Raw genomic sequence first — 144179 nt, 5'->3', positions numbered from 1 at the left:
AGGCGTGCAGTTTTCCCAACCTGAGTAATGTTACTATGATGACAGAAGGGATGTAACAACACCATCAGGAGATTATTAATCAATAAATGAGCATTTGTAAAGAAAAACTCTGTCACCCCAATGGGTATCTGGGCGCTGTCTCCTCTTCAAAGAGCCACGTCTTGAGCCTCTTTCTGAAGTCTGCCAGGAAGATGGCCATACGGAACTGAAGGGAGAGGTCATTCCAGGTCTTGGCTGCGATGTAGGAGAAGGAGCAGCGGCCAGTGTGGGTGCAGCAGATATGGGGTGTATGTGCAAGTGAAGAGCAGCGTGGGTGTCTTTCAGGCGTGTGGAAGTTCAGTTGTTAGTTTGGGTAGACAAGTCCTAGGTCATGGAGGACTTTGTAGGTGAGTGTGTGAGGATCGTGAACTGGCATCTTTTCTGGAGTGGGAGCCAGTGGAGGTCTCTCCTGTTGGGGGGGGGGGGGGAATGATGTGGGTTCATTAACGGAGGTCCAGGATGAGTCTGGCTACAGCATTCTGTATGGTCTGGAGTCTTCTGAGGAGCTGGATGGAGGTGCCGGCATTGAGGGTATTGCCTTAGTTGAGGTGGCTAGTGACGACGGCCTAAGTGACTGTCTTTCTAGTGTTGGTTGGGATCCATCTGAAGATTCTGCACAGCATGTGAAGTGTGTTAACTTGTCATTTCATGGTCAGTTGGCAGTCGAGGATGATTCTGAGGTTGCATGTGTGATCAGTCAGTGTGGGTCCTAGTTCTGCTGGCCACCAGCTGTGGTCCTTTGCGATGTGTTGTTCTTCCCAAAGATTAGTCCTTCCGTTTTTTGGGAGGTGAGATGAAGGCAGTTGTCTCTCATCCATTTGGCTATGTTGTTACAGAAGTTGGTTTTGGCGTTGGTGGGGTCTCTGTGAGTGAGAGGATCAGTTCAGTGTTGTCTGCGTAGGAGATTATGTTGAGTCCATGGGATCTGACAACGTCTGTGAGGGGAGTCATGTAGATTTTGAAAAGGGTGGGGCTAAGGGATGATTATTGTGGTACACTGCATATGATGTCTTTAGCGTGGAGGTGAAAGGAGGCAGTGAGAAGCTCTGTGTGTGTCCTGTAAGGAAGGAGGCGATCCACACGAGAATTTTGGCTGGGTAAGGGAGCAGGGAGATCGAACAATAATTTTTTAGGTCGTTGGAATCAGCAGAGGCTTTCTTTAGAGGAGGGCTGATGTCTGCGTGTTTCTATCTGTCCGGGAAGGTTGCTGTGGAGATGCCGGTATTGAAGATGCTGGGGAGTTGTGTGCTGATTGAGTTCATAGCGAGGTTGTAGAGGTAGTGGGATAAGGGATCGATGGGCACCCTGGAGTGGATGGAAGACATGATGGCTGAGGTGGTCAGGGTGGTAAGCGGTGACCAGGTGGTGATAGTTTGGCTGGTGTTTGCTGGTTGGTTGAGGTCATCGGGTTGATGGTAGCAGGTTAAATGTTAAAATTGTTGTAGATGCTGGTGATCTTGCTGTGGAAGAGGTTTGACAGGGTATCGCAGAGGTCTTGGGAGGGGTGGATGGTGTTCTCTATGGCTGTTGGTTGGGAAAATTCTTTGACAATTTTGAAGAGTTCCTTTGTATGGTTGGCAGTGGAGTTGATGCAAGTGGTGATGCCGGCTTTCTTGGCTTCTTTGATGTGCCAGTGATAGTTGTTGGGGGCTGTTTTGTGAGCTGCTCTGTCTGAGGGGGTTCTTGGTGGCGCGCATTCGTTTCTCCAGTTGGTGGCAGTTGAGCTTGGTGGTCCTGAGTTCTGGGGTGTACCAGCTGGCATGTTTGGGGCTCTTGTTGTTTTTTTGTAGGTTTCAGTGGGTTGACTTTGTCTACACATTCAGTGATTCAGGTGGCCGAGTTCTGAACAGCCTGGTTGAGGTTTCTTGAGGCCTCAGGTTGAAAGATAGTGAGGGTCTGTGACCATCGAGTTTTGGTGGCCTTGCTCAAGCTGCGGTGGGAGGATGTCTGCTGCTTGGTGATGGTGTGCTGGTCACCTGTGATGGTGAAGTGTACAATGGTGTGATCAATCCAGGTGAGTTCTGTTGTGTATCTGAATTTGATTCTGTCACTTGAGATGAAGATGGGGTTGAGTGTGTGTCAGGCTTTGAATGTGGGTTCAGTGACCAGTAGGGTGAGACCACTGTTGTTTAGGTTCTCCAGGAAGTCAATAAAGTTGGCGTTGTTGTGGTCATTGATGTGGTAGTTGAGGTTGCCGAGTAGGGTGTAGTGGTGCGAGTCAATTGCTAGGGGTCAATGAGGTTGGGATGGCATCACAAAACGTTGCTCGGGGTCCCGGGGATCTGTAGCTGAGGGTGTATCTTATCATTTGCAAAATTTGTAGTAGGAATTTGAGGTGTTCCATGAGAGTTGTGGTGTCGTTGGTGATGATGTATCTCATGGCTTCCTTCAATATGATGACGATAGCTCCACCTTGTATCATCTTGTGGCCTTCGAGAGTGGCAGTGGTGATTTCAGGGTTCGAGATGGGGCTGAGCTACATTTCGGTGATGAAGGCAATGTCCATGGAGAGGGTGGTGATGGTGTCCCAGATTTCCGTCACATGTTTGCAGGGCGAGCGAGTGTAGAGCAGAATATAATTAAGAGGCCATGGGTGTCCTTGGTCTTGTGGAAAGACATGGTGCGAGATCTGTCATAGGTTGTGGTCATAGGAGAAGTGGCAGTGCTGGCCGGTGAATGGTCCTTTGGTGCACTGTGGAGAGGAGGAGACACAGCTGTTTTGGCATCCAGGGTCCAGGTCCAGAAGTTCCTTGGCAGTGTACCGTCGGGTGGCAGGAGGGCCAGGGGACCTGATGCTGGGTGTTGTACAACCGGCTTTGTGTTGGCGGCACACCTGCTGAGTGGTTTTGCAGCAGCCTCCATTAGTGGCCCTAGTGCAGGCAGTATAGCGCAGGGACAGCAGGCAGCACAGGAACTGAGGCAAAAGAGGGGTGGCCCAGCCTCATCTGGGCTCAGACAGGCCCGACTTCACCAGTGCACTGCCTGCACGTGTCCCACGATGCGGGAGCTGCAGGAGCACTTTATCCTGCGCCAGGATAAAAAAGGGATTCTCCTGCTGGCCCCTCATCAGGCGCTACTGGGAGATGTAGTCCTGTAACCCAGTCTGGTCACAATTGGCCGGCATAGTTGGGAAGAGAGAGGTGTCTTCAGGCATAGTGGCAAGAGACAGGAGGGCACACACCTCATACATAGCATGCGAAAGGTGGCTGATGTTTAAACTGCTATGTTTAAACTCCTGCAGGCCAGTCCACAGTAGATTTAAACCCTGATTAATGTGAACTTAGCATATTACAGATTATATTTGAGATACAGTAACATATTGTCGCATGAAAATAATGTAGAAGACAAAGTCAGAATAAACAAAAAAGTTCTGACTAGCGAAGATAAATATTAGGACATAAAATGAAGCAGGGGGAAGAGTTCGCTTTAATTATTTGGGAAGGTGTTGTCTTTTTAGGTCTCGTCTGAGATAGCGCAAGTGATGTCGCTTGTAAGATATTTTGTTAGCTTACAGGCAGCTTAGAGCCCACCCATTGCTTACCATTAGCTGGTTTTATCCTCACTCTAATTTGCTTGCTTCTCATTTGTCAGCACATGCTTGCCCTCCTCCCCTCATTGTTGTTGTTTGCCCCGCTCCCTCCTACCAGAAAAAACCCACTAAATGATAGTCAGTACTGGCTACTTGAAAGAGATTTATTATCAAATTTTTAGCGATGTTTTTCAGCGGCTGCATGATTGTATGACATGGCTAAAAAACACACTGATAAAGCCAATAGTTCTCCAACAGACGAGACTTGTTGAATTTGCCAGTGCTTTTTTTTGTTTTGAAAAAAGAAATTCCTGCTTAGAAGGTTTGTTTTGTAGAGCAAAAAACATACCATCCTGTCAACACTGCATTTTCTAAAAGTGATCCTACTTTTATGCCAAGTGTAATTTTAGCAAATAGTTTCCACCATCACAGCCGGGAACTTTAAGTTTAGTGAAGGAGTGACAGATGAGCTAGCAGTCTGGGATTACGGCCCCCCTTCCTCAAGCTTTAACTGATAAAAAAATGGCATTCCCGCCAACACTGCATTTTCTACTATAATAATCCTGCTTTCATGGCAGGAGTACTTTAAGGAAAAACTTTCCCACCATCATAACAGGGAACTCTGAGTTAGTGAAGGGGTGACAGAGGGGCTAGCAGTCTGGGTTTACGGCATCCCACCATCACACTTTAACTGATAACCCAAGACTGGTTATTTTAAGGTCGAGCATTCGAGACCTATTGTAATTTCTTATGTTGGGTTATTAGGTCGAGCATTCGAGACCTATTGTAATTTCTTATGTTGGGTTAAAGCCATCCCCCAGCTTTTGATTTGTTTGTTTCAGTGTCCCTCAAAAATCCTTGCTTACCAGTGGTCAGTCCTGCCTCTTTGTCCCTTTCTCTCTTCTGTTCCTCCCGTGCAGCAGGGACTAAGTACTGTCTCATCAAACTACAGTTCTTTGTCTGTTCTCTGGGGACTACTTTATTTCTATGTTTCCAGCTCTGTTTCTGTTTGCCTGTGTGTAGTTTCGGCACCATAGCTGATTACATTTAAATAACATTTTCATCCCTCCCACCTCCTCTTAATTCCACAGTTTTATTGGGGGTACTTTTTTTCGCCATGCCTCCCTCTTCGTGGATATATATTTCAGGCTTTTAAATGATTTTCACGTTTGACTGTCATTTGGGCTTCTTTTTAGTAGGATGTTAGTATGGGTTTGGGCTTTGTTTTACGGTGGATTGGGCTTGTTTTTTGGTAGAAGAGCAGAACAAGCCTTGGCAGTGCAAAAAGCTGATAGTGGATGTCCGACTTTTTGGCTCTGTCAGTGCTTGTTTTTGTTGTTTGTAATTTGAAGCGCAGTCAGCTTTAGCAGCCACGGTGCTTTATGTATTTAATTGCAGTGCTGCAGCCTGCTTTTACATTGTTGTTCGGTCTTTTTTTTTTAATTTGCAGACAGGGAGCAAAAAACACCGGTTTCGGTAATGGCAGCCGCTTGTTTCGGTATTCCTCTTTGCTGTTTCATGCACAGTTTATTCCGCATTATGTTTCGGGACTAACAGCAGGCTCTATGATTCTTGGTGTGTCACTGGATCATTTCTTTATACAAATTGGCCGATATAATTTATTTGTAACACAGTCGAGGATTTCAAACGCATGGGCACCAACTTGCACAGTGTCCTGTGACAGAAAATCAAGCACAGTTTAAGAAAAGGTCAGATGAACTTTAATCTGGTAGATGAAAGAGGAACTGCAGCGTACCCGAAAATGCAAGGCACACTAATACAGCCCGAGTCTGAAGAGGTTAAAAAAAAGCCAGTTTTCTACTGCTCATCTTAATGGCTTTCCTCCTAAACAATCCCCTCCCACCTCCCTCCCCACACAGCATGGCGGTGCACCTTTATTTCTTTAATAAGAGTGCCACTTTCACTTTTGCCCTCTTCTGCTTCGATTGTTGTTTGACCGACCATTACTTATCAAGGGCGCTGCAATCACTTTGGGCTCCTATGCTTCTAAAATAATTAATGGTGCCTTGACTCAGATGCAAACACAGCATGGCAGCGCGACTTTATTTATTTAATAAGAGCGCCACTTTCACTTTTGCCCTCCTCTAATATTATGTGCTTATAGAGCGCACGACTACCCCCAACGGGAGTGTCCCGGCTCCTCTGCTTCAAATGTTGGTTGGTTCTGACCCTTTGTTAAGGAAGCCGTAATCATTTTTGGCTTGTGTACTTCTAAAATGCCTTTACTCAAATAAAAATCCCTCTCCCCTCCCCACACAGCATCGCCAGGCACTAGGCACATGAATTTATTTACCAACTGCGCCGCTTCAAATTTAAGGGACAGGGCTGAGTTTCAACACACTCGTCTTTATTTCTCCACAGCACCATGCTCCTTAATTGTTGTGGTTGATACATGAATACAATTAAAAGGGTGATGTCACCCCCACCAGCAAACATGCTGCAGCTCCTGTGCATGCTGCTGCTCTGCTCCCAGAACATAAGGACTGTAGCTGGACTGCTGCTGCCTTCCACCACTACCGGTAAGTGCAGGACTTTCTCAGTTCACACACGCCGCAGCCGCAGTCTGCCGCCCCCACTTCTGTGTACATACAGTTCGCATTCCAAGGTGCTGCCTCACCCCCCCTCACCTTGTCAACACGTATGGTTCCTCCAGAATTCAAAATTTGCAAACATTCGTGACAAGAATTTTCAATTCTATTAAGGACAAGGAGGCGAGGATTATGCTATCTCATTTCTTTAATGAAATGCCCAGCATCCATAGAAACAATTAAACTACAATACCCAGAAACACATGGGTAACAACCATAGAGTCTGTGGTATATAAGGCCATATAGAGAGTCACTCTTCCTCTTTCTTTCGTGACAACATATCCAGTAAAGCAGAACAAAGCCAATCCAGAAAGTCAAATAAGGAAAACAGCATCACCAATCCAGGAAGGCCAAGGAACATCCAAAACGCAACAGATTGAAGAAGACTGAAGCCAGAAGTCTCTGAAGGAGCAGGTAGGCAGAAACCAGGCAGGTTTGAAAAGCCTCATTTGGGATCAGATCCTGAAAAGGAACACAAAGCCGTAATACACAAGCTATGCAAAATATTGAGCATAAAAGCAAGGGAGGGTAGAATAAACAAGGTGAATACAAAGAAAACATCATAAGCATAAATGCAGTATATGTATATTAATAAATGCATACAACAATGGGTGGGATAATCCTCGCCTCCTTGTCCTTAATAGAATTGAAAATTCTTGTCACGAATGTTTGCAAATTTTGAATTCTATTGCAGGACAGGAGGCTCCGATTATGCTTGTTTAAAGCTGATCCACCACCACAGAAGCAACAGTAGCAATAGGTTTAAAATAAAACGTCTTGAAAACAGAGTCAGAGGACCAATCAGCGGCCTTCGTAATGTCAAACAAAGTGACCCCCATAGAGAAAGCTTTAGAAGCCATGGCTCCTCGAGCTGAATGTGCCCCAAACACAGAAACATCAATCCCAGCCTCCGCCATGAGCCAACGTATCCATCTAGCTAAAGTAGCCGGGGTAACAGGGCGGAAGGGCTTTTGCAAGGCAATCAACAACTGACCCTGCAGATCTGAACGTAAAGAAGCAGTACTTACTTCGTAATCTTCGAGACATTGGACGATACACAGATTGGAACGAGCAGGGAATGCCGGATAAGAAATAACCGCAGTGTGTGTCTTAGTTCGCCTAGTGAGGTGAAAGGTGACGCCTTCCGGCGTGAAATGACGGCCGGCTAAATCCAATGCACGGACATCAGACAGACACCCGCTTGCAAGAGATCAGACACAATAACATGGTCAATTTGGCCGACAGTTGTTTTCGTGACAGCAAGGAATTGATAGGCCAGGCCTCCAGAAAACGGAGCACAACAGACACGTCCCATAACGAGACGTACTTAGGATGCGGAGGATTCGCAAGGCGAATACCCTTCAGCAGTTTAGAAACTAGAGGGTGTTCACCCGCAGGCTTACCGTCCACCGGCAGGTGGCCCGCGGAAATGGCAGAACGAAAATTGTTCACCGTGCGATACACCAAACCAGAAGAAGCCAGGGAAGCCAAAAAATTCACTATGACAGAGACATCCGCTGAAGCGGGATCAACTTGCCGTTGAACACACCAGTCACACCAACGCTTCCAGGATCCCCTGTAGCGTTTGTGGGTGTTGGAAGACCAGGCGTCACTAATGAATTTGGAAGCGTTCGCAGAAAGGCCTGGGACCGACCAGCGATCCCCGAAATCCGCCACGCTAGCAGGAGCAGAGAGCCTGAGAGAATCAGGGGATGCGGATTTTGAAGAGGATCTAATAGGAGATTCCACTTCTGGGGAAGAAGGAGCGGCACTGCACAACTCATCTCCAGGAGAACCGGGAACCACGGCTGAGCCCGCCACAGAGGAGCGATCAAGACGATCTCCGACTGGTACCGCTTCGTGTAAGCCAGAACCCTGGGTATCATCATGAAAGGGGGAAAGGCATAACACAGAGTCGATGGCCACCGCTGAAGAAAGGCATCCGTGGCGAGGGCCTCCGGATCTGGTCTCCAACTGAAGAACAGTGGGAGTTGAGAATTGAGACGAGAGGCGAACAGATCTATGTGACATGGGCCCCAAATCCGGAGAAGAGCGCGAAAGGCGCGGAGATGTAACCTCCAATCGCTGAAGTCTTTCAGGTGTCTGGAGTGCCAATCGGCAATCTGATTGTCGCGGCCGGGAAGATATTCTGCAATAACCGTGATCTTTTGTTGCAGACAAAAGTGCCAAAAATCCTTGGCAATCTCCGCCAGAAGCTTCGAGCGAGTACCGCCCAGCTTGTTGATGTAACGGACTGCTGACACGTTGTCCATGCGGAGTAGAATACAGCACTGGGACTGAAGGGGAGAGAAGCACTTGATCGCAAAGGACCCTGCCAGGAGTTCCAGGCAGTTGATGTGCAGGGAAAGTTCCTGGGGAGACCACCGACCCTTCGTCGAGACGGAGCCGCACCGGGCTCCCCAACCCCATTGACTGGCATCCGATTCGATCACCAACTCTGGCGATGTGCCGAACAGGGCTCGACCATTCCAAGCCTCCATGTGGTCCAACCACCACTGCATCTCCCATTTCACCTCCTCTGATAGAGGAATCTGGTCCGAATATCGAAGACCTTTCTGGAGAAGATGGATTTTCAGGCGTTGTAACGCCCTGTAATGCAGAGGCGCCGGGAAGATCGCTTGAATGGAGGAGGCCAACAGACCGACGACTCGTGCTAACGACCTCAACGACACAGTCGGTTTGGAAATAACAGGTCAGCTGCCTCTTGATATAACGCACCTTCTGAGCGGGTAACAGAAGTTGACAGGTAAGAGAATTGACCTGGAAATGCAAGAAGTCCAACACTTGTGTCGGGACTAAAACAGACTTCTGGACATTCACAAGGAACCCCCGAGATTGCAAGAGATCGATGGCCCAGTCCAGATGGGTCAACAACCGAAATGGGGAGTCCGCTAGAATGAGGATGTCGTCCAGATAAATAATCAGTCGAACACCCCGAGCGCGTAAAGATTCCACGACTGGCCTCAGAAGTTTCGTAAAGCACCAAGGTGCTGATGACAGGCCGAACGGGAGAAACTTGTACTCGTACCACTTCCCCAGCCATTGAAACTGAAGGAAGCGTCGATGAGGCGGAAATATTGGGACCGACAAGTAAGCGTCCTTGAGGTCCAGACAAACCATCCAGTCTTTCTCGCGCAGAAGATCTCTCAACAGATGGATGCCCTCCATCTTGAAATGCCTGTAAACTACTCCCCCGTTGAAATCCCTTAGGTTGAGAACCAAGCGGGATCCCCCCCCTTTCTTTTCCACCAGGAAAACCGTGCTGGCGAACCCTTGAGGATTGCGCATGGTCGGAACAATTGCCTCTTTCAACAGAAGAGATTCCAGTTCCGCGGAAATGAACTCCTGATCCTGCTTGGAAAAGCAAAGTGGAGAGGGTGGGTGGGGCTGATGTGGGCGTTGATAGAATTCTATTCTGTAATCCTGAACAGTCTTCAACATCCAAGCATCATTGGAGATTAATCGCCAATTGTCTAGGAAAAACTGTATCCTGCCCCCAAGAATCACACTGCATGCATGAATTAGGCTCACCTGATGTATTGGAATCCTGGTATCCACCATAGGATCCTCCAGAACGACCTTTCTGGTACTGTCCACAGCCTTTTTTGGAAGGATAGAATTCTGATCTATTGGAGTAACCGGAATCCTGTTGATTTCCTCTGTGGGACTGGTTTCCCCTTTGGGTGGATTGACCACGGCCGGACGAACGTCCCCTATTTCGTCCGGCCCTGCCGAAAACCGGGCGAAAGGCTCGATGTAATGAGGCTTGAGCCTTGTCCAAACCACTGAACGTGTTCACAAACTTGGTCAGTTCCTTCAAGAACGGCTGGCCGAATAGTAAACCTTGAGCTTCTGGACCCGCTTCCGAGGTGCAAAGCTCAGCAAGCTTCGGATCAAGCTTCAGAAAAATCGAGCGACGGCGCTCGCTGGAAAGGGCACAATTTGCGTTGCCGAGTTGACAAATGGCCCTCTGAGCCCATTCAATCAATTCATCAGGGTCTACCATGGCTGAGGACTCTTTGGCCACAAATCCAAGGTCCAGGATCTTAGTGAGCGGACCCATGAGATCCAGAACCTTATCCTGGCAAGAGCGCCAAGAGCGGTCCAGACCCTTCTTAGGGTCTTTCGCATATTTGCGAAGATAGGTGAGCATCGTGGGATCTACTTCGGGGGTGTCTGCGAGGTGATCCGCTAGGTCCCGGCGCGGACATTCGGATCGAAGGCGAGCTCGCACATCTTTGTCAAAAGGCTGGCGTATGTGAGTCTGCACATATTCCGCCACAGCAGGGGACTCGAGCCAGGCCGAGGAGTTGGGGTGGACAATGTCCGAGGGCTCAAAAATAAGGACAGGAGGATGCGTGGGCGCATCCACAAAATGTTCTTTGCATACCTTCTTCTTGGGAGGAGGACCCGCATGATCAGAGGAGGAGGATGAATTCTGGTCGTCCGCATCTGCAGGGGAAACAGTAGAAGGCGCGCCCACATTGGGTACAGACTTGACAGAATGCAATGATTTAGCCAATCTTTGGAAATCTGAAGAATGAGGGGAGGCAGAAGACTTGCGCGAAGCAGGCACCCATCCCTGTTGCTTCGAATATTGGGTCAAATGCCGCTTCAGAGGCGTTATGGCTCTTACCAAAGCTTTATTGACCGAATGCTGTACCCCCTGATCAAGAGCCTCCACCAAATCATATTCCAAGGACTCAGGGACTTCCTCCTCATCATAATAGTCATCCCCATAATAAGAAGCACTCATGGTTCTCCCCACGTGAGAAAAGTAAAGCCCACTGGATGACAAGAATCCGATTTGCCAATGGCAAAATTCAGGGGGAGTGTAAAAACCCCGACAGCAAGCCAAATATGCAGAAAAAAACTGCCAAATGTCAATAGAATGTGGAGGGAGGGCTCGCTGTGCACCAAAACACACTCTAGGCAGAGCCTATGCAATAATTATACAGCCCAAAGCCTTTCTACAAGCAATGGGCGTCAGAAAGGGTTAACGCGCTGGCCGTGGGCGTTGACGCGGCGAAGAGATGTCTGTCAGCAAGCTCCGTGTCTCTGAGGGGGGCTGGAATGAGGAAACGGCATCCGCGCATGCGCGGAATACCAGAAGCCAGACGCGTGAGAAATGAGCTCGCGCTGCAGCGCGCGAGTCTCAAAAACCCCGTCTCCCGCTCCACCAGGAAAATTAAACACAGGCGCCGTGCGCCCGGGCAAAGGAGAGGCGGAACACGCGCTCCCAAGAAACCGAAGGCTCAGCAAAAGCACGAGCGATACACCGCAGCGCCAAAGCAGCTATCGCGGAAAACAAAAAGCGGAAAGCGCGTGCAGTGCACCAAACACAATAGCGCTGATAGCGCAAAGATAAAGCACGCGACAGCAATAAAGCAATCAGAAAGTCAATATAAGCAGTACATGCAAGGTAAGACAAAAGAACTTAACTGGCTGCGGAGCAGCAAAGAAAGAGGAAGAGTGACTCTCTATATGGCCTTATATACCACAGACTCTATGGTTGTTACCCATGTATTTCTGGGTATTGTAGTTTATTTGTTTCTATGGCTGCTGGGCATTTCATTAAAGAAATGAGATAGCATAATCGGAGCCTCCTGTCCTGCAATAGAATTAACACAGGCAGGCACAACATTCAACACTATAAAATCGTAACATTCAGGGTGCTGCCAATGACTCTAACTCTCGTTCATAGTAATGCCAATAGATCTACCTTTTCAACAATTGATGGACTCTAGTGTTCAAAGCTTCCGAGAGGACTTGCTCATATAAGTAAAAAAACATTTCCATTACAAGGCCAATAGCTCTAAAAAAACATGCGGAACCTATTGCATTGCAAATAATTGTTTGCTCTTCTGATTTATTTATCAGTCATCTTTCGTATGTGCAAACACCAATAATGTTTGTGTGCGCCTAGGTGTTTCCACCTTGTTGTGTTTGTGTGTGCAAATAAATGTGTTTGTGCAAATGTTTGCGTGTGTGCACGTGCTTGTGTTCATGCATTTGTATATGTGTGTGTTCACCTCATATGTATCTGACATTTTGCATTGATGCCAATATGTGTGTTCAATAAGTGCTTCTGAGTGTGCTTGTGTATTCACAAAAAAGCCAGATCTAGAGGTTCTGTCAATGTTTGTTAACATTGCATGAAAACAACAAGGCACTCCAAGATGCTTGTACATGAACCTCCCCTGCTGATCAGATTTACGTCATTTAAATATATCTTTAAGGATCTCACTTTTCATAGATGTTTTGATTGGGTCATTAAATTCTTGCCCTCACTGAGCACTTGCGGATGGAAATAAGCACGAGCAAAGCCAATAGGTCTTGCTTATACAAAAGCTAATGACTTTGTCAATGTTTTATTTAGCTATGTCGTACAGCAACGCGGCTGCTGTGCAGAATGATGGCAGTAAAGAAACAAAAGCATTGGCAGACCCAATAGGCTTTGCCTATGTGAGATCTATTGGCTTAGGCAATTTTTTAGAGACATTTTACACAGTACCGCAAGCTCTGATGTGTGCAACACGTCTAAAAACACAGATTAAACCTGTTCGATTTGACAATGCTTGTTACCAATGTGCTCACTCCAACTGCTTAGCTCTGAAAAGTGCACAGCAGCCTGTCCTGCACTCCTCTTCTCAGCATGACCAGCTTGTACTCCAACCCCTCATCAACTGCTCAGACAAAAATAAAACACACGTGTCGCCACTCCACCTCAAACCCGGAAAAAGACATTACAAAGTAACCACAAACTTTGTTTAAAAACACAATTTTGCTACTGCAACTGTCACACAAGCTAAGTATCCCTTCCCACCTCTTGTAGGGAGAAGGGTGTTCTTTTGAATAAAAAAGGTTTCATTTAAAATGGCAGCCCGAAAGACCTGGTCAAAACTACAATACAAATAAAACCTAAACACACACCCTGTTAGCTTAGCCCTGTAGATAGATTAACAACTGCATGCGACAGCCACTGAGCTGATTTAAAACACCAAGGGCCCGATGTAGGTAAAAGTGATTTTCCGATTTCAAAATACCGAGGCGGGCCGAATCGGTATTCTGAAATCGGAAAACGAGATGTAGCAAACAAACGGCGAAATAATACCGAATCGGTCGGCATCGGTAATGTGAATCGGTACGTACCGAATCGGCACGGACCGAATCGGAAAGTACCGAATCGGCTACCACCGAATCGGAAAGTACCGAATCGGCTACCACCGAATCGGAAATAGCCGAATCGGCTACCACCGAATCGGAAATAGCCGAGTCGGTAAAATCCGATTCGGCAATTAACGAATCGTAGCTATGAAAACACACCCATTGCCAAAAAGCCCATAGGAATGCATTGAAGAAACCGAATTGGTAAAATCCGAATCGGATAATACCGAATCGGATTTTACCGATTCGGTAATATCCGATTCGGTAAAAGCCGATTTGGCAAAAGCCGATTCAGCCAATGAGGTGGCTCCCCCTCCCCCACCCAAACAGGGAGTGGCAACCCTGGCAGGTGCAGCTAATTAAGAACTTTCTGGAGAGCCAGCCTGAGCTGAACACTCACAGTTAGCAGCAGTGGGAGTAGGAGGTAGTGAACTGTTCTGAACAAGATGGCAAACCAGAGTGAGAGCCAGAAGTCCACCCAGAAGAGGAAGCCTAAGTTCAGCAGCATCGAGCTGCAGGTGTTGGTTGAGGAGGTGGTGAGGGTGCACCGGCAGCTATTTGGAAAGCTGTCCCTCAATGTGCCAGACAGCACCAAGAGGAGGATCTGGAGCGAAATCGCCCAAAAGGTGAATGCTGTGGGTGTCACCCCCAGGTCCCTGGATGAGCTGAAGAAGCGTTTCTATGACATCCGCAGCCTCACAAAACGGAAGATGGCAGAGATCCAGAGGCAGGCTGGAGGCACTGGTGGAGGCAGGAACCCGGCGCCACCCCTCACAGACCTCGAGGAAATGGTGTCCACCACCATTGAGAGGGAGAGCGTAACCGGAATTGGGACCCTGGACAGCTCAGCCAGAGCTACAGGTAAGAAGCATGCGCATCATGACACACCCTACCAGACACCTCCCCATTAGACACAATGCATAGCCAAACCCCAGCACAGTACTGTAACCAACATACAAGAGACAAGCATCATGGTACATGTAGTCAGCAGAAGTTAGCAAACTATGGCAGTGCAGAATCACAAGACAGGAAACAGTGGAACACATTCTAAGGAGATGCAAGGACATGTGGAATGCTTTAATTGTACTGACTGTAATACATCGGCACTCATTTACAAATGCTTCTTTGTACCTAGGGGCACCATCAGGCGGACAAACAATGACAACAGAGGCAGCAGCACCATCTAACACTGCACTCGCAGGGCCGAGCACCAGTCAGGCTGCCGAGGAGGAGGAGGACGAAAACACCATAGGGCTTGGTACAGAGGGAGACCTGGTAATAGACTTTGAAGCACTGCACTCCCCACAAATGCCGAGCACACCCCCCTTGCAGTTCTCCCCAGAGAACTCCCCGACAAGGGACCTCCTTCCACCTACACCAGCTCCTGCCACGATCATGGCTGTGGCACCAGTACACCCTGTCCTGGGAGCAGGGGCTCAGGCCCCGGCCAGCACCACACCCCCACCAGTGGCACCCCATCCCACTCAGCAGGCCGGCAGCAGCAGTACCCGGCGCCGTGCCATTCCAACCACTGCAGCACCAGCACCGGAGGGCAGTGTCTTCCTGGGCCTCGAAGGAAACATGGTAAAAATCCAAAGGCAGCAGGCGAAATCCATCATGGCCTGCCAACGCCAGCTCCTGCAGCACAACCTGCAGATGGGGGAAATGGTGAAAGGATTTCAGGCCTTCGTGGATTCAAACAAGGAGGTAGCAGCAGGTTTAGGCAGGCTAACCACTGCCATTACCCAGGCATGTGGCAGACTGGAGGAGCATGAGCTGGTGCGCAGGCGGGATGCCCGGGTGCAGAACTGCTCTATGAGCCGCCTTGCTGCGGCAACGGCACAACTCTGCCAGCGCAGTGCCAACATGGATTGTAGTCTCACACAAAATACGGCAGAGTTAACAAGGGGAATGGCCCGCATCACGACTGCAATGGAGGCCATGATCATCTCTAACACTGCCGCAAATCCTGCCCTGGACCTGGGGGATGCTGGGGACAGCAGCAGCCGCAGCAGCCCGGCCAGCGCTGCGTCTGAGCCACGCAGGAGCACCAGGCGCTCCGCAGATGCCGCTGGTCATTCTGAGGGGGCTGAGGGACACCCCAGTGGGGCTGCCAAGCGGTCAAAGAAATAGCCTTGCAAGGGCGGGTGAGGCAACCTGGACCTTGGACTTTTGTTTTCTTTGCCATTACACCTTTTTTTTGTTGCACATCAGTGCAGTAACTGTGTTGCAACAGTATTAAAAATTCTTTTTTTCACAACAACCATTTAGCTGTCTTTGCATCTGTACTCACTCAGAAATAGTTTTCCGTAATCTCCTCACGTCTGTATCTGCCATCACTTGGCGTACACACCCCAGCTGGCTGTGTCAGTGGCACAGCTTCGTCGTCGTCATGGTCCTCGTACTCCACCTCAGTGCCCTTCTTCACCGCAAGGTTGTGTAACATTGCACATACAGCTATGATCTTGCAGCAGGTGATGGGGGTATACTGCCTTGCACCTCCACTCTTGTGCAGGCATCTGAATCTACTTTTCCAGATGCCAAAGGTCCGTTCGATGACATTCCTTGTGCGTATGTGGGCCCGGTTATACCTCCTTTGGCTGGGTGTGGAGGGGTTGAGGTAGGGGGTGAGTATGAATGAGCGGAGGGCATATGCACTGTCGCCTGGAAGAGAAAGGGGTAACATTACACACATGCATACATGTATTCCACCTAGCTACTGTGTGTTATGGGGGTCTGATGATGTGTCTCACCTAGGAGGTATCCTTCACCAAATTCGCCAGCCATCAGCCGTGCATAGATGCCGCTCTGTTGGAAAATATAGGAGTCATGGGTACTCCCTGGAAATTTTGCTACCAGGTCTGTGATGGTGCACTTCGCATTGCAGATCACCTGCACGTTGATGGTGTGTGTAGACTTCCGATTGCGGTATATGTATTCTGTGTCCGCTGGTGGACAAATCGGAATGTGCGTACCATCTATGCAACCAATGATTTGGGGAAATTGTGCCATCTGGTAGAAGTCAGCTTTAGTTTGTAGCAGTTCTGCGTGGGTTGCAGGGAAAGAGATGTATTGGTCCATCCTGTGTATCATGGCGTCAAGGAATGTGTGGAAGAACCTTGACAGGCTGCTCTGGCTCACCCCTCCTGCCGCTGCAACTCCACTTTGATAGCTGCCAGACGCAAGCAGGTGTAGGCTGCATAGCACCTGGACGTGTGCTGGGATGGCGTGTGCCCTTGGGGTGTGGTGGTCCAAGAATGGTTTGAGGTCCCTGATGAGCTCAAGTATGGTGTCAGAGTCCAGCCTGTATCTCTGTAGGATCTCTGCCTCTGTGAGCATGAACAGGGTTATCCTCTGTCTGTAGACCTGTTCATTTCTTAGCCATTCCCTCTGTCCTTCCTGCTGTAGCCGTAGCCGCCTCGCAATGACATAAAAAGCTGCCATCCTGCAAGTTGCAATGCATTTTGGGGCTGTTTATATGGGTTGGAGTTGGTTACCACCTGATTGTAATCCATGGTAAATACCGAGTAAATTCTACCGATTTTGAGCCGATTTCGGTGTTTCTGTGCCTCCCTACATCTCCCCATCTGTCGGAATCGGGGAATTTCCCGATCGGTGATTCATACGAATCGGTATGTTCTCCGATTCGGCTCATGTCCGATTCGGTGTATCTACCGATTCGGTACATGGACTGAATCGGCTTCATTCCGATTCGGTGTGTCTACCGAATCGGTACATGGACCGATTCGGATAATTTCCGATTCGGTGTCACTACCGATTCGGTACATGGACCGAATCGGTTATTTTCCGATTCGGTGTCACTACCGAATCGGTACATGGACCGAATCGGTTATTTTCCGATTCGGTGTGTCTACCGATTCGGTACATTGACCGAATCGGTGTTTGCATCCGATTCGGTGTGTTACCGATTCGTTACATATCCGATTTTCGGTATGTACGTATCGGATTCTTTTCCATTCGGTACTCATTCCGATTCGGTTTTCACTCCGATTTTGATTTTTTTTTGTTCCCTACATCTCGATGGCTGTTTACCGATCGGTAAGGGCCAAAAATCGGTATTTTCGGCCGTTACCGATCGGTAACGGCCTACCTACATCGGGCCCCAAGTGCAGCACTTCGGAGTCGGACAGACTAGGCTTAGGCAGGCAGGAGGAGGGGATGGAATTCACTGTATAAAATGGAGTTTGCTTATGAACGAATTAGATGTTATAAATATTGTAGAAACCCTTAACTCTAGATGGGTATCACTTTCTGTCATGAGATTGCCCCTGATCTGAAGAGAGTCACTGTCTTTCCTCTGAATTTAGAGCGTGCAAGCCTTTGAGCAGTGAAGATGTACAAACACAACAAACACAAAATGCGTGCCATCCAACTCTGTAGGCACATTATAATCAGAGAACTGTTTCTTACTGCAAAGCCGGGCATGTGGCACAAAATGCCAGTGAAGAAAAAGAAATGCTCTATTATACGGCCAGCGTTGACCACATCATAGAGCTTTAAAAAAAAAATTAAATCAAGGGCGGGGAAGCCACAGTAGGGAGGTACGGAGGAGGAGAGAGGGAGCAGTAACACAAGGCACAGCATGAAGAGGATTATGGGGCAAGCAACATGAGGCGCGAGACAGGCTAGAGACATGCATTTTTTGAGAGTGCATGTTCAAAAGTTAAAAAAAAATACCGACAGGTGCATGAAGCTGATGGAAGGACGCTGGCCACAGATAGTAAAAGCTGTACTAGGTCCATGCTCCACTGCAGGGACCGACAATGAAAGCACCCGGAGGAATCAAGAAGATGCAGGAGGTGCTGACTAATTGGAAACTAGGAAACAAGAGTGACTGGAGGTCAACCAATGGTGAGTAATGGTAAGTAATGGGTGGGCTCTAAACCCATTCTTTAAGCTTTATTTTTTCTCAACAATAGATTTCGTTGACAGCGCATGCATGCTGTTCAGGCAACACATAAAAAACATTATTAAGTAGTCAGCAGTAACTGCGTCAAAGTACTTTTCTTCCTTTACTATCAGCCATGCTGCACTGTGCATCATGGGTAAAACACGTTGACAGAGCCAATAGCTCTTACATAGGCGAAATGTATTGGCGTTGCCTATGCTTGTGTCTTTTTGTTGAAGCACTCCATGAGAGTGCCGGCGTTTGGGAGTTGACAAAATTCTTTGCAACTTTCTCCCCCAGTGTCTGTTTTGTGGCTTGCACCCCCCCCCCCACCCCCCTCTGTCTGTGTTGTTTCTTTCCCCCACCCGCTGTGTGTGTTGTTGCTTGGCTTCACCCACTGTCAATGTTATTGCTTGCCCTCACATGACATCCTTCTGCTGTCCATATTGCTGCATGCCCTTTCTCGCTTCCTGTGTTGCTGCTTGCATCCACCCGCTGTCTGTGTTGTTGCTTGTTACACCTGCTGTCCGTGCTGTTTGCCCCTATCCACTGTCCATGTCGTTTTATTGCTTGCCCCACCAGCTGTCCGTGTTGTTGCTGGCCTCTACCTGCTGCCCATGTTAATGCTTGTCTCTTCCAATCCTCGTCCCTCTGTCTGTTGTTGGTACCCCCGCCTGTTACTTTTTAAATAATTTTTATGCAGACTGAAAGAGTGTGTGTTTTTCAGCTGTTTCCCTCATGTACTTCTCCCCCTTTGTTGCCTCCTATCCCTCTCTCTTCCGGTGTTGTCGTCTACCCCACCACCCTCCCTCCCTGTCCTTTCTCCCTCTATAATGCCTCTCCCAACTCTCCTAGCCTCGACCCCCATTGCCTCCCACCCCAATATAAAAAAAACCCACTATGACGTGGCCAGTGATGGTCTCATTATGCACTTTTTCCACAGGCCCACCATTGTACAAGTTGCCCACCCACACGCCTTCCCTCCTACTCTGTTGCTTCTTATCCTATCCTACCCTTCATCCTGCCCCTCAAACAGATAAAAAAAGCGCTATGACGCAGCCAACACTGATGGTATCATTTTTGTTTCTTTACATTGAGCCATGTAGAACAGCAGCCACACTACTGTACAAAATAACTAAAAGCATTGACAACGCCAATTGCTCTCATAGGTGAAACCTATTGACTGTGCCAATTCTTGTTTAGGTTTTGATGGAAAGAAGCTTGGCTGTCACAACTGGCTAAAGTACTGTAGTAACAGGGCCTCTTTGCAGATGCACATGCAAATACTTAAAAGAGAGCTGTTCTTCAAGCATTTACATTTGTATTAATTCCCCTATTCTGAGTGGCTGCAAACAAGCATGGGCAAAATAAACAGGTCTGACTTTATTGTACCAACGTATAGAAAAGATAGTCTTTCACAAATGCTATTTACATGTGTCGCATGTTCAAATGATTTTCATCACATTAAAATATGCCCCACTCCCAAAACTGGCAAAAAGAAAAAGGATGGTTTTCCATAAGGAATACTTATGAAAGATAATGAGCTGAATGTGACAAACAGCACAATGATTTGAGTGTACTTTTTAGATGTAAAATAGTTCGTCAAGCTGTCCAGTCAAAGCACTTCCTGAAAGGCAAAGTGATACACAGTCAATTGTGTTAAGTCAGAGAGGTACTCCCCTAGGAGGAGCCAACCACCACTGTAAATTTTACAGAATTGCTAACAATATTTATTACAGACATCTGTGCTGTCAGGCTAGACCTAAAATGTAGGTTTGATTATCTAAAGAGTGGCAGAATCCATGAACATCTCTCTCCAGTACTCATCTGGGATAACTGGGTAGAGCACGACTGTCCCTACTGCAATCACCTCCAGACCATAAATCACAAGAGATCTTCTTGTTTCCTTGTTTTCATATATGGCCTGGGGCTTTTAACCCCTTGCGTGCTGATGACGGCTCCCGTCCGTCATGCGTCACAGTGCTCGTGTGCTGATGATGGCCGGGAGCCGTCATGACCACGCTCTCGATCGGAAGGTCCAGCACAGGAGTGGAATTCCGGCCGCGGGCAAGGGGTTAAGATGGGCACCTCTGCCCTTGTTCAGCATCCAGGTCCTCCAACAGAAGAATAAAGGCAGAGAGCACTTTTGCTCTCACCCTTCCACACATTGCTTAGAACTCATTTGGACAAAACCTCAGTCACATATGCCCCAATTCCTCAAATTCTTTCTCCAATTCCCAAGAGTGACCACATTTTTCATTTTGATAATCAGGACATGCCATTAAAACAGGACACATCAACATAGAAGAAGGATGAACGCTTCTCTCACTAGACCCACTATTTTTGTAGGAGCTTAGCATATTTTCAGTCTATGCACACTTCATAAATGCCATTGTAGGAAAGTAGGATCTGCTTCTATGGTTACCCCCACTTTTTGCCTGGTGCTAAGCTGCATTTGACTAGTATGACTGGGCCCCTCCTAATCAGGACCCCAGTCTGCTTTCTCCCTAAATTGTTGTGCTCAGGACTTTGGTACATCCCTGATTCAATACTGGGGTACCCTTATAAGTCCCTAGAATATGGTAAGGTACCCAGGACATAGGTACCCCAGAATCTCCCATGGGCTGAAGCATGTATTATGCCACCCATGAGAGACCATTTAAAATGGATCTACAGGCCTGCCATTGCAACCTGTGTAAGTTGGTGCTAGCACCACTTACTAAATATATAGGTTTCCTATATCTAGGGTCACTCCACTTAAAATCTGTAAGTCACCCCAATAGCAGGCCTTTCCAATCCTGAAGGCAGGGTGCTTGGTTCTAAGTGAGAGGGTGCCCCTGCATGAGCAGGACACCCCTGCAGCTTACGGAGTCAATTCTCCAGGGTTGTCAGTGAAGCAGCCATATCCTATATAGAGGGGCACAGCATATTTACATGATGAAAATGGCTGCAACAAATCCTATCATGTTTGGTATCAAACATGTTGGAATCATACCCCCCACACCGTAAACAGTGCGGGAGGTATGATTCCAAGCACTGGAGAAGTCTCCGTTATGCTCTCAGTGTTCCTTGTACCAGCCTTCTTGACCCAGACAGCAGCAAATGGTTGCTGCCGCCAAAAGACACTATTCTTCCCTCCGGCTGCTGAGCCAAGCTTGAGCAGGGGAAGGCAGAACAATAGGCATCCTGTCACAGGGAGGTGTGACCACCTCCCAGACAGGATTTAGTGTATTGGGATGGGGTTGGTGGGCTTGCCAGCGCTACTCAGTCTGCATGAGGGGCACATTTGGTGTCCCTGTGCATAGTCCAGTTCAAACCAGTCCTGGGAGCCGTTGGCTCCCGCTCTGTGGCGAAATTGGACAAAGGACATGGGAGTAACCTCCCTCATGTCCAGACCCTCGCCGGGGAGGGTCACCTGAATCTTCCCAACTCTTTTCCTTGGGTAAATAAGGGCTTACCTGGGTGTAAGTCCCTAGATTCGTCTTGGGATAGTATTCAGATCAGACACCACTACTCTTCTACCGTCTGGGCACTCTGGACTTCGCTGGACTTCATTTGAGCCTGACTTCATCTCCCTTCCAGTATGCTGCATCGTCTGTGCCTGTGCATCATACAGGAACCTTCCAAAGCCTGTGAAGAATCAAAGAAACTTGAAGAAATCTCCCTTGGTGTGAAGGAGTCAATTCCCTGCATTTGCAGGCACAGTAACTAAGTCGACCGGTCTGCAGATCCTGAGCTCCTCCGGACTCCATGGGCTCAGCAACACAGGTGGTAGTTTTCCACAGCTCCTGAGGCGTACCCTGCCTTCTCACCAAGTTTGAGGCCAGTATCCCTTGTGGGGGTTGCAATAACCGAACCCCTGTGCATGCATCCAACTTGCAGGTGCAAAGGCTTGTTGACTTCTTTCCTAGAAGATCTTCCGGCTCCAAGTAGCCCCAACATCGAGCACCTCCAGTGACCAGAATCTTCAGCCACACCACATTGTGTGCATCGTAGCTTGCATCTTATGGTGAGCTGCTTGAGGTCCTCTCACGAGTCCAGTGCCTCCGGGCTGTGGGTCCACTTGAGGGTCACACTTGTTTATTTTGAGCTCCCTTTATTGCTCGGGCCTGCCCTGACTCCCTTGCCTTTGGTGAGTCCCCTGGACCTTGCTGGTCCCGATGCTGCTGCTTCTTTGAGTCCTGTGTTGCTTGCCTTTGCCAAGGCATGTTGGTTCTCTCGAACGACAAAGACCCCTCAGCCCTCGACATCCATTATGGGACAGATCGTGCATGGCTCTTTGTCCTCCTCATCATCGCTTGTTCCTCACAGCTGCAGAGTCAAAGTCATCATCATCATCCATCCTGTAACACCCAACATCGGAGGGCATTCGTCTTCCAAGTATCCTGATCACCCCTGAGTGACATAGACTCTCTCCTCTCTGCTTGAAGGTACCTCTCATCTAAAATCCATCCTTGTATTCCACTGGACACTTTCTCCTTCTTCAACAGCAGCACTTTCCTGAAGTACTCCACTGGGTTTCCGACACCACTTCACACGTATGCACCCGGCTTCCCTGGTGCAGGTAACATGGGTACTAGGGTTTCCACTAGTGGGGTGGCTCTCTAACCTTCTGTCTGTCACGGGGTTTCTTCAGGGTCCACTGGGAAGGGTCCTTAATCTTTAAAAATCTAAACGTATCTTACACATAGAGTTGTACGGAGCACACTGTTGTGTTCCCACGCTGCACACGCTCTCTGTGGGGTTCCTATCTACTCACCTTGGGTGGTTCCCTGGGTCCCAAGTGCTTCTATGTCCTCTCGACATTGTCTTGACCTGACCCTTTTTAGGTCTCGCTGAGCGAATGCGCATGCGTTCTCAGCGAGACTTAAGTAAGGGCTCTCAAAAATGCACCCAAAGGTGGATTGCCTACAGTGCATGTGTGCGGGTGTGTGCACATCGAACACCATTTGCCTCTCTCCTCACTCATGCTAGTTTGCTTGCAGCCGGCATCAGACTTCAAAGGAATCCGCTCCCCTGCCCCCGGCCGTTTCTGGCTTTGCTCGCTGAAGGCTGTCATGCCCAAGATCACACCCGATTAAACAGCCGAGGTAATGCGCCCATAAATTATATTGTTGCTTCCTGCTACTTTGGTGTAACCTCCGCTTTCATCATTGGATCCCAGTCTTTTGCTATCTAGATGTAAAATAGACATGAAAGGTTTAGGAATCCTAAATATATGCTGGAACAGGGCAAATGAAAAAACAAGAACGGAATGTCTCACACAACAAAAGGTGGACACAAACCAAAAGAAAGAGGAACCCATAAGGCTAATCCTGGATTATAGTCAAGAATCCAAGGAAATAGCACAAATAATAAGAAAAAATTGGAAAATCCTGCAATTGGATACAACAGTTGGGGAAAAGATGGGACCACATCCAGTAATAACTTATCGCAGAGCAAGAAATCTAAAAGATCAATGGGTTCATAGCCATTTCAGAGGCAAAAATGCTAAATCAACATGGTTAAAAACAAAGGGGTTCGTCAAATGCTACAACTGTAAAGTCTGTGAAATTGTCAAACCAACATTTGAAACAACTATGGCAAACAAGAAGATCTGGCAGATAAAAGAAATCATCACGTGTAAGAGTCAATACACAATTTACATCTTTGAGTGTCCTTGCAAGTTGAAGTACGTGGAAAGTACCATATGCGAATTTAAAAAACGCATACTCGAACATATTCGGGCAACAAAAAATAAAGATAGAAACAACGCAGTAGCGAAGCATATGGAAACCCACCACAATGGAAATCGGAAACTTTTACAATTCTATGTAATTGAAACTGTACCAGCGCAAAACCGAGGTGGCCACCGAGAAAAAACTCTACGAAAAAAAGAGTCAAGACATATTCTAAATTTCCGCACTATGGTACCGTTTGGATTGAACCAGTCGGAAGAACTGTACATACATCTATGAACAACTACTTAGCTTCAGAAAGAATATAAGTGCATCAGAAAACGTATATGGGGGACTGGAGAAAGATATATGCCCACTAGAGGGCTGGAAATACAAGGTTTACAAAGTGAAAGGGCCTGATCTAAAAAAACATTGTAGGAAAAAAAAGTTGAACTTTATCGACAATGGACAAACCATGAAATCCAATAAAATGTATAAATTGTTTGCAAATTATTCTAAATACTGGATGAGTCCAGGATAAGAAAATGCAATATATTACACTAAAATGTTTTCATTTGATGCATTTATAATGAATTAATGTAACAGAGTAAGGAAGGGACTACATAACCCAGAATGCTTGGTGGTTAAGCTCCTTCCTTTCTGTTGACAAACAGGAAATGATGTAATTATGATTTCCTGTAGATTGAATGTTTTTAAATGGTTTGATTAATACATGGAAAACTGACCGTGATCAAGGTAGATAGTGCTACCGAAACATGTGGGTCAAGCCTGTGCTAGGCTTTAATGGATTTAAAAATAAATTAACTTCAGGAAGGATTTGGCTGGTATGGCGGCTTTCTTTGTCTTCTTGAAGACGTTGTTGTTTAATTGCTAGCGGCAAGGTTCATCCGCAAAAGCTACGCACCTCCCAGGAAGCGCCGACGGAGCGAGGATAAAGGAACCACCTGTGTTGCATATATATTTATATATATTTATTCATGGTCCAGTTGAAGGCATCCACCGAAACGCATTGACCGTCCTCTTATGTTGCACTAATGGTGATGTAAATTAAATAAAAATACCTAAACTCTGAAGAAACGTCTGGATTCCGTCTGTGCTGTAGAGAATTTGGGCTGCTGAAAGGAGCCTGGCTGGGTTCTTTTTTTGAATATATATATATATATATATATATATATATATATATATATATATATATATATATATATATATATATATATATATATATATATATATATATATATATATTCCAAACACTCGTTTAGCGTTTAGCTCCAGCCTCTTTCCACAGCGGGCTTCCCGGCGGGATCGCCACCTCTCAAAATATCAACAAACTCCTGGTAGTTTCGAGCTAATAAATCAGCAACACACCAGAGCCGGGGCCCAAATGTTCGTTCAAAGTGCTAAATATTTATTGGCACACGGACAAACCCTATGCGTTTCGAAGCTTGCGCCTCTTGCTCACGGGTAAAGTGTAATGGTGGCCATTCATTACTTAAAGTGATACAGACATGATTGACGTGCACGTGATCACGAGTAAACATGAAAAAGGTACTTTGTTGCATACAAGGTTTTCAGTATCGTGTTACCGGGTTGCAAATCATAATACACAGTTTTGTTATCTGGAACTCCTGTGAAAATTTTTTTGTCTTTCACAATAAACACAGAAACAGTTTCTGTCAAGCTTAACGTTTAAAACAAAATAAAGCTTGTTTCATAGTTAATTGGATTCAAGCTATTCAAGCGTGAAACATATCCAAATGAAAACAATTCTTAAAGTTCATGTCATGAGTAAATGGAAATGAAAACGAAAACGTCTCGCCCCAGTGGGCACAGTAGATACAGTTCACCACTTCTTTTTAGTTGACAAAAGATAGTCCATAACTCATGTTTGTAGGTGTCATGCCCCAGTGGGCTTGGTAGTTCCAAATATCATGTGTATATGCAGCATACCTAGAGATTCAAAATTAAAAAACAATGTATCAGTGATTTGCTATAAGTATCGTGTCACGTGACAAAAATGTGCATATTAAAAACAGACAGAATGGAAATTATAGGAAAGCAGACATCGTATATCAATCATGATTGTAAGTGTACTGATAATTCTTCCCCCATATTGTGCCCAAAGGGCTGCGTGGTGTTATACCGGATGATGTATTTGGATTCCAGCTTGCGTAGTTCAAAAACCCCAATCTTGTACAATTTTATGTGATTGACTGTGTAACTAGAAATGAGAGAGGTGGCAACGGGTTACTTGAACTACGCAAACTGGAATCCAAATACATCATCCGGTATAACACCACGCAGCCCTTTGGGCACAATATGGGGGAAGAATTATCAGTACACTTACAATCATGATTGATATACGATGTCTGCTTTCCTATAAATTCCATTCTGTCTGTTTTTAATATGCACATTTTTGTCACGTGACACGATACTTATAGCAAATCACTGATACATTGTTTTTTAATTTTGAATCTCTAGGTATGCTGCATATACACATGATATTTGGAACTACCAAGCCCACTGGGGCATGACACCTACAAACATGAGTTATGGACTATCTTTTGTCAACTAAAAAGAAGTGGTGAACTGTATCTACTGTGCCCACTGGGGCGAGACGTTTTCGTTTTCATTTCCATTTACTCATGACATGAACTTTAAGAATTGTTTTCATTTGGATATTTTTCACGCTTGAATAGCTTGAATCCAATTAACTATGAAACAAGCTTTATTTTGTTTTAAACGTTAAGCTTGACAGAAACTGTTTCTGTGTTTATTGTGAAAGACAAACATTTTTTCACAGGAGTTCCAGATAACAAAACTGTGTATTATGAGTTGCAACCCGGTAACACGATACTGAAAACCTTGTATGCAACAAAGTAACTTTTTCATGTTTACTCGTGATCACGTGCACGTCAATCATGTCTGTATCACTTTAAGTAATGAATGGCCACCATTACACTTTACCCGTGAGCAAGAGGCGCAAGCTTCGAAACGCGTAGGGTTTGTCCGTGTGCCAATAAATATTTAGCACTTTGAACGAACAATTGGGCCCCGGCTCTGGTGTGTTGCTGATTTATTAGCTCGAAACTACCAGGAGTTTGTTGATATATATATATATATATATATATATATATATATATGCACAGCAAATCCTCAAACCTCCACGCCGACAGCGTGGCGAAAGAAGGAAACAGACCCCACGACTTCAGGCAAGATGTTAGATTTATTTAAAGACCTTTCAGACGACGCGTTTCGAGTACCATGTACTCTTGTTCACACACCGGTTGAGTAATCAGCCTGTTATTTTTAAATGCTTTGTTTCCCTGACCCCTCCTAAGGGCCACACCTCCTAACATGCGTCACAAAACAGTGAAAGTAGGCATAGAAACAGGTGCTGAATTTTGGATGGGAAAACAGACGACTTTTCATATTGTAATTACTTAATCACAACACAGCATGGAAAATGATACAATATATAAAACAAATCAATTTCGTTTTTATAAAATGTATTTCGTCTTGATAATTAAAAAAAAAATGTATAATATGACATTTATAAAATATATTCGTTTTCTCCCATAAAACATTGCACAAATCTCATAGATGTCCTCAACAAATATCATGACTGCATGAATGCAGCTACCCTAAAAAAGGGGGCTATCAAAGTGACTAGTGCTTTATCATTACTGCTTGAATGCAGGTATCCCAAGGGATATAAAGTAACTAATGCAGATTGATATAGACTAACAATCAGTTTGATAATAGACATTTGAGCCTTGATCCACTGAGTCATGTGACATAAACATTTGTGTATCAACTTGTATACTAATACCCACGAGCTATATGTCTAAAACATTTCTTTAAAAATTCAAATTTCATGAATTTATATATATCATAAATATCAAGACCTATGTACAATTTATATACAAAAAATATAATACTTGATAATCACCAAATTAATTTGTGCTCTTCTGTACATGTGCATATTTGTGAATGAGGAAAAACGAAAAAATGTTTCGTGAAAAAAATAAAGCTAATAAAGAATATATATTGTTGCGCGTTATGTACAATCCTAAAAGAGAGATGTTAAAAATTCCATAAACACACATGCTATCAAAAATATAGCCAGATGTATTGAAATTAATATACATCTGCCGTGTGAATTGAAGTTGTTGCTCAATGGGCTATTGATTTTGGAAATAAATTGCATCATGAATCCAAAACACAATAATAAAGTGGCCAAGACTTATACAAACTAATACATAGAAGCCCCATATCCAAAGACGACACTAAGGCAGACAGTTACACAAAATTGTGTAGATCCTCTGTTGCGTTAAGACCATATGGTTGTTTTCTGTCTAACGCTATAATATACTGGGTCTCCAGCCTTCTAAGTAGTTTGTCCCTATCTCCACCCCGTCTCAAAGAGAGCACTGCATCAATGACAAAATAGCTCAAACATGCCAGGTCCCTGGCATGCACTGAGTCAAAATGCCGTGCCACGGGGTAGGCTAAGTCATGATTTACTATGGCGCGGAGATGCTGCAGTATCCTCACGTGCACCTGCGACCTCGTGCTACCAACATAGCTCAAGCCGCAGGTGCACGTCAAGACATATACAGCAAACTCGGTGCGGCAGTTAAAGTTGCCCTTAATTGCAACCCTAGTGTCTGAAAAGGGACTGTCATAGTGGGTGGTGTTTTGCCCAAATTTGCATGCACGGCAAGAACTGCATTTATAAAAGCCCTTCCTAGTCTGCCAGTCACTGCCACTGACTAGCTCTGGACTTGGTTTAACTTGCTTGCTGTGCATGCTGTAGGCTTTTTTAAAGGTGACAGTAGGTCTGTCTGAGACTCTCGAACATAGCACACCATCTGTTTTTAAAATGGGCCAATGCCTGTTGACGATGGATTTTATTTGCCTATGTTGACGACTATAGGCAATAATAAGCCTGGGCGATTGATCATGGTCTACCACTTCTGGGGGTTTGGGTGTAAGGAGAGATACTCTGGACCTTTCCTGAGTTTTGAATAATGCCTTGGAAAGGATAGTCTCACTATAACCCCTGGCCCTCAAACGTTCCATCATGGCTATGGCACCCTCATCAAATTTCTCAATACTATTGCAGATTCGTTTTAATCTCAAAAGTTCACCCAATGGTATACTTTCGATCACATGTCGGGGTTGTCCACTGCTGGCATGCAATATGCTATTGCCAGCAGTGGGTTTGCGATAAAGTGATGTCATGATGTTACTCCCAACGATGTCAATTTGGACATCTAAAAATTGGGCCGATTGTCTGCTTATATTGGATGTAAAAAATAAATTACTGGTGTTAGTATTGAGAGCTTCGACAAATCGTTGTGCACTCGAAATGTCACCTTGCCATATACAAAAGACGTCATCGATGAATCTCATCCAATATTTAACATTGTTATAACCTGGTGTTGCTGCAAGATCCCGCTCCTCCCACCAGCCCACGTGTAAACACGCGTAGCTGGGGGAGAAGCAGGACCCCATCGCAACGCCTCTGATCTGTTTCCAGATGTCTTTACCATACATGAAAAAATTATTGTTGAGACACCAATCTACTAGGTCACATAACATTTGATTATGTCCATAGTACTCACAGGATTTTCGTCCTAAATAATGTTTGATGGCCTCAATGCCCTTGCAATGTTCAATACATATATATAATGATTCGATGTCTAGTGTAATCATACACCAGTTTGTTTGCCATTGTATTGTGCCGAGCTTTGACAAAAAATCGCCGGTGTCTTTAATGTAACTGGCAAGACTCTGGACATGGCTTTGCAAAAAGTAATTAATGTAACGGGAAACATTCTCACCCATACTTTTTATTGCAGAGATGATTGGTCTGCCCGGAGTTGGGTGGCGCATTTTATGTACCTTTGGAATTAGGTATAAATGAGGCATCACCGGGTTCTCCACAGGTAAAAATGCATACTCCTCCGTTGATATTAAGTGTTCCCGTTTATACGACATTAGCATGCGCTTCAAAGTGTCCCGGGCCCGTTTGTACTCCAGGCCACTGCTCATTACATAACAATTGCTGTCACCCAATTGTCTTAATGCCTCCGTTACATATTCTTTTTTTTGCCAAAGGACAATGTTCCCTCCTTTATCAGAAGAGTTGATCACTACGTCCTGATTTTTGCTGAGTTTCTCCATCAGTTTATTACACTGGACTGATTGAAATTTTTTTTTCTTCTTAACATGATTTTGTCTTTGTATTCGTTTGTTTAATGTTTTTAGGTCTTCCACCACACACTCATGAAATATGTCCACCGCATCTTTTGGCATGACAGGGACAAACTTGCTCTTTGGTTTGAAGGGACTTTCCCCTGCTCCTCTTTGTGTAACCTCAATAGCATGTATATATGGGGTCCCGCTTCGCCTTTGCTTGTCACCAGCTGCAGAGGAGCACCGGAGTTCGTGGTGAGGAGACTCGGGGACGGTGGCAGAGGGGAGCGCGGAAGAGGCACGCCAGCACGGACTCCATTGCCCAGGAGTCCGTGCACTTTCCATATGTGCTGAAGGACCGCCCTCCCTCCACCTGTTCAACTATAACAAGCGACCAGTAACCGCTACGCGGAACGCGCGTGGGAACGCGCCCGGGACAAGGGCGGGACAGTCAAGGGCAGGGCAAGGCCAACCCCCTCTGCCAGGAACATCGACTTACTGACAAAAGAGAAAACGCTACCAAGATATTACTCACAGAAGCGCTAGTAGAAGGGGGCAAGCCTGCACCGAAGTGCTAAGGTTTAATCAACAGTAATGGGTAAAAGGAAAACAAGTGATGGGGGCCATGAAGTTGCAAACCCAAAAAAAGGGAAAAAGGCAAAAAAAAGTAAAAGTTCAGCATGCTGCATCAAACTGTGTGTTTTCAAGCATCGAATCACTTGTAGAGGAGTGTGAGGAGATACTCAGGGGGGCTCCGAATGCAGTAGAGCCAGGATATCCAGATAGCTTAACTAAGGACTTAATTCTGAAAAAGAATAAAGTAATTCCGGACATATTTAAAAAAAAAAGCAAAGGCCATAAGCCCGTGGTTGAAATTCATTCCCCCCCATCAACACCATCAACTGCCAAGGATGTTCAAAAGCCGCAGGGTTGTGAAAGGTCTAGAGAAGGGAAGGCCCGCCAGAAATTATTGAGGTCCCTGATTTGGATGAGGACAAGTTGGCAGGAGATGAGGGGGCTTTATGTACTAATAGATTTGCTGTACTAGAAGGGGAATCTAGAGAGTTGGGCGATGTTATGCAACAAAGCTTTGGCTCAAGGAATAAAACACTAGAGAGTTCAGACGAATGTCCAAGCTGCCAGAATTTTAAGGGGAGTATTCTGAAGAAAATGGGGTCTTTAGGCGCAGAATTAGCTCAAATTAAGAGATTGCTAGCAGACCTAATCAAGCAGGGGGGTAAGCATCCTGAAAGTGTATCACAGCCGCTAGCTTTAGCTGTAACACCTAAAAATGTTAACTCTGGAACAATAAAATCAGCAGCAGGCCCCAAAGCTAGGGGGCTGCTGGGAACCCAACATACCCAGATATCCGTGGGGATGCCTAAACCCTCAAAACCCGCTGCTAAGCAAGTAGCTCCCCCAACTGGCCCTAGGCCAGCAGGTAGCCAGGTGGCAAAAAAAGCTCCACAAAACGAGGCCATCAGGTCAGTATCGGGGAGTAACAATAATAACAAGTCCATTACTTTTGCAGAGGTTACGAAGCAGCAGGGCCTGACAAATGGAACCAAGGGTCTCCTGGGGATGAGAAATAACGAGAGAGGCCGATGGGGGACAATTGATCTAGTAACTGGAGGGACCAAAGGACCCCATGGCCAGAGTATTCCACCTTACAAACCTAATAATACCATCATTTATATGACAGGGGGACCGAGGCTTAAACCCAATGTTTATGAGAGCAGGGATTCCATCTGCAACAAGGCTATTCACTGGCTGCGCCATGTAAGAGGGTGCAGGTCAGTAATCAGGGAAGATCTCATTAAAGTTTCTAGACTGACCCTGTTTAGCTCAGTAACCGATTGTATCGAAATCCAATTGGATAATACGGTACTGGCAGAAAGCTTAGTACTCCTAGAGTATAGAACCTCACCCCCTGCGTATTCAAACATACAAATCAGGCAATCTCCCCTATGGTCCTAAGCTAGTCCCATTGATGACTCAATTCTCAATAATATTGACTGACTAGGGAATGGCAACCAACCTCATAGCGTATTACATAATCATCCACCACAAGTTACTGCATTCCACCATAAGACCAATGTGAGTGATTTGGTATTAGGGGAGGAGATCTTACCTAATAAAAATTCCTTGGGGACAAGTGGAAAGAGTAGGGACTTAGAGCCCAACCAGATATGTATAATGGCAGAAAGTTTTGAGCCCCAATCTCCCGATAAAAGCTTAGATGAGAACCAAAAAACAATTAATCTCGTCTCTTGGAACATAGCGGGCCTCCTAAGAAAACTGGATAGTCCAGAATGGAATAAATTCATTGAGCGGTATGAGATCTGCTTGTTCCAAGAAACATGGAGCACAATCCCACTCCATAAAATGGTTATGCTACCTATTTTATACCGGTAATTACGGCAGCAAGAGGTCGCCCATCTGGCGGCCTCCATATCTGGATTAGTGTGGCCTTAAATTGGGCCATTACGGTGCATAGGCTACCCTCAGATGATATATTACATCTCTCCCTCAGGGGCCCTCACGCAGCAACTTCTATAGAACTGTTCTGCGTATACGCCAGAGGTTCCCCGGGTGGTCAAACCTCCCCAACAATAGCAGTACTTGAGGCAGCTCTGGCAGGCATCAATCCGCTGGCCACCACCATTGTAGGTGGAGATATGAACTGCACTTACGAACCCCTAGCTGAAGAAGACCTTGTGGGAGTCACTGTTGAGGACACAAGACAGTCCATTCCTATACTAAACCTGGCTCCCATTAAAAAATGGACTGCAAGAGCAATTCAACTGAATGCCCTAACACTGGAACACAACCTGCGTGCCTTAAATGGGAGAATACTCTCTGACCCAAACGGGGCGATGACATATAACAGAGTTAGTTCCTGTCCCGCATTGATTACATTTTACTCGATACCAACTCTTGGGGGAAACTAATAGACATGGAGGTCATACAATCGCAGGATAGCGATCATAATCCACTTTGTATGAAAATTAAAGGGCGAAACGAAGTGGTAACGACGAATGGCCCATTAATGTTTTCTAAAGAAGTTACCCCCATGCACTGTAATCATAAACTAAAATGGAATAAAGTCCGGCGCTATGAGGACAAACTCTCAAGTATCAAGGAGTTAGTACAAGCAGAAACTAGTGATTTGGCGACCATCGAGTCTATGAAGACGGTTGACCCAAGCTTTAAATTAGCTGACTCCTATAAAAACGTAATTGAGAAAATTGGGGTCTTTTTCACGATGGGCGAGAATAGAATGGGCCTAAAAAGTAAACCTGAAAAGAAGGGAACCCCATGGTATACGGCTGCATGTAGGGCTAAGAGAAAGGCAATTTCATCCTCGATTAGGGACAAAGATTCACTAGCAGTAAGGGAAGCCCGAAAAGACTACCAAAAAAGTATTAAAATGGCAAAAAAGGAGTGGGAGGAAGAACATTGGCAACAACTATAAAAAAGCAGCTTGCCTGAAAGATTCTACCATGTTCTGGAACTTAATAAACAAACTTGAGAAAAGGGGGGCAGAGCCCATATCTAACCATATCAGCGAAGATCAATGGTATTCGCATTTTGCAAAACTGTACTGTGAGGTTGAACCCATAGGGCAAGCTATAGTGCCATCAAACCCATTAGAGGCTTACGACATAACTGAACCCTTTCTCGCCAGGGAAATACAAGAGGCCTTTACAAACATCTCCCCAGGCAAGGCAGCAGGCCCGGATGGGCTACCTGGCGACTTTTTACTCTATGCACCTGAATTGTGGTCGAACTTCATCGCCCTCCTAATGAATCTAATCCTCCAGGGACATCCTATCCCGGAGTCGTGGAAGGGCGCAGAGGTAGTGACCATATATAAGAAGGGTACCAGAGAGGACCCTGCCAACTACAGACCAATAAGCCTTATTGACACAATTCAGAAAGTAGTTGGCAGGGTCATTGTCACTAGAATGGGAGCCTGGATAGAGGAGGGCCGAATACTTTCCCACTTCCAGGCTGGCTTTAGACAAAATATGGAAACAATTGATCAGGTCTTTAGGTTTTGTGCTGTATATTGGAAGACTGTGTCTGTTGCCAAGGGCAGAGGGGGGGTCCGCCAGGGATGTGTGATGGCTCCGACATTGTTCTCCCTATTTATAAATGGGGTGGTAGACCATTTGAGGGAGGACTCTGCGGATGCCCCAGTCCTGGTGGGGGAGAAAACACTGACCCTACTCTCTGCAGACGACACCCTCCTTTTGTCTAAAACCCCCTCGGGTCTCCAGAAGTTACTAGATAGATTTAGTTTGTTTTGTGATGAAAGGGGCCTCACTGTGAATACTGCTAAAACCAAACTGATGGTGCTGTCTGCCCAAAAGAAAGCTAGGAGAACGAGTATTACTCTGAATGGGTCCCCACTTGAGGTGGTGGAGGAGTTCGACTACCTGGGCGTCAGGATCAACAACAGAATGAAATGGGACTCCCATGTGGCCAAAATGCTCCTGAACCTCAAAAGAGCCTCAGGAGGGATCCTGAGACACCAACGCCTATCTACCAGCAGACCTGTAGCCCCAGCTCTGGCAGCATATGAAGGCAAGGCCGTAGCTTCAGCCATCTATGGTTCAGAGCTGTGGGGATGTGAGAACACCACTGACCTGGTAAGAGCAGAGAATAAGTTTGTGAGGGACTTGGTTGATCTCCCGCTTTCTACACCTTTAAAACCCCTTTATTTGGACATGGGTAAATACTCCATTGCAGACGTGGTGCGCCTTCGTCCTTTGTTGTTCTGGGTATGCCTGCGAAGGACGCCAGAACTAGCAAATTATGCGTTGGTTTTGGATGAGCTGATCACCTTGAATAGTGCAAAAAAGATACCGTGGCTAACCAAACTGAGGCAGCTGATTTTGAAGCTAGGTTTGGGTGAATTCTGGATTTCCCAGTCCCCTCCCCACAAGCAAATTATCAAAAAAATCTATTGGGACTGGGTACAGGAGGAGGAAGTAAAACATGCAAAGTGGGGGGCACTAACATCTCAATTTATGGAATTCAAACCTTGTAAGAACCTTGAGCCCTTCCTAGATTTTATCCAAAACCCAAGGGATAGGTCTCTCTTCCTGAAAATGAGATATGGGACTCTACCCTTGAATAAGTTCACTGAGGGATGGAAAGAAAGGGGGGCCCATACCCATTCATCTAGCTGCCCTGGGTGCCCATGCACAAGCGAATCTCTTTCCCACTTCTTGTTCGCATGTAGGGCCTACAAAAGACCAAGATCAAGATGGTTAAAACCGGTATGTAAAGAGCTGGGAGTGAGAGAGTTTAGATCTGCCTTACGTATTTTCTCAACAGATACCACATCTATGTTAGTTGTATGCGGGGTCGCTAAATATCTAGCCAGCGCATGGTTTATCCATGCAAGATTGTTAGCTGATGATAAGATCTAGGTTTGGGCAGCCAAATTGAAGTACATTCTCACTGCTGTAAAGTGTATCATCTAATCTCTCTGTTTTAAATTTAAATACCCTGAATTTGATCTTTTTATATCATGAAATGATATGTAATGAATACTGAATATTATAACTTTTAAAATATGTGTTTTTATGTTTGTACTGTTTGTGCTTTTATGATATGTAAATATCGAATAAAGCAGTACAACAACAAAGTATATATATATATATATATTCACTGAAAAAAACATAGGTTATAGACCATATATAGTTAGGGTATTGCATTTACAAAACCTTATTTTACTCGCATAAAACCATTGAAATTCCATATATAGTTAGTTGCGCTAACTATATATCGCGCACCCGCAATCCACTGCTGATGATGTCACATATTACATCATTCATGACATGGTCAGTGACATCACTGATGACATCACTGATGACAACATCCAGTGACTGTATGTTTCTGTAAAGTTAAAATATGTCTTACATATTGAAGAATGAGTGGATGTATAAGTGTCTGGATGAAGGATTTAGTAGGTGCATGACTGACTGTATGAGTGAGTGATTAAATGTGTCTCACTGAGTGCATGGGTTAGTGACTAAAGTGTCTTAATTTGCGCATCATTATGTCTGTTGTTCTGTAAACTGTTGCATGTGTTGATAAGTAGCTATATGAGTAACTATATGGGTTATTGATTGGTTGCCCAAGTATTTGTATGGGAGACTGAGTGTGTGTGTGGGTGGCTGGGAGGTGTATGACTCTGTGCATAGATGTGTGAGCAGTTGATTCACTAGATGTATGGTTTCAAAAGTGCATGTGGAAACAGCTGTATGGGCGGTTGACTGTGTGCATGAGTGTATTGGTGAGTGAATGGATATCTCAGTGCTACATGTCAAAGTAAGTACATATGTAAAACACAGTACATGTGAGAGTTGACATATATAAATAACTGTGCATAAGAGCCAGTGAATGTGTGAGTGGCTGTATGGATCATTGTGAACTTGTATCAGGGATTGTATAAGAGAGTAAATATGTGTTAGTATATGTTTGAATAAGTAAAGTTTGTATAACTGTATAGTTGAGGAAATGGAGGTGTGATTGATTCTTTGCATAACTGACTAGGTGTGTGAGTAACTCCATGGATGAGTGACAGTCTGTGAGTGTCTGTTTACACTGATTGTATCTAAGGTTATATTAGAGTCTGAAGAGGTTCATCGTATTATCACATGAATGATATCATCAGTGATGTCATCAGTCATGTCAAATGAGATGTCATCAGTGATGTCATCAGTGATGTCATTTGAGATGTCATCAGTGATGTCATTTGAGATGTCATTTGAGATGTCATCAGTGATGTCATCAGTGACGTCATTTGAGATGTCATCAGTGATGTCATCAGTGATGTCACTGACCATGTCATGAATGATGTAATATGTGACATCATCAGCAGTGGATTGCGGGTGCGCGATATATAGTTAGCGCAACTAACTATATATGGAATTTCAATGGTTTTATGCGAGTAAAATAAGGTTTTGTAAATGCAATACCCTAACTATATATGGTCTATAACCTATGGTTTTTTCAGTGAATTTTCAAGGTTTTGTAAATGCAAATTCCTAACTATATATGGTCTATAACCTATGGTTTTTTCTGTGAATTTCATTGGTTTTTTAAAAGCTAACATCTGTAGCTGTAAAATGTATTCTTCTTTAAATCTTAAAATATATTTTAGATGTTTATTAATAATTTTTTTTTAAATATTTTTTTTCTTCGCTTCTAGTTCGCGAACCGGGAAGCTTTCCGTTAGCTCATCTTGATGCCGCGACCTAGTCCGCGAACCGGTCAACGTTACGTTAGCGGAACTGTGACGCGTCGCGGAAGCGCGACGTATCACGTTGTCGCGTAATGCGTCTAATGACGCGCTGCGTTAGCGCTCCCGGAAGTGCTCCGGACTGCGAACCGGAAGCGATCCGAGACGCGGCGCGCACCGCGTAACGTAAGCGGAACAGGTCATGTGACTTGTTTATCAAACTTTTCATTGGTTCATTTCACTTTTGGTTTCCAAATGATGTATGACTAGGTCATGTGACCTAAAAATAACACTTTTCATTGGTTCAGAACTTTTCCTTTTCCCAAATCATGTAAACCCCTCCTTCTTTCCTCACTCTGACTTTCATCTTGGTGAGAGAAAGACCATTTACCTGGAGTTCAACAATGGCTTCCATACTTGCTGCAGCTGGTGCACCCCCACCACCACCTCCACCTCCTCATAAGAAGAGAGGACCACCAAGTCAATTTACCTCCAACAGAGAGCAGGAAGAGGAGGAAGAAGAAGAAGAGGATACAGATCAACCACAATTTATCCCGGAGTTGCCCCGTGTTTCCAAGAGAAAAACTAGTTTCATCTGGCAGTTTTTTTCCATCCCTCCAGGGGAGAAGAAGGTGAATGCGAAATATGCCACCTGCCTCATCTGTGATTACAGATTGTCTAGAGGCACAGAGAAGAAATATAGTATGGGCAACTATACTATGCATCGACATATGACCAGGTGGCATCCCTTGAACTACAGCCGGGCTGAGTTAAGGGACCTACAAGACAATCCCCCGACAACTCCTGTGGCCAGATCTACCTCAACAATGTCTTTGTCAGGAAGAGAGGCACAGGAAACTGTGCCAAATATTCAACCAAATTTTAAACACATGAGGTTTACTTGTATATATTGTGGAGCAATGCTGTCGTATGGGAACATGAGCGTCAACTTGATTAATATGGTGTTCGAAAACCATAAGTGCCCTAATGCACCCAAGCAGTAATTTTTTTTTTGCTCCTGTTGAGCCGTTTTCAATGCCTGTTTTTTTGTTGTTTCCCCTCCATAAAAAACACAAAAAAACATAAAACTGTTCTAAAAATACAAAAAAATCAAAAAATGTTCAGAAAAAAAAAAAATATATATAAAACAACAAAAACAAAAAAAAAAAGTTCTTTTCAGAACTACCTCCCCTTTCAAATAAAATTGCTAGAATGTTTATCACTCTGGCAAGCTCTATTTCTTTTGGTTCGCTTCAAGTTCGCTGACCGGTTCGCGAACTGTAAGCGAACTAAAAAAATATTTTTTTTTAAAAAAGAAGAGTTAGTATAAGGGAAGTAAACAGAGAATAATGTAAAAAGAAAGACAGCTATAGAGAGTAAATGAGAGATAGTGTCAGTGACATCATCAGCAGTGCATTGCGGGTAAAAAGAGTAGAAAACATTTACCTTATAATTCTTGTTACCTTTTTAAAATATTTTTTCATACTTTCAATCTGTAAAACAGAGAACAAACATTTCCAAAAATATTAAAACATGTACTTAAAAAGTAGAAAAGACAAGGGAAAAGGTTCAAGAACAAACAGTTTTTCAACAACTTTGACATTTACAGAAGTCTCTGCTTCTCTACGTCCCCTACACAATCCTAAATATATATATTTAAAAAAAACTGTATCTTGATGTTGATGAACTGAGGCCTATTTTGGAACATGGTGCTTTTTTTGCACTGCTAATGTCTCACAATAGTGATGCAATTGCAGCGCAAAAAAGATGTAAACCCATCATAAAATTGTGTCTAACATTTTAAATGATTGTTTCAGGATGCAAATAAGATGTCTGCTTTCAACAGCTTTCTTTGAGGTGAGGCCTATTCATTTTTTTAAAAAAAAAAACAGTACCCAGAAGTACAGCACTGTAAGGATTAAAATTGACACTTACAGAAGACTCAGTTTCTCCATATCTACTTCACATTTCTAAATGTATATCATAAGTACAAAAAGCAAAACATTAATTATACATGTTAAATGGTTTATTTTTGCTGTTCTCAGAATGTATCAAATTTCACTTAAATCAGTGACTTGAAGGTATTCATCATGTAACAGCGGGGGAAAAAAAACACAATCAAAATGATTGTGTTTAAAAAACCCATTCAACATAAGAAATCTGAATTCAAAACTCCTTAAAATTAACTTACTTTCAATGACGTCGAAGGATGTCCTATGAACAGCGTCCACTGTGTTGTGCTATAAATATTGTCAGCCCGCCACTTTCTGAAAGAAAACCTCCAACGATTCGAAAAATATGCTACATACAAGAAAAGACTTCTCACATTCTACCACATGTTTCCACTTGGCCAAATCATGTTGCAGCTATTCACAAGTCTTGTAATTCTTCCAATCAAATCCCGTCATTTTCTATATTCGCAACTTTCAAAAAGAAAACATTTAAGATAATTTTCACAATCCTGGACTACTAATATCTTACCCTTCTTTGTCACTCATGTTCTCCTTTTCCTATGACACTGATACTGCTTACTATGAAGCAGACTTACTTGCATCAGGTTTATATAGTCGGATTTTACAAAATAACATTACAATTAAAAGTTGTGGACCAATAATCTAGACAGCATTGCAGACTTACATTCCCTCAACTTGATGAACCTTTTCCAATTCTTCATAGGAAATCTCGAGATTCTTTCTTTAAAATTTTGGTTTTAAAAACACCAGGTAAGAATTTTTAAGGTCAAACGGCAATTTTTTTTTGAAACTTACAACGGAATCATTGCAGAATGACCAGCCGTTTCGAGACTTTAAATAAGCTGTATAATGTCCTGAAGTAGTTGAAGGACCATCGTGATAGATAATTGCTACAGTTACAAAAGTCCTTCCTGATATTGAAAGCTGAGAATCCACAATTTTTTTTATTAAAGTTGACAATTTTGATCCATCAGGCCTACATCGTTGCATCATTAAAATGACATACTGGCCATATCTACGTATAAGTAATGTTGACATCATTTCAGATTTACATTGGCTACACTCCATGTTGTGATCAGCTGCATTTACTAGCTTATTAAAGGAGACTGATTTACTGTCTGGCAAAGTTAAATATATAAATCTTTCTGAGTCTACACTAGTAGTACTTGATACCCTACAATTCTCGCAGTCATGCTGCCATTGATAAGAAAGCCCAAACAGTTGATCTACATCTACACCCTCACCTTGCAATATATCAAGCATATACATTAAAAACTCCTGACAATCTTGCTGATTATTTTCAGAGAAGTCTGTTTGACCTGAACATTCATCTAACAGATAACGAACTTCAGACACACTTTCTACTTTTGTTCGATCAGTGCTACATTTCTCGAAAACAGAATTCAACAAACTGCATAAAATTTGTTCTGAATTCAACAGAATCTGTTCTTTTAAACTCTCCAGTGAAAAGAGAACATTAACCACTACATTTGCATAGCAGTTGACACCAGAACTGTTTTCAAATTGAAAACCAACAACATCTTCAACAGAATCCACTTTCTTTCTGCTAACAATTTTCGGTTCATTGACTTTTAGTCTTTTTGCAACAACCTCCCTACTATTACTGCTATTTCTACGTTTCCGGCCTACCACACGTTTCTCAAACAAAGGATATTGAGGCAAATGTGGCGCATACTCTCTTCTTAACCTATTGTATTCCTTAACACAATCTAGATCCGCACAAATGTTTCTGACATCACAGTCAATCAAGTACAATCCCGATAAAGTTCTAACTCGTGACAATGCCACATATGCCATACCCTCCTTGAACACAGAACTGCCAATATTCACCAATGCACAGTCTACACTTAAACCTTGCGATTTATGGATTGTCACCGCATATGCCAAGCAAACAGGAAACTGTTTACGGCGAACATATAAGTCTTTAACAAGCAAAAACCTAGCAGAACAACAACCAATTTGCTGTACTTCCTCAATGCCATCAAATTTAATTCTTAAAAATTCTATTCCATCTCTATTTCTGTATTTCTCAAAATCAACAACATTACCCATTGATCCATTTACCAGACCTCTTTCTACATGTAAATTCCTTCTCAAAATGATTCGGCAATTTAAACACACATTCAAAGTCTTTTCAAAACCCGCTGTTTTAGATATAGTCTTCTCTAATGAATCCAATTTTGATTTCAAATTGTCTGACAAAATAATTGTTGATCCCATATGCTCTAATTTGTCGATAGCTTCAAGTTTCACAATCTCTTGCTTTTCTAAATTCAACATTTTGTTGTTGAAGATGGCACATTCTGCAAGAGTTGGCATGAGACATATCCCGGATTTCTTCTCAGTAATTTTCTGAAAAATATTCTCAGGCACAATCTCTTGTTTGGGATATAAATTTGAAAGTAATCGTGCATTTAAAGCTTCTTTCCCATGCTCAGTCACTTTTCCAATTCTAATATCTTGTAGAATATTCTTGTAATCTTCATCCTTTGCCTGACGCATATTTTGATGCAGTTCTGCATAATTGAAGTTTAACCATATATTGACTTTGCCAATGCTCCCTAGGCACTTCCTGGTATCTTCATGCGTGAGTATTTTGAACACAGATTGACCTTTTACTGGTGTCAGCTGCAGAAGATCTCCGAAAACAATGATGTGTTTCCCACCAAATAACACATCATATTCAGTTTTAAGTACTTCTTGCATTCTCAAATGCACAAAGGCAAGCATGACATTGGAAACCATGCTTACTTCGTCAATGATAAGTAGTTTCATTTTCCTCAAGACTCTTGAAACTTCACAGCAAGCATCTCCAGATAACTTGTTGTATTGTAATTTGTTGTCATGCTCCACCGGCAGCATCAGTAGACGATGCAAAGTAATACCTTTAATGTTATGTGCTGCCAGTCCAGTAGGAGCGGTGACAACACAAGACAGCGATGACTCAGTCCTTTCCTGCAAATAACAAGAGATTGCTTTAATGAGGAAACTTTTTCCAGTTCCCGCTTCTCCACTCACGTACAGTCGGACAGGCTTCAACGATGTACATGAGCACTTGTTCTTCTCATGACTTAATCCGTGCTCAATTTCCTTGGTAACTTCATCATATATTTTCCTCTGCTCAACGTTGAGTTGTTTTTCCAAGTCTTCTAAGTTAACTGAATCCTCCTGAGCATGTGCCATGGCTCTTTCTACTTCATTCATAGCAGTGGCAGCTTCATTTTCGATAATAGGTCCTCCAAGTGGATCTTGACTCAATGAAACAGAACTCTGACTGTCCTGAGAACTGTCTCTGGCAATCTCGGCTGCAATCGTGGCTTCCTGCTCAATTTCCAAAGTTAGCATTTCTTGATATTTAGAAAAAGCAGGACATTCTATGGACTCCTTGGCTGCATTGAAAGAGTCTTCGTAACAGAGGAAATCTCCAAGCAGTTCCTCTTCTGCACGCCAAGGCTTGAAAAGTTGCAAAAGTGCTAAATAAAAAAACTCCTTTTTTTCTGGAGATTCACCACTCAATTTTCGATGGTTTACTAATTGGCATTTTCTTTGCTTGACCAGGCATCCCTCACTTCCAATTACAGCATACACTCCTTTCTCAATATCTTCTTTGATGTTCCTCTTGAATATATAATTTTGGAGAACCTCATATAGACAAACATTCTCAAGGTGACTGCTTCAATTTGGATAATATGTATCCAACATGTTGGTCTTCAAAATGTCGGTACTGTTTGGTTCCTTTTCTGCCAAATACTCAATTTCCCGGACAGGTTTTAGAACTCGATTTCGCGTTGCAGCAAGACCAAGACTCGCCCAAACGAGACTCCTGGATTTGGCATAGAGACTTGCTGAAGACAACCGGTCAGAACATTCGTAAGCTCCGATTTCTCGATGCGACAACATCTTCAGACTGAAACTGTACAACTTCTTGCTGAGGCTCTTTTCATGGAAAATGTCCTCCCACATATCCTTCAGTTCGGTCTTTTCTTTTTTGGTGATGTAAGATGTCACATACCGAGCCACAGCCATACAGTTGTCAGCCACAAACTGTATATCCATGTTAGCATTCCACATGGACAAAATCACTGGGTTGTAGTCATTGATGTACTTGGACTCTTCGTTCCTTTTCAAATTGTATGTATTCTTGGGTGATTTCCTCGTCACATTATGTCGCAGCGAAGACATCAAACTGTTCACTCTTCCTTTAGAAATCACCGGTCGTGGAAAGTTGAAACGACATTTAGTGTAGAACTTGTCCTTGTTTCTGAATTTACGACGACAGTACTTTCCACAACGATGGCTTTGGAAACGTAGAACTTGTTCTCTTAGACTTTTCTTCTCCGTTGCGTTTGGAACAGCACACGTAGAATACTGTTCGATGAAATTCATCACTAAGTCATCCGGATCTGTTCCAAATTTAGGTGCATCCTTGATCCACAACAACATATGTATATGAGGGGCACCTCTTGCTTGGTACTCCTTTCTCCAGAAGAAATCCAACACCTCTCCAAGAGGTGGATTCTTTTTATTTGTGATGAAAGACATCATAGCTTCAAATCTATGATTGAAGTACCTGCATACATTCACTGGATCCAAAGAACACAGTTCTCCAGGTGTCTTGAATTCAATGTTTTCAATATTTCCATTTGCCTCTCGTAGAAATTCAAGTAAGTCTTCCCAGCCATACTCGGCACAGCTCAGAGTGAGGAACCATGTTGGAGTTCCTAAGTTCCTCAGCATACATTTTAAATCACCATGACGACGGTACCAGTACTCATTAGTACCACGCTGACACGCCATGAGATTAATTAAGTGAGAGTCCAAAATACTGTCTTGGACATTGACTTTATGCATAAAGTCACTTGCCGAGATGTTTCGCATCTGTATACCACTTTTTAAGATGTGGTTCACTGCATATGACAGTCCAGACAGATCGCTTTCAAACAGGAGATGAAACAAATAGGGAATGCATTGCCGAAACCTAGGATCTTCTGCATACAATCGTAAAGTCCGGTATTCAGACGCAGGAATTTGATGAGGTCGCTCATCATATCTTCCTCCTTGACCTGTGGGAAATAGCTGTGGGAAACACCGAGCTTCCAAACTTTCCTCCCAAACACTAATGGGACTCCCTTTGGCTTGTTTCATTTGAAACAACTCAATAGCATTCCCCATGACTTCCTTGGAATGCAAAGGATGAACACTATAATGTTCATATATTTCTTCACTTTTAGAGGCCTCTACTTTCTCAATTTGGCCAGCACACAAATCGCTATCCTCTTCATCACTTACTTCCTCTTCTGCAACATATACATTCTTATAGTACTTATTATTTTTCTTCAAATACACTGTTGCCTTTTTGACTTTCCTAACATCCACTAAATCTTGCCATATTTTCTTATTCTTTGTCGGAACCCCATTAACCAAGATAACCAGAGGTTCCTCTTCCACTTTTTCTATTCCAATTGTGTTAATGTTTTTGTTCAAATCTAGAGGCAAATAAACAACTCTTCCCTTTAATCCTCTCTGTAAATCTGCTGGAGGCAACTTCCCTGTCTTTGGCTCCATTCTTACAATAGCCTGAAAGGGATGGATACTTTGAATCAAAATAGATTCATAAGTATTTAAATCCTTCAATTCAGAAGGAATCTCAACCAATTCCAGATTATTATGAACTGCCCTAGCAGGCATCTGGTTTTGGTTTAATTTATTACAACAATAAGTACACACACATTGATCCGATCCCAAATCAAAATAATTTTCTACCATCAAGTATGTGGCAAAATCCTTCCATTCACTATTATTTTCCCTTTCACTTTTTGCATATAAATCCACTACCTTAGTCTGATTCTTATAATAAGTGCGTCGACAACATACACAAGTGAAATTAGGCCTCTCACTTGATTTCATCTGAAACGTGGCAATTTCCTTCTGAAAATTATCTGTACTGGAAACCTGTACATTATCTTCCACATTACCCTCTACTTCAGGGTCAATTTGAACATTCTCATCTTTACTACCAAAGTAACAAAACTCAATTTCTTCACAAATATTCTTCACATCTATTTCAGAACCATGCAAAAGAGCAGCACATAATTGTTTAAGCATAATTGCTGGACTCTTAGAATAATACAACATTCTCACTAATTTTCTCACTTTATTATGATGCACTGCTAGCATCCTGAAATGATGAAAAACACTCTGGCATACTCTCCTGGAAAGACAAGCCAGTGAATGACCACGCAAACCTGTCATTTGTCTCACTCTGCAAGGATCTAAATCTTGCAACAACTTCATTTTCTGCTTCAAACTTTTCTTATTAAATGTCCGTATAAAATCACAAAGCAAATTGATGGAAACCTGTCGCACACTGCAAATAGAACTACACTTCCAAATGTACACAGGACCCTTAGGACGTCTTCCTAAAACCTCATCACTTAGCGCCTCTTCTGTCTCTGTTGTCACAAGTTGTTCTTTTTCAACTGGACAACCATCCTTCACTTCATAAGCTCGACCACTGATGTCAACTGCATGCACCAAATCATTATCCTGAAAATAAGTCTCCTCATTAAAAAATGCCTCAGAACTTGAACTATGCATCCATTCTCCGGAAAAAACTTCACAAAAGTTAGTACGATTTACTACTCTCTTCCATCTACTTTTTGTTTTGAAATCAGAAATTACCTTGCTTAGTTTCCTAATTCTATTGATTACCAAAATAAACAACTTTCGCTTAATTTCAAAAGCATGATCAATAATTTTCTCTACATTTTTCTTCTTCTTATAAAATGCCGCTTTCTGTTGGCCTTTCTTTTTAATATTTTTCAATAAATTAACTAATATCCTATTACGGAACATTCGATTTCGAATGTCCCTAAACTGTTGTTTCCTTCTACTATCATGCACAGAGTTATCTCTTCCTCTACCAGTAACATTTGTGATGGGTCTCTCCTTTCCATTTAAATTACTTTTCTTTTTGTGAACTGAAACATTTTTTTGAGCAAAACTTTTTTTACTACAAATATTTCTTAAGAATGATTTCGTGCTCTTACCCGGACCTTTCTTGGTGTTTTGACAAGTATTTGGGGAAGAGGACTGCTGCAATAAAACATCATCCTGCTGTCTTTGACGTTTTCTAGCCTTTCTTATTCTACTTTTGGAAGGCATTTTACAAACTATGAAAGAATCTGCAGTTGAATCTGTGGAAAAATATAATATAAAATGTTATTAACCACTATTACCAAACAGTAAATAAATAACAGTCATCTAAAACTTAATGCCGTACTAATTATTTAACATAGCAAATATTTTCCACCAGCACTGCATCACAAAAATGACACTCAATGGTACAAAACAGGCATACAACACTCATAAATCACTCCCTAATATTTTAAATCATTAATTCAGGATGACGATAAGATGTAGCCTATCTAAAGATTTGTTTAGGCCCAGATCTTTAGACTGGGGTGAATGTGTGTCATTGATCCACATTCAGTCCATCACCTGTTTTGTTTATTTGAGGTGAGGCCAACACATGGTTGCAGATAAGATTATCACTGAAAAAAACCAAGGTAAAAAAACATGTGAAGGCCTACCAATGAAGTAAATCATTAAATGAAAACCAATACATTTCTGGAAATATGCACTACTAGCGCTTCATAAGATGTTTTGGGTCATATTTATAAGGCATTTGAGTGTCTAGTATGCTATTTTACGTTGTTCATGGTGCAAATTTATTGTAAATACGCTCCCACCTGCGGTTGGCAAATTTAGATTTTGATTATGGGAGTTAGATAGGCATGTTAATAATTTCCCAAAAATGGTGTATAACCCCAAACAACCTTTGAAGCAAATGCTCTTAGCCATGTTATCCACCTCCCATTGGATAACATGGCTAAGAAGTGCTTGCAAATGTGAAAAAAACGGCCGCAATGCATGTTATCGCAAAAAAACAAGTGATGGACTGAATGTGGATCAATGTCACACTCCCCCAGTCAAAAGATCTGGGCCCAAAAAGGTAAACATAACATCGCAGAAAAGTCAGCGATATTCATGCATTTTCCAGCAAATGCTCTTAGCCATGTTATCCACTTCCTATTAAATAACATGGCTAAGAACTGCTCAGGGCCCCATGAGGAACGCTTTCCATTTAAAAAGGGAAAAATAACATCAAAGACACTAAAATGCCTTCTAAATATGACCCCAAACAACCTATGAAGCTCTAACAGTACATATCCTGAAATTTAATTGATTTCAAAATTCGTTTTTAAACACAGCATATAAATCAATTGTATACCTGCATTCATGAAGAAATGACTAAAAATGTCCTTGAGACACATGATTGTGTTTTCTGGAATGCCCTAGCACCATTTTTTAGACACTATTAACATGGCTAGGTAACTCCCATAATCAAAATCTAAATTTGCCAAGCGCAAGTGGGAGCGTATTTACAAGACACTTGCCCCAAGAGCAACGCTTTCCATTTAAAAAGGTAAACATAACATCAAAGACACTAAAATGCCTTCTAAATATGGCCCCAAACAACCTATGAAGCTCTAAAAGTACATATCAAGAAATGTAATTGTTTATCACAAATGCGATTAAAAACTGCCGCAATGCATGAATATCGCTGAAAAGTCAACGATATTCATGCATTATCCAGCAAATGCTCTTAGCCATGTTATCCACCTCCCATTGGATAACATGGCTAAGAACTGCTCGCAAATGCGAAAAAAAAACGGCCGCAATGCATGAATATCGCAGAAAAGTCAGCGATATTCATGCATTTTCCAGCAAATGCTCTTAGCCATGTTATCCACTTCCTATTAAATAACATGGCTAAGAACTGCTCAGGGCCCCATGAGGAACGCTTTCCATTTAAAAAGGGAAAAATAACATCAAAGACACTAAAATGCCTTCTAAATATGACCCCAAACAACCTATGAAGCTCTAACAATACATATCCTGAAATTTAATTGATTTCAAAATTCGTTTTTAAACACAGCATATAAATCAATTGTATACCTGCATTCATGAAGAAATGACTAAAAATGTCCTTGAGACACATGATTGTGTTTTCTGGAATGCCCTAGCACCATTTTTGGGACACTATTAACATGGCTAGGTAACTCCCATAATCAAAATCTAAATTTGCCAAGCGCAAGTGGGAGCGTATTTACAAGACACTTGCCCCAAGAGGAACACTTTCCATTTAAAAAGGTAAACATAACATCGCAGAAAAGTCAGCGATATTCATGCATTTTCCAGCAAATGCTCTTAACCATGTTATCCACTTCCTATTAAATAACATGGCTAAGAACTGCTCAGGGCCCCATGAGGAACGCTTTCCATTTAAAAAGGGAAAAATAACATCAAAGACACTAAAATGCCTTCTAAATATGACCCCAAACAACCTATGAAGCTCTAACAGTACATATCCTGAAATTTAATTAATTTCAAAATTCGTTTTTAAACACAGCATATAAATCAATTGTATACCTGCATTCATGAAGAAATGACTAAAAATGTCCTTGAGACACATGAAAGTGTTTTCTGCAATTCCCTAGCACCATTTTTGGGACACTATTAACATGGCTAGGTAACTCCCATAATCAAAATCTAAATTTGCCAAGCACAAGTGGGAGCGTATTTACAAGACACTTGCCCCATGAGGAACACTTTACATTTTAAAAGGAAAACATAACATCTTAGACACTCAAATACCTTATAAATATGGCTCAAAACAACCTATGAAGCTCTAGCAGTACATATCCAGAAATGTAATTGATTTCTTAAATCGTTTTTAAAAGCAACATATCTGTTTCAGCTTACATAACAGACCATGGAATGGGCTCCATGTACCACAATAACTTGTGTTACTGCATGCCAGAATGTTACACCAAATATGCAATTACAATTTCTCTATGAAACTAATTCTATTACTATATCACTAGAGACAAAACCACATTTTAAAAACACAGCTTTCTTCATCATTTTCTCCTTAAATCATACTATTCTCTATCTAAATTAAATAAATCTTTTCTCACCTTAGCAAATATTTTTTGAGTTTTGAAAACAGTCTAAGAAATACACCAAATTGTCTTCAGCAGAAGAAAAAGGATGCACTCCAAAGGCTGCAGCTATTGAAAGCACAGAAATACAGATATTCTTTTCACATATCTCTCATATTAGCCAATCATACCTCTTCCCTCACTTTTTTCAAATCAAAACCCTTTCCCCCTCTGCCCTGTCTGCCTTGTTTCCATAGCAACCACCTCCTGGAAGACCTCTCATGTTTGCAAATTCACACAACAATGTTTCAATTGAACTCTGAACTCTCAGTGCACCTGCGTATCCAGTGCAATCTTTCATTAAATGTTTCTTCCTTGACCATTCAAATTACATGTTTCAAAGAACACATCCATGCACCCTAACTTTCTGTTTTCAGAAATGGAAATGCACCAATCACTGCTAATGAATCATTAGCATTGTAATTTCACAGTTTTTTTTCTTTAGAAACTCCTACTGTTTCAACTGCCCTTTCATTACCACACTTCATCTGACTGCAGAACAACCTTCTCCCACCATGTTTAAGGTCTGGATTGTTGGACATAGTTACATCCACTGGGTTCAAAGGTATGCTGAGAACAGAAATTTACCTAACCTCAATTTACAAGATGTGGAAATTAAGTGGTTGGGCCAAAGAGGATTAAAATGTCACCAATTGATACCATTGGTGAAAACCTTTATGCATTTGCCAAAACCTGACCTGTTAATAGTGCACTGTGGAGGTAATGATTTGGGCACTTTGACAGGGGTAGGTCTGGAAATGCTTTTAAAGGACACCTTTGAGCAATTAATGGCACTTTTTCCTCAAACTGCCTTGGTATATTCCAATATATGCCAAAGACAGAAATGGAAGTGGTCCAACCAATTTTGTCCACAAATTGAGAAAGCGAGGAAGCATGTAAACAAATCTGTTTCAGCTTTCATGAGAGACCATGGAATGGGCTCTCTGTACAACAATAACTTGCGTTACTACATGCAAGATATCTACAGAGGAGATGGAGTTCACTTCGCAGATGAGGGCAACAGAATTTTCATTCTGAATTTAAGACTGTGCATTGGTACCTACTTATAAGTACCTAAATGTACCATAAACCCAAAAGCTCTTCTCAGAGCTACCCTTCATCTGATCACTCACAATTATTATTTTTTTCTAACTTTTTTCACTAATTTTCCACAAAATTCGCTCCCCGGAGCGCTACCCGGTTCGCTAACCGAAAGCTAACCTCGCGGAATTTTTAAAAAAAATGTTTTTTTCCGCACATATAAGCCTCCTCAGCCACCCTCAGAAAACCTAGAGGGTCAAGATAAGTCTACCATGACCCCTTCTACCCATTCTAAACATTATTTGCCCTCCATCTTGTATCTTAATGCGACCGAAACACAAAATGGTGGACTCCCGTGACGCTTAAGGTTCGCTAACCGGGCCGCTTTCCGGAAAGCGGTCCTAAAAAAAGGTGGGAAAGTAATTTACAGAAAAACGACTAGAGACACTCTCACCAAATATAGATTAGCTCATACTACATAACAATCCCTTCCATTCTCACAAATTTCATTGAAATTTCATTTAGCCATTTAGCCTGTAGACCTCTCCAAGTACCGTGAGGTAAATTACTTCACAAAACACATCTGAATTGTTGGAATTGACAACCAATGAAAATGTTACTTTCATTTTCTACTTTTATTACCTGACATTTGATTGGTTATATACCTGTATATATATAAAGGGAGAGAAGGAAACACAGCCATTTTGACTACTACTTCTTGTTGTACCTCCTATTTCAATAGCTTCAAAAAACTTCAACTTCTTTGTGAAGGTAAGTTATAATTTAATATATTGTGCACTATAACTTAATATAGTAGGCTTTTTCTGCTAGATATACACTATCCCTCTGTAGTAGTAATGTATTTAGATAGACTTCTCTGTTATAGTTATGAATGGAGTAAGGCTTGTCTTGGTTAAATCACATACACTTTTTTATAGTCCTATTTCCACTCTCATACTATACACTGCCAAAAGATAAATTCACTGATAAAAACTGCCTATCTAAAATTAATCCCAACAGTGCCCTATCTCTACTAATATATATTTTTTTTAATCCAAATTTCAGGCAAAATGGAAGGCGAGCAGCAAGTTTCTTTTGAGATGGACCTGCAAGAGAGCAGCCAGGAATTAATTGAACAAATTGACATGGAATTTATGGATGAAAGCTTGGATAATGAACTGCTGCAATGTGTCCAAGCAGTAGATGTCCTCCTTGCAAATGAGGACATTTTGCAACCTCACCGATTGCAAACAATATTTCAAGAAAATAATGACATTTCAGACACTGAAATGTTAGAAAGTTCAATAAATTATGAAAAAGAATCAAAATAAAAAAAACACTTTAAAAAAAAGAAAACAAAAAAAAACAAGAAAAACAACAAACAATTAACATACAGTATTAGAAAAGTCTTTCATTCTTTTATCCATAAAGTTCGCTGCCCAGAACGCTTTCCGGTTCGCGAACTTGGCGCTTACCACGCAAAAAAAAATTTTTTTTTTTTTTTTTTGGACCCTCCTAGGCCCTTTTAAAACCTCCACATAAAACCTAGGGGGTCAACGAGGATCTACTATGCCCCCTTATGGTAATTTCCCCCTTTGTTTTGGCCTCCTCTTGTCTCTCGATCCTACCGAGAGACAAGATGGCGGCCGCTCCGGACTGTTTAGAATGTTGACAGACACCGGAGGGCCAATCAGCTTCGCATCGCAAAGTTCCGATACGCGAAAGGTTCGCTAACCGGATCGCTGCCCGGAGCGCTGTTACAGATATATATCTTGATTTAAACGTTAATTTCTCAAAATCCACTGAAGCACATATATTGAGACCTAGCAAAGGCACATCGGGCTAACAGTCCCTACAATTTTGCCAAGTTTCGTGAAAATCCATTCAGCCGTTCGGGCTAAAAGTGAGTCCAACCGCCCTATGGAAATTAACATGGGAAAAAGGCGTTTTGGGACCCCCCTTTTTTCTCGGCCCCCCCTCCACAAAACCCCCCCAAATTTTCAAGGGCTGCTCAGAAACAAAATGTGCCATTTTCCTGAAAATTTCAGCCAATTCCGTCCACAAACGCAAAAGTTATTAGGCATAGAATTTTCAGAAATCCCATAGGGAAAAAATCCTAACTATATATACCTACTGGCAGTCGCCAGTAGGTATATATAGTTAGGACCTAGTTACCATAGGAAATTCCGAACATTCTATTGGGAATAACTTTGGCGCCGATTGAGGGATCTGTTTGTAATTTTCCTTTGATTTGCCTCGCTCCGCTCCGCTCATTCCCTGAAAGTTTCGGGGGGATTCGTCAAGCGGGGGCCGAGAAAAAAGGGGGGTCCCAAAACGTGTTTTCCCCATGGTAATTTCCATAGGGACATTCTGACACGGCTACAGCTCGAACGGCTGAACAGAATTACACCACATTTGGCAAAATGGTAGGGACTGGTATGCAGAAGTGCCTTTTGTATGTTTGGTGTAAATCCCTCCAGTAGTTTTTGAGAAAATTGAATTTGAAATTTTTAAAATGGCATTTTCTATGGGACCTTTAGACACGGCTACAGCCCGAACGGCTGAACGGAATTACACCAAACTTGGCAAAATGGTAGGGACAGGTATGCAGTAGTGCCTTTTCTATATTTGGTGAAAATACCTCCAGTAGTTGTTGAGAAAATTGAATTTGAGCAAATTATATATCTATATGCGCTCAACATTCTATTGGGAATAACTTTGGCGCCAATTGGGGAATCTGCGTGTAATTTTCCAGAATTTTGGCCAGCTCCGCTCCGCTCCTTCCCTGAAAGTTTCGGGGGGATTCGTCAAGCAGGGGCCGAAAGGGGGGTCCCAAAACGTGTTTTCCCCATGTTAATTTCCATAGGGACCTTTAGACACGGCTACAGCCCGAACAGCTGAATGGAATTACACCAAACTTGGCAAAATGGTAGGGCCTGGTATGCAGATGTGCCTTTGCTATGTTTGGTGAGAATCTCTCCAGTAGTTCTTGAGAAAATTGAATTTGAAATTTTTCAAATGGCATTTTCTATGGGACCTTTAGACACGGCTACAGCCTGAACGGCTGAACGGAATTACACCAAACTTGGCAAAATGGTAGGGACAGGTATGCAGTAGTGCCTTTTCTATGTTTGGTGAAAATCCCTCCAGTAGTTGTTGATAAAATTGAATTTGAGCAAATTATTTATCTATATGCGCTCACCGTACGCGCACCGTACGCGTACGTGCGCGTACCCTTACGTGCGCGAGCGAGTTTCTGATTAGCTGGCAGTCCACTGTCACCATTCTAAACTGTCCAAACCAGGAAGTGTTGGCCACCATCTTGTTTTTCAGGAGAACTGAGGCACAAGAGAGCCCAAAACAAGAGTGGAAAACATGAAAAGGGGGCAGGGTAAAGACCCCCCAACCCTCTAGCCCTTCTCAGGGGGTCCCAAAAGGACCCCCAAGGGCAAAAAAATAAAAAAAATCGAAAAAATCGCGGGGTACGCGCACCGTACGCGTGGCGTACTCCGCGATTTAAAAAAAAAATGTTGCACTTGGTGGTCCTTCTGGGACTCCCTGAGAAGGGCTAGGGGGTCAGGGGGTCTTTACCCTGCCCCCTTTTCGCGTTTTCCACTCTTGTTTTGTGCTCTCTTGTGCCTCACTTCTCCTGAGAAACAAGATGGCTGCTCAGGTGGTCCCAGAAGGATAATAACATATATAAACGTTATCCGCTAATAGAATTAGCATTTACAAAACCTATGAAATTTATTGAAAAAAAATATAGGTTTCAGGCCTGATATAGTTAGGAATTAGCATTTAAAAAACCTTGCAAATTCACTGAAAAAAACATAGGTTTCAGGCCTTATATAGTTAGGAATTAATATTTAAAAAACCTTGCAAATTCACTTAAAAAACCATAGGTTTCAGTCCATATATAGTTAGGAATTAGCATTTAAAAAACCTTGCAAATTCACTTAAAAAACCATAGGTTTCAGGCCTTATATAGTTAGGAATTAGCATTTTAAAAACCTTGCAAATTCACTTAAAAAACCATAGGTTTCAGGCCTTATATAGTTAGGAATTAGCATTTAAAAAACCATTGAAATTGCTCCTATATAGTTAGTTGTACTAACTATATTTCGCGTACCCGCAATCCACTGCTGATGATGTCACATATTACATCATTCATGACATGGTCAGTGACATCACTGATGACATCACTGATGACATCTCAATTGACATCACTGATGACATCACTGATGACATCTCATTTGACATCACTGATCACATCACTGATGATATCATTCATGTGATAATACGATGCACCTCCTCACACTCTAATATAACCTTTGATACACCCAGTGTTAAATACAGACTACCATTCTTGAAACCATTGACACACCAATACCAGTTACTACATACGCACTCACTGATTCCTAGGTCTACACACAGATTCACTCATTCACCCATAGAATCACTCATACATACAGTCACTCATCAATACAACACTATCATATGCACTCATACACCTATACAGACACTCACACACTGCCACTCATCCATGGAGTTACTCATACACCTAGTCAGTCATGCAAAGAATCAATCACACTTCCATTTCCTCAACTATACAGTTATACACACAACACCTTACTTATTCAAACATATACTAACACATACTTACTCTCTTATACAATCACTGATACAAGTACACAATGATCCATACAGCCACTCGCACATTCACTGGCTCTCATGTATAGTCATTTATATATGCCAACTCTCACATGCACTGTGTTTTACATATGTACTTACTTGGACATGTAGCACTGGGATATACATTCACTCACCAACACACCCATGCACACAGTCAACCGCCCATATAGCTGTTTCTACATGCACTCTTGAACTCATACACCTAGTGAATCAACTGCTCACACATCTATGCACAGAGTCACACACCTCCCAGCCACCCACACACACACTCAGTCTCCCATTCAAATACTTGGGCAACCAATAAATAACTCATATAGCCACTGATATAGCTACTGATCAACACATGCAGCAGCTTACACAACAACAGACATACTGAAGCACACATTCAGACAGTTTAGTCACTAACCCATGCATTTAGTAAGACACATTTAATCACTCACTCATACAGTCAGTCACGCACCTACTAAATCCTTCATCCAGACACTTATACATCCACTCATTCTTCAATATGTAAAACATATTTAAACTTTACAGAAACACACAGTCACTGGATGATGTCATCAGTGATGTCAAATGAGATGTCATCAGTGATGTCATCAGTGATGTCATCAGTGATGTCACTGACCATGTCATGAATGATGTAATATGTGACATCACCAGCAGTGGATTGCGGGTGCGCGAAATATAGTTAGTACAACTAACTATATAGGAGCAATTTCAATGGTTTTTTAAATGCTAATTCCTAACTATATAAGGCCTGAAACCTATGTTTTTTTAAGTGAATATAAACTTATATATATATATATATATATATATATATATATATATATATATATATATATATATATATATATATATATATATATATATATATATATATATATATATATATATATATATATATATATATATATATATATATATATAAAATGTCTGCCTGGATGAAATGTATGAGTAGTGCCTGGGTGAGTTTTTAAGTGCATGGGTACTGGCTGGATGATTGGAAGAGTGTATGGATACTGCCTGGATGATTGCAACAGTGCAAGAGTGGTGTCTGGGGTATTCTCTGAGTGCATAGCTAATGGCTGGGTGATTGTATGAGTACAAGAGTAATGTCTGGGTGGTTATATGAGTGTATTGGTAGTGTCTGGATGATTGGAGTAGTGCATAGGTAGTGTCTGGGTGATTGGAATGGTGCATAAGTACTACCTGGGTGATTGCATGTGAGCAAGAGTAATGTCTGGGCCGTTGCATGACTGTAGTGGTAGTACCTGGGTGATTGGAAAAGTGTATAAGTATTGCCTGGGTGATTTATTTAGGCGCATATGTACTGGCTGAATGATTGAAGGAGTGCATGGATAGTGCCTGGGTGATTACAGCAGTGCAAGAGTAGTGCCTTGGTTATTCTATAAGTGCATAGCTAGTGCCTGGGTGATTGCATGAGTGCAAGAGTAGCCAGTCAGTCAAGAATGCTTTATTCACCAACTTAATGCCATAAAAGTGAACAGATCATACAGCGATACATTTCATTAACACATTTTTAAAAAAGACCAAAAATTAAAAAAGCATTCCTGATATCATCCAGACAACCGAGACCAAAAATACATACAGTACAAAAACGTTGTATAAAGTACAGGGAGCAAATGACCAAACTCAATCAAATACAATAGTCTCCGTTTATGACATTTCTGATGTCAACCAGAAGACCGAGACCGAAAGTGCATACAGTACAGATATATTTTATAAAGTGCAAGGTGCAAAAGAGCAAACTCAATCAAATACAGTAGTCCCTGTTTATGACATTCCTGATATCAACCAGAAGACCCAGACCTAAAATAAATACAGTACAGAGACGTTGTATAAAGTACAAAGTGCAAAAGAGTAAACACAATCAAATACAATAGTCCCCGTTTAGGACACATAGTGGACCTAAAGATAAAAAATGTAAAAAACATAATAACAGTTAAAAAACCAATTTTTTCTGCACCTAATGGCTCCTGGGAAAACTTTCTGTTTGCACCACTGAGCCGGACCCTCATTTTGTTACCTGATTCCACCTGACAACATCGTTTCCACGGATTCTTGCTGCCGTCCTTGCTGTGGGGGCCTCTCTTTCACCGTGACTCGCTGCCGCAAAGCTCTGCCTCTGTCCAGCTCGCGGACCGCGCGTTTCCCTGGACTCCACTTCCTAGAGGGCAGCACGGTCTTGCAAGAGGCAAGCAGCAGCGTTCCCGCCCCCAGGGGATTTAAAACTGTCCACGGGCTCCCGTGTCGCAGGACGTGCGCGGGCTTGCCCGGGATAAGCCCGGGCCAAGGGCGGGCCCGTCCTTGCCCGTCTGTGACCGTATGAGGCCGGGCTTACCCTCTTGGTTTTGTGTTTTATTATTTATATTAACATTCATTCATCCCTAATTGTGAGAAGCGCATTGTTAACAAGATAACTGGTTTGACCCATATTGAAGTCTTTTTTCTAGTTTAATTGGTTACTAAGGTCTGATTGTTGGCCAAAGTATGGGGAAAAGGAAGCTACTAAGCCCCAAACCTCCCCGGGGCAACAAGTCAATTGCTGACTCACAACAAACTGTATTGAATTATCTCACTGGGGCGGTGGGGGTCCTAGACAAACAGATTTTCGCTGGTTGAAGAATCAATTGAGGGAACCTCTTCTAGGTTGAGTTTGGATCCGGCCCAGCTAGACGAAATTGCCCACTTGGAGTCAGTGAACACTATTGAAAATGCACACAATGGTTGCATTCAGCCTAGCTCAGATGAGATATTACTCATCGATAGTGACTCTCCAACTCAACCCCCTCAAAAAAAGTCCAAGAATCCGCGTCCCACTGACCTACAAAGTATAGCCCATGTTGATGCCGCCGCATCTCCCAGTGCAAAAAAATCTGCGAAATGTACCCCGCTTGGGAAAAAACGGGCAGGGCTTAATAAAGGTCAAGTCAAGCGAAAAGTTGAATCAAATATTAAACCATAAACACAATCAGTTATTAAGAATTTAACTTCCCTGGTGGAAAGATTACACCTCTACTTGAGGGTCAGGATGGGCCAACTATCATCCAGACTGACCACTATCGAGGATCTGATTTCCAGCAAGCACAATCAAGGGGCAGTGGTAACTCAGAGTTCGAATAGTCAAGGTACTGCGAGCAGGGGCGCCAATATTCATGGTGGGAAATTAAATCAATTATCAACTGGAGCCATTGATAATCGGGAGGGGAAGTCCGCTCCAATTAGAAATTCTCCGAGGCAAAACAGACCTGTAGCAAACTCTGGCAATCAGGGCAACAAGAGAAACCCAATTTTTTCCCCAAAATATTAGTCAGTGATTGTGATGGAACCCCTAAAAATCCTTTGGAAACGACATGCCACTTGCAACCAATTCTCCCCCACCAAATCCAACAACAAGAACGTTTAAAGCTACTCCATCTTGGGGATCCCCCTGCACCAGATATTCACCTTGATCTCCCTCCGGTCGCCACCCCCTACATTGTTCTGTTGGGCAACGTTCCAAAAAAGAAGGTCTCTGAAGAGGAATCATGGTTATCTCTTAAAAATAAATCTTTACATTGGTTAGGTAGTAGGGTAGGTTTGAATGAGCATTTATTCCATGAGTTTAAGATGGCGAGAAGGGATCAATGGGTGGGACATCGTAAAAAAATGCTAACAGGGGACTGTATAGTCCTGACATTTGGTTCCTCGTTACTAGTCAATGAAATTCTTGGGAAGGGCGCAAATCATATCATAGATGCAGTGAGGATAAATATACTACCGTTAGGTTTCTTTTATCCTCCTAGAAAAAAACATCAAAGCGTTTCCAACACAAGAAGTGCATTCCCCCATCATGGCCGAATGCTGACCTTTTCTACATATAATAGATTCAACCAGCTCTCAGGCCTGGAAGACAGCGACTGACTGGAAAACAGGGGTACCATTACATCTGGATTGTCACCTGCTTTCCTTAGTCTGGTCCATCCCCATGTTGAGCCGCAAATGCCACTTAATTGCTCTACTATCCTTGGCGCAACTAACACACTAATTTCAAAATCCCACCCAGTATACCAGCCCACAGCTCTTGAAAAGTTGAGATCCCATCTGCAACCTGTTGAGGGTAAAGCTCCATTGACGGTCCCTAGACCAAACATAGAATTAACCATCCAAGATTCCACAGGTCGCACTAAAATGGGAGATCTAAAACTTAACATAATTTTTTTGAATGTGGCGGTCCTTCGTTCTAAAGTGACACATGATATTTGGTTAGACCTGGTGGGAAAACACAATATTGTGTGCTTGCAAGAAACATGGACAAGCACTCCAATCCACCTAGAGGGGTATAAAACGTATTTCTCAAATGCCTTGCCCTCTATTTCGGGTAGACCTAAGGGGGGATTAATAACGTTTATTTCTAATACCTTGGAACTGAAAGATATTGTTGTACTGAGATTAGAGAGTAACTACCAGATTCTTATGCTAAGAATAAACAAGTCGACCATCTATTTTTTGGTACATTTTTATAATAACCTCAAGCAGGTCGATCTTATTATAGTTTTAAATGATATTTTCTGTTTTTTTACAAGAGTTGAGAAACAAGTATATGAACAAATCATTTATGTTAATTTGGGGCGGTGATTTTAATTTATCACTTTGCAAGAACAGTAATACCAAAAACCGTGGCCTCCAGAATGAGCATGAAAATAATATAACTCATTTTTCACACTCCACTATTGGTAATCGCTTGAACGAAATTCTGTTTGCTTTGGAACTGGGTTTTGCCAACGGGTTGGTGGTGCCCTCGGTCCCCTTCTCTGCTACATTTAACTGCAGGGGGCTCTCTAGTATAATTGACTTTATACTTGTTTCACACAATATGGAGCCTATTATTCTGGACTTTACGACGTCAACAATGTTTTAAGTGATCATTTTCCTAATAGTCTGTCCATATCTCTACCAACTATCATGAGGATGCCGAAAGCAATAAGTTTGCTGGGTCATCAAACTTTGAATCTAGATAGATTAAATGGCTTCTCCATAAATTGGGCAAAAACTGATCCAGTTCAAACGACATCTAAAGTAGTCAAGCAAGCCTTGCCTCTAATTGAAAAATGTCTTAACCCTGACACCCCCCATGAAATAATACTGTCTAGTTACACAAGTATCACCAGGATCGTGCAAGACGTCCTACATCAAAAACTTAGAAATAAAGGGAACGCTATTAAAGGGTGGTTTAATAAAGAGTGCACAAAAGCTTATGCTAGCTTGAAAGTTGCACTCCATAAATCTAATCGGGAAATAGATGAAATTGTTAGACTTAGAAAGGCCTATTATACAGCCTTAAAAGTCCGCAAGACTGAATTAAAAAATGATTTATGGAATCAACTCCACAAGAGTTGCTCTACCAACGATAGTGTCAACTTTTGGAGAGTTGTTAAAACCCCTTTTGCTTTAGATGTGAAAGAGTCCTCTAAGATAGACGTCGCAGTGGATGATACCACATGGGTTAAGCATTATACCCAAATATTTAGCTCTGCCTCAGATGAAAATCACAAGCAGATTGAGAAGGATGGGCGGGAATCACTCCCTAATTGATCAGTTTACCCAATCCCACTTACTTTTACTCATTTGGAAGTGGTTAATGCTTTACTGGCCAGTAAGGGTGGGAAAGCACCGGGCCCCGATGGGGTCCCAGTTGACCTTTTCAAACATAAGTTAGAGCTGTGGTCCCCCATACTTACAAAAGTACTTGAAGCCGCCAATGCCGTAGGCCTAGTTGAATCTTGGTCAGCTTCAATTCTTGTACCTATTTTCAAAAATGGCGACCGGCAAAGTCCAACCTGTTACCGACCTATTTCCCTTCTAGATTCTCTGGGTAAGGTCGCTGGCCGCATCCTTTTAGAACGCCTCCAGGATTGGGCCGATGACCATAAAATAATCTCCGACCTACAGTATGGGTTTAGGGAGGGATTAGGTACAGTGGAGCAAGCCCTAAATCTCTCACTTCTAATGGGTAATATGTGGGAGCCAAAGGAGGTTTTTTACACATGGCCTACGTCGATTTGACCGCGGCCTTTGATTGTGTAAATCACACTAAGTTATGGTTGATCCTTCTAGAAATGGGTGTAGACCTACTCCTAGTGAACTTTCTCCGTGAGCTCTATTCGGGTGCAACAGCAAGAGTTAGATATGGTTTGTGGGGAGAACTCACTGCATCATTTGGGGTGGAGAAGGGGGTCAGGCAGGCCTGTGTCCTGGCCCCTTTCTTATTTACTATTTATACCAACGGGCTGGAATCAGCTGTGTTGAAAGGAAGCCAGGACTTGCCCTTTATTGGCTCTCGCCCCATACCGGCACTTCTGTATGCCGATGATGCCGTGATTCTGGCTAGAACCTCCCTGCAGCTCCAACGGGTTTTAGAAAGATACCGCAGTTTTATGGCAAGCTTGGATCTGAACATTAACATAAAAAAACCGTACGTAATGCATGCAGGAACAAGATCCAAGAAAACGAAGGATATTTTTATCAATAATGTCAAGTTGGAGAGTACAAACTCCTATCCCTATTTAGGGATTTTAGTAGACAACAAGTCTTCATGGAAGCAGGCCATTGATGCGATAAAATTATCATTCCTTCGGGCTACCACCGCCCTCGTAGCATTTGCACAAAAGCTAGGGAAGAGGTCACCACCAGAAATGATAAAAATATATCAAGCAAAGTGCACCAGTGTAGCAAGTTATGGAGCCGGGGTCTGGGGTCATGCCGATGTAGACATCCTCCACAAAGTTGAGAACAGCTTTCTGAGATATCTACTTGCGGTTCCCCGGAGCTCTTCGATCTACTGCTGCCATTTAGAACTAGGCATGGTGTATATATCAGATATCATCAAAATCCAACCAATCCTCCTATGGCATCGTGTTTGGTCGTCTGTACAGTGTGAACTGTCTCGAAGCCTTATAAGCGATTGCCTCATGCTAGAAAGAGTGCACAAGATAAGTTGGCTTGTATATGTTAAAAAATTCCTCCATGGCCTAGGTTTAGAAAGATATTTTCACTTCCCGCTAACCATTACAGAGCTATCGAGGAAAGAACTAAGAAAGTTATGCATTTCACATCTAGAGCAGCTATGACTCTCTAGCGAGGTCGGAAAAAGTTCAGTCCAGCACATTCTAGCCATTCAGACCACATTTACTGTGCAGCCTTACTTAATTTACAAGCTGAACACTTATGAGAAATTTTTATTGACTCGTTTCAAGTTTGATATCTTTCACCGTTTGGTGACTTTTCCCGAACCAAATGATTGTTCAAAGAACCTTTCTCTTTGTCCCTGTGACGATGTTCCTCTACAGTCTCCGATCCATGTAATTTTATTCTGTAGATTTTATAAAGACCCAAGGAACGGATGGATATTACCAATACTTAAAATTATGGGTCTACGTAGCTGCCGCCCTGCATTTCTTGCGCTCCAACTTTTGGAAGTTGAAGCTTACACTAAAAATATTGCCTGTTTTCTGAAGTTTTGTGTTAAACATCGAGCAAATCTTGGCTAGATCTCGACCAGCGAAATATTTTTTTAAAATTTGTATTAATTTATAACCTATTTGTACAGACTTTTTTACCGTTTTTTAATCGCCCCATTGATGTACTTGTGGAACTTTATAATGTGACGTTTAAATTTACTGTTTGCACATGTTTTTTATTTGAACTTTTATGGTTTTCTATGAAATTTTGGAAACCGAATAAAGGAATTTTGAATTTGGCTCCGGTTAAAAATCTTGCAACCCCAAACCAAACCACGCAAGAGTAATATCTGGGTGGTTTCATGAGTGTAACCTTAGTTCATGGGGATTGCAGGAGTGCTTAAGTAGTGGCCGGGTGATTGGAGCAGTGGATAGATAATGCATTGGTAATTCCAAGAGTGCAGGGATAATGTCCATGGGATTAGAGGAATCCTTAGGTAATGCCTGGGTAATTGCATGAGTGTAGGGGTAATGTCTAGCTAATTGCATGACTGCAGAGGTAGTGCCTCGCCGATTTTATAAGTACATGGGTATTGCCTGGCTAATTATACGAGTACAGCAGTCGTGCCTGAGTTATTGGAGGAGTGCAAGAGTAGTGCCTGGGTGATTGAAGGAGTACATGGACACTGCATGGCTGATTAGAGGAGTGTATGGGTAATGCTTAGGTGCATCGAGGAGTGCATCAGTCGTGCCTGGGTTAATGCATGAGTGCATAGTGCCTGGATGATTTTATAAGTGCATGGGTATAGACTCAGTGATTAAAGGACTACATGGGTAATAGCTAGGTGATTGCATGAGTGCAGGGGTAATGTCTGGGTCATTGGAGGAGTACATGGGTAAAGCCTAAGTGATTGCATGAGTGCAGGGGTAATGTGTAGGTAATTGAAGGACTGTCTGGCTGATTGCATGAGTGCAAGAGTAATGTCTGGGTCATTGCATGAGTATAGTGGTAGTGCCTGAGTGATTGGAAAAGTGTATATGTAGTGGCTGGGTGATTTTTTAAGTGCATGGATACTGGCTGGATGATTGGAGGAGTGCATGGATAGTGCCTGGATGATTGCAGCAGTGCAAGAGTTGTGCCTATTCATAATTATTCTATGAGTGTGTAGCAAGTGTCTGAGTGATTGCATGAGTGCAACAGTAATGTCTGGGTGGTTGCATGACTGTAGTGGTAGTTCCTGGGTGATTGTAGGAGTGCATAATTAGTGTATGGGTGATTGCATCAGTTCATAGGTAGTGCCTGGATGATTTTATAAGTGCTTGGGTACTGTCTAAGTGATTAAAGGACTGCATGGGTAACAGCTAGGTGATTTCATGAGTGCAAGGGTAATGTCTTCATCGTTGGAGGAGTGCATGGGTAATGCCAAAGTGATTGCATGAGTGCAGGGGTAATGTCTGAGGGATTAAAGAAGTGCATAGGTAATGCCTGGGTAATTGCACGAGTGTACGCTAATGTCTAGCTGATTGCATCAGTGTAGAGGTAGTGCCTGGATGATTGGAAGAGTGCAAGGGTGGTGCCCGGGTCATTGAAAGAGTGCTTGGGTAATGCCTGGGTGATTATATGAGTGCAGGGATAACGTGTAAGTGTTTGGAGGAGTGCATGAGTGATGTCTTGGTGATTGCATGACTACAGGGGTAATGTCTGAGTGATTGCATGACTCCACGCATAATGTCTGAGGATTAGAGGAATGTATATGTAATGCCTGGGTAATTGCATTAGTGTAGAGGTAATGTCTTGCTGACTGCATTAGTGTAGGGGTAGTGTCTGGTTGATCGGAGGAGTGCATAGGTAGTGCCTGGGTGAATTTATAACTTGAAGGGTTCTGGCTGGATGATTGAAGGAGTACGGGAATAGTACCTGGGTGATTGTAGGAGTGCATAGATAGTGCCTGAGTGATTTTATAAGTGCATATGTACTGACTGAGTGAATAGAGCATTGTATAGATAATGCCTGGAGGATTGAAAGAGTGCCAGGACAGTGTCTGGGTGATTGCATGAGTGCAGGGATTATGTTTAGGGAATTGGAGAAGTGTATAAGTACTACGTGGGTGAGTGGAAGAGTGTACGAGTAATGTCTAGCTGATTGCATGAGTGTACAGATAGTGCCTGAATGATTGGAGGAGTACATAGGGTAGTGTCTGGGTAATATTATAACTCTATGGGTACAGACTAGGTGTTTGGGAAAGTCCATGGATAGTGCTTGGGTGATGGCAGGAGTGTGGGAATAGTGCCTAACTGTATAGATGAGTGCATGAGTAGTGTTCAGATGATTTCAGTAAAAATGGCTGTAAACATTAGTTCATATTATCATGCTTATTACATTACATTACTTCATCTTACCTTTTTTATTAAAGAAGATAACAAACTCACTGAAACTATTTTACAGTTAAACTGTTATTGCATATAATATTATACTTTTAACAACACAACATCATTTTTGAATTACATAACATATTCAGTTTCCTTTTTTTGCTGTTCTCAGATTCTACTGAATATCACCATACACAGTGATTTCAATGTAGATCATCATATAACAGCGGGGGGGGGGGAATACAATCAATGAGATTTAAAAAACAAAACAAATCTGCATTGAAAATATTCACAACAAGTTCAACTATCTGTTTACCTATCTATAGTTTCTAAATTACATTCTTCAACTACATTCATTCATTTCTTTCTAAAATATACACTCTTATTTACATCCCGTATAATATAACGAACAAATATATAAACTACTTTTTTCACACACAATTTTACAAATGCAATAAGAATTCACACAAACAATAATCCAAACAGTAATTGTTCACATCTTCCAAATAGGCCAAATAATATTTCTAAATTCAATTGCATTGAAAATATCAAAAATAAACTCATTCATTCGTGTTCACATCTTCCCAATAGGCTGAATTATGTTTTCCAAACTTTGGTTTAAAAAATATCAGATATGAATTTGGTAATTTGTAAGGCTTCCAAATGGGCATCATTGCAATGTATCAGTCCTTTATTGCACTTTAAATACACAGTATAGTGTCCAGATGTTGTAGTAGGTCCATCATGGAAAATAATAGCCACTGCTTTAAATGTTCTTCCAGAAATTCATACTTGACTTGCCACAACATTTTTAATTTTGGTTTCCAATTTTCTTACATCTGCTCTACAACGTTGTAGCATTAAAATTACATATTGTCCATATCTTTCTATAAATAATGTTAACAACATTTCTAATTTACAATGAGAACATTTCATATGTTGATTAGCTATTTTTAGTAACTTGTTAAAAGACACTGATTTGCAATCTGGACCCTCCCAGCACCTTGAGTACTTAATCGGGCACTTGACTGGGCTCTGGCTGCTACGTGTGAGGTGCTATTTGGCGTGTTTTTAAACTTGTCACCCTGTTATTTTTATTGTGTGCACTTCGTATTTTGGGCAAATTGTATTTGTAATATGTTTTAGCATACCTACCTTCTGGCCAACATTTTCTTGCCAATCTTTTTACTTGCTCGAGACGCCCCGGTCCACCGCAGCCATTTAGGCTGATTGTTGTGGAGGGTGCCCCGAACACTTGCAGGGAAGTCCTCACTTCCGGTTCTTTCGGCTAGCCGCCATCTTGGTCGGCGGTCTAGCTGTTTGGACCCTCCCAGCACCTTGAGTACTTAATTGGGCACTTGACTGGGCTCTGGCTGCTACGGGTGAGGTGCGTTTGATATTCGGCGTGTTTTTAAACTCGTCACCCTGTTATTTTTACTGTGTGCACTTCGTATTTTGGGCAAATTGTATTTTTAATATGTTTTAGTATACCTACCTTCTGGCTAACATTTTTTTGCCAATCTTTTTACTTGCTCGAGACGCCCCGGTCCACTGCAGCCATTTAGGCTGATTGTTGTGGAGGGGGCCCCGAATGCTTGCAGGGAAGTCCTCACTTCCGGTTCTTTCTGCTAGCCGCCATCTTGGTTGGCGGTATAGCTGTTTGGATACGTGTATTTAAGGGGGCTATGGCATGGGAGCGCAGTGGGCGCACCGGAGGTGTGCCAAAGGCAAGCCCGTCTGCGCCCGTCCGCGCACGAACCGGGCTCAGGGCCAGTCCCCCAGGATCTTTTTCCACCGAGAAATCAGAAATCCTATGCTATTCGAGAGATACTCTCATGGGACTGGATCCGTTGAAGGGAGAGGCTCTATGTCAACGAGCCTTGCCCAATTATCCATCTAGGAGGAGGGTAAGCTTCTGTCCTACAAGCTTGGCCCCGCTCCCTCGTATTACAGCCCACTGTAGCCAGTTGCCTGCTCTATCATTAAGCAATACGATAGAGAGGACCTCTAGAGAGGACATGCCAAATTGTACCCCGATTAATAATACAGATAGTGCCCGAAATATTAGGATGACGGAGACAGTCAATAATGGGAGAAAGAGAGGCCTTGAATGTGGCCTGCTTAATGTTAGATCACTTCCTAGGCACTCAACGGAAATACAATTGTTGATAGAGACCCATAACCTTGATGTTCTATTTCTTTTTTTAAGTTTGAAAAGCTTTATTGAGTTGAAGAAAACAATGTAAAACATCAGTACAATAGCACAAATAAAGAGCAATAGGAATTAAAATAATTGTGGAGAATAATGTGCCAATAAACAAGAAAGGCCCCAAAAGGAGAAAACGCTATACAAAGAAAAAATGCTTTTATAACTTTTCATTTTGTGGGGAAGGAAGAGAGAAAGAAAGAGGGAAGAAAGGGGAAAATGGGGGAATGGAAGGGGAACAGCAATAGAAAAATATATGGTAAGAGAAATAAAGAGGTATGAAATACAGAGAAGTTCACAGTAATAATAATAACAGTAATACTAAATATAACAATAACATGAGATCAAGAGGCACTTTTAGATAAAAAGTCTGTTAAAGGGGACCAAAGTAAATCACGTTTTATCAACAATGGAATAGAAGAAGCACATGCACGATCTAGTCTATGATGATGGCAGAGCAAATTCCACCAAGCATTATAAACCACGTTTGTAGTGTCTTTCCAATTAGTTGTTATAATTTGAAAAGCGATAGCTATGCAAAGATCAATAAATTTACGAGTATGGAGTGGGACAGCCCAAACTGGGGCCAAACCACCCAGGAATACAGAAGAAATAACAAAGGGAACATTAGTAGATAAAATCTTATTAAGTGTAGACCAAATGTGGGACCACATAAGTTGGACCTTAGGACAAAGAAAAAACATGTGAACAAAGTCACCAGGAGTGCATGAACAGGACCAACACTTCTTAGTGTCTAACAATTTAAATTTAAACAAGTCACAGGGGGCCCGATTCACAGAATGAACTTACTACTTTTGGCATTCACAGAATGCACTTACTACTTTTGGTATTCACAGAATGAACTTACTCATTTCGGTATTCACAGAAGTTAGGACTACTAACTTTAGGACTCCTAAATGCCTTCTGTGAATACCGAAAGTCTTAAAATTAGGATTTTTCTCTATTTAGTAGTAGTAAAGTTAGGACTACTAACTTCAGGATGCCTAAATGCCTTCTGTGAATACCGAAAGTCTTAAAATTAGGATTTTTCTCTATTTAGTAGTAGTAAAGTTAGGACTACTAACTTTAGGACACCTAAATGCCTTCTGTGAATACCGAAAGTCTTAAAATTACGATTTTTCTCAATTTAGTAGTAGTAAAGTTAGGACTACTAACTTTAGGATGTCTAAATGCCTTCTGTGAATACCGAAAGTCTTAAAATTACGATTTTTCTCAATTTAGTAGTAGTAAAGTTAGGACTACTAACTTTAGGATGTCTAAATGCCTTCTGTGAATACCGAAAGTCTTAAAATTACAATTTTTCTCAATTTAGTAGTAGTAAAGTTAGTAGTCCTAACTTTACTACTACTAAATAGAGAAAAATCCTAATTTTAAGACTTTCGGTATTCACAGAAGGCATTTAGGCATCCTAAAGTTAGGAGTCCTAACTTTACTACTACTAAATTGAGAAAAATCCTAATTTTAAGACTTTCGGTATTCACAGAAGGCATTTAGGAGTCCTAAAGTTAGTAGTCCTAACTTCTGTGAATACCGAAATGAGTAAGTTCATTCTGTGAATACCAAAAGTAGTAAGTGCATTCTGTGAATGCCAAAAGTAGTAAGTTCATTCTGTGAATCGGGCCCAGGGAGTATAAAATAATCTATTATAAAAAAAATAAAGGGTTTGTGTGGTACTAGCGGAACGAGAGGTGGAATGAAGTTTGGACCAAATAGAGTCCCAGGTAAGTGAGGGGAAAGTTTGATTGAGGTCCGATTCCCAGATAAGTTCAAGATTAGTTTTAGGCCTGTCAATAAGTGAGGGAGAAAGTAATTTATAAATAGCAGAGGCCTTAAGGGGAACCTGAAAGTTAGGTGGAGAGGCAAGGAGGGGAGGTGAAGAGGATGAAGGAGTATTGTGTAGGATAATAGTGGATAGTTTGGGCAGAAGTTCATGAAAGTGTGTGCAGTGTGTGTTAGAGATACCGAAGGAGTCACAAAGTGCTGGAAAGGTTAATAAGGAATTGTCAGAAATAAGATGTTGGTAAGTGAGAATTCCTTTGTCAATCCATTCCTTCCAAAAGAGCGCACAATTGCGTAATTTAAGAGATTTATTATACCAAAGTGGGGTATTCATATGGAGAGTAGATGGTACAGAGAATGAATGAAAAAGGGCGAGTGTTAAAGCTTTGGAGTGTTTGAAAATAGGAGAAAGTAGTTTAGGAGGTGGTTGAGTGAGATTGGAGGCAGTAAGGAAGGAGAAGGGGTGAAGTTGAGCCAATTCCAGAGAGCTCCAAGCTGTAGTAAGTAGGAGGAGACGAGGTATCAAGAAAAGGCCAAATTTGCTTGAGAGTAAAAGCAGAATGAAAACGTGAGATATTGGGGAAGTTGACACCACCAAGATGTTTCGGTTGTTGAAGACGAAGGAGAGAGACTCTAGCCTTACGTTTATTCCACAGGAATTTGGAAAAAAGACTATTGATAGACTTAAAAAAGAAATGGGGGAGAGAGATAGGAAGCATGGAGAGACAGAAGTTCACAATAGGAAGGAGCAACATTTTAATAGTGGAGAGACGACCCCACCAGGAAAGAAAAAGAGGGGGCCAACGTTCTATTAGAGAAGAGAGCTTTTTAAGGATATCGGAGTGATTAATTTTGATAGTTTCTCTAATAGTGTTAGCATATAAAACGCCAAGACATTTGATAGAGCCAGAGTTCCATTGGAAACCAGAACCCTGAAACATGTGAGGAAGACAGAATTTATTGAGGGGAAGGACTTCAGTTTTATCAATATTTAATTTATATCCAGAAACAGAAGAATAATCATGTAATAAAGAAAAGAAAGCGGGAAGGGCAACAACAGGGATAGAAATGTAAAGCAAAATATCGTCTGCATAAGCAGTAAACTTAATCTCAACATCTTTATAAAGAAAGCCAGAATAGGAAGGGGATTGTCGAATTTTCTCAAGGAAGGGTTCGAGTGCCAGAATAAAGAGAAGGGGGGAAAGTGGACAGCCTTGTCTGGTTCCTCTATGAAGGGGAAAATAATCAGATTGCATACCATTAGTCCATATAGAAGTGGAAGGAGCAGAATAAAGCAATCGAACAAATTTAAGAAAAGTGGGACTGAAACCGTGCCAGCGAAGGGCGCCAAACATAAAATCCCAATTGACACGGTCAAATGCCTTCTCGGCGTCTAGAGTAATGGCAGCCAAGGGACTGTCCATTTTAGCAGAAAGATGAATGATATTAAGAAGGGTTCTAGAATTGTCTGTAATGGATCTTCCCTTAACAAAGCCGGATTGATGAATGTTGACCAAATCAGGGACAATGGAATTAATCCGTAAAGCCAGAATTTTCGCATACAATTTACAATCAGTATTAATGAGGGAGATGGGTCGGTAATTTTTACATAGGGAAGGGTCCTTATCTTTCTTGGGGAGAAGAACAAGCATAGCCTGCGAAAAAGAACCTTTAGATTCACCAGAGGAGAGAAAATGGTTAATTAACTGAAGAAAATGAGGAATCAAGATAGATTTAAATTGGAGAAAGAAACGAACAGTAAAGCCATCAGGGCCAGGTGTCTTATCTTTGGGGAGAAGAGAGAGAGCAGCAAGAATTTCCTTTTCTGAAAACGGGGCATCAAGAGAAGAGAAATCCAAAGAAGGATCGGAAGATTTAGGGACAGAGTTAAAGAAAGAGTCTAATTGCTCTGCAGAGGGGGAAGACTCAGGAGTATAAAGAGAAGAATAAAATTGAACAAAGCAATCCAAAATTTTAGCATCAGAAGACTGGGGCGAGCCTTGTGAATCTTTAATCGAGACTATTTTCGATTTCTGTTTTTTAATTTTGAGATAATTTGCCAGAGCCCTACCAGCTTTATTGCGACCACCATATATCTTCGCATTAAATTGAAGAAGCTGATTGGAGGCCGATTCCCAGGAATGTTTATTAAATTGCAGTTTAGCGGAAATGAGAGAGGACAGAGAATCAGGAGAGTTAGAAGTGTAATAAAGATGCTCTAGTTCTTTAATGCGTTTTAGATAGGAGGAAGCCTGGGATAGTGCTTTCTTTTTTTTACGTGCGACAAAGTCAATAATACAACCCAGAGCAGTGGCCTTGAAAGCATCCCAAAGAAAGTGAAAGTCAGAGGTGGAGTGTAAGTTGGTAGTGAAAAAGTCATTCATGAAATGAGTGAAGTGTTCAATGAAAGTGGGATCAAGTAAAAGGGAGTTGTTAAAGCGCCATCTGCGGTCCTGAGGCGTGGGAGAGGGGTAATCCATATCTAAAATAACTGGGGCATGATCTGAGATGAGGATGGAGACTATTTCTGAGTTGGTCATAAATTGGAAAGCATGGTGGGAGAGAAAAATATAATCAATACGGGAGAGGAAATTATGCACAGGAGAAAAAAAGGAAAAGTCCAGAGAGTCAGGGTGGGACAACCTCCATGAATCTATAAGGCCTCTGGAGGAGATGGCTTTGTGGAAGGACTTTTGCATTTTGTTGGGAATGTAGCGAGCTTGTGATTTGCGGTCCAAAAAAGGGTCCATCAATTGATTACAATCTCCCCCAACAATCAAATCTTCATTAGCATTAGAAGAAAGAAGGGAGGAGAAATCATTCCAAAAGGAAGAATCAATGCCATTCGGACCATAGACATTACAGAGAGAGAGATGAACATCATTAACAATGCAATCAAGGAGCAACCACCTGCCATTAGTGTCAATAGTTTCATTTAGAATTTGAACAGACAACGCTTTATGAAATAAAATAACAACACCATTTTTGCGATTAATAGCAGGAGAGCAAAAAACATCCCCAACCCATTGTCTACGTAACATCGATAACTCTTGAGTAGAAAGATGTGTTTCTTGTAAAAAGGCAATTTGACATTTTAAACGAGCAAGATGAGATAAAACATGTTGTTTTTTGATAGGGTTACGAAGACCCTTAACATTCCAGGAAATGAGTTGGAAACTTTTCATAAGAGGAGATTAAAGGAAAGTAAAAAGAGAGAGTAATACAGGTAAAACAAGAGAATATATGGAGAAAATGCCAAGGAGAGATGGAAACTAGCTAGATGAAGTAAAAAGAAGAACGACGGAAGTAATAGAGGAGCCCAAGTAGAGAGAATAAAAGGAAAAAGGAGCAAGGCCATCATAGGAAGGTGAGATGAGAAGAAGAGAAGAGATAAAAATGGAGGAGAAAGGGAAGGAATGACTAACATCACAGTGCCAAAAGAAAGGATGAGAGGAGCAAAGTAGGGTGAATAAAGTCGAAAAAGCCGAATAGGGTAAAAAAGGAAAGGGAAGGAGAAGAAAGTGAAGCAAGAAGGAGGAAAGAGGAAGCCAAAGGCAACCCAAAAGAAGACAGCAAAAAGAAGGACGGCAAAAAGAACCAAGGTGGTTCTAGCCATACAGAACATGTAACAGAGAAAAACAATGAGGTGAGAGCGGGAGCAGCAATAAAAGACGACCAAAAAGAAGGGAATAAGTCGAAAACACAGTCCAAGGAACGAAAGAGAAAGAACCGAAGGAGAGAGGAAAAAATGCACGGAGAACCTGGGACTGAGTACGACATAAGAACAAGTGAAGGAGACTTACCAAACAGATATGCAGGAAAAAACAGCTTACTGGGATGACGGAGACGTACGATAAAACAAAACAATTCAGAGGAGGACTTTTGAAACATTAGGAAACGCACCTAAGAAATAAAAAAAAAAAAGGTGAGGTGATGTGAGGAGAAACAACAAGCCATAACAGACAATAAAAGAAACACAGAAAGGAAACAATAAAAGAAAAAAAAAAAGTTAGGAGCTGCTTTGTTCCATGGAGTCCTCTCTGTGGGAGTGGATGAATCTGCGGAGGTCAGCCGGGTCTTCGAAACTGTAGGACCGTTCCTTGTATGTAACCTTGAAAAAACAGGGATGAATCAAGCCGTATCTGGCGTTCATGGTTCGAAGTGTAGGCCGCAGATCCAGGAATTCCTTACGACGCGCCGCTGTCTGTTTGGAGACATCCTGAGAGAAAAAAAGTTTATGGCCGGACCATATCAGTTGCTTGTGTTGTTTAGCTGAGTGAAGGATAGTCATAAGGTCAGAGTAGAGGAGAAAATAGGCGATGATAGCACGAGGTTTCGATGAAGTGGAAGATGTTTTGGGACCCAGACGGTGCGCTCGTTGAATATTGGCATCCACATGTTTCGGCAGGCCAAGAATCGGTAAAACTTGTGTCTTCAGGAATAGAATGATATCCGACCCTTCAGAATTTTGCGGAACACCATAAATACGAAGGTTGTTGCGTCTATTTCGATTTTCCAAATCCTCAGACGTCTTCTTGAGGACTTGAATCTCTTTGGTGAGGGTATCCACCTTGGCAACAACATCTTGTGCGTCACTGATTTTCTGTTCAACTTCGGTGACACGTTTATCAAGGTTCGACCACTTATCCTCCAGCCTTTGCAATGTAGCAGTGGTGTCCGCTATAAAAGGGCGGATTAATTTGAGTTCCTCCATTAAATCCTCAAGGGTAACGGGAAGAGGAGATTTGGAGGGAGATGGTGGGTCCTTTTTGAGGCGTTTGCCCGCAGGAACAACGTCTTTGCGTGTAGCGGTAGCCACATTAGAGGTCTTAGAGGCGTATCCGTGCTCCATGACGTAAAAGCCTGAGAAAGGAACAGCTTGAGGTAAAGAAGGAGCGACGGAATATGGTGAAAGGCTGCAAAATCCTCTGAAGAAAAACACAGAAACTGTGAAAAATGGAGACCACCGTCAAGGAGGATATCAACAGAGCACAAAAATGAAGAAATTATGAGTGCGGAGGAAGCAGAAAAGCAACTGCGCACAGACAAGTCAAAAGTTGAGGAAAGAAAAAACTGCAGCAGAGGTCCAGCAAGCTGAGGAGAAGTAAAAAGGATTCAGAATGACATATTAGATGTCAAATAATTGTGGAAGCACTGCAAAATTGAAGGAGCACAGCCAGGAGACAAAAAGCATCAGCAGGTAGATAAATAGAATTATTGGAGAGGAAAAAAAAAATGTAACCAAAAAACGATGAAGAAAAAAAAAAAATGGCGGCCGTTTCCGAGGAAAAAACATTTATGCAAATTATAGCCTCAAAAAAATGAAGGCGGCGTACAGAAACATACCCAGTTGTGGGGGGGCAGTTCCGACGCACAGATCAGCCGTTTTCGGCAAGAAATGCAGCCCAGAAGCGGTCCCTTCTTGTAAAAAGCGCCGCCGAAATCGCGGAGCTCAAGGGGGAGCGGCCATCTTGTTTGCCGCGTCGCGCGCCCTCATTGATGTTCTATTTCTAACGGAGACCTGGACTGTGGCAGGGATGGAGCTGGAACAGGAACCAGCATGTCCACCAGGATATAAGGCCCAGCATAGGCCCAGGGTCAGAGGTAGGGGAGGTGGAACCGGAAATATTTTTAGGGAGGAGCTGAATTTCACCTCACTGGACATAGATGAAATTTCCTGTGCAGAGTTTTTAGGCTTTTCAGCCAGGGATGATGCAGGCCAGGTCGCATCGGGTATGATTTGCTACAGACCTCCAGGTGCACTGAATGCACACCAACAACAAGAATTGATTAATGTCATTAGCAATATGGCGCTTACGCATACTCGGCTAATAGTGCGGGGGGACTTTAATCTGTGGGAAAATGGAAGTCTGGATACAAAATCCTGCGCTAATCTGGGCATGAAGCAATGGGTGGCGGAACCAACACACAGGGGAGACCATATTTTAGATCTGATTTTTGTAGAAGAGGGCCTTGTCAATATGGGGGCGGTTATGCCTCTGGGGTGGACGGATCACCACCTCATTCTGTTCAGTATCCAAAGCCTGAACGTAATAAGAACCGGGGATAGGAAAGTGAGAACGCTAATTGGGCGAGACTGGAAGGGCCTTCTTAAAAGAAAGATAGAGGCGGACGGCCCCGTGTTCCATATGGAGGCTCTGTTTTACTCTGAAAAGCAGATAACAGAGAACTACACGGCATTCTATGATTACCTAATTAAGGAATTGGATCAGATTGCTCCAGTCAAAGTCATTAAGAAAAGAGGAAATCCATCTGCCCCGTGGTACACGGAGAGATTGAGGAGTCTCAAGCTCTTGTGTAAAAAGGCAGAGAAACAGTGGAGGAAGGAGTATGTGGAGGAAGATCGATCTAGCTGGAGGTGCACAATTATAAAATACAAACTAGAAATATCCACTGCCAAGTCAGAGTATTTTGCATCCATTAAATTAAAGAGCTCCAATAAATCCAGGGACATATTTAAAATAGTGAAAGATCTGACCAACCCTGAGTGTACCATGAGTAAAATTGAACCGTCCCAGGAATTGTGTGATGGACTTGCGTGTTTCTTTCTGGACAAAATGAATAAAATTGTGGAAAGCATGAAGAAACAATCTCAACCTACCTCAATGGCCCAGGCAGGTGGGGTCAGAGGATTAAATGAGGAGGGCGCTACTGAGATAGTTGCTCCCGGGATCTCCCTGGATAAGTTCCCAACTCCATCAGAGGAGGAGTTTGTTAGGGTGGCCTTAGGGGTTTCTTCTGGCTCCCCTTTGGATCCACTACCCCACAGGCTGATGAAGTAGTATGGGACAGAGATTTTTCCGATCCTACGACAGCTATGCTGCCAGTCTATTGACACAGGGATTGTGCCTGTGGAATGGAAGCGGGCTGTCATTACCCCGCTTTTGAAGAAATCTACCCTTGACCCATGTAGCTATAAGAACTACCGACCAATTTCCCTCCTGCCTTACCCGGTCAAGGTCCTGGAACGTTGGTTTAGCAGGACCTTGTCCCAATGCCTAGAGACAAACAACATCTTGGAAGGGGAACTGTTCGGTTTTCGCCCGGGTCATGGGACAGACTCAGCCTTAGTGGTGGTGTTGGATGATCTGCGGATGCGGATGGACAGGGGCCAGTCGGCAATCTTAATCCTGCTGGACCTGTCCACCGCATTCGATGCGGTGGACCACGACACTCTGCTCTCAAGGTTGGGGACCTTTGGAGTGAAGGGAGTAGCACTTAGGTGGCTGCAATCTTATCTGTCGGATAGACGACAGGCGGTGGCACTCCCCCCCGTACCAGTCAGAAATGGTAGAAGTTCCTCATGGGGTACCGCATGGGTCGGCAATTAGCCCTATTTTGTTTAATGCGTATATGCAACCCTTGCTGGGTATCATTAAGGCATACAAGATCAGCGTGATCAATTATGCTGATGATAAGCAGCTGCTGATATCCCTGGAGGGGGACCAGGCGGAATCATTGGATTGGTTTCATGCTTGAATGCATGAAATGACAAAGTGGCTGAAGGCAAACTCTCTCCAGTTTAACAGTGGGAAAACAGAGATCCTACAGTGTAGGACGGGGGGGATTGCCCGAAGCCTGCCAATAGATTTTTGGCCCCTGACGTCAGATGGCACAATGACCCCAGTGAATACGGTACGCAACCTGGGGGTCAGTTTTAATGAGAATCTCAATTTGGAGATCCATGTTAATAAACTAGTGGAAACTTGTTTCTCCATAATTCGAGGTCTCCGTAAGGTGCTGCCGCTGCTGCCTACTCAGGTTAGAGCAATGGTGGTTAGGAGTACCATCCTTAGTCACCTGGATTACTGCAATGCCTTGCTTTTGGAGTCCCCGGGGTATCTGATTACCAGATTACAAAGTATCTAGGCGGCAGCAGCGAAGCTAGCACTCTCCCGACCATGTGGCTCTTCAACAACACAAGCACTGGCGGATCTACATTGGCTCCCAGTAGCCCATAGGATCCTCTTTAAATCCTTGTGCATTGTGTATAAAGCTCTTTATGAGCAAGGCCCTAAGCCACTTCAGGATAGATTTCAGTGGTACAAACCCACCCGGAATCTCCGATCCGCTACTACCAATTGCGTAAGAGTACCTAAAGTAAGGAGGGTGACCCTGGAGGAAGAGCCTTTAGCGTGGCAGCGGCTCGCCTTTGGAACAGCCTCCCCTTAGAAATAAGGAGAACACAAGGCTTGCTGCTGTTCGGTAAGAAAATTAAGACCTGGTTATTCCCCAGGATATAATATGCCTCTCTGTAAGGGGTAAAAGTAGATTCTCTGGATAGCATGCCGATCCCTTATTATGTAGCTGACAGCCTCTGGGCTGTATACTGTATAGTACAGTTTTCTTAGCGCCAGGATGCCCGTAGGGTTGCAGTGCACTCTATAAGTGTTTATAATAATAATAATAATAATAATAATAATAATCTGGTATTGTCAAATATATGAATCATTCAGTGTCTATTTCAGTGGTAGAAGAAAATGAACACTCTTCACATTTGTGATCCCATCTATAACTTAGTCCAAACACATTTTAAATTTCTATTCCTTCATCTTCTAATACTGCAAGCATAAACATAAGAAATTCTTGTGCATCTTGTTGTACATTCAATGTAAATTTTAATGATCCAGTACATATATCAAAAAGATGCCGAATGTCAGAAGCAGTATGGGTTTTAGTTGATTCAGTTATCAACATTTCAAAAATATAATGTAGTATAGAACAAAATCTATTTTCTCGATTTTCCATAGTTTCATGATGAAGATCCTCTAGATAAAACTAGGCCTGGGTGGTAAATTCCGTTCCGCTCGTGGAATCTGCGGAATTTTGGTAATTTTACATTCTGCAAAGAACGCGGAATTGATAAAAAGTCCGCAATCCGCGGCTTCGCTGAATTTTTTGCTTGTTTGTGCTTTGAAAATGGGTGTTCGCAAGATATTTTTTCCCGAGCACGCAAACAGCGTTCGCGAACACGAAAAGGAAAAAAGCATTGTGAACAGGCGGAACAAGCAATTCCGCGTGTTTGCAGAACATTTGCGCGCTCGCGGAGATTTTTTACCATTTCGCAGAGCTTTGCGTAGCGTGACTATGCAAATTCCGCCCACCCCTAGATAAAACAATACATTCACAATTACATTAGCATAGCAGTTGATACCTGAACTATTTTCTAACTGGTATCCTACAATATCATCAACTGTGTCTATTTTCATTTTCTTTGCAGTTTCATCATTCTCTTGAATTATTTTCTTTTTTTGAATCTCAGTGAAATATTTGTCATATTTCCATTTTGGACACACTCTGTGTTTCACATTACGGGATATTCACCTAAGTTAGGAGCATAAAGTCTTCTGAACCGATTGTACTCTCTTACCCAATTTACATCAGCACTAATCTTTTTCTCATCAAAACCCATCAAATACAAACCAGATAATGTCCTTATTTGAGACAATGCAACATATGCCCAATCCTTCTTTAAACACTGTACTTCCAATATTTACCAAAGTAGTGTCTATACTTAAACCTTGAGATGTATGAATGGTTACAGCTTATGTTAAAGAAAGAGGAAACTGTTTTCTATGAATATTCAAGTATTTTACAAGCAAAAAAGAACAGTACAACATCCAATCTGTTTCACCTCTTCAATCTGATCAAATTCAATCTTCAAAAATTCAATTCCATCTCTGTTCTGAACATTTTCAAAATCAACAACTTTTCCCATTGCTCCATTTATTACACCTTCTTCTACATTCAAATTAAGCCATAATATTACCCGACAGTTCACACATACATATAAAGTCTTTTTTAAACCTGCAGTCTTAGACACCGACTTTTCCAAATAATCCAATTTTTACTGTAATTTCTCTGAGAGAAGTATAGTAACTCCTTTGCGCTCCATTTTATCGATAGCTTCCATTTTCAGTATTGGTTGTTTTTCCAATTTCAATAGTTCTTGATTGAATGTAGAACACTCTCGCAGTGTAGGCATTAGGCAAACTATAGACTTCTTTTCACCAATTTTTTTGTATATTATTTCAGGTGCTATGTTTTCATTTGAAAACAAGTTCATTGAAAGCTGACCGTGTAAAGCTTCTTTTCCATCTTTTGTTTAAACACCAATTCTTATCTCTTGAAGAATATTTCCATAATGTTCATTACTTGCTTGTCACATATTCTTAATAAATTCTTTATATTCAAAATAAGACCAAATGTTGACATTTCCAATGCTTCCCAAAGATTTCTGAGTGTCTTCATGAAAAAGTGTTTTAAAAACAAGTTGTCCTTTTACAGGAGTAATTTGTAGTAAGTTGCCGACTAGAACTACATGTTTTCCTACAAATAGAACATCATAATCTGCTTTAGAAAATCTGTTGCATTCTTAAATGTACAAAGGCAAGCATTACGTGTGAGACCATGCTCACCTCATCATTGATTAGAAGTTTAATTTTCTTGAGAACTCTTGAAACTTCATACCAAGCTTCTTGTGAGCTTTTTGGTCACAAAGGAAACCCCCCGCCTTCCCTCTTGTAAGCACACTGGAGTCACTATAAGGGTTATGCTTTTTTAATTATGGTCAATACAGCCTTTTAGGTCCTGAGTCAGTATTCCTGCGACATACACAACAAGAAGATGGAAGGAAAAGACTCTCCAACTCTGAAAAAGGGGGAAGGTACCGGATGATTAAGTCCATCAAGTCCATAGGTTGCCGTCTTCGGGGATCAAGGCTCTGTTCCGGGCTGGCTATACTACTCCCTAAGGTGCCGGAAAAGAAGGAACAAAGGAAAATGGTCAGGACTCCTGTTCTGGTGTACACAAAAAAGGGGGGGAGGGGTCAGTGTTCCAGTCACCTGTGCCTTTTCCTGGTGCTGTGCCTAGTGAAGGGGGAAGCTTGGTGTGTTGACTCAGAGTGACCCATAACCCCCGCCCAACAGCCCTTAAAAGAAAGAAAACGTGCACTGGGCACTTGCCTGGGCCCACAACACTCCTGGGCCATGGAGTTGGGAGTACCAGCCTCCGGTTCCCTGGTAGGAGTACTAGACTCTACAGCGTTGCTCCACGAGCGGTCTCCTTTCGACTGGTCCTCACCTGGCAGGGGGTTCTCTTCTGTCATATCCGTCTCTTTCTGGTCCCACGCTGGTGCTTCAGTCGGCTCTCCTTCTTCGTGGATGGTCACCACAGGCACAGCGTCTCTGTTTCCCGGCTTTATCATAAGGGCCTTGGTCCCTCCATCTGGTCCGTGATAGGCTGGTCGCGGGCTTCCGCCGGGGCCGTTGGAACGCTCAGTGCATTTCCGGGTTGGAACATGGCGGCCGCCATGTTGGATTTCTCGTGGTCCACTCTCCGGCTCGTACAGGACATCACCACACTTCTCCAGATAACTTTTGATATTCCAACTAATTCTCATGTTCAACTGGTGGCATGAGTAATAGATGTAATGTAATCCCTTTAATGTTGTGTGCTGCTAACCCAGTTGGAGCCGTTATAACACAAGGTAAATGAGATTCAGTGAATTTATGTAGATAACGGGTCAAAACTTTAATTAAGAAATCTTTTACTGTTCCAGCTTGCCCACTGATGTACATTCGAATAGGTTGAAATGATGTGCATGGGCATTCTTTTTTTTATGCAGAAAACCATGCTGTATCTGTTGTGTCACTTGCTGATATATTTCTTTTTGTTCAATATTTAGTTTTTTTTTGTAGGTTTCTGTCACAGGCCTCTTGGACCTGGTGCATCTACAGGAGAGGTGAACCCAAAATGAGGGGTGAGGAGACCAGAATATACGTTATGGAGGTTCTTTTATGGGATCCAAACAAGAACAACGGCCACCACAGTCCTCTAGGGCCAAGGGGGAGGGAGGAGACAAAAAGCGAGGAAAACAGTCTCTGCTATCCACGGGGTTTCTGACGGTGGGACGGCTTTGCTTGGTTTCAGCTCCGGCAGAAAACGTCCGATTGTTGTATGCAAAGAAAGGAAATAGAACCACAGGTCAGTGGGCTGTACAGTGGAGCCGCGTTATATCAAGGAAGGGGTTGTGCGGGTTGTGTGAGGAGTCACCTAGACTACCATCATGTGTGCTCAGTGTAGAAAAAATTGTGCCCACCCTCACAAAACTACCTGTTCCCTCCCTGTGTAAAAGAAAGTCCTTGTAAACACCGACGTACCTGCTCCAGCCACAGTCCTCCTGGAGTGTGGCGGGGCGACATGTGTGTCATTGGCCTCCTGGTGTAGGACCCTTCTCTGGTGTCTTCTCCTGGACCTCAGGACCTCCGGTTGCTTCGGAACCCAGCAGCAGCTCCTCCGGTCTTCTTCCTCGATCGGATTCTCCAGATCGGTTTCTGACTTGCGTGCTTCCTGGTTCTTGTTCCACCTCTTTAGCCTCGGTGATGGCTCCTGATAGGTGAAGAGGGTCCGACGTCTCGCCTCCTGACACATCCTCCGGCTGGTCCCAAGCAGAATTAAAAGGGCCAGGCCATTCCTGTATACGGAGGAGGGTTAAAGCGTCAACATCTGGCTTGGCTTGTGGGGCCCACTCTCCAGGGATACCGTGACAGTTTCCCAAATCAATAATATCCTGTTGTGCTTGTTGCATTGCCGTTTCAACTTCATTCATGGCTACTGCTGCTTCATTTTCAAGAATTGGTTGACCTAGTGGATCTTGAATTAGTGGCGCAGAACTTTGACTATCTTCAGAACTGTCTCTAACTATTTCAGCTGCAATTGTAGTTTCTTGTTCAATCTCGCCATTTAACATTTGTAGATAAGTTGTAAAAATTGTGCATTGCATGCTATCTTTACATGCATTAAAATAATCTTCATAGCACTCAAAATCTCCAAGTAATTTCATTCCACAACACCAAGGCTTGAAAGGTTGCAGAAGTGATAAATGGAAAAATTCCCTTTTATCTGGAGTTTCACAACTGAGTTTCCTGTGGTTAATAAGATTTCCTTTAGAGTGTTTTACTAAACATCCATTACATCCAATTACTCCATATTTTTTTCATTTATATTTTCTGTAACATTTCTCTTAAAACTGTAATGTTACAGTACTTCATAGAGACATGCTTGGAGGAGGAGAGGCGGCGGCTGGCTATTGGCGATGATAAGGATTAGCTTTATCTATGAGTTTATTGCTACAAACTTGACTATTGTTGACATCTGTCTGGAGGCGCGCTGAAGGATTGCTGCATCACAGTAGCTGCCAGGAAGGAGGGGACTCCAAACCCCAGAGACGCCCTCACCAGGAGGCGCTTCCCCGCCGCGTCACTTTCGCTGCGTCAGAGGTCCCTAAAACCAGCAAAGGGGCCCACGCAGCGCGGGATGCGCGCGGGAGTGCTCGGTCCATGCCCGTGCGAAGGGCCGGCCCATCTGCGCCCGTTAGCAGCTGGAAGAGGCTGGGCTGGGCAACCCCTCTGACGTGTAGAAGCCAGCATGGGGAAGTGTAAATTAACTTGCTCAAATGACTTGCCACAGACTAAAGCTAAAATTCCACGTAATTGTGCTTCTATAATGTCTTATTTAACCAGCGCTGTTGGGGCAATCACAACGGAGATCCCAGTTGGGGATGGGTGATGGGAATGAGGTTGTTAATATTCCCTCATTGGTAGCCCCTTGCACGTCAAGAACTGACTTTGTCTCGGATATCTCAGCTATTCTATTGAAGGGAAAAAAACTATGCCGCACTCAAGCCAGGAATCCTCTTTGGGGATTACTAACAACACATCAGTGACTTCTCCAACTGAACTGTTTTTAGCACCTATGAAGAAAAAAAGAAAGTAAGGAGCTAAGGGAGGAGCCAACAAGAACGTTTTTGCCCCGCAGGTAGTCCCTGGTAGTCACCTAAATGTTAAAGAAAGGCAACCCTCTCAATCTGGAGCTATACCCACGGATATTTCTATGAATTTTATTCTAACCCATACTGACACTTTATTTGAGACATTGAGAGTGGAACTAATAAACTGTATAAAATATGGGGAGGATGCAATTATGAAGAATTTGTTATACCTTGAGAACAAATGGGTGGGGGTGGCTCATTTGAACACTATTCCTAAAGAGAATGACAAGGGGGGAAATGGACGATGTGAATCATCTTGTAGGAATAGTAATATAAATACTGGCAGGGGGGATTGTCGCAGATGAAGAATGTGCTAGTGCCTCGGTTCTTGGCCCCCAGAAACCTACTGAGCTCCCCCAGGAAATTAGAAGAGATTCCAATCAGTTGGTTAATATAGAATCTCGTAGGAGAGTCGATACTCAATCTATGGTTAACTTGCCCAAGCCAAGTGGCTTGGTGAGCCATGTAAGGCTCCATCGGCCTCTGAAAGCTACACCTTTAGTTGATGTTCTTACTGGGGTACCCAACCTTAAGGTAAATACCAGGGAAATTACAGAAGATTTAATAGGCAAAGTTAAATTTGTGTGCTCCAGACACTTGGAGGGAGGTTTAAAGGCGTCCCCCCATATTATAATGGCCAGATGCATTGATTGGGTTGGCCATTGTCCTTAAAATATTGAGGGAGATTGTTTTGTTGCCAATTTTGACAGAAAGGATGTAGTAGGTTGGCTCTTCGGGCCACACAGCATGGTGATTTCCACTGGGGGTGTTTTATCCACCTAAAACATCTGAAAGGGCTAACATCTTACTGACCTCTTTAGGGTCATACCCAAGAGGGAACAGACAAAGATTGGATAACAAACCCCTGTTGATTGTGGATCGCCGCTTAGTTAGCGGGTTTCCTATAAACCCTTTAACCTCGTTGTGAGAAGTTGGCCTGGAATATGATGTCCACTATTCTAGTAGGCACCTTGCACCAGTCCAAACGACTCTTATTGATGGTGGTTGTAAAGTCAACCTTATAGAAAGCTATCCTAGTGGCAGCTGTGGAGAGCAGCCTTCAGGCTAAATCTTTAGAGGCGAGTTAAGTGAGTTGCTTTACCATTTATAATCTATTGAGTACCAAATAAAAGCACACCACACAAGGTATATATCAAATATATTACCTACTGGCGGTCGCCAGTAGGTAGTTATAGTTAGGATTTTTTTCAATGTTAAATCTCAAAATTCTATTTGGAATAACTTTGGCGCCGGTTGACGAATCTGACTGAAAATTTCTCAAAATGGCCTTGTGGAGCTCCGGTCCTTCCCTTAAAGTTTGGGGGGGATTCGTCAAGCGGGGTCCGAGATAAAAGGGGGGTCCCAAAACGCGTTTTCCCCATGTTAATTTCCATAGGGCGGTCGATTTCACTTTTAGCTCGAACGGCTGAATGGATTTACACCAAACTTGGCAAAATTGTAGGGACTGGTAGCCCGATGTGCCTTTGCAATGTCTCAAGATATGTGCTCCAGTGGATTTTGAATAATTTAGGTTCAAAAAAATATATATATCTATAGGCGCGCCCCGGTATGCGCACGGATACGCGCACCAGGCGCGCCACGCGACTTGCGCGCAGAAAGCTGATTGGCTCTCGGGTGTCTGTAAACATTCTAAACAGTCTGGAGCGGCCGCCATCTTGTGTCTCGGTAAAATCGAGACACAAGAGGTGGCAAAAACAAAGGGGGGAATTGACCATAAGGGGGCAGGGTAGACCCCCCCTGACCCCCTAGGTTTGATGTGGGGGCCATTAAAGGGCCCCGCGGGGTCTCAATTTTTTTTTTTTTTCGATTTTCGCGGGGGAAGCGCGTGGTACGCGCACCGGGGTGCGCTCCTGGGAGCGCTCCTGGGAGCGTACTATAAGGAAAAAAAATCACTTTAAAAAATTGTATGTTTATTAATTGTTCTTTTTGTTGTTATTTTTTTTTTATTTAAGTACCAACATGTAGGTATCAATGCAGAGTCTATAATTTAATATACACCGTTTCCTTTGTAGATATCTTGCATGTTGTTACAGAAGTTATTGTGGTATATGGAATCCATACCATAGTCTGTCAGGAAAGCAGAAACAACATGGAGGCAGGAGATGATAAAGAGATGTTAAATACACATTGGAGATAATATAGTGGGAGAAAGGGAGTAACTATGAGCAAACTTTCTATGTAACACAAAAAAGTTGCACAGTATACTCACTTTATATTTTAAACATTTTTGATCTTCTTGATGAATTACATATAAAAATGAATAATGGTTCGAACAATTTTTGATTATTAAATATAAATTTATTCTTCTGATTCTTTTTCATAATTTAATAAAACTTCTAATAAAATGTTGTCTGGAATCTCTTCATTTACATTCAGTGTTTCCATTGATTCCACACACTCAAGTAATTCAAGGTCCAGAGACTCATCCATAAAGTCAATGTTATCATTTTCAGCATTTTTTCCATCATGGTTGTTGTCCAAAACAATTTCAAAAGAAATATTCTTTTCTCCTTCCATTTTGTTGCTGTAAATTGCATAAAAAATTATTATATCAGTAGAGATAGGGCACTGTTGGGTTTAAGTTCAGACATGTAGTTTGGATTTTTTAACAGTGAAGTTATCTTTGGGCAGTGTATGGTATCAGGCTGGAATTTGAAATATAACAAAGAGTATGTGATGAAGCCTAAGTAAATTTGTAATAATACAAGGGAAGCCTAACTCAATCCATAACTATAACAGAGAAGTCTATCTCAATCTATAACTATTACAGAGGGATAGTATATAACTAACAGAATATTTTTTCTCAAATTAACTTAAAGTGCACAACATACTTCACTTTCCAAAATAACAACTTACCTTTGAGAAAGCAGTTGAAGTTGTCAGTGTTATTTCTTTTCAAATGTACTTCAGGAAGCAGTAGTCAAAATGGCTGTGTTTCCTTCTCTTTTTTTAAAATATTCATGTACATAACCAATCAAATGTCAGGAAATAATCGTAGAAAATGAAAGAAACTTTTTAATTGGTTGTAAATTCTAACACTTCATATGTGTTTTGGTCATGTAATTCACCACAGGATATTTAGACAGGCCTGTAGCCTAAATGTCTCAATGGAATTCCACCAAATGTGGGCAAATGGAAGGGACTGCTATGTAGTAGGGCCTATTCTATATTTGATGAAAGTGTCTCCAGTGGTTTTTCTGTAAATTACTTTCCCACCTTCTTTTATGGAGCGCTTACCGGTGCGCGCTCCGGTACGCGCACCGGCAGCGTAACGGGAGTCCTCCATTTTGTGTTTCGGTACAATCGAGACACAAGATGGAGGGCAAACAATGTTCGGAATGGGTAGAAGGGGGCACGGTAGACACTTCTTGACCCTCTAGGTTTTCTGAGGGGGGCTTAGGAGGCTCATAAAGGAAAAAAAATAAAAAATAAAAATCTTCAATTTTCCGCGGGGGAAGCGCCCGGTACGCGCACCGGTGCGCGTACCGGGAAGCGTACTATGGTGAAAAATAGTGAAAAAAGTTAGAAAAAGATAAACGTTTTGAATGATCAGAGGTAGGGTAGCTCTGAAAAGAGCTTTTGGGTTCTGTGGTTGATTTAGGTACCTACAAGTAGGTTCCAATGCACAGTCTTAAATTCAGGAGGAATATTCCATTTCCCTCATCTGAGAAGTGCACACCATCTCCTCTGTAGATGTCTTGCATGTTGTAACACAAGTTATTATTGTATATTGAACACATTCCACAGTCTCTCATGTAAGCAGAAACAGATTTATTCACATGTTTCCGTGCTTTCTCAAATTGTGGACAAAGTTGGTTGGACCAGTTCCATTTCTGTCTTTGGCATATATTGGAATATACCAAGGCAGTTTGTGGAAAAAGTGTCATCAATTGATCAAAGGTGTCCTTTAAAAGCATTTCCAGACCAACCCCAGTCACAGTGCCCAAATCATTTCCACCACAGTGCACTATTAAGAGGTCAGGGTTTGGCAGATGCAAAAAGGTTTTCACCAATGGTATCAATTGATGACATCTCAATCCTCTCTGGCCAATCCACTTGATTTCCAGATTTGATAAATCAAGGTTGTGATAATTGCTGCATACCTTTGAGCCCAGTGGATGTAGCTATGTCCAATAATCCATACAGAATACATGATGTGAGAAGGTTCTGGTGCAGTCAGATGAAGTGTGGGAATGAAATGGCAGTTGGAACAGTAGGAGTTTACAAAAAAATAATTGTGGAGTTTCTCTGCTCTTGAATCACAAGTAATGATTGGTGCATTCAGACAGTTGAAAACTGAAAGTTAGGGTGCATGGTTGTGTTGTGTGAAAGAAGCAATTTGAATGGTTAAGAAAAAGTCTCTAAAAGCAATAATGCCCTGGATAAGCTGGTGTATTGAGAGGTCAAACATCCTTGCTGACTTAATTTGCAACATTGTAGAATAAACTTTTGAACCTGAGAGTTCAGTTAGGAGGGAGTTGCTATGGTAACAGATAGAAAGATCTGAGAGGGGGAAGGGTGTTGGTTTGAAAATAGTGAGGGAAGACTTTTGATTGGTTGAAATAAGGCATATGTGTGCAAAGTTAGAGATTTTCTATGCCAGTCTTGGTTTCAGTGTATTGAGTGCACACCTTTTGCTCTGCTAAAGAAAAATTGGTGTGTGTGTCTGACACTGTTTTCAATCTCCCAAAGCATTTGTAAAGGTAAGAAATGATTTATTTAATTTAGATAGAGACTTGTTTGCTCTATGGAGAATATTTGGAAGCAGATAGTTAAGTTTCAGTAGTGAAATTGAATGCCTGTACATAGGTTCTGCGCAGTGTTTCTTAAAATGTTATTCAAAAAACGATTTTGGGTGCAAATCAATGGTATTTTCATTTGCCCCTTATTTATGATTGCCTTGTGCAGCCGGTGCATCACTTTAAACATGGGAAATAAATGACGCTCTTGTGGCGCAAGGCCTTCATAAATAAGGCCTTGTATTTCTTTGTTCTTGGTTTGTGTTCTGCTTTTTGATAATGCTTGATATCAACATTTGCAAGGTAGAGGATTTGTATTTTGGGAAACAGTGACGTTTCAAAAGTGATATTGAGTGCTTATACATAGGTTCTGTGCAGTGTTTTTTAAATGTTATTCAAAAAACGATTTTGGGTGCAAATGAATGGTATTTTCATTTGGCCCTTATTTATGATTGCCTTGTGCAACCGGTGCATCACTTTAAACATGGGAAATAAGTGACGCTCTTGTGGCGCAAGGCCTTCATAAATAAGGCCCTGAGTTTGTTGGCTGTTGATTTGTTATGTGCTTTTTGATAATACTTATTATGAACATATGCAAGATAGTGGAATTGTATTTTGGGACACAGTGATGTTTCAAAAGTGATATTGAGTGGTTGTACATAGGTTCTGCGCAGTGTTTCTTAAATGTTATTCAAAAAACGATTTTGGATGCAATTCATTGGTATTTTCATTTGGCCCTTATTTATGATTGCCTTGTGCAGCCGATGCATCACTTTAAACATGGGTAATAAGTGACGCACTGTCGCAAGGCCTTCATAAATAAGGCCCTGAGTTTATTTGCTTTTGGTTTGTTTTTGGCTTTTTGAAAATGCTTGATATCAACATTTGCAAGATAGAGGATTTGTATTTTGGGAAACAGTGATGTTTCAAAAGTGAAATTCTGTGCTTGTACATAGGTTCTGCGCAGTGTTTCTAACATGTTATTCAAAAAACGATTTTGGGGGCAAATGAATGGTATTTTCATTTGGCCCTTATTTATGATTGCCTTGTGCAACGGTGCATCACTTCATATATGGGAAATAAGTGGCACTCTTGTGGCGCAAGGCCTTCATAAATAAGGCCCTGAGTTTGTTGGCTGTTGATTTGTTATTTGCTTTTTGATAATACTTATTATGAACATTTGCAAGATAGTGGATTTGTATTTTGGGACACAGTGATGTTTCAAAAGTGATATTGAGTGGTTGTACATAGGTTCTGCGCAGTGTTTCTTAAATGTTATTCAAAAAACGATTTTGGGTGCAATTCATTGGTATTTTCATTTGGCCCTTATTTATGATTGCCTTGTGCAGCCGATGCATCACTTTAAACATGGGTAATAAGTGAGGCACTGGTGGCGCAAGGCCTTCATAAATAAGGCCCTGAGTTTATTTGCTTTTGGTTTGTTTTTGGCTTTTTGATAATGCTTGATATCAACATTTGCAAGATAGAGGATTTGTATTTTGGGAAACAGTGATGTTTCAAAAGTGAAATTCTGTGCTTGTACATAGGTTCTGCGCAGTGTTTCTAAAATGTTATTCAAAAAACGATTTTGGGGGCAAATGAATGGTATTTTCATTTGGCCCTTATTTAGGATTGCCTTGTGCAGCCGGTGCATCACTTTATACATGGGAAATAAGTGACGCTCTTCTGGTTTTTTCGATTTTCGCGGGGAAGCGCCCGGTACGCGCACCGGAGTGCGCTCCTGGGAGCGCTCCTGGGAGCGTACTATAAGGAAAAAAAATCACTTAAAAAAATTGTATGTTTATTAATTGTTCTTTTTGTTGTTATTTTTTTTTTATTTAAGTACCAACATGTAGGTATCAATGCAGAGTCTATAATTTAATATACACCGTTTCCTTTGTAGATATCTTGCATGTTGTTACAGAAGTTATTGTGGTATATGGAATCCATACCACAGTCTGTCAGGAAAGCAGAAACAACATGGAGGCAGGAGATGATAAAGAGATGTTAAATACACATTGGAGATAATATAGTGGGAGAAAGGAAGTAACTATGAGCAAACTTTCTATGTAACACAAAAAAGTTGCACAGTATACTATAAGTCTCACTTTATATTTTAAACATTTTTGATCTTCTTGATGAATTACATATAAAAATGAATAATGGTTCGAACAATTTTTGATTATTAAATATAAATTTATTCTTCTGATTCTTTTTCATAATTTAATAAAACTTCTAATAAAATGTTGTCTGGAATCTCTTCATTTACATTCTGTGTTTCCATTGATTCCACACACTCAAGTAATTCAAGGTCCAGAGACTCATCCATAAAGTCAATGTTATCATTTTCAGCATTTTTTCCATCATGGTTGTTGTCCAAAACAATTTCAAAAGAAATATTCTTTTCTCCTTCCATTTTGTTGCTGTAAATTGCATAAAAAATTATTATATCAGTAGAGATAGGGCACTGTTGGGTTTAAGTTCAGACATGTAGTTTGGATTTTTTAACAGTGAAGTTATCTTTGGGCAGTGTATGGTATCAGGCTGGAATTTGAAATATAACAAAGAGTATGTGATGAAGCCTAAGTAAATTTGTAATAATACAAGGGAAGCCTAACTCAATCCATAACTATAACAGAGAAGTCTATCTCAATCTATAACTATTACAGAGGGATAGTATATAACTAACAGAATATTTTTTCTCAAATTAACTTAAAGTGCACAACATACTTCACTTTCCAAAATAACAACTTACCTTTGAGAAAGCAGTTGAAGTTGTCAGTGTTATTTCTTTTCAAATGTACTTCAGGAAGCAGTAGTCAAAATGGCTGTGTTTCCTTCTCTTTTTTTAAATTATTCATGTACATAACCAATCAAATGTCAGGAAATAATCGTAGAAAATGAAAGAAACTTTTTAATTGGTTGTAAATTCTAACACTTCATATGTGTTTTGGTCATGTAATTCACCTCAGGATATTTAGACAGTTCTGTAGCCTAAATGTCTCAATGGAATTCCACCAAATTTGGGCAAATGGAAGGGACTGCTATGTAGTAGGGCCTATTCTATATTTGATGAAAGTGTCTCCAGTGGTTTTTCTGTAAATTACTTTCCCACCTTTTTTTATGGAGCGCTTACCGGTGCGCGCTCCGGTACGCGCACCGGCAGCGTAACGGGAGTCCTCCATTTTGTGTTTCGGTACAATCGAGACACAAGATGGAGGGCAAGCAATGTTCGGAATGGGTAGAAGGGGGCACGGTAGACACTTCTTGACCCTCTAGGTTTTCTGAGGGGGGCTTAGGAGGCTCATAAAGGAAAAAAAATAAAAAATAAAAATCTTCAATTTTCCGCGGGGGAAGCGCCCGGTACGCGCACCGGTGCGCGTACCGGGAAGCGTACTATGGTGAAAAATAGTGAAAAAAGTTAGAAAAAGATAAACGTTTTGAATGATCAGAGGTAGGGTAGCTCTGAAAAGAGCTTTTGGGTTCTGTGGTTGATTTAGGTACCTACAAGTAGGTTCCAATGCACAGTCTTAAATTCAGGAGGAATATTCCATTTCCCTCATCTGAGAAGTGCACACCATCTCCTCTGTAGATGTCTTGCATGTTGTAACACAAGTTATTATTGTATATTGAACACATTCCACAGTCTCTCATGTAAGCAGAAACAGATTTATTCACATGTTTCCGTGCTTTCTCAAATTGTGGACAAAGTTGGTTGGACCAGTTCCATTTCTGTCTTTGGCATACATTGGAATATACCAAGGCAGTTTGTGGAAAAAGTGTCATCAATTGATCAAAGGTGTCCTTTAAAAGCATTTCCAGACCAACCCCAGTCACAGTGCCCAAATCATTTCCACCACAGTGCACTATTAAGAGGTCAGGGTTTGGCAGATGCAAAAAGGTTTTCACAAATGGTATCAATTGATGACATCTCAATCCTCTCTGGCCAATCCACTTGATTTCCAGATTTGATAAATCAAGGTTGTGATAATTGCTGCATACCTTTGAGCCCAGTGGATGTAGCTATGTCCAATAATCCATACAGAATACATGATGTGAGAAGGTTCTGGTGCAGTCAGATGAAGTGTGGGAATGAAATGGCAGTTGGAACAGTAGGAGTTTACAAAAAAATAATTGTGGAGTTTCTCTGCTCTTGAATCACAAGTAATGATTGGTGGATTCAGACAGTTGAAAACTGAAAGTTAGGGTGCATGGTTGTGTTGTGTGAAAGAAGCAATTTGAATGGTTAAGAAAAAGTCTCTAAAAGCAATAATGCCCTGGATAAGCTGGTGTATTGAGAGGTCAAACATCCTTGCTGACTTAATTTGCAACATTGTAGAATAAACTTTTGAACCTGAGAGTTCAGTTAGGAGGGAGTTGCTATGGTAACAGATAGAAAGATCTGAGAGGGGGAAGGGTGTTGGTTTGAAAATAGTGAGGGAAGACTTTTGATTGGTTGAAATAAGGCATATGTGTGCAAAGTTAGAGATTTTCTATGCCAGTCTTGGTTTCAGTGTATTGAGTGCACACCTTTTGCTCTGCTAAAGAAAAATTGGTGTGTGTGTCTGACACTGTTTTCAATCTCCCAAAGCATTTGTAAAGGTAAGAAATGATTTATTTAATTTAGATAGAGACTTGTTTGCTCTATGGAGAATATTTGGAAGCAGATAGTTAAGTTTCAGTAGTGAAATTGAATGCCTGTACATAGGTTCTGCGCAGTGTTTCTTAAAATGTTATTCAAAAAACGATTTTGGGTGCAAATCAATGGTATTTTCATTTGCCCCTTATTTATGATTGCCTTGTGCAGCCGGTGCATCACTTTAAACATGGGAAATAAATGACGCTCTTGTGGCGCAAGGCCTTCATAAATAAGGCCTTGAATTTCTTTGTTCTTGGTTTGTGTTCTGCTTTTTGATAATGCTTGATATCAACATTTGCAAGGTAGAGGATTTGTATTTTGGGAAACAGTGACGTTTCAAAAGTGATATTGAGTGCTTATACATAGGTTCTGTGCAGTGTTTTTTAAATGTTATTCAAAAAACGATTTTGGGTGCAAATGAATGGTATTTTCATTTGGCCCTTATTTATGATTGCCTTGTGCAACCGGTGCATCACTTTAAACATGGGAAATAAGTGACGCTCTTGTGGCGCAAGGCCTTCATAAATAAGGCCCTGAGTTTGTTGGCTGTTGATTTGTTATGTGCTTTTTGATAATACTTATTATGAACATATGCAAGATAGTGGATTTGTATTTTGAGACACAGTGATGTTTCAAAAGTGATATTGAGTGGTTGTACATAGGTTCTGCGCAGTGTTTCTTAAATGTTATTCAAAAAACGATTTTGGATGCAATTCATTGGTATTTTCATTTGGCCCTTATTTATGATTGCCTTGTGCAGCCGATGCATCACTTTAAACATGGGTAATAAGTGACGCACTGTCGCAAGGCCTTCATAAATAAGGCCCTGAGTTTATTTGCTTTTGGTTTGTTTTTGGCTTTTTGAAAATGCTTGATATCAACATTTGCAAGATAGAGGATTTGTATTTTGGGAAACAGTGATGTTTCAAAAGTGAAATTCTGTGCTTGTACAAAGGTTCTGCGCAGTGTTTCTAAAATGTTATTCAAAAAACGATTTTGGGGGCAAATGAATGGTATTTTCATTTGGCCCTTATTTATGATTGCCTTGTGCAACCGGTGCATCACTTTATATATGGGAAATAAGTGACACTCTTGTGGCGCAAGGCCTTCATAAATAAGGCCCTGAGTTTGTTGGCTGTTGATTTGTTATTTGCTTTTTGATAATACTTATTATGAACATTTGCAAGATAGTGGATTTGTATTTTGGGACACAGTGATGTTTCAAAAGTGATATTGAGTGGTTGTACATAGGTTCTGCGCAGTGTTACTTAAATGTTATTCAAAAAACGATTTTGGGTGCAATTCATTGGTATTTTCATTTGGCCCTTATTTATGATTGCCTTGTGCAGCCGATGCATCACTTTAAACATGGGTAATAAGTGACGCACTGGTGGCGCAAGGCCTTCATAAATAAGGCCCTGAGTTTATTTGCTTTTGGTTTGTTTTTGGCTTTTTGATAATGCTTGATATCAACATTTGCAAGATAGAGGATTTGTATTTTGGGAAACAGTGATGTTTCAAAAGTGAAATTCTGTGCTTGTACATAGGTTCTGCGCAGTGTTTCTAAAATGTTATTCAAAAAACGATTTTGGGGGCAAATGAATGGTATTTTCATTTGGCCCTTATTTATGATTGCCTTGTGCAGCCGGTGCATCACTTTATACATGGGAAATAAGTGACGCTCTTCTGGTGCAAGGTCTTCATAAATAAGGCTTTGAGTTTGTTTGCTCTTGGTTTGTGTTCTGCTTTTTGATAATGCTTGATATCAACATTTGCAAGGTAGAGGATTTGTATTTTGGGAAACAGTGATGTTTCAAAAGTGAAATTCTGTGCTTGTACATAGGTTCTGCGCTGTGTTTTTGAAATGTTAATCAAAAAACGATTTTTGGGGCAAATCAATGGAATTTATATTTGGCTGTTATTTATGATTGTCTTGTGGCGTCAGTATGTCACTTTTAACATGGGAAATAAATGACGCTCTTCTGGCGCAAGGCCTTTATAAATAAGGCCTTGAGTTTCTTTGCTCTTGGTTTGTGTTCTGCTTTTTGATAATGCTTGATATCAACATTTGCAATGTAGAGGATTTGTATTTTGGGAAACAGTGACGTTTCAAAAGTGATATTGAGTGCTTATATATAGGTTCTGTGAAGTGTTTTTTAAATGTTATTCAAAAAACCATTTTGGGGGCAAATCAATGGTATATTCATTTGGCTCTTATTTATGATTGCCTTGTGCAACCGGTGCATCACTTTATACATGGGAAATAAGTGACGCTCTTCTGGCGCAAGGTCTTCATAAATAAGGCCTTGAGTTTCATTGCTCTTGGTTTGTGTTCTGCTTTTTGTTATTGCTTGATATCAACATTTGCAAGGTAGAGGATTTGTATTTTGGGAAACAGTGATGTTTCAAAAGTGAAATTCTGTGCTTGTACATAGGTTCTGCCCTGTGTTTTTTAAATGTTATTCAAAAAACGATTTTTGGTGCCAATCAATGGAATTTATATTTGGGTGTTATTTATGATTGTCTTGTGGCGCCGGTATGTCACTTTTAACATGGGTTGGACTGGTGGTGCAAGTCCTTCATAAATAAGGCTCTGAGTTTCTTTGCTCTTGGTTTGTGCTCTGCTATTTGATAATGCTTGATATCAACATTTGCAAGGTAGAGGATTTGTATTTTGGGAAACAGTGATGTTTCAAAAGTGAAATTCTGTGCTTGTACATAGGTTCTGCCCTGTGTTTTTAAAATGTTAATCAAAAAACGATTTTTGGTGCAAATCAATGGAATTAATATTTGGGTCTAATTTATGATTGTCTTGTGGCGTAGGTATGTCACTTTTAACATGGGAAGAAAGTGATGCACTGGTGGCGCAAGGCTTTCATAAATAAGGCCCTGAGTTTCTTTGCTCTTGGTTTGTGTTCTGCTTTTTGATAATGCTTGCTATCAACATTTGCAAGGTAGAGGATTTGTATTTTGGGAAACAGTGAGATTTCAAAAGTGAAATTCAGTGCTTGTACATAGGTTCTGGGCAGTGTTTTTTAAATGTTATTCAAAAAACGATTTTAGGTGCAAATGAATGGTATTTTCATTTGGCCCTTATTTATGATTGCCTTGTGCAATCGGTGCATCACTTTATACATGGGAAATAAGTGATGCTCTTCTGGCGCAAGGTCTTCATAAATAAGGCTTTGAGTTTCTTTGCTCTTGGTTTGTGTTCTGCTTTTTAATAATGCTTGATATCAACATTTGCAAGGTAGAGGATTTGTATTTTGGGAAACAGTGATGTTTCAAAAGTGAAATTCTGTGCTTGTATATAGGTTCTGCCCTGTGTTTTTTAAATGTGAACCAAAAAACGATTTTGGGGGCAAATCAATGGAATTTATATTTGGCTGTTATTTATGATTGTCTTGTGGCGCCAGTATGTCACTTTTAACATGGGAAGAAAGTGACGCACTGGTGGCGCAAGGCCTTCATAAATAAGGCCCTGAGTTTCTTTGCTCTTGGTTTGTGCTCTGCTATTTGATAATGCTTGATATCAACATTTGCAAGGTAGAGGATTTGTATTTTGGGAAACAGTGATGTTTCAAAAGTGAAATTCTGTGTTTGTACATAGGTTCTGCCCTGTGTTTTTTAAATGTTAATCAAAAAACGATTTTTGGTGCAAATCAATGGAATTTATATTTGGGTCTTATTCATGATTGTCTTGTGGCGTAGGTATGTCACTTTTAACATGGGAAGAAAGTGAAGCACTGGTGGCACAAGGCTTTCATAAATAAGGCCCTGAGTTTCTTTGCTCTTGGTTTGTATTCTGCTTTTTGATAATGCTTGCTATCAACATTTGCAAGGTAGAGGATTTGTATTTTGGGAAACAGTGAGGTTTTAAAAGTGAAATTCAGTGCTTGTACATAGGTTCTGCCCCGTGTTTTTTAAATGTTATTCAAAAAACGATTTTTGGTGCCAATCAATGGTATTTATATTTGGGTCTTATTTATGATTGTCTTGTGGTGCCGGTATGTCACTTTTAACATGGGTTGCACTGGTGGTGCAAGGCCTTCATAAATAAGGCTCTGAGTTGCTGTTGTATAAACTTAAATATGTTGCAATTTATTGTTTATATTGTTTGCTTTTTGTCATTACTTTGTTGTTTGCTAATAGTGGTCTTTCATGTGTTTTTTTTTTCAGAACAACAGATTCAAATCAACTTCTGAAAAGCAAGCAAAAATGCCTTCAAGGCAAAGAATTATCAAAAATACCATACGTAAAAGGAGAACATCAGCAACAGAATTTATGGAATCCTCTACAACAACTACTTCAAAAAACACCAGAAAAGCTCCTGGTAAGCCAATTAAGTCTTTTCTTCGCAACATATGTCATACAAAAAGAAATGATATTGCTAATGTGAATATTCAGAAGGAGACAGCAAATCTAAAAAGGAAGGAGAGGCCCACAAAAAATGTCTCGATTGGAGCAGGAGAGAAGAGAATGGATAACAATAGAAGGGTAAATCAATTTAGGGACATTCGTAGGCGAATGTTTCGCAATAGGGTAGTTTTAAATTTGCTAAAAAATGATAAGAAAGGTAAACTGAGAACTGCTTTTCACAAGAAAAAGAAAAGTGTAGAGAAGATTGTTGATCAGGCTTTTGAAGTTAAGAAAAAATTATTTATTTTAGTAATCAATAGAATTAGAATACTTAATAAGGCAATTGATGTTTTCAAATCGAACAGTAGATGGAAAAGAAATATTAATCGGAGTAATTTTTGTGAAGTATTTTCTGGTGAATGGATGCATAGTTCAAGTTCTGAGCCATTTTTCAATGAGGAGAGTTACTTTCAGGAAAATGATTGGGTGCATTCAGTTGACACCAGTGGTCGAGCATATGAGGTGAAAGATGGTTGTGTGATGGAAAAAGAGAAACTTGTGTCTAGAGATGCAGAAGAGGTGTTAGCTGATGAAGTTTTAGGGAGACGTACTAAGAGTCCAGTGTACACATGGAAGTGTAGTAGTATTTGTAGTGTGCGACAGGATTCAATCGACTTGCTTCGAAATTTCTTACATACATATAGTAAGAAAAGTCTCAAACAAAAAATGAAGATCTTGCAAGAGTTAGATCCTTGCAGAGTGAGAGAAAGCACAGGTTTGCATGGGCATTCACTGGCTTGTCTTTCTAGAAAAGTATGTCAGAGTGTTTTTCATCATTTTAGGATGTTAGCAGTGCATCATAATAAGGTGAGGAAATTAGTGAGAAAGTTGTATTATGCAAAAAGTCCAGCACTTAAGCTTAAACAGTTAAACAGTGCTCTTTTGCATGGATCTGAAGTGGATGTGAAGACTATTTGTGAAGAAATTGAGTTTTGTTATTTTGGGAACAAAGAGGACAGTGTAGAAATTGATATAGTAATGGATGGTAATGTGGAAGATAATGGACAGATTTCAAGTACAGAAAAGTTTGACGAGGAAATTACCAAGTTTAAGGTGAAATCAAGTGAAAGGCCTAATTTAACTTGTGTGTGTTGTCGACGGACTCATTATAAGATTCAGACTAGGTTAGTTGATTTATATGTAAAATGTGAATTGGAAAATAATAGTGAATGGAAGGATTTTGTAAGTTATTTGTTGGTGGAGAATTCTTTTGATTTGAGTTTTGATCAGCGTATTTGTAATTATTGTTTGAAAAAATTAAATGAAAATAGAATGCCTGCTAGAGCAGTTCATAATAATCTTCAGTTGATAGATATTCCTTCTGAATTGATGGATTTAAATACTTATGAATCAATTTTGATTCAATGTGCCCATCCTTTTCAAGCTATTGTTCGCATTGAGCCTAAAATAGGGAAATTACCTCCTATAGATTTACAAAGAGGATTAAAGGGAAGAGTTGTTTATTTGCCTCTAGATGTAAAGAAAAATATTGATGCAATTGGTGTAGAAAGAGTAGAAGAGGATCCTCTGGTTATTCTAGTTAATGGGATTCCGACAAAGAGTAAGAAAATCTGGCAAGATTTAGTGGATGTTAGGAAAGTCAAAAAGGCAACGTTGTATTTGATCAAAAACAATGAGTACTACAAAGATGTAAGTGTTGGAGCAGAGGAAACAGCTACAGAAGAAGACAGTGATTGTTCAGTTGGTCAAATTGAAAAAGTTGATGTGTCTAGAAGTGAAGAAATATATGAACATTATACTGTTCATCCTTTGCATTCCAAAGAAGTAATGGGGAATGCAATTGACTTGTTTCAAATGAAAGCAGCAAAAGGAAGTCCTATTAGTGTATGGGAAGAAAGTTTGGAAGCTCGTTGTTTTCCACAATTATTTCCAACAGGTCGTGGTGGACGATATGATGATCGACCAGTTCAAATTCCTGCAGCTGAATACCGGACTTTAAGATTATATGCTGAAGATCCAAGGTTTCGTCAATGCATTCCGTATTTGTTTCATCTACTGTTTGAAAGTGATTTGTCTGGGCTTTCTTATGCAGTTAATCATATACTGAAAAGTGGAGCTCATCTGCAAAATGTTTCTGCAAGGGACTTTATGGAGAAAGTTAATCTGCAAGATAGTATTTTGGAATCTCAGCTAATCAATCTCATGGCATGTCAACGTGGAACCAATGAGTATTGGTTCCGTCGTCATGGAGAATTGAAATGTATGCTAAGAAACTTAGGAACTCCTACATGGTTCCTCACTCTTAGCTGTGCTGAGTATGCATGGGACGACTTACTTGAATTTCTACGAGAGGCAAATGGAAACATACAAAATATAGAATTGAAAACACCTGGAGAACTGTGTTCTTTGGATCCAGTAAATGTTTGCAGATATTTTAATCATAGATTTGAAGCTATGATGTCTTTTATTACCAACAAAAAAAATCCTCCCCTTGGAGAGGTTTTGGATTTCTTTTGGAGGAAGGAATATCAAGCGAGAGGTGCTCCTCATATACATATGTTGTTATGGATTAAAGATGCACCCAAATTTGGATCAGATTTGGATGAAACAGTGATGAGTTTCATTGAAGAGTATTCAACATGTGCTGTTCCAAAATCTACTGAAGAAAACAGTTTAAGGCAACAAGTTTTACGTTTTCAATCTCATCGTTGTGGAAAGTACTGTCGTCAAAAATTTAAAAACAAGGAAAAGTACTACACGAAATGTTGTTTTGCGTTTCCACGACCAGTGATTTCTAAGGGAAGAGTAAATAATTTGATGTCATCTCTACGACATACTGTGACGAGGAAATCTCCCAAAAATACATACAATTTGAAAAGAAATGAAGAATCTAAGTACATCAACGATTACAACTCTATTGCTGTGGCTCGATATGTGACATCTTACATCACCAAAAAAGAAAAGACAGAACTGAAGGAAATGTGGGAGGACATTTCACATGAAAAGAGTCTAAGCAAGAAATATATACAGCCTAATTCATGAAGCCTAAATCGGCTCGCAAAGGGACAGATTCTGAGAATCTGGCCCTTTGCGAGTGCGATTTTTGCATTTGGGATTCAACATCCCAAATGCAAAAATCGCTATTTGCTAATTCGCATATTTGCGAGGAATTACATTTAAGGAATCTCAATTTGAGATTCCTTAAATGTAATTCATCATCCATTTTCCAATTGCGAAATCGCAATTTCGGCCCGCAATTTACCGCGAGGTCAAACCTCGTGGTAAATTGCGAAAACTCAGAAAAATGCATTTAAAAGCATTTTTCTGAGTTGCATGTTACACACACACATGTCCTTTGGACATGTGTGTGTGCAACACCTGTGTTGATTTTCATTGCAGGGGTGCTACAGGGTGTCCTTTGGACACCCCTGGCACCCTTGTACTCGCAATCTCATTTGCGATTAGCTAATTGCTAATCGCAAATGAGGAATGACTCCCCATGCATTCCTATGGGCCTTTTGGCCCATAGGAATGCATGGGGAGTTATTCCTTATTTGCGATTAGCAATTAGCTAATCGCAAATAAGGAATCAGTGGGAATCGCAAATAATATTGCGATTCCTACATGAATACCGTTTTGCGAGTCTCAAATAGCGATTCCTTATGATTCGCTATTTGAGCCTCGCAAAACGGCCCGTTTATGAATCAGGCTGATAGTTTCAGTCTGAAGATGTTGTCGCATCGAGAAATTGGAGCATATGAATGTTCTGATCGGTTATCATCAGCAAGTCTCTATGCCAAATCAAGAACAATAATTTGGGTGAGTCTAGGTCTTGCTGCAACACGAAACCGAGTTTTGAAATCTGTACAAGAAATTGAATATTTGGCGGAGAAAGAACCAAACAGTACAGATATTTTGAAGACAAATATGTTGGATACATACTATCCCAATAGAAGTACTCACCTTGAGAACACTTGTTTGTATGAAGTTCTGCAAAACTACAGTTATAAGAGGAACATCACAGAAGATATCAATAATGGAAATATGCAGTCATTGGCTATGAAGGATGTCTAGTGAAGCAGAAAAAAGGCCATTTGATTAATCATCAAAAATTGAGTTGTGAAGCTCCAGACAAAAGAGAATTTTACTATTTAGCTCTTTTGCAACTCTTTAAGCCATGGCATACAGAAGAGGAACTACTTGGAGATTTTCTCTGTTATGAAGACTCTTTTAATGCAACTAAGGATACCATAGAATGTCCTATTTTTCTAAATTATCTGCAAATGTTGAACGAAGAAATAGAGCAAGAAACCACAATTGCTGAAGAGATAGCTAGAGACAGTTCTCAAGACAGTCAGAGTTCTACTTCATTGAGTCAGGATCCACTAGGAGGACCTATTATCCAAAATGAAGCTGCCACTGCCATGGATGAGGTGGAAAGAGCTATGGAACAAGCTCAAGAGGATGGAGTTAACTTAGAAGATTTGGTAAAGCAACTAAACGTTGAGCAGAAAAAGATATATGATGAAGTCACAGAGCAGATTGAACATGGATTCAGACATGAGAAAAAAGAGTGCTCATGTACATCATTTGACCCTGTCCGACTGTACGTAAGTGGAGAAGCGGGGACAGGAAAAAGTTTTCTAATTAAAGCCATTGCAAGTTATCTGCAGAAAAGGACTCATTCACTGCTGTCTTGTGTTGTAACTGCTCCAACTGGTCTGGCAGCACATAACAATAAAGGGATTACACTACATCGTTTACTGATGCTGCCAGTTGAGCATGATAATAAATTGCATTACAACAAGTTATCTGGAGATGCGTGTTCTGAAGTTTCCAGAGTCTTGAAGAAAATGAAACTTCTTATTATTGATGAAGTAAGCATGGTCTCAAATCTAATGCTTGCTTTTGTGCATTTGAGAATGCAAGAAATTCTTAGAACAGAGTATGATGTGTTATTTGGAGGAAAACACATTATTGTTTTTGGGGATCTATTGCAGTTGACTCCAGTAAAAGGACAACCAATGTTTAAAATGCTCACACATGAAGATACTAGGAAGTCCCTTGGAATCATTGGAAACATTAATATATGGTTAAATTTTAAATATGCTGAACTGCTTCAAAATATGCGACAGGCAAAGGATGAAGATTATAAAAATATTCTACAAGATGTAAGAATTGGAAAAGTAAGCGAGCTTGGGAAAGAAGCTTTACATGGTCGATTAATTTCAAATTTGTATCCAAATGAAAACATTCTTCCAGAGAATATTTTTTTAAAAATGACTGAGAAGAAATCTGGGATATGTTTGATGCCAACTCTGCAAGAATGTTCCATCTTCAACAACAAAATGTTAGAGTTAGAAAATGAAGAGATTGTGAAACTGGAAGCAATAGATAAAATAGAGCATATGGGTGCAACAATTGTTTTGTCTGAAAATTTGAAAACTAAATTGGATTCATTAGAGAAAAGTATTTCTAAAACAGCTGGTTTTGAAAAGACTCTGAATGTGTGTTTAAATTGTCGTATCATTTTGAGAAGGAATTTAAATGTTGAAAGAGGTCTGGTAAATGGAGCAATGGGTTATGTTGTTGATTTTGTGAATTATAGAAATAGAGATGGAATTGAATTTTTAAAAATAAAATTTGATGGCATTGAGCAAGTACAACAAATCAGTTGTTGTTCTGCTAGATTTTTACTTGTAAAAGACTTATATGTACGCCGAAAACAGTTTCCTGTTTGTTTGGCATATGCAGTAACAATTCATAAATCTCAAGGTTTAAGTGTAGATAATGCTTTAGTGAACATTGGAAGATCTGTGTTTAAAGAGGGTATGGCATATGTGGCATTATCCCGAGTCAGAACTTTATCAGGATTGTACTTGATTGAGTGTGATGAGACAAAAATGTGTGCAGATCTAGATTGTGTTAAAGAATACAATAGGTTAAGAAGAGACTATGCTCCACATTTGCCTCAATATCCTCTGTTTGAAAAACGTATGGTAGGCCGAAAAAGAAGAAATGAGAGTAATTGCAGTGAGGTAGTAGCAAAAAGACAAAAAGTAGACAAAACTGTAATTGAAAACAGGAAGAAAAAGAATTGTGAAGAAAATGTTGTTGGATTTCAGTTTGAAAATAGTTCTGGTGTCAACTGCTATGCTAATGTAGTGGTTAATGTTGTTTTTTTTCTTAAAACTTTACAAGAACAGATTGTTGAAAATCGGGATCAAAGATTGTGTGGTTTATTGAATTCTGTGTTTGAGAAATGTAGCAGTGATAGAGCAAAAATAGAAAGTGTAACAGAAATTCGAAATATTTTAGATATGCGTTCTGGTCAAGATAAATTTTCACAGAACATTCAGCAGGATTGTCAGGAATTTTTAATGTATATGTTTGGTGTTTTGGAAGATGAAGGTGTAGATGTAGATAATCTTTTCAGCCTTTCTTATCAATGGCAGCATGACTGCCACAATTGTAGTTCATCAAGTACTACTAGAATAGACACTGAAAGATTTATATATTTGACTTTACCTGACTGTAAATCAGTGTCATTTAAAAATCTAGTTAAAGCAGCAGATCATAATATGGTGTGTACTCAATGTAACTATCCAATGCTATCCACATTATTTATAAAAAGTTATGGGCAGTATATCATTTTAGTTTTCCAACGATGTAGACCTGATGGAACTAAATTGACAACTTCTATCAAAAATTTTGTGGCTTCTCAGTTATCAATTTCAGGAAGAACCTTTACAACTGAAGCTATTATTTATCATGACGGTTCTTCGACAACCTCAGGACATTATACATGCTACTTAAAATGTGAAAAAGGATGGAGTTACTGCAATGATTCTCATTTACCTTATAAACAACGTTTGCCTTATGACTCTACAAATTCTTATCTAGTGTTTTTAAAACCAAAGTTTTAGTAAAGGGAATTGGCCTTTGAAGACGGGAATAGATAATAAAAGTTAGTTAGTTAGTTAGTTAATCTAATGTTTTAAATTATTTATCTCATATAGATACTTTAAGTGGATCTCAAAGTAAAAAATACTGATATATCTGACACAAATTGGCCGTGAGGAAAGTGTAAGGTATGATGTTCTTAGATCTTTTTTCATAGGAAGTCGATGAAATGGAAGTTATAGAGCACAACAGACTTTTTTCCACCAAAAGGACCTTCACTATCTTCTATTTGACCTCACGGAAAAGTAAGTGAATCAAAGATTAGTGTACATATATGAGATGTATGTTTGAATGGGTTTTTTTAAACACAATCTTTTAGATTGTGTTTTTTCCCCGCTGTTATATGATGAAGACTTTGAACTCACTAATTTAAGTGAAATTCAATATATTCTGAGAACAGCAAAAATAAATAATGTAACATATTGTAGAAGTTATTGTATAGTTTGCATTTGTAATTTATATTGTATTCACATTGCCTCACACTCATTTTCCTTTTTCACCCTTATTTACCTCTCTTTACTCATTAACACTGCCTTTTTTTAACTTTGTTTCATCGCTGTTCCTTTACTGCACTTCATTCACAACTTCTCAATCCAATTTGAACTGTCTGCATTTCCTCTCTTCCTTCCACCACTTTTTATCTTTTACACATTCTCTCAGTACCACTGCTTTAGTTTTCTTCCCCTCTCTATCTTTCTTTTTCTCCTTTTTTTTTCTTTCGCACTCATTGTACTGTAGTTCACTCAGTCTTTCTCTTTGTTTTTCTGTATACTTACACTCTCACTCCTTTTTCATTCATCGTTCTATATTAACCTCATTCCCTTCATCCCTTCACTCTGTGACTCCCCTTCACTCACTCTCAGTCATCCTCTATTCCTCTTTTTTATTAATAGTTCCTCATTCAGACTTCTCTCCTTTTCACTCATTTTCCTTTTACTTTCTTATCTTTTCTGATTTTGTTTTGGTATCTCACATTCTTTTAGTATCTTACTTACCTTCAGTAATTTGTTCTCTTTCTATTTCTTTTTCCTTCTTTTTTCTCTTTCTACATTACTTTATTTCTGTTTTTCTATCCTTCACTATTGCTTTATTTCTTAAAACACTTTTTTTACCTCTTGACCTGTTTCTTCTATTTTAATATATATTTTTTACTAATTATAACGTGTTTTTTCTTTTATCTTTCACAGATACAAGTAAGTTTTCATTAATTATATGGTAAGTGTGTTTACAAAATGTTGTTTGTTATCACCCTTTGCTTTAACCTCACTACTTTTCTCTCACCCTACCTCACCCTTGTTTCCTTACTTTGCTTCCCTCACTTATTCGTATGCTCCATGTTTACTTCCTACCACATTCAACTTCTTTCAGTACCTCTGCTTATCCACACTCCTTCACTTACCTTTTTTACTGGTTCACTTAGTCCCTTTCTGACACTCCTTACTTTACTCTCTCTCTTCTTTCTCTCTGTCACTCCCTATGTATTATCCTTATTCACTTATATACACCCTCTTTCACTCCTCTTTACTTACACTCACTGCTATTTTCTTTCCCTCCGTCACTACTGTTTTTTTTCTCTGGTTCCGTCACTATCTGTCATTCCCCATACTTAACTCTCCTTCCTTTTACTTTCATCACCCATTCACATTTTTCCAGAACCTCTGCTTTAGTCTTCTTCCTGTTTCTTTTCTTCTTTTGCTCCCTTATTCATTTTCTTTTTCTCAGTTACTTCCTCTTACACCTTTTCTCTGTCTTACTATCTATTATACAGTCCCTCTGTGTTCCTCTCTCTAGCTCTCTTTCTCTTAACACCACTCTCTCTGTCCCCATACCTCATGCTCACTCCTTCATTATTTTTTTTTTCTTTTTTTTTGTTGGTGCACTGCCGGGACGCGCACCTGTATGCGCACCGGGGCGTTCACCGGTATGCGCACCGAGAGCGCACCAGGGTCAAATATGAAAAAAAAAAAATACTATTTTTAAACAACAATATTATCTTAATATACAATATAGGGTTCATTTTTAGAAAAACATACCTTTCTCAGCTAAAGACATTTGCGAAAAAATAACCTTCGAAATTCACTAAAAAGTACATAGGTATAAAGCCCTATAAAAAGTTAAAAATTAGCAGTTAAAAAACCTATGAAATTCATGGAAAAAACCAAAGGTTTCACACCAGTTATAGTTAGGAATTAGCATTAAAAAAAAAAACCTTTGAAATTCACTGAAAAAGAGGCAAGATGGCGGCCGTGACCTCGGCCGAGTGAGGAGGCGTTCTGTTCTCCTGGACCATAGCGGACCCCTGAATGATTGCTTTGCCTGGTCTCACTAAACTGCCTTGGAAAACTCCTACCGGCATCCAGCACGGAAGGCGCTAGACTGCTTTCTGACATTTACCTTCTGCTTGTCTTCATTATACTTCGCAGTCTCTCGAGGGTTTGGCGAGCTCTGTGTTCTCCCGGCTGCTTGCTTGGATCCGGAGCGGCGTTTGTAGTGGTGTTGCCGTTTCTGGTGCTCGACAGCTGCTCCTCTGGTCATTGCCTCACGCTGCCGGATTTCGAAAGACAGAATGCCGCCCAAAGCACTTACTAAAGCAGCGGCCGCCGCTCTCAAAACGCGCGGCTCGACCCGCGGTCAGCAGGAGCCGGACTCCAAGGGCGTTACACCCGGCGCTCAGAAACCCCGTCCTGGAGGCTCAGACAAGTCCTCCCTCGCAACATCAGTGGCGGCTGCTCTCGCTCCTCTCACCATCCCCGCTAAGGAACAAACGGTGCCTGCAATGTTTGACATGTTAGGAGCTAAGGGGAAGGAGTTGAAGGCAACTGATGATACGGCTGGGAAGGGGGTGGCGATTCTTACTGCAAGTGTACCTGTAGCAGTACCTCATATCATATTGTCCAATGTTGGAGGCTCCCCACCCCATATTGACCCTCTTGAGTCTCATGATACAACTCTTAACAACAGCTTGCTGAAAGAGGCAGTCGTGACTCCAGGCTCAGCTCTAGACATTTCTCTTGCTAAATCTCCTCCCTTCCAGTGCATGCTGGGTAATGAAGTCCAATCTTCTAATAGCCTCACAACTGCTTCTTTGGAGTTGCCAACGGAAAAATGTCATGATACTAGGGGGTCTGTGCTTAGTGAATCCACTGAGAACTTTTTTTCTGTTTCTGAGCCTTCTTTATCTGAGGAGGATGGTGCTGATCACCCAGAGCTCCAATGGTCAGACTACGACAGCGACTCTGCTGACTGGCGTGAGGCCTCAAGTGACTTCAATATTGCTACAGTACGTAAAGCTCCCGGCGCTAAGGCTCTGTCCCCCCAGCAAATTTTGCAGAAGGATTATGGGCAACACCCTCAATTAAAAACGCAGGATCAAGATCAAGATCTGGGTGGAGACACAAGTGAGGTCGTCTCAGCTATCCCCGAAGAGATTTCATTGGTCACAATTTACCAAACTATAATGATGCATAGAGAAGCAACCAAGCAAGAAAACATGCGCACGCAGGGGGCATGCCGCAAAATGCAAAATTCTCTTCGTCGTGTCATTAAAACCTGTACTGAGACCACCACCAGGATCACCGAAGCTGAAGAACGAATTTCAGTCCTCGAAGATGCCGTAGCCACTCAGAAAGATCTTGTTATAGAGGTTAAAGAACAACGTAAGGACATTTTATGGAAGCTTTCTGATCTTGAAAATCGGGCGAGAAGGAATAACCTCCGGGTTTTGGGTATAGAGGAAAATAAGGAAGGTGATGATGTTCGCCAGTTTATAGTGGAGCTTTTTTCCGAAGCATTTCCAGAGGTCGTCGAGTGGAATTGGAACCTCGAAATACAGAGGGCGCATCGTTTCCCATTTAATAAAAAAAAATCTTCTGCCTCTGCTACTGTCAATAATCCCTATCCCCGTGCTATCCTGGTATGCTTCAACAATTTCCTTGCCCGTGAACGTATCTTTGATCTTGCCAGACCCAACAAGAAGAGATCTGCTAAGGGCTCTCAGTTCTTTGTTCGTCCAGACTTCTGCTCAGAGACGGTTACTCGCCGCTGGCATCTTCGACAACAGATTTCTCTATTTCAGGCTAAGGGAGCCCAGGCATTCCTGCTTTTTCCGGCAAAATTAAAGGTTATTTTCAAGGGACAGACAAAGTTCTTTTTCTCTGAGATACCTGCTAGGGAATTTTTGGATTCAATATAGTTATATCTAGGCATTGCATTATACTGTCTGTTTGATAAATGCAGGGCAGTAATCATCTAAACCTCATATCTTCTTTTGTTTCTTTTTCTTTTTCTGATGACCAGAGAGGTATATATAAAATGCTGATCCCTGTCCTTGTTTTAGAAAGGGGGGAAGCTATTGGTTCAGTGGAGCGGAGTGATACGCTTGCTCAACCATCGTAAGGACTACAGTCCTGATGCCCGCTATGGGGGGCGAGGGGTATGGGGGGTCTTTGGGTGGGTGGGTGGGCTTTGCTGGGGTGGTTGGGTTGTTTGGGGTGGGTTGCGGGGTGGTGTGGTGGTGGTGGTGGTGGTGGCGGACGGAGCTGAACAGACCTGAGGCATGGGACAGATGTCTCTGTTTCTCAAATGTATTCAACATATTCAACTTGATGCCAACCTTTTCATTTCTCATTAAAAATCAGCTGGATTGCAAATATCTGTTTTATAAAATGTTTAATAGTTTCTCCGAGCTATTTTTGTTTTTTGTCCTTAATCCAATCTTATGGCTGCTCCTAGATTGACATGTGCAACTTGGAATATTTGTGGATTAAACGATCCTAAAAAACGTAGGATTTTTCATAAGATGTTGCAGGTGATGTCGGTGGATTTAATTTGCTTGCAGGAAACCCATATCCCTTGGGGCAATAGGGCTTTTCTCAAATTTCCGGGTTATGATCTTGTGGCTTATACCCGACAAACCTCTACAATTAGGGGTGTGGCTATTATCTTAAAAACTGGAGTTGGGCATGTTAAACGGGTAAAGCAAGATAATTTTGGTAGATGGGTAGTAGCGGAACTCCTGGTTAGGGGCCGGCTGTTTTCTGTTTGTTCGGTATATGCCTCCAATCTGGACGACCCGCAGGTTTTGAGGAATTTAAATATAGAGCTAGCTACCTGGCCCCATCCAATGTTTTTCTGTGGTGACTTTAATATTAATATTCCCAGTCACCTAGATATAACAAAACATAATGTTTACGGTGGACGAAAACCCCAAGTTTATAAGGCACTTCGGATTCTTTTAATTGAACACGGTCTGACTGATCTCTGGCATTATCATCATCCAAATCAAGAGGGCTATACTTTTTATTCAATACCTCATAAAAAACTGGTTCGCATTGATTTTGTCTTTATATCTCTTCAAACTGCAGGGTCTGTCAAGATTGAAATTAGCCCAAGGACTATATCCGACCATAATCCTATTATTTTCAGCTGTCCCTGGGATCGCCCTGTTAATCAAATTAGACCATGGACTTTCGATAGGAAACTCCTATTAGATAAAACTTATCAGGATCAACTCACTCTTTGGATTTCAGAGTTTTTCGAAATTAATAGTAATACTGCCTCAGTCGGTACTGTCTGGGATACATTTAAAGCCGCATTGCGTGGTGAAACAAAGAGATTTGCCTCATACCGTTGGAAAATAGAGCAACAAGCAGTTAAAACTAGACTGGCAGCTCTTCATCAAGCTGAACTGGATCTAAGTCTAAATATCCGTATGGGGGAAGATCTAGCAGCTAGCTTGAAATCAGTTGCTGTAGCAAAATCAAACTTACTGGAACCTTTCTATAAAGATATAGCAACCAAATACTTTCAATTTCGATCCTCAATGTATGAGCTTGGTGAAAATTCTGGCAAGGTGTTAGCAAAACGCCTACAACAAAGGGCTGTAGCTAGCCAGATTATTAAGGTCAAAGATCAGTTTGGAATAGTACAAGACACAACTAATGGTGTGATGAATGCCTTTGTGGATTTTTACTCAACTCTATACACAGAGGATATGAACATAATTTCCCAACAACAAACCAGTCTCTTTCAATTTTTTCAATCTATTGACACCCAGAAGGTCACAGATGATCAGAATCGAATTCTGGCTGAGCCTATCAGCTGGGAGGAAGTGGTAAACGCTATGAAATCCCTCTCTAATGGTAAAGCTGCTGGGCCCGATCTTATTCATTTAGAATTCTATAAAACTTTCTCACATACATTCAAGCAACAATTGCTAGAAGTTTTTCGCCTTGCTCAGACTGGGTCGGTTCCTGATTCCTGGCGGCAATCGACTATTGTTCTTTTAAAAAAAAAGGAAAGGACGAATTAAATCCTGCATCATATCGCCCGATTGCGCTAATCAATACTGCAGGCGATCAATACTAATCAAGTGCTGCAGGCGACCAGAGGAAAAGTGTCTGGGTGGATCCAAGGGTGGATCGGAGATGTGAAGAACCTGAAAGCAGAAGGGACAGAGTCTGGGTCACTAGCCAGTGACCATGATGGTGATGGGAAGCTGCCAGCCAATGTTGGGTGATTTCAGGTGAAAAGGTGGAGTTTGTCTCTTCAGCCATGAGGTCCAGGAGGTGTCGATGACAACAAGGAGCTGGATTGGAGCTGTCCCACAAAGGATCTAGTTGACTGCAGTGTTGGTTTCCAGATTGGACCCAACAAGCTTTGGCAAACGCAATCCATGCAAGGTGTCAAGATTGGCTTCGGTGCAGACAAGCAAGGTCTGAGGAACTTCTCCTTTGCAGGAAAGTTGGAGCAACCTGGAAAACAAAGTAAATCAAGGATTGGTCTTCTTGGGGGCTCACTAGCCAACGGACTAGGAACTGTGAAGACGCGTCAAGCTGAAATGCACAAAGCAGGCCCAAGGGACACTCGTGAAGTGTGGGCCTCTGAGCTTTGGTGAAAAAGGTACTCAGGGCTGGGGCTTCAAGCACTCCACTGCACAACTTCGGGATCTCTTGGAAGGTAGGTGCAGGTTGCAAAATGCAGGATTTCCAGGAGTTCCGGTCCCATGTCTCTTGTGTCCGCCACATGTCTCAGCTTTGCTGGGAGCGCAGGTCAGCCTCAGAGATGTCTGGAAGTCTATGTCCTGTGTCGCAGAGTCTTCGGGATCCGGTGGGAGCCTCGACAATGCAGACCAGCAAAGATGCAGTTGGTGCCTGTTTGAACAGGGTGGTCACTCCTTGACCACAAGGGAGATTTCTTCCGTTTTCCAGTCGATATGGAATGTCAAAGGTCCAAGATATATGTTGCAGAGTTACATCCAGGGTAATCTAAAGTTCTAGGGACTGGGGTTCTATACTTATAGTAAGTTTAGGGGTTGGACTAACTCTAAGGTCCCTCCTAAGTTTGGACCTGGGGAGGGGGTGGTTACACCCCTTTCCCTTTGTCCAGTTCCGCACCAGAGCTGGGGCTGAGCACCCCAGCAACCGGTTTGAACGGAGAAATGAATGGAGCACCCTGTGTGCCCCAGGCAGTGTCTGAAAAGCATTCACTGAATGCAACCCACTCTGCCCCAATACACTAAAGCATGTCTGGGGAGGTGCCAGCACCTCCCTGGACAGGAAACCTATTGTCCAGGCCTCCCCTGCCAGAGTTTCATCCAGCAGCAGGAGGGTCGACTAGTTTCTGTGGCAGCAGCATCCATTTTGTGATGCTGGGGCTCTGTTTAACTTTAACCGGGTTTACCAGTAACTAAATGTCTTTTCCCTCTAGAAGGGTGGAATGCTACCCCCGCCGCCAGGACTGGCGGGGGGGGGTAGTATTCCAAAGTGTTTGACACCTTACACGACATGTTTTGATAAAGCCAAACCAAAGTTAGCATTAACTGCGAGGATTATAATGCATTTAAGGGTATATGGTATGGCTATATCATAGAACAGCTCTAAGGAGATGATTCCAAAAGCTGCAGAGGGGCTCGGCTCATGCTAGGGCACCCTCTCACACAAAACCAAGCACTCTGCCTCCAGGATTGTCAAGGCCTGCCATAAGAGTGACTATAGGTATACTGGGCCGGATTCACAGAATGAATTTAAGACTAAATCCTAAACTTACTACTATTTGGTATTCACAGAATGCACTTACTACTTTTGGGATTCACTAAGTGAACTTACTACTTTCGGGATTCACAGAATGAACTTACTACTTTCGGTATTCACAGAATAGATTTAAGACTACTAACTTTACGTCTGCACTCGGGCCGGAAATTACGGCCCGGAGGCGGAGTTTCCGGCTTGGGGGCGGAGCTTACGGTCCGAAGGTGGAGCTTCGGGCCAGAGGCAGAGCTTGCGGCTTGGAGGCGGAGCTTCCGGCTCGGAGGTGGGTATTTAGCCACAGATGAAATCTCCACCTCTGGGCCGGAAGCTCCGCCTCCAAGCCGCAAGCTCCGCCTCCGGGCCATAAGCTCCGCCCCCAAGCCGGAAACTCTGCCTCCAGGCCAGAATTTCCGGCCTGAGTGCGGACGTAAAGTTAGTAGTCTTAAATCTATTCTGTGAATCCCGAAAGTAGCAAGTTCACTCTGTGAATCCCGAAAGTAGTAAGTGCATTCTGTGAATACCAAATAGTAGTAAGTTTAGGATTTAGTCTTAAGTTCATTCTGTGAATCGGGCCCACTATATCTAAGTAAGGGGTGATTACACCATCTTACCCAGGCTGCAAGTGCAGACCCGTGGTGTCAGTTTGGAAAGCTAACCAGGGGTGGCACAATACATGCTGCAGCCCCTGGTAGGCCCAAGGTGCACCTATGCCTTGGGTACCTAAGGTACACTATACAGGGACTCACAAGGGGGACCCAGTAACCAAGCTGGTATGTACCTAAAGTACATGGAGTCCATTTTATAGAGAAAGCAGATAGACTGGGGCCCTGAATAGGACACTAGAGGTGTAAACCACTACAGGAGCACCAGTGTTTGATCGTTACCTCACCCACAGGAAGCGGGTGCATAGGTGCCAAAGTGTGTCGGGTTTCGTCGTGGAGTTCTATGGAGCCTGGAGATGAAGATGCTGCAGGCGGCCAGGAGAGAAGAGTCCGGGTGGATCCAAGGGTGGATCGAAGATGTAGAGTACCTGAAAGCAGAGGGGACAGAGTCTGGGTCACTAGCCAGTGACCAGGATGGAACCAGGAAGGAACCAGGCGATGTCGGGCGCAATCAGGTGGTTGTCGTGAAGCTTGTCTCCGCTGCCACGTGGACTCTGGGGCATCGACGATGACCAGGAGTGGAACACGGACTCACCCACGAAGGCTCTCGCTGTCGGCAATGTCGGCTTCCGGATTGGAGTCAACAGGCCTTGGCAAAGGCAACCCACGCAGGATGTGAAGATCGCTTCTTACTCGGACCAGCAAAGTCAGAGCGGTGGCTCCTTTTCAGGGGAGCGAGGGCCAGTCTGGAGCAACCAGACCAGCAGAGTAGTTTCAAAGATTCGTCGTCGTAGAGGCCACTAGCTAACGTGCAAGTTACCGGACAGACACGTCGAGCAGGAAAATGCAAAAGGGCCCCACGCAGCACTCGATGAGTGTGGAGGGGAGATCTTCAGTGCACAAGCGGCTCGGGCTGGGGCTTCTCAAACTCCAATGCACAGCTTCGAGGATGCCTTGGGAGCTGCACGGTCAGCACTTCGCAGTCTTTTCAAGATGGCCGGTCCCACGTCTCACGTCGCCTCCATGGGTATCAGCTTTGCTGTGGCTGTTGATCGGGCTGTTGGATGTCTGGGAATCTGGTTCTTGACGATCTCTGCCGCTCGAGCTCTGGCGGGAGCTGCAACAAAGCAAACCGTTGGGCGCTGGATGGTGCCTGTTTGCACAGGGTGGTCACTCCTTGACCACAAGGGAGATTCTTCAGTCTTCCACGTCGAGTGAGATGTCGAAGGCTCCAGAGTTTCGTTTCAAAGTTTCAGTCAGGATTATCTAAAGTCTATGGACACAGCTCCTACCTTTATTCCAAATCAAGGGGCTGGATTACCTGCTAGGTCCCTCCTATGGGTGGGACCCAGGTAGGGGGTGGTTACACCCCTTTCCCTTTGTCCAGTTTTGCGCCAGAGCTGAGGCTGGAGTGCCCCAGCACCGGTTTGAACTGGGCTATGCATGGGGAGCCTTGTGCGCCCCAGGCAGTGTCTAGTTTCACTCGCCCTGCCTGCCTCAATCCACTATCTCCTGTCTGGGGTGGTGTAACACCTCCCTGTGACAGGATACCATTTGTCCAGGCCTCCCCTGCAAGAGTTTCGGTCAGCAGCAGGAGGCCAGACTTGTGTCTGTGGCAGCAGCATCCATTTTGTGATGCTGAGGCTCTGGTTAGATTTAACCACGTTTTAAGTAAAGTAACATGTCTTCTCCCTCTAGAAGGGTGGAATGCTACCCCGTCGGCAGAACTGGCGAGGGGGTAGTATTCCAAAGTGTATGACACCTTACACGACATGTTTTAATAAAGCCAAACCAAAGTTAGCAATAACCGCGAGAATTATAATGCACTTAAGAATATATGGTATGGCAATATCCTGGAACAGGGGGGGCGCTAGGTGGCGCTTGACCGCAATGGCCGCACTGCTGTGAGGCTCCAGCCCGCCTGAGCTTTCTGCCATCCTCCAGACCATCCTGAGGCATCTACTCGCCGATTCAATGTCACCGCTGGCACCGTGAGGGGACACTGAACACGCAGATACCTCACACTCCGAGATCGGTGCCCTGAACGCCGAGGTATACTGATTCTGCATTGCCCGGTACAGCGGGCCCTGACCTCGGACCGCTCTGCTGCCAAATAGACGCTGCGGCTTCGGGGCCTACACGGGCCCGCCATCACTACGCCTCCGGAGCCCTGATAATGATCGGATTGCCCCCGCTAGGGTGAGTCGCCCCTAATAACGGCACATTTAGGAAGACGGGACGTCACAATTACAAGGGGGCACACTCCCCCCCTCCCCGCCAAAATCGATAAATGCGCTCCATAGCTCGCGCTCAAGCAGGAAGGCCATTCTAGCCCATTGCAGGCCCCACGCGAGCCTCGGCATCACCCGCAGGCCGCTCGCCTGAAACACACGGACCTGCTGCGGCGCCCAGGCCCGTTTTCACTGACGGAAGTCTGTACCGGAGGGTGCTTGTGAATGCGCATCGCCTGGGGGCCTGGACTGACGGAGCTCTAATAGCTAGACCATAGCTCTGTACCGGCAAATGGACCCATTCACTCCATCTGGCACCTTTTTTCCCAGCTCCTGAAGCGTGCCGGTGACTTGGAGTTCCCGCATTCGCTCCCCCTCTCTGCGCTACTGTAGTGTGACCAGGATTGCTTGCCCCCTCACTTTCCGAGGTGACTTCACGAGGGACGGTGTGCCCAGTTGTCCAGGGCAGACACAAATCTTCTGGCGCTGGTTGGGAACATACACCAAATATGTGGGTGGACTTGGCCCCGCACCGTGCCCTGCTGTACGCCTGCCAGGTGATCTCAAACCTCAGTTACCCCTCATCTTGCCTCCTTGCTTCTATTACTCCCGAGATGGGGAAAAATGACCCTAGGCAGTCCAAGCTGCCCTATAAAACCCGTAGAACTGCTGACTCCCAGCCGAGGACGGAGTCGGCGTCTGCCGCTGCTGCACCCCCTGAGGACGAATGGAAGACCATACTCCTGGGTATGAGACAAAGCCTCTCTAACATTGACGCTAAAATGGATGCGCTGACCAATAGAATGGATGCAGTGGTGAACAAATTGGACCAACATGACACCCGCCTAAAGGAAGCCGAGACCAGGGTCTCTGCTCTGGAGGACGCTTCTACCTCTGCTGGGCGCCAACTCACCAAAATGGATAGGCTCCTAAAAGTAATCGCGGATAAAAATGAGGACTTAGAAGCCAGGTCTCGGTGCAACAACGTCCGTATTTTGGGCCTGGCGGAATCGACAAACACGGGCAAAATGGAAGACTTTATTGAACAACTGATTAGGGACCTGTTCGGGAAAGGGGCGTTCTCCGCGCACCTAATAGTCGAGAGGGCACACAGCTCCCTTGCTGCTCGCCCCCCTCCTGGGGCTCCTCCCAGGCCTATCATTGCACGGTTTCTAAACTTCCGAGACCGATATACCCTTCTACGCTTGGCCCGGGAAAAACAGCAGGTGCAATACGGAAACACCACCTTATCTTTCTATCCAGACTTCACCCCCACCGTTCAAGAAGCACGCTGTAAGTTCACAGAAGTGAAGAAAAAACTGCAATCTCTGGAAATTCCATATGCTATGCTCTACCCAGCGAAATTGAAGATTACACATCGGGGTAAACAGGTCTTCTTCACTTCACAACAACAGGCGGAGGATTACCTCAAAAAATACAACAAAGCCCCCTCCGGCCCTGTGGAATCAGGTGGCCATTCCAGGTCGCCATCCCCTCTCTCCCAGCAAGACTGACCTCGGGGGCCAGGGGCTGATCTTCAAAGAGGCTTTGCTGTTTGTTCGACTCCGATGCCATGATCCACCCTGGTGATGTATAAGACTGCTTTTATTTCCCCTTTTTGTATATTTTTCGCCTCAAACTCTTCAATATGGCTCAGGTTTCATCTCCGTCCCACTGCCGTGTGCCCTACCTGGGCTTTGGCACTGGTGGGTGAAAGAAAGGAGATGTGAGGGCGGGTCGAGCGCCCCTAGTGAATCTTCTCCCCCCTCCATATCAGGGCGTTCCCCTGTTTCCTCCTAACTTGGACTCTTGAAAGAACTTTTGGTTCCCAATTCCCCTTTCCCTTTCTAGTGTTGTAATGGGTTGTGATTCCTTGGGGGGGCTCTACTTTCCCGGCAAGTTAGGGTCGCCGGTGTGGGAGGGGGGTGGGGGGGGTTTGTATTGTTCATTTACAATGTGCTGAAGATTGGATTATGTTTTTTTATGCTCCATGTCTGAAATCAGGCCCCACAAGTATACGCTAGCCACAGCTTCCACATGGGCTTGCTTACAGTTACATATCATACCATCTGCTGTGAAGTATGGGGGACGCTAGTGCACGGCTGAATCTTAAAATTATCTCCTGGAATGTTAGAGGCCTTAATGAACCCAGAAAGTATAGACAGATTCTTGGCTACCTTGACAGGCACGGAGTGAATATAGCACTTTTGCAGGAGACACACCTCGCCCCTCGCACCAACATACACTTTGCGACCAGATGGGCTGCCAGCCGCATCTTTTCATCTTATTCTAGCTACTCAAGGGGGGTAACGGTGCTTATTAAACGCGGGGTTGCTTTCACTCTAGGGGGGATGGAAACCGATAAAGAGGGCAGGTATTGCCTGATTTGGGGGCAAATTCACTCGCAGGACGTCCTGTTTGCCAGTTTCTATGGCCCAAATGTGGACGATCCAGCTGCACTACTTACTTTATGGGGCAAAATCCAGACGCTAGGAAATGCACATGTGATCTGGGGCTGCGATTTTAATACTGCGCTTAGCCCTAGCTCAGACAGGTCAAGACCACTGCCCTCGCATTACACCAACTCTCAGCGCACACTAGGCGGCATCATTGAAGACGGCAAACTAATTGACACGTGGAGATACTTTCACCCTACCGCTAGGGAAGGTACCCACTTCTCTACCCCACACTCAACCTGGGCACGTCTGGACTACATCTTTGCCTCGGCAGGAGTCACCCCCTGGCTAACCCGAGCCACTCACTTGACTCATACTTTTTCCGACCACTCCCCTGTTCTTCTGGAACTACGGCTCCCCCTTGACTGCTCTCCGTTCCTGTCTTGGCAACTCAATCCAGCGCATCTTTGAGATTCGGCCTTTAAGGCCGAAATGGAACAAGACGTGAAAGAGTTTTTTGAACGCAATATCTCCTCTGTAGACAGCATCCTTACCATCTGGGAGGCCTTTAAGGTTACGGTTAGAGGGTGGTGCATTGCCAAAGGTGGTGGAGTTTTGAAATCCATTCGCTCAGACCTGCACAAATTGGAAACTGAACTTCGAGATTTAGAAGGTTCAATGAGGAGTAACCCTATGGACCTTTCAATGAATGCCCGAATTCGCAACAAATTATCAGAATACACACAGCTAGCCGACAGGGAGTGTAAATTCTTAGGCCGCCCCCATATGGCCCGTGTCTATGGTGAAGGAGATAGGCCGGGGAAAGCACTGGCAAACTCTATTAAACCCCTAGATTTGCCAATTATGTCGCTGCGATACACAACGTCGCTGAAAATGTACACAGAAATCTCTCTGACCAACTTCACACCTTCCGGAACCACTACCAAACGTTATACTCCTCTCACAGTACTGACCCTCTTGACCTGCCTGCATACTTTGAAGATGTTGCACTGGCATGGCTGGGGAAAATCCAACAGAAGTTCCTTCATCTGGAATTAGAACTAGATGAGATAAAGGATGCTATTATGAGTATGAAATCGGGTAAGGCTCCCGGATCAGATGGCCTTCCTATTGATTTTTATAAACTATTTGCCCACATTCTAGCTCCAATATTGAAACAAGTTTTTACGCAGCACTCGAAGAGGGCAGCCTCCCCTGCACTATGCATGAAGCACTTATTACCTCCCTACTCAAACCAGGCAAGGATCCTACCCATTGTGACTCCTACCGTCCGCTTTCCCTACTCAACTGCGACACCAAGATTCTTGCTAAAGTGCTGGCCACTCGCCTTAATCTCCTTATGGAGAAACTGGTGCTGCCAGACCAAGCAGGCTTTGTGCCCAATCGGGCGACTTCCCAGAATCTTCTCACTCTCCACGCGGTGCTACAAGACATCAACCCTAAATGTGATGCAGTGGCAGTGTTTTTAGATGCTACAAAAGCTTTCGATTCTTTAGAATGGGATTACCTATTCGGCACAATGCAATATATGAGAATGCCTTTTAGTTTTATAGATTGGGTGAAACTGCTCTATCACCAACCCACGGCTACGGTGTTACTCAATGGCGCCAGATCCACTCCGTTTACTGTCCAGAGAGGCACCCGCCAAGGATGCCCTCTATCTCCCATCCTCTTCGCGATTGCGATCGAGCCACTGGCTGCAATGCTCCGCCAAAAACACAATCCCCGCTCCCTCATATATCCGTCCCGTCAATTACTCATTTCCCTCTATGCGGATGATATGACGCTCTATGTAGAAAAACCCCGTGACAATTTGAATCCGGTGCTGCGTGAAATTACTAAATTTGGAGGCATTGCAGGGGTACAAATAAACTGGTCCAAATCCGCCATTTTTCCACTTACAAACAACACATCCCCGTTCCAACTCGACTACCCTCTTATGTGGGAACAGGACGAATTAAAATATCTGTGCATTCGGATCTCCAGGGACAAAGATGCAATGATGAGGGCCAATTATGGCACTGCACTAGATAAAATTACTGATAATATTTCCAAGTGGCTGCATCTCCCCCTCTCTATGGCAAATCGCATCGCGCTAATCAAAATGGTGATCTTACCGAAACTACTCTATTTATTTGTTAATATTTCGTATAACCCGGGCAGGTTTTTCTTTCGCTCCCTTAATTACCAGATCATTAGGCTGATTTGGGGAGGGAAACAGGCATGACTCAGCCTCACTACACTCATGCTTCCTTTTCACCAGGGAGGATTCGAGGTACCCAACTTTGAAAAATATTATACCTGCGCGCAGGCGCATTTCACCGCCTACTGGTTTCAACCTCCTCCTTATATGGCACACTTGGCTGTCGAAGATGGGTACATGGCTCCCGCTGTAACTTTGAGATACATTCACACCTCGGTGCGACCGAGAGACGGTGACCCCTCCACTGTAGATTGTACTGTGCGGGCCTGGACCCGCATTGCAAGCACTCTTGAATGCTCATTTTATTATTCACCCCACCTTCCTTTGGCTAACGACCCACGTTTGTGAGTTACCTGCGAAGTCCTCTGCCACAAACTGCTCAATAAGCTGGGGCTTCGGACTTGGGGGGATTTATATACGCAGGGTACTTTCCGCACTTCGGAACACTTTTTCGGGGAGACGTCCCCTTCTGTTATGGATACCTTTCTATACACCAGACTGCGACAAAATGTTTGTGCCCTTACCCCGACGTTTCCTACTGAACCTGATATCTTTGCACCACTCCATACCATAGTGCAGTCAGAGGCCCCGCGTCATGTTGTCTCTATGCTATACAAACATGTACAGGCCACACTCAGCTCTACACCTCTCAGGGCCAGAAAGGAATGGGATAAGGATCTGGCTGAACCACTGACTGATGAACAGTGGGATAACAGCTGTATTCACACAAGCGTGATTACTGGTAACAATAGATTACGGTTCATCCATTACAAATTCTTACACCGCCTTTACCATACCCCTGCCAGGCTGCATAGATTTCGCTTAGGCGAAACAACTTCCAGCGCATGCTATGGCGCAGCCGACGCCGACTTCTTCCACCTGGCCTGGTCCTGCCCCCAAGTTGCCAATTACTGGGAACGGGTCTTCATGGGCCTTGCTGACATGCTGGGGACAACTATGCCACCTTGTCCTCTCCAGGCGCTACTGGGCCTTACACAGTCTGTTGATACTTTTCACAGGAAGTTCTTAGCCCTCAGTCTGTTACTTGCCAAACGATTAGTCGCATGTAGATGGGGACGTGGGAGGGATCCAAAGTTTAAATGCTGGATCAGTTCCATGACAATGTGGCAGGAAGGACTACATGACTATGCAGAACTCTTGCCCTTGCGATCGCGTCCTAAGGATATCTGGGCGCCATTCACAGCATACCTGCTCCGCCAGAGGGAGGAGGAGGCGGAGGGGATGGATGGAGGGCAGAATGCCTAGTAAATGTGCCTTGTGATTTTCTGCAATGTATGTTTTAATTCTGTATACCTATGCTCTGTGCTATTTGCTCGATCACTGATTGTGCCTGGGGCCTTTGACACTAATGAATTCCTGTGCCGCTGTCTACTGGTGATCCCCCTCAGACAATATTATTGAGTGTTTATGCCCACTGGACTGTGCAACTACTTTGTGATATAAAAGAAGGTCGGGCTGTCCTCACTGGACGGAGTATTTCAGACTATTCTATGTTTAACCACTTCGGATGTTTTTCTTTCAGCACTTCAATAGGGAGTTCTAGGGCGGGTGGGAGTTGGGATCATTTATAATGTGGACTTCATGATAAATGTATTTTGCTGCACAATGCTTTGCATGGAAAGATTACATTATTATGCCATGTCATAGGCTGTATACATGCTCGTTTTCATTGCATTAATGTGCCATGCTTTCCAATACAATAAAGGTTTTTTGAAAACTCAAAAAAAACCAACAAAAAATATCCTGGAACAGCTATAAGGAAATGGTTCGAAAGCTGCAGACAGGCTCAGCTCATGCTAGAGCACCATCTCACATAAAACCAAGCACTCTGCCTCCAGGATTGTTAAGGCCTGCCATAGGAGTGACTTATAGGTGTATATGTGTCCAGATATAGGTTTAGACATAGGTATACTATATCTAAGGAAGGGGTGATTACACGGCCTTGCCCCAGCTGAGTGATCAGCCAGTTGTGCCTGTTTGGATGGCCAGTCAGGGGTGGCAAAAGATATGCTGCAACCCCTGGTAGGCCTGTGATGCACCTATGCCCTGGGTACCTATAGTACACTGTACAGGGGCTCATAAGGTGGTCCAATACCCAATTGGTGATGTACCTAAAGTACATGGATATGAATTTAGAGAGAGAACAGCAGGCTGTGGGTCTGATTAGCAGGCCCACAGCCACATTATGTCGAAAACCAGTGAAGCAAAAAAAGCAAAAATTGGGGTGACCATAGGAAAGCAGACCCTACTCTCCTACATAACCCCCACAAACGCAGGGACATTAAACTTAACCTTGACCAGATAAGTCTTCATGTTCTAAGTGGAAATACCTGGAGAGACCATCTGCATTACCATGGTCAGTCCCTGGTCTGTGCTCCACTGTAAAGTCCATCCCCTGTAGGGAAATGGACCACCTGAGCAGTTTGGGATTCTCACCCTTCATCTGATTTAGCCACAAGAGGGGCTTATGGTCTGTCTGAATCTTGAAGTGAGTGCCAAACAAGTATGGTCTCAACGTCTTCAGGGCCCAAACCACAGCAAAGGCCTCCCTCTCAATGGCTGACCAACGTTTCTCTCTAGAGGTCAGCCTTCTGCTAATAAAAGCAATGGGCTGGTCCTGACCATCTAGATTAAGTTGTGAAAGCACAGCTCCCACCCCCAACTCAGAAGCATCTGTTTGGACAATGAACTCTTTGGAGTAGTCAGGACTCTTCAGGATAGGTGCAGAGCACATGGCCTTCTTCAGGTCATCAAATGCCTTTTGACAGCAAACTGTCCACTGAACCTTTTTTGGCATCTTCTTGGATGTCAGATCATTTAATGGTGTCACAATGGACCCATAATTCTTTACAAATTTCCTGTAGTACCCAGTCAGGCCCAAGAAGGCTCTGACTTGTGTCTGGGTAGTTGGAGCAGCCCAGTCCTGTATGGCCTGGATCTTGCTCTCTAATGGTTGAACCTGAGCCCCACCTACTAGGTGGCCCAGGTACACAACCTTACTCTGCCCTATCTGGCACTTTGTGGCCTTGATAGTTAGGTCTGCCTTTTGCAGGGCCTCTAAAACCTTCTTCAGGTGGATCAGGTGATCCTCCCAGGTGGAGCTGAAGACAGCAATATCATCTAGATAAGCTGCGCAAAAGTCATCCAACCCAGCAAGGACTTGGTTCACCAAGCTTTGGAAAGTGGCAGGCGCATTCTTCAAACCAAAGGGCATTACCACAAACTGATAATGACCCCCAGGGGTTGAGAATGCTTTTTTGGCCTTAGACTCCTCAGCTAACCTGATTTGACAATAGCCAGCTATCAAGTCAAATGTGCTCAGAAATTTGGCAGAAGCCAATTTATCTATGAGCTCATCTGCCCTTGGAATAGGGTGTGCAAAACCAACAGGTGATGGACCGAATGAGGATCAATGTCACACATTCAACCCAGTCAAAAGATCTGGGTCCTAATCCATCGTTTTTTTGCACTCCACACCACCCTGGGTTAGACAATGGCGATATGCAAATCAGCTCTGACCCTGTGCCCCATGGGAACAGTCCAGTCCGAACTACAAAAGCCATGTCCTTCCCAGAACGGAATCAAGCATCCGAGGACCGGACCGGTTTCGAGGTAACACCTCTCATCAGCCCGGCTAGCTTGACTCCAGTGGTGTGGAGTGCCTGGGACCCACGTCTGGGCATCCCCAGTACACTTATAGCGGATTTGCAAAAACAACAGGTGATGGACCGAATGAGGATCAATGTCACACATTCAACCCAGTCAAAAGATCTGGGTCCTAATCCATCGTTTTTTTGCACTCCACACCACCCTGGGTTAGACAATGGCGATATGCAAATCAGCTCTGACCCTGTGCCCCATGGGAACAGTCCAGTCCGAACTACACAAGCCATGTCCTTCCCAGAAGGGAATCAAGCATCCGAGGACCGGACCGGTTTCGAGGTAACACCTCTCATCAGCCCGGCTAGCTTGACTCCAGTGGTGTGGAGTGCCTGGGACCCACGTCTGGGCATCCCCAGTACACTTATAGCGGATTTGCAAAAACAACAGGTGATGGACCGAATGAGGATCAATGTCACACATTCAACCCAGTCAAAAGATCTGGGTCCTAATCCATCGTTTTTTTGCACTCCACACCACCCTGGGTTAGACAATGGCGATATGCAAATCAGCTCTGACCCTGTGCCCCATGGGAACAGTCCAGTCCGAACTACAAAAGCCATGTCCTTCCCAGAACGGAATCAAGCATCCGAGGACCGGACCGGTTTCGAGGTAACACCTCTCATCAGCCCGGCTAGCTTGACTCCAGTGGTGTGGAGTGCCTGGGACCCACGTCTGGGCATCCCCAGTACACTTATAGCGGATTTGCAAAAACAACAGGTGATGGACCGAATGAGGATCAATGTCACACATTCAACCCAGTCAAAAGATCTGGGTCCTAATCCATCGTTTTTTTGCACTCCACACTACCCTGGGTTAGACAATGGCGATATGCAATTCAGCTCTGACCCTGTGCCCCATGGGAACAGTCCAGTCCGAACTACAAAAGCCATGTCCTTCCCAGAACGGAATCAAGCATCCGAGGACCGGACCGGTTTCGAGGTAACACCTCTCATCAGCCCGGCTAGCTTGACTCCAGTGGTGTGGAGTGCCTGGGACCCACGTCTGGGCATCCCCAGTACACTTATAGCGGATTTGCAAAAACAACAGGTGATGGACCGAATGAGGATCAATGTCACACATTCAACCCAGTCAAAAGATCTGGGTCCTAATCCATCGTTTTTTTGCACTCCACACCACCCTGGGTTAGACAATGGCGATATGCAAATCAGCTCTGACCCTGTGCCCCATGGGAACAGTCCAGTCCGAACTACAAAAGCCATGTCCTTCCCAGAACGGAATCAAGCATCCGAGGACCGGACCGGTTTCGAGTTAACACCTCTCATCAGCCCGGCTAGCTTGACTCCAGTGGTGTGGAGTGCCTGGGACCCACGTCTGGGCATCCCCAGTACACTTATAGCGGATTTGCAAAAACAACAGGTGATGGACCGAATGAGGATCAATGTCACACATTCAACCCAGTCAAAAGATCTGGGTCCTAATCCATCGTTTTTTTGCACTCCACACCACCCTGGGTTAGACAATGGCGATATGCAAATCAGCTCTGACCCTGTGCCCCATGGGAACAGTCCAGTCCGAACTACAAAAGCCATGTCCTTCCCAGAACGGAATCAAGCATCCGAGGACCGGACCGGTTTCGAGGTAACACCTCTCATCAGCCCGGCTAGCTTGACTCCAGTGGTGTGGAGTGCCTGGGACCCACGTCTGGGCATCCCCAGTACACTTATAGCGGATTTGCAAAAACAACAGGTGATGGACCGAATGAGGATCAATGTCACACATTCAACCCAGTCAAAAGATCTGGGTCCTAATCCATCGTTTTTTTGCACTCCACACCACCCTGGGTTAGACAATGGCGATATGCAAATCAGCTCTGACCGTGTGCCCCATGGGAACAGTCCAGTCCGAACTACAAAAGCCATGTCCTTCCCAGAACTGAATCAAGCATCCGAGGACCGGACCGGTTTCGAGGTAACACCTCTCATCAGCCCGGCTAGCTTGACTCCAGTGGTGTGGAGTGCAAAAAACGATGGATTTAGGCCCAGATCCTTGTACTGGGGTGAATGTAAGACATTGATCTACATTCTGTCCATCAAATTGTTTTTTGTAATTTTCTCTTGGAATAGGGTGAGCATCTGTCCTAGTGACAGCATTGAGACCTCTATAGTCCACACAGAACCTCATTTCTTTCTTTCCATCTTGGGTATGAGGTTTTGACACAAGGACTACTGGGCTGGCCCAGGGGCTCTCTGATGGCTCAATCACTCCAAGTTCAAGCAGTTTCTGCACCTCAGCCTTTATACAATCCCTGACATGGTTAGGTTGCCTGTAGATTGTATTCTTCACAGGCAGACTGTCACCAGTATCCACCTCATGGGTGCACCAGTTAGTTTGACTGGGTGTTAATGAAAACATATGTTTTTGAGCCTGCAGAACCTGTCTGCAGTCCCATTGCTGCTGGTCAGAGAGGTTGCCTGCCAAGGCTACTCCATCCACTGAACTATCATCAGGGTTTTGGGATAACAGGTCTGGGAGAGGGGTCACTCTCTTCCTCCTGCTCCCCATCTGTGGCCATGAGAAAGCCCATATGCTTTCAATCTGTTTACATGGAGCACCCTATGGGGGCTCCTAGGGGTGCCAAGGTCCACCAAGTAGGTGACCTCTCCCTTTTTCTCCAGTATGGTGTGGGGTCCAAATCATTTGTCTTGGAGGGCTGCTGGGGCCACTGGCTCCAACACCCACACCTTCTGTCATGGCTGGTACTCAGTCAGCACAGCCTTTTGGTCATTCCAAGCTTTCTGTAATTCTTGGCTGGCGTCCAGGTTTTTGGTTGCCTTCTCCATGTATTCAGCCATCCTGGAGCGGAGACCAAGTACATAGTCCACAATATCAAGCTTAGGCTTTTTGAGAGGTAACTCCCATCCTTCCTTCACAAGACACAGTGGACCCCTTACAGGGTGGCCAAACAAAAGTTCAAAAGGGCTGTAGCCAACCCCCTTTTGTGGGACCTCTCTGTAAGCAAAGAGTAGGCAGGGTAAAAGGAAGTCCCATCTTCGCCTTAGCTTTTCAGGTAACCCTTTTATCATCCCTTTTAGGGTCTTGTTGAACCTTTCAATAATCCCATTGCACTGTGGATGGTAGGGTGTGGTGAACTTATAGTTCACTCCACACTCTTTCCACATTGCTTTTAAATATCCAGACATGAAGTTGGTACCTCTGTCTGAAAGTACCTCCTTTGGAAAGCCCACTCTGGAGAAAACTACAAGTAGGGCCCTTGCCACAACAGGAGCTGTTGTGGTCCTCAGGGGAATTGCCTCTGGGTACCTGGTGGCATGATCCACTACCACCAGGATAAATCTGTGCCCAGATGCTGTTTGGGGATCCATTGGTCCAACAATGTCTATCCCAACTCTCTCAAAGGGTACCCCCACCACAGGTAGTGGTATAAGGGGGGCCTTTGTGGTGCCACCTGATTTGCCACTGGCTTGGCAGGTGTCACAGGAGCGACAAAACTTCTTGGTATCTTCTGACATGTGAGGCCAGTGAAAGTGAGGGACAAGCCTGTCCCAAGTCTTATTCTGGCCTAAGTGTCCTGCTAGGGGAATTTCGTGGGCCAAGGTTAGAAGGAAGCCCCTAAATTGCAGAGGTATGACCAACATCCTGGGAGCACCAGGCTTGGGGTCTCTACCCTCTGAATAAAGGAGCCCATCATCCCAATATACTCTATGGGTACATTGAGCATTCCCAGCAGCCTCAGAAGCAGCCTGCTGTCTGAGGAGTTCAAGAGAAGGACAAGTTAACTGAGCCTGCCCCAGATCTGCCCTTGAGGGTCCCCCTTTCCCAAGAAACTCAGCCTGATCAGGTTCAAGTTCTTCCAGGACAGTCTCCTCTTGGATCACAGAATCATCTTCCTGAGAGGGCTGATCCTCAACCTGGGGCAAGTGGGAAGGCACTGCCTTAACCCTATTGCTCTTCCTCTTGGGTTGTGGTTGGTCTATTGTTTCAAGATCCACCACAGGTTCAGGTAGGCACTTCTTGGCCTGGGACCTTGTTACAGCAAGGACATGTGCTGAAATACCTAGCATCTCTGCATGAGTCCTATACTCCACTTCTAACCATAAGGAATCCTCTAGATCATTGCCCAAAAGACATTCAACTGGGAGGTCTGCACTCACCACAACCTTTTTGAGGCCAGTTACCCCTCCGCAGGAGAAGTTAACAACAGCCACACTATGTGTAGTAGTGGCATTGCTAGTATTGGCCACTAGGTAATTTTCACCCAGTACAATTTGTCCAGGGTCCACAAAGTTAGGTGTCACCATGGTGACACTGGCACATGTGTCCCTGTAGGCCTGAGCCACTTTTTCATTTATCAAAGGCGTCTGCCTGTACTTGCCTAAAGTATTGGGACTCATAGTAGTGGACATAGCCATGTCCACATCACAGTTCAGAACTGCCTGAGTAGGGATCCTGACTAGGCCAGAATCTCCCTCAGTACCCATGGTTAACCCCACTATACCCTTGGGTTATGCACTACCACTACCACTATGCACTACCACTGCTTACTGTATTAGGGGGTGCAGGTGCCTTAGGGGGGTAGTATTCCAAAGTGTATGACACCTTACACAACATGTTTTAATAAAGCCAAACCAAACTTAGCAATAACCGCGAGAATTATAATGCACTTAAGAATATATGGTATGGCAATATCCTGGAACAGGGGTGGGCGCTAGGTGACCGCAATGGCCGCACTGCTGTGAGGCTCCAGCCCGCCTGAGCTTTCTGCCATCCTCCAGACCATCCTGCGGCATCTACTCACCGATTCAATGTCACCGCTGGCACCGTGAGGGGACACTGAACACGCAGATACCTCACACTCCGAGATCGGTGCCCTGAACGCCGAGGTATACTGATCCTGCATTGCCCGGTACAGCGGGCCCTGACCTCGGACCGCGCTGCTGCCAAATCGACGCCGCGGCTTTGGGCCTACACGGGCCCGCCATCACTACGCCTCCGGAGCCCCGCTAATGATCGGATTGCCCCCGCTAGGGTGAGTCGCCCCTAATAATGGCACATTTAGGAAGACGGGACATCACAATTACAAGAGGGCACACTCCCCCCCTCCCCGCCAAAATCGATAAATGCACTCCATAGCTCGCGCTCAAGCAGGAAGGCCATTCTAGCCCATTGCAGGCCCCACGCGAGCCTCAGCATCACCCACAGGCCGCTCGCCTGAAACACACGGACGTGCTGCAGCGCCCAGGCCCGTTTTCACCGACGGAAGTCTGTACCGGAGGGTGCTTGTGAATGCGCATCACCTGGGGGCCTGGACTGACGGAGCTCTAATAGCTAGACCATAGCTCTGTACCGGCAAATGGACCCATTCACTCCATCTGGCACCTTTTTTCCCAGCTCCTGAAGCGTGCCGGTGACTTGGAGTTCCCGCATTCGCTCCCCCTCTCTGCGCTACTGTAGTGTGACCAGGATTGCTTGCCCCCTCACTTTCCGAGGTGACTTCACGAGGGACGGTGTGCCCAGTTGTCCAGGGCAGACACGAATCTTCTGGCGCTGGTTGGGAACATACACCAAATATGTGGGTGGACTTGGCCCCGCACCGTGCCCTGCTGTACGCCTGCCAGGCGATCTCAAACCTCAGTTACCCCTCATCTTGCCTCCTTGCTTCTATTACTCCTGAGATGGGGAAAAACGACCCTAGGCAGTCCAAGCTGCCCTATAAAACCCGTAGAACTGCTGACTCCCAGCCGAGGACGGAGTCGGCGTCTGCCGCTGCTGCACCCCCTGAGGAAGAATGGAAGACCATACTCCTGGGTATGAGACAAAGCCTCTCTAACATTGACGCTAAAATGGATGCGCTGACCACTAGAATGGATGCAGTGGAGAACAAATTGGACCAACATGACACCCGCCTAAAGGAAGCCAAGACCAGGGTCTCTGCTCTGGAGGACGCTTCTACCTCTGCTGGGCGCCAACTCACCAAAATGGATAGGCTCCTAAAAGTAATCGCGGATAAAAATGAGGACTTAGAAGCCAGGTCTCGGTGCAACAACGTCCGTATTTTGGGCCTGGCGGAATCGACAAACACGGGCAAAATGGAAGACTTTATTGAACAACTGATTGGGGACCTGTTCGGGAAAGAGGCGTTCTCCGCACACCTAATAGTCGAGAGGGCACACAGCTCCCTTGCTGCTCGCCCCCCTCCTGGGGCTCCCCCCAGGCCTATCATTGCACGGTTTCTAAACTTCCGAGACCGGGATACCCTTCTACGCTTGGCCCGGGAAAAACAGCAGGTGCAATACGGAAACACCACCTTATCTTTCTATCCAGACTTCACCCCCACCATTCAAGAAGCACGCCGTGAGTTCACAGGAGTGAAGAAAAAACTGCAGTTTCTGGAAATTCCATATGCTATGCTCTACCCAGCGAAATTGAAGATTACACATCGGGGTAAACAGGTCTTCTTCACTTCACAACAACAGGCGGAGGATTACCTCAAAAAATACAACAAAGCCCCCTCCGGCCCTGTGGAATCAGGTGGCCATTCCAGGTCGCCATCCCCTCTCTCCCAGCAAGACTGACCTCGGGGGCCAGGGGCTGATCTTCAAAGAGGCTTTGCTGTTTGTTCGACTCCGATGCCATGATCCACCCTGGTGATGTATAAGACTGCTTTTATTTCCCCTTTTTGTATATTTCTCGCCTCAAACTCTTCAATATGGCTCAGGTTTCATCTCCGTCCCACTGCTGTGTGCCCTACCTGGGCTTTGGCACTGGTGGGTGAAAGAAAGGAGATGTGAGGGCGGGTCAAGCGCCCCGAGTGAATCTTCTCCCCCCTCCATATCAGGGCGTTCCCCTGTTTCTCCTAACTTGGACTCTTGAAAGAACTTTTGGTTCCCAATTCCCCTTCCCCTTTCTAGTGTTGTAATGGGTTGTGATTCCTTGGGGGGGGCTCTACTTTCCCGGCAAGTTAGGGTCGCCGGTGTGGGAGGGGGGTGGGGGGGTTTGTATTGTTCATTTACAATGTGCTGAAGATTGGATTATGTTTTTTTATGCTCCATGTCTGAAATCAGGCCCCACAAGTATACGCTAGCCACAGCTTCCACATGGGCTTGCTTACAGTTACATATCATACCATCTGCTGTGAAGTATGGGGGACGCTAGTGCACGGCTGAATCTTAAAATTATCTCCGAGGGGCGTGGCCAAGTGCCGAGCATGGTGGACGTGTAGCCCCAGAGCTCCGTCCTTAGCCCGCAATACTAGCCAGATATCCTGCAATCCTGACAGGCAACCCACCTACACACGGTGTGCAGAGGTCCTGGGAACGGACGGCGTATAGCGGGGGTGTGCTGCTCCCCCCCGGACCTCGCCGGTGAAGCGCCGTGGCTGTGGAGCCGGTTGCGGCCTGAAAACCAGAGCGAGACCTCGGCCTCGATTTGTGGCCTGCCTGCACTGCCCCGCGTTGCCGACTTGCTCCAGGCGGACCCCCGGACCTGAGGCGCGGCGGACTTCTCAACGCGAAATCGGAACACGCGGAGAGGTCCCCCCACCCCGCCTGTCGCCTAGCAGCTTCCTCCACCAGGCTGCTGAACACCCGCTGGCCTCCCCCGCTGTGGGATCCGCTAGACGGCCCGGGACTCCGGACCTGCCGCCACCTACTAAGCCCGGCTGCAGTGCCTGCGCCCTCGACCCCACCGGTGAGGAGGACGGGTTTGGAAGGGCGCGGGACCCGCCGTAGGCACATCGGACTTAAGTCCACTCTCTACACATCGCGCTGAGGGGCGCGGGGCAGCCAGCGGCTGGGTGATCCTGCCGGCGCCATTTTGCTTGCACCCCGGGGCCGGGTCCGGGCCCCCGGGACTCTGATCTTGGCAGCCTGCTCACCCCGGGCTCCGGCGACGGAGGTCAGCACGCAGTGAGAGACCCGGGGCAGCACGCACCCGCGGTCAGTACACGCCCATATTGCGGTGGGGCCAGCTTCCTTACATACCAGCGCTGGGGTGCCCGGGCGCACGCGGGAGGAAGAGACCGCGTGCTGCAGAGCCCTGATGCCACACTGTGAGCCCGGCGCTAACCACGGTCCCGGCTACTAGAGACCCCTCCTCGTCGTGACCTACAGCTCATGGACTCCCCCCTACACTTTACACGGCCAGGCTGCTACCGACTAACAGGACCACGTGTGGGCCACCACTCCGCCCTGTGACAACGCCGCGACCAGTCGGCAAACGTCACCCTTGCGGGCACTGACCACCATACTTCCTGGCTGAACCTGAGGACTGCGCCACGATAGCCTGCAACCAGCGGATCCTGAACACGCTGACATCGCAGCCCGGAGCCTCTGCGTGGACACGTGTAGAGGGAGTGATCGACGGCTGTGGCTGTCCCGGCGTCGCCCTGCATACCAGGTCAATGGGCAGGAACAGGGGCAGGAACCAGGGCCAGGGCGCTACAGCAGACATGCAGTCCACGGGCTCCGAAGACCCACTAGCCTCCTCGAATGCGGACATCATCCCGCCAACTGGAAAGGGATCCCAGGACGCCAAGTTGGACCTCATCCTTAACGAAATACGCGCCACACGCGAGGCGTTAGAATCACGCATAGACAGCATGGCGACTGGCCTATCCCTACTGCGGGCTGATCATAACAAGTTGGCGGAGCGGGTCTCGGAACAGAAGATAGCGCTGAGTGACCTCATACCCCAGCAGACGGAGCACTCCGCGAAACTGGAGACCGTGGAGAAACAGCTTAAACAGCTATGGGACAGGGTGGACGACGCGGAAGGACGTGCCCGCCGCAACAACGTCCGCATCCTGGGTATTCCGGAGAGAAGCGAGGGGAGGGATCCCACCCAATTTGTGGAGGACTGGCTCCGGAACCTGGTGGGTCAGGAAGACCTTACGGCCCTGTACAGTGTGGAACGAGCGCACAGGATGCCATCGCGTCCCCCGCAACCGGGGGCGCCCCCTCGACCACTGATTGCGCGCCTGCTCCACTACAAAGATCAAGACACTGTTCTACGAGCGGCAAGGGAGAAGGCGCCTATACGCTTCGAAGACAAAAACATATCGGTGTACCCCGATTTCACGCCCACAGTGCAAAGAGCCAGGTCCACTTTCATGGGGGTGAAGCGCAAACTCAGAGACAGGGATATGAAATATGCGCTCTTATTCCCTGCAAGGCTTAAGATACTGCACGGCAACAAATCCCACTTCTTCGACTCGCCGGAAGAGGTGGAGGAATGGATGGAAGTCACACTCACCCCTCCGGCCTCCCAAGACCCACTTGCGAATGACCACAGGGGGGGTCACAGGTCCTCGCAGGGCCAACGAGACGATCCTTCCACCTCCAACCGACACCCCCCACGAAGCGCGCCAGTGAATACCCAACCACTGGGAGACCAAGCAGCAGGCCAGTCTCAAGCACCACAAACGCGACTGACAGAGGAAGCCCTGGCCGCCCACGACGCGGGAGCAACCGGAGACAGGATCACCGTCACCACCGACACCCACACTGAGGTTTCCGAGTCGGCGGACAGTCTGCAACTGTTCCCCAAGATCACAGCACAGATGGCAGCGGAGTTCTGATTGGCGACACGATTGGCCCTCTCCGGGGGGTAACGTATGATCCACCCCCCCTTTCTCATAACTGGTGGGTTGCAAAGGGGCACACCCTGTCAAGGGCTACCATGCCAGAGCGGGCTATCAAGAGACAGCCAACAGAGGCCTACTCCCCCCCATTCTGAATATGGAACACATTGACTTGTGCCCGCGTTGGGCACCCTTGTTTGGCTCCCGAGCCCGTTGGCCTGGAGACCTTTTAGTTAAGGGGATATACGTTCATGGGGCACTCTCACTTGATACCACGACGAACCTGAAATGGTCATTCATGAGCTCCGCTCTACCACCACACACAGAAGGTTATGGGACCTCTTAATGCCTACCATTTGTGCACCTGGAATGTGAGGGGACTGGGCTCGGTACACAAACGCCACAGAATTTTAGCACAACTTAACCGTAGAGGGACACAGATAGCTTGTCTACAAGAGACACATTTGAACAATGCTGAAAACGTAAAGATGCGCAAAAAATGGCGAGGACAGCTCTTTGCAACCTCCTATTCTGCGTTCTCCAGGGGGGCGGCGATCTGGCTTCGCAGCTCTGTCCCCTTCAAGGCGTTAGAACAAAAGATTGATAAGGAGGGGCGATATGTATTTGTGCCGGGTTTGCTGGATGGGGATGCCCTTGTACTAGGTTGTGTGTACTCACCGAACACAGGCCAATCGGAATTTCTACTAACTTTAAATGGGATACTTGCTGCTTGGGCGGACCATCGGTGGATCATTGGCGGGGATTTCAATGCTGTACTCGATCTTACTTTAGATAGGTCCCACCCCCCACTATTGGCCACTGAGAGCAGGAAACAGGCGGGCGCTCTGACACGCTGGGCTGAGGGCTGGGATTTGGCAGACGCATGGCGCAGCGCACATCCACAAGAGAGGGAATATACCTTTTTCTCCCCGCCCCACCAGCTCCACACTAGGATTGACCATATCTTCTGCTCCCGCTCCCTGACGACCTCCATTGTCCAAACGCAATACATGGGGAAAACCCTGTCCGACCACAATCCCGTTGAGCTCACCTGGCAGTGGGGCAAGCTGCTACCCCCTATCCCGGCTTGGAGACTACCCCCCGACCTGCTTGAAGACACAGTCTTCCGATCGTCCCTATCCGACGCTGTAGACACCTACTTCACCACAAATGCGAACACAGCCAGCACCCGGCAGATCTAATGGGACGCATTTAAAGTCTGCCTAAGGAGGGAGGCGATGGCAGCCCGAGTGGGTAGAAAGAGGGAGGTCATCAGTAGGTTAAGCGAAGTGGAGGGCTCCCTTGCATCCCTGGAGAGTGAGGCGGCGGGCACCAATACACACTTCACACCATTACAGGAGGCTCACATTAGACACGCAGAGCTACTGGAGGACTCGCGGCTCATAGACTACAGAGAACACACAAATAGGCAGCATACACAGGCAGACGGAGCTGGCACCCTTCTGGCCCGACTCCTGCAAGACTCCCCACCTTGCCACCCAATCTTAGAAATACTGGACCAAGCAGGTAACCCGGCCACCACCCAAATAGGGATTAATACGGCGTTTAAAGACTATTATACCACGCTGTATAGCCCCCCACCACCACAGTCGGAGTTCACTTATGAGACCTTCATGGGGGAACTAGTCCTGCCCCGACTCACCGACATGCAAAGCAAGATCTACAGCGCAACATCTCACTGGCGGAAATTAGGCAGGCGATACGAACACTCCCTAGGAACAAGGTCCCTGGAACTGACGGCCTCCCGGCCGAATTCTATACAACATTCATAGATCTCCTAGCCCCGCGTTTACATGCTCTCTATTTGCAAGCCTTACGGTCGGCCTCCCTACCACAATCATCTATGCAAGCGTTGATCACATCCCTCTTAAAACCAGGCAAGAGCGGGCTGCAGCTGGCCGACTACAGACCCCTGTCCCTCCTGAATACTGATTCGAAGATCTTGAGCAAAGTACTGGCGACGAGACTAATACAATATATACCGCAGTTGATCCATCCCGACCAATGTGGTTTTGTGCCGGGCCGAAGCACGGCCATGAATCTCAGACGCTTGTCCCAACTGATGTTAGGAAACGGGGCGGACGTGGACCCAGAGGGCTGCATATCACTGGATTTGAGACAGGCATTTGACTCCCTTAGATAGGACTACATGTTTGCCACACTCCTAAAATTCGGGATACCGCCCGAATTCGTTGCCTGGGTCAGGCTTCTGTACACTCTCCCTACAGCGAGAGTGCGCACTTCCAGGCACATTTCGGGACCTATAGCTATAGCCAGAGGCACCCGACAGGGTTGCCCGCTCTCCCCTCTCCTGTTTATCCTCGCCCTCGAACCGTTGCTTTGCAGGCTCAGAGCACTGGCCCCCGTTATGGTATCCTGAGACATGGGATGGCACATATTGTGTCCGCCTACGCCGACGACATCATATTGTACCTTCGGGACCTGCGGGGCGACATGGGCCCCATACCCCAAATATTCGAGAACTTCCGGGATATCTCAGGTCTTACCATAAGCGAGCCCAAGTCTTATGGATTCACCTTCGGGAATACAGACTCTTCCGCTCCCCTACCCTTCGCCCCATACGAGTTCCAGATAGCGGAAACCACCTTCCGGTATCTAGGGATGCACATCTACAGGGAAGCTGACATGATGATCGACGGCAACCTTGGCAGGACCTTGAGAGCACTGAAGTCACAAATCCAATTCTGGCTGACACTACCCCTCTCCGTTGCTGGCAGAGTGGCCATTTCCAAAATGGTAATGCTCCCTCGCCTTGTTTACCACTTCACCAACCTGCCATTCCTGATCCCAGCTGCGACATTTAAACACCTCGATACACTCCTTACAGAACTAGTATGGGGACACGGGCGCAGACGTATTGGCCTCGCTTAGCTGCAGCTCCCCTCAGGCTCCGGTGGTATGGGCCTCCCAGACTTTAGGGCATACAACTATGCGTGCCAGCTACAATGGCTAGCCTACTGGGTGGCGGGCCGCAACCTTCACGAGATCAACGTAACGGAGGGGGAACATGGAAGAGGGGACGTGCACAAGTTGCTCCTACCCCATTCGAACATACCGAGAGATGCCCCGCCACTCCTCCGGCTGGCGGTGACATATTGGCGGAAGGCAGTGAAATACACTTCCCCCGTGTCATTGTATGCCCCCACGATCCCGCTTCTGGGCATCCCGCTGGGCTCGGGCATGCTCACGACAAACAGGCTAACACTGTGGCAGGACGCTGGTGTGACGCATGTGGGAGACCTATTCGTGGAGGGACACCTACTGTCCTTTACGGATTTCAGGACTGTGCATAGCGTTCCTAGAGGCTCATTCCTTTTGCACGCAGGCCTTCGTCACTATATAACGCACACCTGGGCGCCTGATGGACAGGAGCCAACTACTAACCCCCTGCTGACGATGCAATACCTTATGGGCACGGGCGGCCACTTAACCAAATGGCTCACGGCTAGCATAAAAACCGGAAGGGCGGTCCCGCTAACACCACTCAGGGCAGCATGGGAAGGGGACATTGGTAGACCACTGCGAGACAAAGAATGGGAACGCATCCTCCAGTTTCCCAAAAAGGTAGCCAGAAACCCCAAATACAAGTTTATCCAGCTGATGTTACTACATAGGGCCTACCTGACCCCGCATCGCCTACACATGATGTTCCCCGACGCAAGTAGCAACTGCCCCCGGTGTGACGTTGGCGACGCATCACTACTACATATGCTATGGCAATGCCCCAAGTTAGGCCATTACTGGGCCACCATCGCTGACACGCTTGAGAGTGCTGGCACCCTGCCCCAATCGCTCACCATAGAACATGCACTATTAGGTCTGGGACCGTCGACACGCACTAGGACCGTGGCGACACGTTTCACAGACTTAGCCCTATTACTAGCGAAGCGAGCAATCACAATGAGGTGGAAATCCCCCAGACCCCTGACCCGGATTTATGGAAAGCAGAGGTAATAAGGTGGGGCAAGGCAGAAGGCGCGGCGCTGCAGCGAGAGGAACACAGAGGTCTCAGGAAAACACTGATCTCCCTAGACTGGTACACTGTACTGGGGACCTTTGAGGCTGGGGAGGAGGAGGGCGGAGGAGATACGGATACCTCAATACACACGGGCTGATTGGGCCCAACCCCTCAGGACATTCACAATATAAGGTGCACTGTGCTTAGGTACGGCGAACCCCGTACCATTGACGATTCTATCCCAGCCTGCCCAAGTGTGTGGGGACAAAACGAACACTACACGGAGCACCTAATGGCCAGGATGTAAATATCGCAGTTACACGCATGTTTGTAGAGTGCCGGGAGGGATCTTTGCGGGTGGGGGAGGGGGCGGGTAGGTTACGGGTCTGTTCAGTTGCAATGGTTCTGCACGAAATTGAAAAATCAATGGTACTAAGCATCTGTACATGCTGAGCAGACATATGATTGTGACACTCTGATTATTGCTATGCCCAAATATGTATGTAACTGCTCCACTTACTATGCTAATAAACAGATTTTCAAAAAAAAAATTTATCTCCTGGAATGTTAGAGGCCTTAATGAACCCAGAAAGTATAGACAGATTCTTGGCTACCTTGACAGGCACGGACTGAATATAGCACTTTTGCAGGAGACACACCTCGCCCCTTGCACCAACATACACTTTGCGACCAGATGGGCCGCCAGCTGCATCTTTTCATCTTATTCTAGCTACTCACGGTGCTTATTAAACGCGGGGTTGCTTTCACTCTAGGGGGGATGGAAACCGATAAAGAGGGCAGGTATTGCCTGATTTGGGGGCGAATTCACTCGCAGGACGTCCTGTTTGCCAGTTTCTATGGCCCAAATATCATGGAACGGAAACAGCACTCATCAAAGCGGCAGATGACATTCGACTCATTAGAGACCAAGGTGGTACAGCACTGTTGGTGCTCTTAGATTTATCTGCTGCTTTCGACACGGTTGACCATAAGATCCTAGTCAACCGTGTCGAAAAGATGGGCGTGCAAGGCCTAGCAAAAGATCTGCTAGCGTCTTTTTTAGCAGAGAGATCCCAGGCAGTTATACTGGGCCAGTTTGAATCCGCTGGGCTATCGCTGCCATGTGGGGTACCTCAAGGTTCATCCCTTAGTCCGACACTATTTAATATATATGTGTCGGACCTCGCTAATACCATCAAAGCGCACGGGATGAACCTTACCTCATATGCGGATGATACACAGCTGATACTGGCTGTCAGAAACGATGGGGAAACAGTGGCGGAAAATTTCAAGACAGGTATGCTGGCCATTGGGAAATGGATGTCAGCAAACTGTCTGAAATTAAATTCTGACAAAACCGAGGTGGTCATTTTTGGCCACCTCAGCCCTAGCTGGTCCCCAACTTGGTGGCCATCATCTTTTGGAGCCGTACCCAAACCAGTCACGAAAGTGAGAAATCTGGGGGTCATCTTTGATGACAAGCTAAGTTTCATGGCTCACGCCAATCAGACGGCCTCCACGGCGTTCTACAAATTACGTCTGGTCAGGAAAATCCTTCCTTTTCTTCCTACCAATGTGGGTAAGACACTGGTTAGCGCCTTGGTTCTATCAGCATTGGATTATTGCAATGGCTTGTTTGCAAATGCACAAGTCAGGATAATTAAGAAACTGCAAACAATCCAAAGTGCGGCAGCCAGACTTCTCCTTAACATCCCCAAATTTAAGCCAATACAAGAATCTCTGAGGAGTCTTCACTGGCTTCCTGTCAGGAATCGAATTAAATTTAAGACGTTATGTATCGTCTATAAGGCACTACACCATCAAGCACCTCAATTCCTGCGCGACCATCTTGTCCCATACACTCCCACTCGAATGCTACGATCAGCAGGACAGAATGACTTGGTAGTGCCACGGACCAGGCTGGTCAACTGGGGAGACAGACGTTTCCTAGTTTCCGCCCCAAGATTGTGGAATTCTCTCCCACAAATCATAAGATCAAGTCCAAATCTAATGTCCTTCAGGAAGAAATTGAAAACTTGGCTATTTAACATCTGAAAACATCCCCAATATCATATAGGTGAGTAATACAGTACAGCGCCGAGACGCCTGCGGGCATTTGTTTGCGCTTAATAAATCCTAAAAATAAATAAATAAATAAATAAATAAATGTGGACGATCCAGCTGCACTACTTACTTTATGGGGCAAAATCCAGACGCTAGGAATTGCACATGTGATCTGGGGCTGCGATTTTAATACTGCGCTTAGCCCTAGCTCAGACAGGTCAAGACCACTGCCCTCGCATTACACCAACTCTCAGCGCACACTAGGCGGCATCATTGAAGACGGCAAACTAATTGACACGTGGAGATACTTTCACCCTACCGCTAGGGAAGGTACCCACTTCTCTACCCCACACTCAACCTGGGCACGTCTGGACTACCTCTTTGCCTCGGCAGGAGTCACCCCCTGGCTAACCCGAGCCACTCACTTGACTCATACTTTTTCCGACCACTCCTCTGTTCTTCTGGAACTACGGCTCCCCCTTGACTGCTCTCCGTTCCTGTCTTGGCGACTCAATCCAGCGCATCTTCGAGATTCGGCCTTTAAGGCCAAAATGGAACAAGACGTGAAAGAGTTTTTTGAACGCAACATCTCCTCTGTAGACAGAATCCTTACCATCAGGGAGGTCTTTAAGGTTACGGTTAGAGGGTGGTGCATTGCCAAAGGTGGTGGAGTTTTGAAATCCATTCGCTCAGACCTGCACAAATTGGAAACTGAACTTCGAGATTTAGAAGGTTCAATGAGGAGTAACCCTACGGACCTTTCAATGAATGCCCGAATTCGCAACAAATTATCAGAATACACACAGCTAGCCGACAGGGAGTGTAAATTCTTAGGCCGCCCCCATATGGCCCGTGTCTATGGTGAAGGAGATAGGCCGGGGAAAGCACTGGCAAACTCTATTAAACCCCTAGATTTGCCAATTATGTCGCTGCGATACACAACGTCGCTGAAAATGTACACAGAAATCTCTCTGACCAACTTCACACCTTCCGGAACCACTACCAAACGTTATACTCCTCTCACAGAACTGACCCTCTTGACCTGCCTGCATACTTTGAAGATGTTGCACTGGCATGGCTGGGGAAAATCCAACAGAAGTTCCTTCATCTGGAATTAGAACTAGATGAGATAAAGGATGCTATTATGAGTATGAGATCGGGTAAGGCTCCCGGATCAGATGGCCTTCCTATTGATTTTTATAAACTATTTGCCCACATTCTAGCTCCAATATTGAAACAAGTTTTTACGCAGCACTCGAAGAGGGCAGCCTCCCCTGCACTATGTGTGAAGCACTTATTACCTCCCTACTCAAACCAGGCAAGGATCCTACCCATTGTGACTCCTACCGCCCGCTTTCCCTACTTAACTGCGACACCAAGATTCTTGCTAAAGTGCTGGCCACTCGCCTTAATCTCCTTATGGAGAAACTGGTGCTGCCAGACCAAGCAGGCTTTGTGCCCAATCGGGCGACTTCCCATAATCTTCGCACTCTCCACGCGGTGCTACAAGACATCAACCCTAAATGTGATGCAGTGGCAGTGTTTTTAGATGCTACAAAAGCTTTCGATTCTTTAGAATGGGATTACCTATTCGGCACAATGCAATATATGGGAATGCCTTTTAGTTTTATAGATTGGGTGAAACTGCTCTATCACCAACCCACGGCTACGGTGTTACTCAATGGCGCCAGATCCAATCCGTTTACTGTCCAGAGAGGCACCCGCCAAGGATGCCCTCTATCTCCCATCCTCTTCGCGATTGCGATCGAGCCACTGGCTGCAATGCTCCGCCAAAAACACAATCCCCGCTCCCTCATATATCCGTCCCGTCAATTACTCATTTCCCTCTATGCGGATGATATGACGCTCTATGTAGAAAAACCCTGTGACAATTTGAATCCGGTGCTGCGTGAAATGACTAAATTTGGAGGCATTGCAGGGGTACAAATAAACTGGTCCAAATCCGCCATTTTTCCACTTACAAACAACACATCCCCGTTCCAACTCGACTACCCTCTTATGTGGGAACAGGACGAATTAAAATATCTGGGCATTCGGATCTCCAGGGACAAAGATGCAATGATGAGGGCCAATTATGGCACTGCACTAGATAAAATTACTGATAATATTTCCAAGTGGCTGCATCTCCCCCTCTCTATGGCAAATCGCATCGCGCTAATCAAAATGGTGATCTTACCGAAACTACTCTATTTATTTGTTAATATTCCGTATAACCCGGGCAGGTTTTCTTTCGCTCCCTTAATTCCCAGATCATTAGGCTGATTTGGGGAGGGAAACAGGCACGACTCAGCCTCACTACACTCATGCTTCCTTTTCACCAGGGAGGATTCGAGGTACCCAACTTTGAAAAATATTATACCTGCGCGCAGGCGCATTTCGCTGCCTACTGGTTTCAACCTCCTCCTTATATGGCACACTTGGCTGTCGAAGATGGGTACATGGCTCCCGCTGTAACTTCGGGATACATTCACAACTCGGTGCGACCGAGAGACGGTGACCCCTCCACTGTAGATTGTACTGTGCGGGCCTGGACCCGCATTGCAAGCACTCTTGAATGCTCATTTTATTATTCACCCCACCTTCCTTTGGCTAACGACCCACGTTTGTGAGTTACCTGCGAAGTCCTCTGCCACAAACTGCTCAATAAGCTGGGGCTTCGGACTTGGGGGGATTTATATACGCAGGGTACTTTCCGCACTTCGGAACCCTTTTTCGGGGAGACGTCCCCTTCTGTTATGGATACCTTTCTATACACCAGACTGAGACAAAATGTTTGTGCCCTTACCCCGACATTTCCTACTGAACCTGATATCTTTGCACCACTCCATACCATAGTGCAGTCAGAGGCCCTGCGTCATGTTGTCTCTATGCTATACAAACATGTACAGGCCACACTCAGCTCTACACCTCTCAGGGCCAGAAAGGAATGGGATAAGGATCTGGCTGAACCACTGACTGATGAACAGTGGGATAACAGCTGTATTCACACAAGCGCGATTACTGGTAACAATAGATTACGGTTCATCCATTACAAATTCTTACACCGCCTTTACCATACCCCTGCCAGGCTGCATAGATTTCGCTTACGCGAAACGACTTCCAGCGCATGCTATGGCGCAGCCGACGCCGACTTCTTCCACCTGGCCTGGTCCTGCCCCCAAGTTGCCAATTACTGGGAACGGGTCTTCATGGGCCTTGCTGACATGCTGGGGACAACTATGCCACCTTGTCCTCTCCAGGCGCTACTGGGCCTTACACAGTCTGTTGATACTGTTCACAGGAAGTTCTTAGCCCTCAGTCTGTTACTTGCCAAACGATTAGTCGCATGTAGATGGGGACGTGGGAGGGCTCCCAAGTTTAAATGCTGGATCAGTTCCATGACAATGTGGCAGGAAGGACTACATGACTATGCAGAACTCCTGCCCTTGCGATCGCGTCCTAAGGATATCTGGGCGCCATTCACAGCATACCTGCTCCGCCAGAGGGAGGAGGAGGCGGAGGGGATGGATGGAGGGGAGAATACCTAGTAAATGTGCCTTGTGATTTTCTGCAATGTATGTTTTAATACTGTATACCTATGCTCTGTGCTATTTGCTCGATCACTGATTGTGCCTGGGGCCTTTGACACTAATGAATTCCTTTGCCGCTGTCTACTGGTGATCCCCCTCAGACAATACTATTGAGTGTTTATGCCCACTGGACTGTGCAACTACTTTGTGATATAAAAGAAGGTCGGGCTGTCCTCACTGGACGGAGTATTTCAGACTATTCTATGTTTAACCACTTCGGATGTTTTTCTTTCAGCACTTCAATAGGGAGTTCTAGGGCGGGTGGGAGTTGGGATCATTTATAATGTGGACTTCATGATAAATGTATTTTGCTGCACAATGCTTTGCATGGAAAGATTACATTATTATGCCATGTCATAGGCTGTATACATGCTCGTTTTCATTGCATTAATGTGCCATGCTTTCCAATACAATAAAGGTTTTTTGAAAACTCAAAAAAAACCAACAAAAAATATCCTGGAACAGCTATAAGGAAATGGTTCGAAAGCTGCAGACAGGCTCAGCTCATGCTAGAGCACCATCTCACATAAAACCAAGCACTCTGCCTCCAGGATTGTTAAGGCCTGCCATAGGAGTGACTTATAGGTGTATATGTGTCCAGATATAGGTTTAGACATAGGTATACTATATCTAAGGAAGGGGTGATTACACGGCCTTGCCCCAGCTGAGTGATCAGCCAGTTGTGCCTGTTTGGATGGCCAGTCAGGGGTGGCAAAAGATATGCTGCAACCCCTGGTAGGCCTGTGATGCACCTATGCCCTGGGTACCTATAGTACACTGTACAGGGGCTCATAAGGTGATCCAATACCCAATTGGTGATGTACCTAATGTACATGGATATGAATTTAGAGAGAGAACAGCAGGCTGTGGGTCTGATTAGCAGGCCCACAGCCACATTATGTCGAAAACCAGTGAAGCAAAAAAAGCAAAAATTGGGGTGACCATAGGAAAGCAGACCCTACTCTCCTACATAACCCCCACAAACGCAGGGACATTAAACTTAACCTTGACCAGATAAGTCTTCATGTTCTAAGTGGAAATACCTGGGGAGACCATCTGCATTACCATGGTCAGTCCCTGGTCTGTGCTCCACTGTAAAGTCCATCCCCTGTAGGGAAATGGACCACCTGAGCAGTTTGGGATTCTCCCCCTTCATCTGTGGAGAAGCGTGGCTCAGTGGTTAGAGGCGGCAGACCCAGAAGCTGAGATCGGCCGTGGACCAGGGTTCGATTCCCCGCCTCGGCGGGTCTCGGGCTCAAAAATTCCACGGAGTCGACAATTCTCGCTCTGGTGCCTACTCGACTCACGGGGTCACACTCTGCGACTCTGGGCAATAGCTTGCTTAATCTCCACTACGGCCCCTCGCGGCCGGATGCCTGGCTTTCACCTTGTGGATACCCGGCCGGGGTATCTCACAGGGGAATACCAGGACGGGTTCCCTAAGCAAGCGCCTTGAGGCCCCTGGGTTAAAGTGCGCTATATAAATCGAAACACATTTACATTTACATCTGATTTAGCCACAAGAGGGGCTTATGGTCTGTTTAAATCTTGAAGTGAGTGCCAAACAAGTATGGTCTCAACGTCTTCAGGGCCCAAACCACAGCAAAGGCCTCCCTCTCAATAGCTGACCAACGTTTCTCCCTGGGGGTCAGCCTTCTGCTGATAAAAGCAATGTGCTGGTCTTGACCATCTTGATTAAGTTGTGAAAGCAAAGCTCCCACCCCCAACTCAGAAGCATCTGTTTGGACAATGAACTCTTGGGAGTAGTCAGGACTCTTCAGGATAGGTGCAGAGCACATGGCCTTCTTCAGGTCATCAAATGCCTTTTGACAGCTAACTGTCCACTGAACCTTTTTTGGCATCTTCTTGGATGTCAGATCATTTAATGGTGTCACAATGGACCCATAATTCTTTACAAATTTCCTGTAGTACCCAGTCAGGCCCAAGACGGCTCTGACTTGTGTCTGGGTAGTTGGAGGAGCCCAGTCCTGTATGGTCTGGATCTTGCTCTCTAATGGTTGAACCTGACCCCCACCTACTAGGTGGCCCAGGTACACAACCTTACTCTGCCCTATCTGGCACTTTGTGGCCTTGATAGTTAGGTCTGCCTTTTGCAGGGCCTCTAAAACCTTCTTCAGGTGGATCAGGTGATCCTCCCAGGTGG

The sequence above is a fragment of the Lissotriton vulgaris genome, chromosome 4_1, assembly GCF_964263255.1.
Source record: "Lissotriton vulgaris chromosome 4_1, aLisVul1.2, whole genome shotgun sequence".
NCBI lineage: Eukaryota > Metazoa > Chordata > Amphibia > Caudata > Salamandridae > Lissotriton > Lissotriton vulgaris.
The sequence above is the reverse complement of the archived record's forward strand: the minus strand, read 5'-3'. Positions refer to the sequence as shown.